General features: G+C 43.8%; 2 protein-coding genes across 4 annotated transcripts in view; both read right to left on the minus strand.

Moving 5' to 3' along the window:
- MRPS23 (mitochondrial ribosomal protein S23) overlaps window positions 1-7,172 on the minus strand; it is a 9,343-nt gene extending 2,171 nt beyond the window's left edge. The window contains exons 1-5 of the mRNA XM_007426829.4: window positions 7,015-7,172; window positions 6,193-6,369; window positions 1,946-2,023; window positions 1,744-1,864; window positions 1-126 (exon numbers count right to left, since the gene is read on the minus strand). The exon at window positions 1-126 is cut by the window's left edge and continues 2,171 nt beyond it. Coding sequence (XP_007426891.1) covers window positions 1-126; window positions 1,744-1,864; window positions 1,946-2,023; window positions 6,193-6,369; window positions 7,015-7,058 — 546 coding nt within the window. The 5' untranslated portion in view covers window positions 7,059-7,172. The remainder of the gene's footprint in view (window positions 127-1,743; window positions 1,865-1,945; window positions 2,024-6,192; window positions 6,370-7,014) is intronic.
- A 12,236-nt stretch (window positions 7,173-19,408) lies between these two features.
- CUEDC1 (CUE domain containing 1) lies at window positions 19,409-105,044 on the minus strand. Of its 3 annotated transcripts, none has more exons than XR_015798169.1 (12): window positions 104,770-105,044; window positions 60,490-60,578; window positions 57,342-57,493; window positions 53,634-54,275; window positions 46,849-46,976; window positions 42,790-42,916; window positions 41,003-41,186; window positions 33,036-33,119; window positions 26,205-26,294; window positions 24,665-24,758; window positions 21,182-23,960; window positions 19,409-20,259 (listed from the first exon to the last, which is right to left on the minus strand). XR_015798169.1 is itself a non-coding variant. In XM_088152326.1 (12 exons), exons 3-11 carry the CDS (start codon window positions 53,922-53,924, stop codon window positions 21,183-21,185), a joined length of 1,122 nt encoding a protein of 373 aa, XP_088008452.1. In that variant the 5' UTR covers window positions 53,925-54,275; window positions 57,342-57,493; window positions 104,770-105,042; the 3' UTR covers window positions 19,409-20,259; window position 21,182. The 3 variants fall into 3 exon arrangements, 1 of the variants encoding a protein (XP_088008452.1); XM_088152326.1 differs by lacking the exon at window positions 60,490-60,578 and having other exon boundaries at window positions 21,182-21,247; window positions 23,902-23,960; window positions 104,770-105,042; XR_015798168.1 differs by lacking the exon at window positions 60,490-60,578.
- Window positions 105,045-111,031: the final 5,987 nt, after the last annotated feature.

Raw genomic sequence — 111,031 nt, forward strand, 5'->3', positions numbered from 1 at the left:
GGACCCTTCCTTTGGCTTTTCGCTGGGTTCCGTCTTTGGCTCCGGTTCTTCCGTGCAGTCCTCTTCTTCCTGCAATATGCAGTGAAGCTCTAATACAGGTGGGGCTGATGGAGGCATCTGAGCTACCTATTCAATAAAAAGAGAGGAACAGCACAGTGTGCAACAATTAAACCAGAAACTAAATCTTTCAGGCCAAAGTAACACAGCTCTAAGCTCCTGATCCGGTTGCTGTAACCCTGGGGGTCAAGCCAGCCAATTGTCAGCCTCTCCTCTATGCCACACAGGGAGTCAAATTAGAAGCAAAGTGAATAAAATGTCAATGTCAAAGATAGCAATGGCACGGTTGGTGTTTTTGGAGAAAACAGCAGGTGTGCAGATCATAATTTGGTTGGCAGACAAAAGCACAACTCTGCCCATACAAGCAGTTATAAGATAGATGGATTTAACAAATTCGGACCGGGAGTCCTGATCCAGATTGCTCCCAAGAAAGACTGAGTTGGGCAGAGCTGTTCACACAAGGTCAACTTACTCCAGCTGGCTCTTGCATCTGCAGGTCAACAAAGATCAACATTAGAGCCTCAGTTCTTCCTCCTTCTGAAAACCAACCTTGTAATCTTACAATGCTCTGGAACTGGACTTATTTGTGGTACATGCATATGTAGAGATTCACTGGAGGAATTTCTGTTTGTTAAAGAAAACTGTAGATAGTCAGCTGTTGGTTTAATACAGTGTTTCTCAACCTTGACAACTTTAAGATGTGTGGACTTCAATTCCCAGAATTCCCCAGCCAGCCTTGGCAGCTGGGGAATTCTGGGAGTTGAAGTCCACACATCTTAAAGCTGCCAAGATTGAGAAACACTGGTCTCATACCTTTTGGGGACGGAGCTGTTTTGGGAAGAGGGGAGTATTTGAGTCACAGGAACAAATGAAGACTCTCTGACTGACAAACAATTGGAAATAGCATAGCAGCTTTTCCCAGAACCTGCTACACCTAGACTTGAATGGAAAGATATGGTTGGGAGAGGCAAATGCCATACAAAAAGGTTGCACCAGCAATTCAAGATTAGAGACAAGGCACCAACTGCCACTTTTATGGAAAGGTGGGCTAAAAATGAACAAACGTTAAAATTTGCATACTATGCCCTCAAAATAATAAACTCGGCATATAGCTCCTATAACAAGCATGCCAATTCTGTGTACTTGTTAATGGAGGGCATAATACACTGAATAACTTAATGTACTGTTACCCTACTTAATTCATCCCTCACCCAATGTTCTCTATCATACCTAGTTATGGGATCCAGGACATTCTCAAAAATGAAGGCAATGCTAGAGACTAGGGCTTTGCTCTGCAGCATGACAGTATCCCCCCCCCTTTTTTTTAATTCAAGGATTTGCTTCTTCTGGAAGATAATTAATCCGGACCTGTCTCTTATCCAATAATGCTTTTGGTATTAGCCCTTATACAGATTAATGAGGCTGGGCTGAAAATACCACCTTATGTTATGAATCAATTTAGACAGACACTAGGCCTTCTCTGCCAAATCTCCAAAATTTAACTCTTTGTATTCCTTCCAGAAAACTTCCATTTTCAAGTTAAAACATTTCTACTCGGCTCCTGTTTACAGTATCTGTGGTTTAATTACTGTACCGCATTTATTTATGACAGCTGCACAATGTACGTTCCAACAGGATACTGAAAAATGGCACTTGCTTCTGGATGTAACTCTTCGTAATGCTTACTTTTTTGCCCTTTCTTGATAAGACAAGGCCTTCTGCCAAAAGTGCTTTCCCTGTTTCTGCAAATAGTAGGTCTTCGTCCATTTCTCCCTGCTTCTTCAGTTCATTGTATTTTTCAACAAACCTGGAATTCAAGAGGGAAGATACTAATTTCCAGTCCATGAACTTGGAAGAAAAGTCCTTAGGGGAAAGTTTATTCACTTACCTTTGGCAGAGAGACGTATAATTTGATCTTGCTAGTTCAAATATACCTGAACCAGTTCCATAAGTTTCATAAAATTTCCTAATGAATTAGATAAGAAGTTGCAGTTTAGGACTTATCTCCGTGTAGACAAAGAACATTGTTAATGTATTATTTATTTTGTATGTAGATTTATATGGCACCCATCTCAAATACGTGACTCTGGGTGGCTAATACATACTTCTTAGTTCTAATGGTGTTTTATTTCCTCTCCCGCCTTGAGATAGGAACAAGCTTCTCGCAGACTGTATTATTCACTTGAAGTCTTAACCTAGATCAGGGTTGGTGAAACTATTCTTTTTCCTGCAGGCGATAGGGCAGGGATGTCATCTTATTATCCAAGGGAGCAAGGGATTTTCAGCATTTTTCTTCTTTTAAAGAGGTTGTTTTAAAGATGCCCGTCAAAGGTTTAATGCATTTACTTTATTTGATTTTTTTACCCTCAGAAATTCTTGGGAAACGTCATTCGCCACTGTCATTTAGTAACTTGCTGCTTCAGTGTAGCAGGAAAATCTTGGGAAACTTCAGAAGTTGCAAAAGCAAGGAGGGTTCATAGTCCCTCTCTGCTATTAGATGTATAACATCACTAGGGGAATTAGATTTCTTACAGCTTAAAAACAATGCATGTGTTGTTGCCTATCGCATTCTCCAAGCCATCTTAGCAACAAAAGACAAAGTTTGTATGCAAGAGGTTCCAGGATAAAATCCCCACCACTTCATCCCCCCCTGCAAGGGGGAGAGAAAGAGCAATGCCTTAGGTCTGAAGAGCTAATGTTGTTTACAACCTGCTTATCCTGCCTTGTATCTAACAGCCCAGGGGACTGGAAGAGGAATAAAAAGACTGTCTAAAACAATGTTTCTCAACCTTAACAACTTTAAGATGTGTGGACTTCAACTCTCAGAATCCCCCAGCCAGTATGCTGGCTGGGGAATTTGGGGAATTGAAGTCCATGTATCTTAAAGTTGCTAAGGCTGAGAAATACTGGTCTAAAAACTATACTCATAACACCTATGAAACAGATGGAATTGAGAACTAATGACTGTCCAGCTTCCTCAGTAAGCTTCCAAGTCCAAAGCTGGATGTGAAACTAAATCTCCATCATTGTCATTCAAAATTCTAACCACTACATAACTGCTAACAGAAATAAATTACAAGATGCAGGATGAGTGAACCAGGAGCATGACTCTGTAGAGAGCTACAAGTGCTACAAGACCCAGTTTGGTTAGTAGTGAAAGTGCTGGTCTAGAAACCAGCAGACTGTAAGTTCTAGGCCTCCCTTAGACATGTAAGCCAACTGGGTTACTCTGGGCCAGTCCCTCTCTCTCAGCCCAACCCATCTCACGAGGTTACTGTTGTTGGGGGGAAAATAGGAGACAGGAATATTAGGTATCTTCGCCACCTTGAGTTGACCAAAATATATTTTTAAAAGATGGGATAAAAATCTAATAATAAAAAAAATGAGCACATTATTTTTTTTTTCAGTTGGCTAGTGCTGTGTGACGCAGATGTAGATAAAATAGGCAAACATGCATATAAATCTGTACTTGCATGTTTTGGGAGATCTTTTAAAGGAAAAAGTATCAGTACCTCTTCCAAGCAACAAGAATGGAGCTTTAAAGTAAAACTGTCCCTCATTTTTTTAACAGCTCCTGCATAGAAGATTAGCTATAGGGTAGACCAATTTTATGTCCTGAGCTACCATGGTTAGCTTAATAAGATCCAATTGTCTAGATTCAGGGGCTTCTGTCTAGGATAACTAGTGTCGCACAGTGGTTAAAGTATTGGAGCAAGACTGGGGAGACCCAGGTACAAGCCAACCTCAGCCATGGAAGCTTACAGGTTGACTTCAGGCCATTCTCAACTCCCAGGATTTCTGTGGTAGGGAAAAATGGGAGAAGAGAGTACAATGTACAGGGCCTTGAGCTCCTAGAGGAAAGATGATATATAAATCCAACAGATAAATCAATAATAAACCATGGTTTACAAGCCACAGAATACTGACCCCAAACCAAATTGTTGGCCTAGCTTTAAGTTAGTAACTTGAATTTACGATAAATAAAAAGACAAACTTTACTCCACAACAAAGAAAAAGCATACACATATATTCCATGAAGCTAGCTGCCTACAATAATACCAACTATGTTTCTACAGCTGTAGCACAGCTCCACTGATGTAGCAGATCATCTGATTATCCTAGAGTGTGCACTCCTAAGAATCTTTTTGGAATTGAGCAGCACATAAATCACAGCCATTTTTAAAATTAAATAAATAAAACATAGATTGAGGGAGAAATAAGGCTCCTTATACGTGACTTTCCAGCTGCTCCATCTCTAGCACCCATCACATTATGGTTTAGTAGACATGAAGACACTGGGATTAGGTCTGTCTGCACAGGGGGTGAAGTGTCAGAAAAGTCGAAATGGCAGCCACAACTGTGCAACTGAAGCCTTTCCTCTTCAATCACATGGCTGCAGTTGCCATCTTGCCTTATTTATTTTAATTTTTAAAAAACTGAATAGCTAAAGCTCTCTGGGCAGTTTATAATAAAACATACATGAAAAGGAGGTATTTATACACACACACAAATCTGAGTTAAAACGTATACAATAAAACAAGGACTTCACTTTTGTGCAGTCTGATTCTACCATGCCTTACATAAGAACATAAGCAGCACCCTGCTGGATCAGACCCCTCGGCCATCTAGGCCAGCAATCTGTTCTCACAGTGGGAGCCCACAAGTAGATAGCAACAGCCTATGACCTCTGGCCATGAAGGATGGCACTAGCATGCACACACACATGCATTCTCAAAATTTACATGCCGCCTATTTCTCTGATTCTTTGACTACGTAGAAGCCACTGAAACTCGTAGACATCACATTTTGTGGGAGAGGATTCTATAAGTTGCGTAAAGAAGTAAACCATAGACACAGATGGTGGTAGTATTGTCTCTTGGGCTTCAGAACATTTGCAATTAGGCCTCTTGTCTGCAAGGCCCCACTGACATACTGAACATAAGCCGCGCCCTGCTGGATCAGATCGCTGGTCCATCTCATCTAGCAGTCTGTCCTCACAGCGGCCAAACAACCGCACCAAGAAGTCCACTAATCTCCCAGCAGACACCCTTCAACAGCAGTCCCACGGCCATTGAGACTAAGAGCTATTGATCCTCATGACTTCCATGAACTGAAGCCAGCCTTTATTTCATTCTAGTGACACAAGTGCCATTGGCTAAGGAGTGTTGGTTGGCGGGGCTCAGAAGTATTTTTTCTACCATGGCACTGCCCTTTGGAACAACATTCTCTCTGAAATTAGTTTAGCCCCGTCCCTCCTGGCCTTTCGTAAGGCCCTGAACACTCAGTTTGGCACCTAAGCCTGGGCCCCGGAGTGCACAATAGAGCCCATCTCTTGGCTTTGTTGATAGCCATTTTATGATGCTCAGCTACTATGTGTTTTTATTTTTATATTACGTACTATTTTATCTACGGAGTTCTTGGTAGTCTCTGAGCTTGGTTGTTTGCTTGCAGACATTTCATGATGATGATGTTGCTGCTGCTGCTGGCATTGATGATGTTACCTAGTTGGGTCATGAAACGTCTGCAAGCAAACAACCACACTCAGAGACCACCAAGAACTCCACAGTTCAACCCTGAGCTACAGCTACTCTATTTTATCTATTTTATTGTAAGCTGCCTAGAGTCACATATGTGAGAGGTGCAGCTATATAAATGGAATCAATAATACAGGTAGCCTTCACTTACTGACTGCAGTAGGGACCAGCAACTCCATCACTAAGCAACGCGGTCATAAAGTGAAATGTCACATGACTGTGCCTGACTTACAACAGCAGTTCTGGCTGCAGTCGTTAGCAAATCACCCACGGACCGCAATTTGTGACTTCCTGCTGGCTTCCCCATTGACTTTGCTTGTTGGAAGCTGTCTGTGAAGTTTGCAAATCACGTGACTGTGGGACACTGCAACCACCATAAATGGACGCCAGTTGCCAAGCACCCAAATTGTGATCACATGACCACAGGAACGCTGCAACAGCCGCAACTTCGAGGACCAGTCGTAAATCTCCTTTTTCAGCACCATTCGTAACTTTTGATGGTTGCTGAACAAGCAATCAGTAAGTGAGGACTACCTGTAAATAAATGGGAGGGGAGGGGAGGGGAGGGGAAAAAAGAGGGAGAAGATGGGGAGACTCTTACGCTCTGATCTGATCCTCTGGGTACAGTATGGGGGGCACTGTATCTTTCACCTTGCCCAGCAGGGGACGAGGATTGCGATAAACGGGCTCCCGCAAGGGAGGGAAAGCCGCATAAACATCATACCAGATGGGTTTCTGGGCTTCACTCATCGCCCCAGAGCGCAGCAAGTTCTGTGTCCTGTGAGGAATGAGTAGGAAGCCGATATGCATGGGGAGGAAAAGAAAAAAAAACTTTATTACTGTCATATTAATCAGATTAACAAAATTATTATGTGTTTATTTTATTAAATTTATTATGGGTGCCCAGTCTCTTCTGCAGTGGGCAGCCATAATAAAATTAATAAAATAAAATAAATGAATAAAGGGGGATCGATATTAATATTAATCAAATTAACAAAATTAATAATTTTATGTATTTAATTAATTTTTTTTAAGGCCGCCCACTCCAGAAGTAACTGGCCAGCCTTTGCTAACCCAGTACGGTTCAGCCCTTGGCACTTCCCCTCGGGAAGGAACCTCGTGAAGTAGACTGCCTCTGAACATGGAGGTTCGACCACCTCTGGATTGCAAACATCCGCGCCCCCCCTTCAAGAGAAGCGCAACTCTTCGCTGCCTTCCAGGGATCCCCGGAGCTTTTGCCGCCCAAACATCATATTTTTGCAGGAGCCTATTTATCGCAATTTTTCCAGCTTTTTTTTCCAACTGCCCCAAAGCAGCCACGCTTTTATTTCCCCGCTTTCGTGCTCCCCAGCATAAACTTTACGACTGCTCCTCTTCACAAGCCTCGACCCAAAATGCAGGAGGGGGAAATCCAAAGACCCACCGGGTAAAAATTGATCCCAGCTTCTCCAACCTGCTCTGCGCCATTGCGCTCTAAACTAGGCCTAAACTAGGCCTCTCTTGGCAACTCAAGGCGGCCCTTAGCAACCTCGGGGTACGGAAACGGAAGCCATGAGATCTCGCGAGTCTCGAACCGCCGGGGGCCGCGTGTAGTGGCAAGCCGAAACGGGAGAAATATGGATTAAAAGGACAGGCGTAAGCAATCGATGAAGGATCGCTGCTGGAGTCCGGATAGCGTTGGATATAATTGCGAAATAATAAAAAATGAAAAATCATTTAGATTCTCTTGTGAGCTCTGCCCGGAATTGATTTGTGATGCAAGGCCTTACTTGTGGAATATAGGACTAAAAATACACATTCCTATCAATTATTATTTAGATTAGAGCACCAGGAGCTGCATTCATGCAATTTGCAAAGCCAAAACGTGGTTTGCTTGCTTGTAGCTGAATGTGCTGTGTGCATTTTCAGAATTAAATAGTAAGAGACTCTTTGGGTAAGCCTGGAACCCTAACATTAAGCTCACTTTTCCACTAAGGCAGCGTTTCTCAACGGCGGTGATTGTGTGGACTTCAACTCCCAGAATTCCCCAGCCAGCAAGGGAAACACTGCCCTAAGGCATGGCGGCACTAACACGTGGCTGGTTTAACTATTGTTTATGGAATAAATCATGGTTGGGTTCATATTTCACATCTTTCTGACCATCATGTGGCTTGTTTGATTTGGGTTTGGTGTGGATGCAGTCACTTTGATTTATAAACCATGATTTATGGCTTAGTGTTACAAAACATATTAGTTAAATTTATATCTCATTGTTTGGGAACTACTCATAGCATTTCCTCCTATTTTATTTATTATTGTTGTTGTTATTATATTTTTCCCCACTTTAAAAATATATATGTAACTGAAAGTGGCGAACATACCTAATAACCCTGCCTCCTATTTTCTGCACAACAGCCGTGCAAGGTGGGTTGGGCTGAGAGAGGGTGACTGGCCCAAAGTCACCCATCTGGCTTTCATGCCTAAGGGAGGCCTAGAACTGAGTCTCTTGGTTTCTAGACCAGCACCTTCGTCACTACACGAAACCGGCTCTCTTAACCACTGCACCTTAATGGTTCATCCAAGGTCATCTCTACATTCCTTTACAGAAATGGATAGTCATCTGTTGCTGAGGGGGTAGTGAATCCTGCACTGTGCAGGGGAGTGGACTTGATGACCTCCGAGGTCCCTCCCAACTCTACGATTCTCTGATATATTGGCCTAAACTGCACATGATGGTTTACTGAATTGACTCAGTTCACATATGGATAAAAATACTCTTCAGGTGAGCCCAGCTCCTGCTGATTACATGGATGCATCCCTACATTTTTTTTAAGAAGATACAAAAGTGGTTGGCCATTATTTTTTCCCAGGATGGTTTTTGTTCTCCCCTACCACGAGCCTGGGATTGTTGGCTTGTACTGCCTAGCTGACCTTGGTTGGTCTCACCAAAGCAAGCAGGATCAGATCTAGTTGGTACTTGGATGAAGAGAAACCACTAGGAAATTCTAGGGCTGCAGACAAGATAAAGAAGGTGAAAAAGATCTGAGAAAAAAAGCAAAACACTTCTGTATGGTTATGGTATGGTATCTGTATGGTTATGGTATGGGCATGCCCCCTCTGAAGCATCTTTTCAACTTTGGATCCAAAAGGCTGAACATCCTTTTGTAGTGCATTGTATAAATTTAGCCACTGCTATAGACTGCCTCTGAAGTTGTAGATGGTCTCCAAGGCATTAACCATTAAAGAGGTTTTAAATATTTGACAGAGTGCCTCTCCTACCGGGTGCACCAGGGCAGGATCACGGTTAGGATGTTGGGTTTGGAGCAGGAAGCCTTTCCAGTTTGCATTCTTTGTTTCCTTTTGTTTTTGATTAATGTTGATCGAAGATCTTTTTTACAGAGTGAAAACAATGCAAATGTAAAGGAAAAAAAGTAAAGCGATAAGTGAATAAGAAAAGACAGAAAAAGAAAAAGTAAAGAAAAAAGAGTTATAAAGAAGCAGCTTCTGATCTTCTTTACAGCAGTTATAAATGCATTTATATTTTATCCTCTAAAGCAGGGTTCCTCAACCTTGGCCACTTGAAGATGTGTGGACTTCAACTCCCAGAATTCTGGGAGTTGGTCCACACATCTTCAAGTGGCCAAGGTTGAGGAACCCTGCTCTAAAGTTATATGGCCAGTTTGCATTCTTCATTTCCAACATCCCATATTGTTGGATAGACAGCAGTAAATCACTGCTTTCCACATCCATGTTTAAGGGTTACAATTTCAAATCCTACTAATGTTCCCTCCCCACCAATTCCGTGAGTATGGAAACCAAAACAACCACAGCGATGTGGAGGTTTAGAGACCTAATAATAAAAGCCCGATGGATTGTGGGCACATCAGAAATGGTTTGGAACTGAGATCATAACTGAAATCAGATGGTGGTTCAAGAGTTGGACTAGGAATAGGGAGACCCAGATTCTGCCCCGCAGCCATGGAAGGTCCCTGGGGGGCTTTGCCCAGTTGCTCCCACTCAACCCAACCCACCTTGAAAGGCTATTGTAGGGGAAAATAACATAAATTTTAAAAAATATATTAGGTATGTTCGCCACCTTGAGTTATATATATATTTTTTAAAAGTGGGATAAAAATATAACAACAAGAACTCAGTCTTGGGAGAAGTGGAAAAAGTGAGAAAGAAACTCCACACTGTCTTGATTCTGTTTGGTATAAGATGGGACAGAAGATCTGAGAAGATCTGAGGTCCCTTAACAGTCCACCTGCTCCTTCATCAAGGTTATGTCTACATTCTTTTACAACAGGACTCCTCAACCTCAGCAACTTTAAGATGGGTGGACTTCAACTCCCAGAATTCTGGCTGGGGAATGCTGGCTGGGGAATTCTGGGACTTGAAGTTGAAGTTGAAGAAAGTTGAAGTCCATCTTAAAGTTGCTGAGGTTGAGGAACCCTGCTTTACAACATCTATCACTTGCTTGTAAACAGCACCAGGAGAAGGTGCCATTGCCTTCAAATCCTACCTGTGGACTTCTCAGAGCCACATGAGGGACCATGTGTGAACAGAGTGATGCTCTGGTGGGGCATCTCTTCCATATTCTCAGAGCACTGCACAGAGGTGGTCTTGACTTAATTCCCACTTACGGTGACCCTATTTTCTTGGGAAAAAAAAAAATGACCAACCTGAAAAAGGGGCAAATCTGAAAGAGGTGTATAAGGATAAAAGAATGTCATAGTTTATGTTTATAACCTTGCTTTACAAAGGAAAATTCAAGAGCAACACCAAGAAAAACTCTACAAAAACGCATATTCTAATATGAATGTCTAAAATGAAACAATGTATGTAAATTTATTTTTAAAAAGACAGTTCAATGTCCATATTTTTCACATGAATGAGAAAGACTATGCTTTAAGGGGTACCATTTGTATGGTAAAAGTTAAATGACCGAAATAAAGAACAAAAGTGAGTTTTTGAAAAATAAATAAAGCTAAAGGACAGCTTTCTGAAATAAAGGTCTGTCCTTTATAATAAAGAATGTATGGCCGCTGTATTCATCCTGCAAGGATGAGGTCATGGATAGCTTGTTGATGTTGCTGAACTACAACTCCCAGCATGCTTTGATTTTAGCCCTGATTGCAGAGGCTGATGGGAGTTGTAGTCCAACAAGTTCCCCTTCCTTGCACATTGCAACTCCCAAAGCACCCAAGTGGGAAGAGAGATACCAGCGATCCTTTCTCTTAGGAAAAGAAAACAGGTGGAAGGAAACGCAATGCACATATTGCAAGTGGAAGTCCTTAAACTCTACCATATGGTTTCCAGCACTTCCAAATTCTTCTCCCAGCCTGTTTTCCCTGATGTCAACACCTGTGCACGTGATACTCCTTCCATGCTACTCTCTGCAGCAATTATCAGATAACAGAAGAGATTGTTATGGGTGTCAAGGAAGAAGTTATCCTTTTTTCCCCCTCTGCTCTGTGTTTAGCATCTCACTAAAGACATGTTCAGCAAGTTACTGAACCAGTGTTTCTCAACCTTGACCACTTGAAGATAGGTGGACCAACTATGGCTGGCTGGGGAATTCTGGGAATTGAAGTCCACCTATCTTCAAGTGGCCAAGGTTGAGAAATACTGTACTGAACTGTACCTTGCTATCTTTTGAGAGATCCTTACTATCAGATGCACCTCACCTGGCAGAAGGAAGATGGAAGGGGGCAGTTTCACAGTTAGAAGGCTGGCAGGGAAGAACAATGGAGGCTCCATTGGATGGTGGTGGCAAAGGGAGGTTTTCAGAGCATTTAATTTACTTTGGGTTGTGTCTGTCTGGGTGTCTGGGTAGGTCTGCTATTCTCACTGCTAGGATAACCTGCATGGTCATTACTCACTCGTTTGTGCTGGATTGATTGTAGGCCATCAAGTCGTTTTTGACTGCTAGCAATCACATAGATAGATTTTCTCCATGACAATCTGGCCCTAACCTGGTCCTTCAGGTCTTCCAATGGTGCCCCATCACTGCTGTAACTGAGTCCCTCCACCTGGCTGCTGGTCATCCTCTTCTTCTCTTTCCTTCCACCTTTCCCAGCATTAGAGCCTTCTCCAGAGAGCTGGGTCTTCACACTGATTTATTGAGTGATTATATGCCATCAAGTCAGTGTTGATTCTTAACAACTACACAGATAGATTTTCTCCAGGAGGATCTGTCCCCATCCACCTTGCTGCTGGTTGTCCTCTTCTTCTCTTTCCTTCCACCTTCCCCAGCATTAGAGCCTTCTCCAGAGAGCTTGGTCTTCACATCATGTATCCAAAGTAGGATCATTTGAGTCTGGTCCTTTGTGCCTCAAGCGAGACCCTTGTGCTTACCTTGTCTTATAAACCTTAGTAAGTTAGATGCCATCAAATCAGATTCAGCTGGACAAATGCTCACTGTCTCAACCTGTCTTTAGTTGTAACTTTCAGGTCTTCCAAGGGCATTGCAGGAATCTCCATCCACTTTATCTGTGAACTTCCACTTCAGTTTCCCTCCATCTTGCCAGGCAGAATAATTGTTTCTAGACCATTATTCACAAACGTCCCATGCCCAACCTATGTGAGTTTCTGCTTGCCAATCATAGGATCAAGGGAATAGCCAGCCTTTATTTAGCCCAGAACCGATCAATAAATCTTCCTGCAGTCCACAGTTCTCTTAGTAACTATCTCCAGATCTATCCTCTGAAGATCTCAACATCTTCCTTGTCTCATTTTCTCAATATCTAGCTTTCATACCCAAACATTACACTGGAAAAAAACATTGTTTTACCAATTCTGTTCCTTGTTGCCACTGAAATGTCTTCATCCTTCATGGTTCTGTTTAAATTTATCACTGGGAAGCCATGCCTACTGCTGCCCCCAATGATGTAATGCGGTGTTTTTTAACCTTGGCAACTTTAAGATGTGTGGGCCAACTCCCATGCTGCCTGGAGAATTCTGGGAATTGAAGTCCACACATCTTCAAGTTGCCAAGGTTGAAAAACACTGATGTAATGGAACCTTGACAGCACTCACCTCGTTCACAGGCTTGAGGAATCTCAGGCGCTCTCTGAAGAAAATAGGCAGAGAATGTATTCTCAAAATGGCATATTTTCAGTTGATTGGTGTTATTGTACATTGCCAGAGCTGGCTGGATTAGTGGCTGCCTGGGTTAAATGTTCTGGGCACAACCCACCCTCTGCTGGTAATTCCAGTGGCCGTGGAATATTTCCTAGGAACATTTTTGTGAACTTCCCAGACACATCAGTTGACCATCATGTTTGGAAATGGAATTCTGGATTAGATTGTCCTTTCTTCTGATTCAGCGGGACTCTTCCTTTGGGTATTTAACCCATTTTTGCGGATCAGAACAAAAATCTCTCTTCTGGTTATCAGATCTATTCCAATAGGTTGCCTAGAGATGGAAGAGGAGCTGGTTCACCCATCATATGAAGCTATGGTTTGTTTAACCCTGGTACTGAATAAACTACAACTGACTAGGTTCATTCAGTGACATTTAACTGTAGGAAAAAGACAACTGAATATTACTGAATTGTTTCAGCTGAGAGATCAGCTACTTCAGGTCTCCGGACTGGAAACCGTTTTATTAGCTTTCCTGGATGGTTTTATCCCAATTGATCCTGGCAAGAAGATCATTAATGGTCAGTGTCTGACCATGATTTTTTCCTCCTCCTCCTCCACCAGCCCTTTTTCCTCATGTGTGGTCTCTTTTCAGTCATAATCCTGAATGCAGGGACTATGAGATAATGAATGCTTCGAAGCGCTTCTTCTCAGATTTCTCCCCACCTGGGCTGAGTCACCATTTATGAAACGAGCAAGAGTTGCCTTTGGTCTCTGGACTGTTTATGTCTAACCTGTCTTCCATCCCTTCCCCAACTTTTACACAATCTCTCACTGGTACCCTACCCTAGGAGAGGAGGGGGACACGGGGTGCCAGCAGGATAATCCTGCTGTTGATTGTAGGTGTGCATATAGATGCTGTGAGGTGTTTTTTGTTCTTCCCAAATATGCCACCAGATGGCAGCTGGCATAACACATTTTCCTACAGTCTTTGTCCATTCCCCGCCCAGGGGAATCTCTGTTAATGTGCAGCACCAAGGTTACTGCATCAAACAAACACCTTTGCCATACTTTCAGAAGGGACTTTGGGAAGAGCCATCCCGAGAAGGTTGGGTTGAGTTTCCTGTGGTTTGAATGAGAGATGGGCCAGATGAAAGCTGTCCTTCTAAACCTAAAGCAGCCATGGACAGTGGCATGTCCTGGGTGTTTAATTTTCCAGCTTGCAGTCCTACAAACATTTGTACCCGCTTTGTGAAAGGATCTGAAAGCAGCAGCCACGCTCTTTACAGCACGTGTCTCGCAGCAAATGGGTGACCCAGACCTGGCTCTGCTGCGCTGTCTTCCCATTCCTTTCTGAGCCACATTCAAAGTGCTTGTTTGAACACAGAAATCACAACATGGTTTAGGCACTGCCAAACTAAAGGAAGGATTTATTTTCGGCAGAACTTTTTATAGGTGCTATCCAGAGAAGTGTGGGTGTGTGCCTTCGAGTCAGTCTTGACTTCTGGTAACTGCCTGAACTAGTCCTTGTAGTTTCCTTGGCAAGATTTTTGGAAGTGGTTGGCCCTTGCCTTCTTCCCAGGGCTGAGGGAGAATGACTGGCCCAGGGTCACCCAACTGCTTTGGACTAAGGCAGGACTGGAACTCAGTCTCCTGGTTTCTAGCCTGGGGCCTTAACCACTACACCAAATTGCCTCTCCATCCAGAGAGGAGGCCAGATTAAAGGGCCTTCTTGGTGGTGATACCCATTCTGTGGTCCTCTTTCCCCACTAAAGTACAATCTTCACCTTCTTTGCTTTCAGAAGAAACTTTAAACCCCTGCTCAATTAATTAGTCTTCCGTTCTTAAAGGACACTTTATCTTCCAATCAGGTTGTATATGCTTTTATTGTGATATGTCACTTGTTTTTATTGTTTTAAATTGACGTCTGTAGTGCTTGAATAGGTGTGGTGCGCTGCCACAGGCTGTGGGTGCAAATTTGGTAATAAATACAAGTAGTCCTTGCTTAACGACCACTCGTTCAGCAACCATTCAAACTTGCAACAGTGCTGAATGAGTGGTACTTACAACTGGACTTTTAAGTTCTGGTTGTCACAGCATCCCTGCAGTCATGTGATGGTGATCTGGGCATTCAGTGCCCGGCTCATGATTATGATGTCACAGCATCCCATGGTCACATGGTTGCCATTTGCAACCTTCATGGCCAGCTTCTGACAAGCAAAGTCAATGGGGAAGCCGGCAGGAAGTCGCAAATGGTGACCACATGATGTCCTCGCTTAATGATGGCGTGGGATTCGCTTAACAACGGCAACGGAAGTGCCATCACTAAGTGGCGCAGTCATATGACATCGTGCTTTATGACCGCATTGCTTAGCGACAGAAATTCCAGTCCCATTTGCTGTCGTTAACTGAGGATTACCTGTAAACATAAACCCAACAGAGCCCAACCTGTTTAGTGAAAGGGATAAGGCCCCATTAAACACAAAGAAACTTCCTTAGGATAAACACTTAGGATAAACACCAAAAGCAGCATAGTAGCTGGGGGGGTGGGGACAGAAAGCAGTATATTTATCAAGCTAATAATATCCTTATTAAGCTAAATAGTGTGCTTTTGAGTTTCCTTCATCAGCTAAAATGGAGTTAGGAAGGAATCTACTCTACGGCTGATTCCTAAGCCATAATATTTCTTATTTGATTTTGGTGTAACATGTTGTGCAAACCCAGCCAAACCTGATTTATTAAAAGAAAATAACAATTGAGCAAACTATAGCATTGCATGATGTGTGAATCAGGTCATTCTGTGAAGCATCGATAAATTAATAGGAAGTAGGTTAAATTAAATAGATCACAGAAGATAATGAAATCTGCCATTCTCTTTGATCAGCCTTCCCCAAATTGGGGTTGCCCCAAAATATGCTGGGCCTATAACCCTCATATTTCCCATCAGGCCCCTCCACTGGCTGGGAATGTTGGGAATTGTAGTGTGTGAACAAGTGAAGGAATTGGGAAAGGCTGCTGATCCAGCCTGTTAGTTTTAAGGGACCAGGATTCCAATTGCTACCTACAAAATATTTTTCTTTAATGTGTGCTTAATTTATAAGGTCTGTCCATCCTAAATTCAGCAAGTCTCACTAAGCCTTTTTCTTGTAAATCTACCTTTGACCCATAAGCTTTATTGGCATTCAATTCGCTGGCCACAAACCACAGCAGAGGCTCGCAAAGCGGAAAGATTAAGAGAGTACAACATGAGTTTATTATACGAATTAATATTAAACATCTTTTAAGAAAAATTATGTATGGAAATAAATTCTAAAAGACCAACATTCACAAACATCACAAACATCTCGTGTTTTTTTTGTTGGGTCGTCTCCTTTTTTGAAGAGAAAGCAATACAAACATTACTGTCATGGATTGTACATTGTTCGATTGAGGGGGAGAAAATCTAAGCTTTTTGGAGCTGATCTTTGTAGCCCTGAAAACACATTTACATCAGTCCAGAAAAAAAAAGGGGGCATGTGAGAAATTGAGCAAGAAGCATTCACCATCTTAACAAAGTTATTCCATGGACATCATTAATGGTAATTTCCAAAGGCTCAAGCCAAACTGATCTTTTCCAGACCATTTTCAAAAATGATCAGGAACTTCTGTCCTGACACTTACAGAGAAGAACAGGGAGACTGTAATCCTTTTTCACACAAGGTGTCCAAAGACTTTGTCTTTATGGAGCACGACCGCAGTGCAAGCAGCTATTGTGAGGCTTAAAAGAACATCCACGGTGCTAACGGGGGAAGGTGGGCACAGCAAAACAGATGGGTTCATTTTGGGGAAACTGGAGCGAGAAACAGCGGCTCGCTTCAGTTGCAGAAGCTCCGTGGAATGCTTGCACAAGAGAATCCAGTTCTGACTGTTTGGTTTTTCCCAAGCATTCAGAAAAAGCCCGAGTCACCATAAAGGTGGAAAACTAACCAGTTTCTTCAGCTAGGAACCAATGGAGGGGAATGTAGGGAGGTTATGTGAACACAAGGGCGTTCAGGTTTTATGGCTGTTTTCCTTCCCAGCTCTGGCCTTACAACTAGGAGATGCTCACTCTGAGGGCAAAGACAGGTTACTGAGCCCTATCCTAAGAACCAGGGTGGGCAGCTTTTATTGATCATCAACGCCCTGCCTGCCCCGAAGAAAGTGTTGTGCTTAGCTGGCTTTCCCTGTTCAGGATTTTTTTGCAAGCAACGTGGCTTTCTCCAACCTTCATAACAACCTGGAAGCCAGGATGGGACCACGGAGTGAAAGACTCCCTTTTTGTCCAAGTGCACTGACGTTTTTTAATTTTTAAAAATTTCCTGGCCTGGAAAACATGAAGAGGTTCATTCAGGATTTCCCAACACCCGTCTGGCTTAAGCCCCAGAGGACTCTCCAAGCCTTTTAGAGCAACAGGGCTATCTAGGCTTGGTCTAATTTTTTATAAGCCTCATTGAAAAAACAAGCACAATCCCCAAACACAGGACTTGCGATTCAAGCGCGTTGTCCGATTCACTCCCAAAACGTGAGACAAGGATTGGCTTCCAATAAACCCCGGCAGGTACAGATCGCAAAGTTAAATCCTGCATCTATAAAACTCCAGTGAAGCTTACAGAAAGCCATCCGAAGAGACCGAGACATTTGCCGGCTCATTTCCTTGTATCTTGTTCTCCCCAAATGAAAAACAATCACAAAAAGCTAGATAGAATTTTACAATTCTCTTGCTGGGCATTATGATTTAGGCAAGTAACACAGAAGGGTGTACAGGTAACTCTCGGTATGCTCAGGAGCCCTGTGCTACAGGTCCAGCTACAGCAGAGGCCCCAACTGTACATGAAGGTGACTTACCCGTATATCTAAAATGCCAGGGAACCTGGGCAGGCGAATTCTGGAACCTATCTGCATTTGCACACCATCTTTCTTTTTATGACAGCAGGATTCCCCCTCGTTATTGGATTGTACTTAAGAAGCAGATGGATACGCCAGAGGACTGAACATATATATATCTAACGCCTTCGCTTATCCCCAAACCTCTGCATTAGACATGATCGAAACCGACTTACATCTGGAAACAGACAGCTTTGCTCCTGTCGCCTGGCATCAGTGAGGGTCTAAACAGCAAAGCAGCTTGGAATCCCCCCCAAAGGATTACCAGTTCTGTCCTAAAATATGCCAGGGGCATTATTCACCCATCAGGTGCTTTGGTTAGTTCGGGCTTGATAGGTTGCATGAACCCAACCACTTTCTTTTATACATCATGATTTATAGTTTATTCAGTACAGCAGGGTTAGGCAAACTATAGCTTAGTGTAGTGTTTCTCAACCTCAGGAACTTTAAGATGGGTGGACTTCAACTCCCAGAATTCCCCAGCCTGCAAGGTTGGCTGGGGAATTCTGGGAGTTGAAGTCCACCCATCTTAAAGTTCCTGAGGTTGAGAAACACTGGCTTAGCATAATGCATGAGCCCAGTCATTGGTGACTGTTCTCAAGGCTTCAAACAGAGGTCCTACCATTAGCATAACTCCAACTTTCATCCTGCAATCCAGTAAGAAGCTGGCTACATTTAACTGGGCGATGTGCCTCCATGTGCTTATATCTACGTCGTTATAAAAAGTCTAGAGAGCAGCTGTCGCTTAAAAAAAGGAAAAGGATTCCCTGACCTCAAAGACACAGGGGGGGCCCTTTATCAAAATTTGTCCATTTTCTAGCCCCTTAGAAGGGATGAAACGCACTATTTAAACCCATTTACTTCCAGCCTCCGCAGGGTTGGCGTGTGGAAGGTCGACACGGGCACGACAGCAGAGGGAGTATCGTGATGTAAGCTCCGCCTTTTCTGACTTGGTGATGTCGATGCAAGACAAAGGGGCGGGGCTCACACTGCAGAACTCTGCCCACCATCTTGCCAACATTGACTTCCCTTCCCTGGCGGATGCCACTAGAACAGGTCACGTCCTTTAGTTTGTCTGAAAACAGTGGCAGTTCCATGCCAAACCAGGTTCAACCCCTTTCTTCGGTAGGAGACCCATGCAAAGGATCTTGCTGCGTTCAGTTTTGTTATACCCAGCCAAGCATTTGGGGCATCCGGGGGTCAAAAAGGTCAAGATGGCAGCCACAACCACCCAGTAGAAGCCCTGCCCCTTGTTTTCATGCACAATTTACATTAAAAAAAAGGAGCGGGCTTCAGTCACCCTCTTGACTTCTTGACTCTCCTGTGAGCCATGCTTGAAACTCGAGCACAATGTGGGTGGTTCAATTGTGTATAGTACAGGTAGTCCTCGTTTAGCAACTGCCCCATTTAGCGACTGTTCACAGTTACAATGGTGATGAAAAGTAATTTTGTGACTAATCCTCACATTTATGACCTTCGCAGGTCTGCAAAGCAAAGGAAAACAGAAGTCAGATCATAAGCACAGTCGGGGTTTCACTTAGCCACCGCTTTGCTTAATGACCAAATTGCCAGTCCCAATTGTGGTTGCTAAATGAGGACTGCCTGCATGTCCTTCCTTCTCTAGCCCCAAATTTCCAAAACATCTCAGCAAGGGTGGGACAAGGCTAAGGGCATATGACTTGAAAACTATAGGAGACATCAAGTTCACAGAAACGGAAAGAGGACAATATATAGTAATGCAAGCTTTCACACCATTCTTATTTTTCGATCTGGTTTTGTTTTCCAGCAATACAAGGAACACAAAGTTAGAAGAGGGGCTACACAGAACCAGGGAGGGAGGGAGGGAGGGAGGGAGGGAATTCAAGTTGAGCTGAGAGTTGTTTAAAAACTGCCTTAAAACAGAATCAACGAGAGCGGGAGTATCCTCAGAGGGGTCAAAAATGTCAAGATGACATCCACAACCATGAGATCACAACCCCACTTTTTTTACATGTAACGAAGTTGGAGCTTTGATCTCATGTTTGTGGGTGCCACCTTGACTTTTTTGACCCCCCTCTCCCACAGACACCCCTGATTAAGGGGAAAATCCATCAGGAACTGCTTCTGATTGTGGAAGGGATCTGCAGGAACATGTTTTCATAGAGAGAAATTTATATTATTCTGACTATCACCCAAATAGCATGATTCAGGTTTCTTTTCTATTAGCAGCAATAATTATATAATTATAATAAAAATCATCCTCCACAATACAGCAAAATGTTGAGGGCCATCCTCTACCTGGATGAAGGACGCAAGTATCCATTCATTCAAAAGTCACGGTTCAAAAACGCCACCCAGAAACCACTTTGGAACAATTGTGTTGCTTTTCATTCATGTATCTGAACTGCATTTTATAAGAAATCATCATTATCCAACTTCAAAGTTTGGTGTAGAAAAGATTAGGCCAGTTGTCAGTTTTCTCTCTCCCCACCCCCTTTGGCTGGGGGGTGGGACTGGATTCCTTAGAGTGGAAAAAGGATGGGTGAGAAAGACCCAAATTCTAAATCGCCAGGTAAAAAAATCACAACGTGCCTTCATGTTCCACTGCAGTTGTACTTGGAGAAGCCTCAGACCATTCCAGGGTCACCAGCATAAATTCCTTTTTAACCATCTCGCTGTCTCGTCTTATTTGGCTTTTTTCCCTCCCTAATTGCCAATTCTGGATCTAGAAAGGAAAAAGAGAGAAATATGGGAATCCTAACAAAAGCAGAGCTTGATGGCTTTATAATAGGATGTTCAGACATTTAGAGCTGGTCCTTCTTAGCTGAGCAAACTCAGGGAGGCAGCGAAGGACAGGAAGGCCTGGCGTGATATGGTTCATGGGGTCACGAAGAGTCAGACATGACTTAACAACTGAACAACAACTTCTTAGCTTTGAGCAAAGAGGAACTGAAGGAAGGTAAAGTCTCCTTCAAGCACCTCCAAGCTGTTTTCTTGGCAATAGTACAAAATGGGCTGACATTGATTTCTTCTTAAGGGTTTTTTCCCCCTTAACTTTCATTCTTGGATTTCCTTGTGGTCTCCCATCCAAGAATTAGCCAGCTCCCACTCTGCTTATCTTTTGAAGATCAGTCCAGGTCAGGTAGCTGCTGTCACCTAGTTGGAAACTGAGCAAAGGTGCGTTTGAAAAGCTCTTTGGGGCAGAGTTAGGGGTTCTGCTCCCCCTTGTTGTCATCATCTCTGCTTTTTGCTCTTGTGTCTTCCAACACGGGCATAGCAACAGAAAAAAAACAAGCAGCACGATTCCACGCATCTTTGCAGCGGGCAGCAACATGGACTGAGTCCAGATGGCCAGTGTAACATCAGAAAAACAGGAGGCCAATTCAGGAAGAGAGGTTACTTAAGAGCATCGTTTCCAAGGCCTTCTCCACTCCCACTAACTACCTAGCACTGCTCAAGGGAAAGCCCCACCTATTTCTGTTTATTATACCTGTTCTGTTTTAATATGAGAATGTGTTATTAAACAAGGACCTCTTTGAATGAGTTAATTGGCTGTTCAGTCTCTGTAAACAACAATAACCTGGAATATTCCTGCTCAGAGTACCTGGCAAATGAGCTGATAATTGCTGGAGCAAAAATTAGCATACCTTATTGTACTTCTTTTGATGATTCTTCTGCCACAGGTAGCTTTCTTCTTATTTGGCAGTCCTCATCTGAAACACAGAGGCAGGAGAAGGCTGAAGCCTGCAGATCTGCCATGGCCCGACTCAGCAACTGCGCTAGAGTTAGTGTCAACTCAGAGGCAGGAGAAGGCAGGGCGAGAGCCATGCTGTTCTTGTGGCCAGCTATCCAGATGATGTCTAGCAAGTTGCTAAGCCACACCAGATGCCACATCAAGGTTTCTGATCCTCCTCCAATAAAAGCATTAGCTCTCACACTGTCACTACCAATGCCCTTGATTAGAGTTGGCAGCCTTACAAGTTCCACTGCTCTTCCCATCACATCATCTCTGAGGTGTCCATTTCTACAATACAAGTTCCTCAGGGCAGGAACCTGTACTTTGTAGGGCCACAGTTGATGGATGATATAATTTCAGGGTCCCAAAACTCAGGGTGCATTAGGGAGATGGGCCAGTTGTACCTCCTAGCGTGCCAACTGTTTAATCTTAAAAGATCTTGGGTGCTCAGATCACCTTCTCCATACTTCAGGCCTTAGGCTTCATGGTTGCTCTGATAAAAGGACGGTTCCCATCTTCTCAAGACACTCATGTTCTCCTGTTTGTGAATATCTGGCTTCCACATTTCTCTTCTGGCAAGAGCATTTGGGGACTGAGGTAAGAGTGGATGGATAGAGGTACCTAGATATGTGGTGAGCTCTAGGTTCTGATGATGTATGGTGTTATGGTTTTATGATTACAGTAGTCCACCCATGTTTAATTAAAGCTCTAGCTGGTCCAAAATGCAGCTGTTTGAGGTGTGATGGGAGTTCCAAAATTCTTCCATATAATGCCCCTATTATATGGAGAACGCGCTGGTTCCTGGTTGGCTGCCAGGGGCAACTCAAGATGCTGGTTGTCACCTTTAAAGCCTTGTATGGTTCACAGTCTGGATGGGATCGTCTACTCTTTGTGGATTCTGCTCGTCAGTAAGATCAAGCGGGGTTGGCTCACTCCAGATCCCTTTGCTTAGGGATAGTCCCCTACAGGGCCCAAAGTCGAGACATCATTGTTGCAGCCCCATGTCTTTGGAAGGGCTTCCTGCCCAAGATCAGGCTAGCTCCACCCTATATTTTAGGAGAAACCTTAAAACTTGGCTTTTTAAGAAAGGAAGAGGAGATCTAGGATAAGTTAGAACCCCACCCTGATCTGTGGCTGGATGTTTTGTTCCCAGTGGCCTTGGTTTCTCTTAGTAACTTCTGTTATTACTATTTTATACTGTAATTCATTATTTTATTAAACCATTTTTATATTTTTACTCTTTTATGGTTAGAAAGGAATGTACACTACTCAGAGTTGCCTGCTGGATCAAAGTGGCAGAGAAGCCCCAGTGAGTTATATAAATCACTGCTGAGAGAAGGATAGCCTTAGAAATCATTTAAATAAATAAACCAAGTAAGTAAATGTTATTTATTAGATATTATGATTTCTTTGATTAGAGTTTATATTGCTGCCGTGAGCTACTTAGAGTCTTGAGGACATAAATGGTTTCTGTCATTTTGCTATCTTTTATTCCCTTTTTTTCTTCCTTATTATATTTTTAAAAATGTTTTTACTTGTGAGCCACTCAGAATCATTGGGAATCAACTGGCATACACATTTCATGCTAGCTAGGGAATTCTGGGAGTTGAAGTCCACGCATCTTAAAGCTGCCAAGATTGAGAAACACTGTTCTAGAAAGCCAGGAGAGTAAGCATTCCCCTTTACTCAGGGGCCAAGTTCTTCCAGAAGAGGGGAGTCTCTGCAGAGTGCGCCATATCTGGACTCCCCAGTCACAGCTGAGTTACTTAGCCTATCTCACAAATCAGAAGGGTCCATTCTAAGATGGCACAAGCCACCAATGGTTTTTGTAAGAAGGTTTTCCTATTAGTAATAGAAATGTCTCTGTATTTTTTTTTTTTTTAACATGCTGCATGAGAATCAGGCGTATATTTACAACGGAGCAAGATGACATTATAGGAGGAGAGACACATCAGTATCATGGCTCAGGAGAAGTCTGGTCAGACCTTTTCCAATTAACAAATTTTATTAAAAGGCAGAAGCTTTCAGAAGGCAGAGGGAAAAAGGAGGGGAAGACAGAAGACAGGATGGTTATGCAGATACAGGTTATATGTAAGACAGACCTGTGGACCAAGAAAAGGAAATTAACTACAGGTAATCCTTGCTTAGCAACCACAATAGGGACTGGAACATTCATTGTTAAGCAGGGTGGTTCAGCAAGGTATCATGTGACCACACCCAATTTTACGACTTTTTTGCAGCGGTTGTTAAGCGAATCACCGCAGTTGTTACATGAATCATCCGGTTCCCCATTGATTTTGTTCACCAGAAGCTAACTAGGAAGGTCACAAGTGATGATCACATGACCCCGGAATGCTGCAACTGTCATAAGTGCGAGCTGGTTGCCAAGTGCCTGGATTGCAATCACATGCCTGCTTGGGCACTGCAACAATCGTAAGTGTGAGGACCGGTTGTAAGTAATTTTTTCAGTGCCATCATAACTTCAGACATTTGCTGAACGAATGGTTGTTAAGCAAGGACTACCTGTACACAGTGGACAAAAGTTTGTAGCCTAAGAGACAATCTTGTGAGCTGGCAGAGTTGCCATGATGGGTGGTAAAGGCCAATATTTGGAAGAGGCCCTGATCTTACCACATGAATGTCCTTCAACGTCATCAAGAAGGTTAGCTGTTGAGGCTGCAGTCCCCATCCTGGATGTGGAGTTAAGGAGGAACAAAAACCATAATCCAAACCAGGTCTTACCTCAGTGGTTTCAGTGGACATTGCTAAGCCTCAGAACACGGGAAACCCAATCAAGGGTTTTTTGAAGCCCTAAAGCAGTTTTCCTCAATCCAAAGTGCTTGACATACATCAGATGACAACCTTAAAACTCCCAACCAATGGCAGCAGGGCTGCTTGGAAGCAGTCCTAGTTTGGAAAAAGATCATCTGAGCCTGTCCTGGGTTTGAGACTGGCCTCAACACCTCTTCTTGGAGTTCTGCGGTCAAGGAGCATCAGATTGGTAGGCAAGAAAGAGAGGTCCTACTTTTATCCCTGGTCCCACTTGGAGCAGGAGAGCCAAGAAGGAACTTTGCAAATCAGCCAAACTGCTGAATGTCACCAAAACACAGTAGCTAGCTGGCTGGTTGGAGAAAGGCAAGGAGTCCTGAGTTCAAGCTCCTGTTCATAATTTGTGGACTTCATTTCCCAGAATTCTCAGCAATGGCCATGATGACAAGGGAATACTTGGGCAAGCCCACACTAGAATGAACCTCTCCTTACACTTGGATTATGGGAACCAGCAGTGCCCGGAGCAATGTTCTCATTCATGAAAAGAGAACTGCAGGGGTGACCCTCAAGATCACCAGGTTGGGAGATCAACAGAAGGTCATTTCATACAACTAGGAAAGGATACACTTGATGCTTCAAAAGCTGTTTTCTTTTTGACTTCCTCATTTTGGTCTTTTCTGAGAAAGCTCTGGCAAGTTCAAACAACTTCTTGCGTGTAGCTAAAAAGAAAAATGGGGACAAGTTTATGGAAAAAGAAAGAAGTATCTCCAAGTATTCTTATACTCAAGTTTGGCCTTCATGTTGCCAAATCGAGATGCTTAAAGACTAGAAACTTGATTAAGACAAAAGCTACACCTCCTTCAACATCCTGAATTTTGCAGCTGCAATACATTTATTCCTAATTGCAGAAAAAATAGGGGAAAATCTTTGAAAAAGGCAGAGATCCCCCAACCCAGAGAGCCAAGTTATCTGCCTGACTTCAGTCCTTCCAATGCATCCTTCTGCAGATTAAATGACGAGATTGTGTCCTCTTTGCCAAAAGGAGAAGGGAATGGCAGTTAAATCTTACTCTAAAACTTACTTGGGGTAAGGGTGAGGCAGCAGCACTCGAGTGTGTCAAAATCGGGAAGGCAGCAGATGTAGTGCAAACCCTGACCCTTTTAAATGGGTGCGTGACATTCCATCTGCCCTCTTCCCAGTTTTGACACACGTGCACGCAAACCCACCCATGGATGCCCTGAACCGATGGTAACAGGCTATCTGGGGAATGCAAGGAAGATTGTTGTATCTTCTAATGTCTTATTGCTGCTCCCTGCTTTGGAGCATCTGATGTCTGAGAGAAGCTGCATCGCTCTGCCTATCCAAACGGCAAGGATCCATTCATTGCACTGGATTCTTAAAGGCACGCAGCAATGTGAGGTACTACAGCTGTAATGGCACCTGCACTCCAGCCTTCCCCAACTCCAGATATGGTGTACAGCTAGTCCTCGCTTACTGACGGCCTCATTTACCGACCATCTGAAGTTACGATGGTGTAAAAAAAATAGCTCTGCAACCAGTCGTCCCATTTAAGACTGTCACAGCGTCCCGTGGTCACGGGATCACCATTCACATGCTTCACAACTGCCTTGTGACAAGCAGAGTTAATGCAGAAGATGGAAGTAAAATCGTAAGTCGCAGTCACATGATGTTTCGCTTAACACGGAGTTGCCAGTCCCAACTGTGGTCACTAAGCGAGGACTACCTGTAGTGTTTTGTACAGTGAGAGAAAGTGACTGGCCTAAAGTTTTCCAGGGAACTTCCATGGCTGAGGGAGGATGTGAACATGGGTCTCCCCACTACTGGTCCAACATTTTCCCCACCACACCATAACCTCTTGGGCTGAGAGAAACAGCTGGCCCTAAGCCCCCCAGGGAACTTCCATAGCTTGTGGGGGGAGCAGGGGAGAAGCTAATGTTTGCCTTGCTCTGAGTTCAACACCTTCACCACCGTGCCACCCTGGCTGTTCCACACTGTCGGGACTTCCTTTCTTCAAAATTCCAGCTGGCTTGATGCCAGGTTGGGGGTGCAGGGAGGCTGGTATCCAATCCCACAGAGCGACAATGGCAGGAAATATGCATCACAGCCTTGGGTTCAACTCAGCAATATGTCATAATATAACTCACATTTCCCCATGTGTTTTAACTTGTCCCTGAATAAGGCATCTTCGGAAATAGCCCCGCTGGGCACACCGGTTAAGGAGCGAGTGACCTCATCTGCAAGACAAAGCACATTTAGGATCGACAGGAAGCAGCAGAAGCCGAGAGAAGATTTTGAGCAATCTTTCCAATCCACTGGACAGCTTGGATTTCAAGTCCCATCCTTCCCAACCTTTGGCCATTCTGGCTGGGAATTAAGGGAACTGACATCCAGAGGGCACCAGATTAATTTCAGATGATGAAGAAAGTAACAAGCGCTCCACCACAGCTACTAGTGTGCTGTGGAAGTGGTACAGTGTGTGAATGTGCAAGTGTATGTGTGAGACAAATCTCAATGGTAGATCACTTGTTTGGCATCAGAAAGACTTGAGATATCATGCATCTTGAGCTCCTGAGGAAAAGCCTGGGTGATTTATTTTATTTTTGTTTATTTTATTTTTTTGACAACCACGGTTAATTAGCATCCACAGTAAGGGAGCTGAGCATCCTTCCTCCAACTGCACATTATCTAGATGTGTGGGTCTCAGCTCCCAGAATTCTCACACTAGCTGAGGAATGCTGGGAACTGAAGTCCTCGCATTTGGAGAGCATCCAAGTTGGAGAAGGCTGGAGCAGATGAATTCAGTGTGTAACTCTCTGGCTGCTGGATTTACATAATACGTTGAAACCAAAATGCCGATGACCATAACAGGACTGCCATGTTCACACAACATGCTATGCCTCTCCCGATCATACTATTGCCCATACTCAAAATCTGAAATAGGGACGTGAGTATTTCACCTAGCATAAATTGTGTCTACTCAGAAGTGAGCAGAAAAGCTGCTCTTCCACATCTCTGTGAGGTGCAGATTCCTGGAGTTTTAAAGATTTTTTAAAAATGCAGATTAAGAGTTTTTAAGATTTTAGCTTCTTACAGCAAGCATGCAAATAACACAGCAGCGGTCTGACCATCTCTCTCCCCTTTTCTCTTCCTGCCAATATAAAATACAGGAATATTCAAACCTTCTATAGCAGGGTTCCTCAACCGTGGCGACTTGAAGATGTGTGGACTTCAACTCCCAGAATTCCCCAGCCAGCTGGGGAATTCTGGGAGTTGAAGTCCACACATCTTCAAGTCGCCACGGTTGAGGAACCCTGTTCTATAGGGCATAGTTTCTCAACCTCAGCAACTTTAAGATGTGGGGACTTCAACTCCCAGAATTCCCCAGGCAGCAGCAGTTTGCTTGTTAGTAGGTGAATGTGCTGTGTGCATTTTCAGAAGTAAATAGTAAGAGACTCTGGATAAGCATGGAATGCTAACACTAGGCTCACTTTTCCCCTAAGGCTGTATTTCTCGTGGTGATTTTAAGATGTGTGGACTTCAAGGGGAATTCTGGGAGTTCATGGGTAGCCACTGGATACATCTACAGCTGGGATTTTCTTCTTCTTTTATGCATATATTTTTATTAAAGATTTTTTTTCCATAGGTTACAGTTGGAATTTTTTTTGAGAGAATGAGAAGCACCAGGCAAGTGTTTTAAATAAATGTTCCAGCTTCAACTTTTCATACAGCTGACAAGCCTCCGACTTGAACTTCCTTAAAATGTGCCACAAGGAATGCAATTTTCGAGAAGGCCTAATCTGCTTGAATACAGCAACTGAATGGGGAAATAAAAATATTGATACGTTTCCCAGAGTGCATTACAGTAATTCATCAACTTAGAAAGATACTCAACGCTGTGAAAAATATTGCTTGAGAGAACCTTCAATAATTCATCAGGTTTTGAAATGTTCACAACACTCAACAATTATTATGAATCACATGGAAGGTATTGTTGAAGAAAGAGGATTAAGTTTTTTTTTCTCCTTACATATTGCTATTGTGCTTATTTGTATCCAGGCTGTTAAACTTCCTTATCTTGAGCAATTAATTATTCATTTTCTTGTAATATCTCTTTGGTCTTGGCTATGGGGAGAGATTACAAATTGCATTTTCTTATGCAGCTTCGGTGGTCTCCTCCCATCTTTTTTTTCCTGCCCTCGCTTTCTTCTTCCTCCCTTGCTTTTCCTTTTTTCTCTCTCTAAATCTTCTTCTATTAAAAATTCATACATTTGGATAGGTCAATTAGCAGAACTGCCTTTTATTTCCCTTCTCCTATAATGTTAAAAGTAACAATAAGGTTTAACGACATGTGATCAGGATTTTTGGATTTTATGGTTAAAGTACTACTGTATTTTTTTTAATCCTTCCTGCTTTAACTTTTTCTTGTGAAATGGTCTGGATATGGCTTATACGTCCCCTTTCTGCTTTAATATTAATCATATCTAGCAGCAAGTCTCCTTTGTAACAGGGTTCAAGCCTTCAGCTGACCATGGAAAAAGATGGGAATTGAAAATGGACTTCTTTCAGAGACTCATTCTTTCCCTACAAACAACTTTTCAGAAAGTTTTTTGGGGGGAAGGCTTAAGGCTTAACTAAGTAGGAATTGTAGATGTGCAAAAGGTGTTGCACATTTTATTATAGATTTTCTAAGGTATTGTTGAAGAAATATCAGAGGAAGAAGGTTGCTTTCGAATAAAGTCCAACCCCAGATTCTCTAGAACAACTAATAATTATTTTCAGTATTTGGATCCTGCTCTGAATTAGACTGAATAAAGTCCTGCATCACTCTTTGGATTGGAACACTTCACCACTTGGGACTGATCTTCACATCCAGGTTGCCAGAACACAAGCACAGGTTGTTGATGATTTCTCAAGGGTAGGAACACACATCATTCTTTAATTCCACCCATCTTTGCATACTGCACATCAAAAGTAGCGTGTTTCCATTTGTAATGGTAGATCCTGTTACAGCAACCTTACGATAAAGATAACGTTAGTACTCATGGTCGGTGCTTCTCGTCTGGAGTACCTCAAAGGGCTGACATCAATCTTCCAAGTCTCAAAGAACCTCTCCCCTCCCTTCCGAGATGCTTCTCCACCAACACCCCTCCTTCAGACTCAGATTTCATTTATCAGACCATTGTCTAGGCTGTGGCTTTTCCTCCTGTCTCCCAAGGTCATTCCTGGTTTGAATGATGCACTTCATGGCAAGCAAACATCTATGCTACAGTTGGCTACCATGCTGTGACCAAGATGCTTCCTTCCTTCCAATCGCTGGTGGTGTCCTTCAGAGCCCTTTTGTCCTGGGATGTGGGGTTGCCTGCCCCCTTTTGAATAGACTTGACCAGTCCAGTTTGTCTGTCTCACAGTGGACCAATAAAAAGTTGGATTGTTTTTTTCAATAAGTTCAACAACACAATGGTGAAAAGCTGGGTTTTCTTCTTCTTTTTTTACAAGTTCATTGATGGAACTATGAAATGATGGAGCTTTCTGTTTTTCTTTTACCAGGTAAAATTGTCAAGAGTTTTACCTGTTACTCCTTCTAGCCCAAATGACAGGAAGATTTTTTGAACTGGTCCACCAAGGATGCTCCAAATGGGGTCAAGTACAAAGGGGAATCCAACAGGAGGTCTATCAATGGAAACCACATGTCCTCAAAGAGAAAGGAAGGCATTTGGTGCTTATTTTCCCAGATCAGCTGGGAGGAATGAAAAAGGAATCCACCAGTCAGAATCATGGTAAATGCAGTCCAGAGAGAATACCCCTGGGGGCCAAAGCAGAGGAAGGGGCTGAAATCCAGAAAGGAATTTCTTAAGCTGGTTTCATTTCCAGCTGATTAAAGCCCTGGAGTCAAGCAGCTTACGCCCATAGTATAGAAAAGCCCTGTGATTTGTAATACCTTGCAAGATTTCATATACGATTTTAATTTACTGGATATTTGGTATTTTAGTAATCCCTTCTGACATGACTATATTTTCCTTTCTTCTGCACACAGCAATTGCTTTTGGTTAGGTAATTTCCTAATATTTCATTCTGATACTTGAAGTCAAAACAAATACGATGTAGAACGTACTGCAGTTTCAGATCATGGTCCTATGAAATACTGTTCCGTTTGAAAAAAATGTCAAATATGTTTTGAAGGGCTCTTTGAATAAACCTTTGCTGAAAGAAAGATTTTATTAAGCAGATGGAACAGGAAATGGCAGAGGTTTGTTGTATTAACAGGGACTTGGTTAAGTTGCTGCCTTGTTACAAGAACTACCAAAGTGTTTATCTTGAACTTGACTTATGACAAGCACTTTTTATGAGAGGAAGTGACAATTGGCCATAGATAATTTTGTAGAGATAAATGCTAAGAAATTATTACTCCTTTATGCAAGTTATTCATTACCTGACCAACACAGATGTTTGTTCCCTGCTAAATAGGAATTTTTTACAAGCTTTCTGCTCCAAAACAGAATTTTTAGTACCTTGCACCATGATATTGGGAAAAGAGAGAGAAATCTAGTATGATATTGATCTTCAAACTCAAGCCAGTTGAGCAGTGTAATATCATACCATTTATTGAGTGACAAATGGGAGTGTATACGTGGATCCCAGGTTCTCTCCTTGGGGTTCTAGAAAGGCCTGAAAATGTGGTTCTGATCTTAGACCTAGGGTTAATGTGCTTGTGGGTCTCTTCTTGTGGCTTTTTGCTATTGATATAGTGGTTGTAGTCCATGCTGTCTGTGTTGTTTTATGTTTTTAATTGTTTTAAATTGTTTTCAGGGATTTGGTAAGCCATCCAGAGTTTGCTGGAGTGGATGGCCATAATAAATTTAAATAAATAATTGAATATAATGTTATAATATAATTTCCAATCTGTATGTAAAGCATAGAGTATATGAAATTCGAAGCTTCCACCCCACCCCAATGCCATTAAGATTTATGAGAATACATTCAAAAGGTTCTAAAATCAAATTAAAAGAGAAAGAGAAAGAAAGAATCCTTGGCATATTTACTTACACATAAATTTAATTAATCAATTTAATTTCTTAGATTTGCTATGGCCACCTGCTCCAGAAGACTAAATCTAACCAAGGAGAGGGTACAGCACTGTTTTAGGGGTTAAGAAAGTCAGATCAATCCAAATTGGATAACTTTAGGGAAACCCCACATAAATTAAAATCTGCCTTAATGACTTCCAAGAAACCATATCAAAAGCTTTTTCACCGTCCAAAGAAATTATAGCTGCTGGATGTTATCTGTATTGAGTTAATAATTTCATTGTATCCAAAACTTGATTCAGGGCCTGTATAAACCCAGCCTGGGTGAATATTAATTAGAAGAATAAACTACTCTCCAGGCCAAAATAATTTAAGATTTTATGCTGACGTTTATTCTAGCTTCAGTCTGGAATAAGGAACTTCAGAATTCAGCTCCTCTTTGGGCTCAGTTTGCAAGTTATGATTGGACTCACTGAAATTCTGGCAATTATTAGTTGTGCAAGGATGGATTTCAGTACCTGCATCAAACACTGCAACAGACATATGGAAAACATTGGCTTATAAATATAATTTTGACCATTTACTTATCAGAAGCTTACACTGCGGGACAACATAGTGTAAATGGCACAAGTATCTCTGGTTTTCAGTAAACTGGGCCTCTCAAAATATTATTACTTTGGATCAACTCAATTCTGAGAAAGCAGACTTTTAAAAAAACGAGTTTATGTTACAGAATTTCTTGGCAGTTTACTCAACATTATGACTCAATACTGGAAGGAGAAATCTATATCTGATTTACAGCAATGGATGACTGATATGCACATTTGTCAGTATTTGAACTTGTTTATTTACAACTAGCAATATTATATATAATAGAAAATTATAACCTCCATGACATTTCTGAATCCCTTGTTTGTTCATTGAATTTTACTTTTTATTTTCCCTTGTCTTCTTTCTATGTTTGTTTATATATTCTCTTTAATGTTCAGTAAAAATGCCCCAAAAATGAACTAGAGGTTTTATTTTCAGGCAAGGAAAAAGACTTTGGTGCAATATGGTCGAATTGGAGTTGTTCTGTTTAGAACAGGGTTTTTCAAATGTGGCAACTTTAAGATATGGGGACTTCAACTCCCAGAATTCTGGGTGGCGAGGGAATTCTGGGAGTTGAAGTCCACCCATCTTAAAGTTGCCAAGTTTGAAAGGAACAACTTTCCAGGCCCTTTTTTCCCCTCCTTACTTTTAATTGTTTTGGTTATGATCATAATTGATTATTAGTAATTCTGAGGTTAGATTATCTTTTTAATAGCTGCATCATATCTACTTCTTTTTATTAGTTTAATAGGATTTTTAAAGTTTTATTTTTTTCACGGATTTGTTATTTTGCTGCTAACCTATTTTTTAAAGTGAATTTAGATATAATTGATTTGAGTGGCTTACAGAAAAGACCACCATTAAATGCAGGGCCAAACCAGACTTAATGCTGTAAGCATTTTTACATCTAACATGAGTTCTGTGAAATAGAAATGGATCCTTCTGGGCTTTCCAGCAGTGGAAAAGGATAGTTCAAACCTCTGTCAGCAGCATCCATGTGGAGGGGAAGGGGGTATCAAAATCAGCAAGATGGCAGACAGAGTATTGCAATGCAAGCCCCGCCCATTTTGAACATGCCCTGATGTCACAGGGGCGTTCCAAACAAGGAGCCCGCAAAGCGATGCTTCAACCACCATCCTGCTGATTTTGACCCACTACTGCCTTCTGCAAGGAGGAAAAAAGTCTTCTATTTGCACTGCAGGGGAACCGTCCATGAATGTACAGTTCAGGCAAGTGGTCACAAAGCTAAAACTCTGTCTTGGGTGGCAACCTGATACACAAAGCAATTTAGCACAATCTCTAGCCACAAAACTAATAGTAGCCTTGGCAACAGAGATGCATTCAACCTAACACACTTACCTGATAATACTGAGGACAACGTGGGATCTGAACTGAGGGCAGTGCTGTTCATTCTGGATTTCTTTGATTCGTACTTTAATCGATCTAGATGACAGCACAGAAAAACAAATCTTTTAAAGGAAATTGATGAGCCAACCTTCTACATAAACTCCAAGGACACCGTGCAGTTAACAGTAAAGCAATGGGATCAAGAATTTAACTATAACATGATAGAAGAACACAGGAACTGCAATATCCATAAAACCCATAAAACCCCATGGGATATCCTTGGGAACTTGCCAGCCTGCCATGACGCCCTGGCACCTTTGCCAGGGTCACGACAAACAGCACAACAGTCAGCCACCTTCCCAGTGCCTACAACCTGTAGTGTTGTAGGCACCAAATAAACAAATGCCTTTCTTAAATATATTTGTAAAAAAAGAGAATTAAGCATGATCCCAGATCTCATGGGAGCTCACAGGTAGTCATTTTTAAGTACTCTTAAAATATCTTTTAAATTTTGTGGGTCCCTGAGTGCCAACACTGTAATGTTACAGGTTGTACAATGCTCACAGCAGAGCCATCATAATGCTATGATGTAGCAGTTGCAAACTTGGGAACTTGCTTTACTTTTTAAGATGACAACAAAAAAGGGGAGCTGAATACGCAGGTCCTGACCATCTCCAGGGACGTCACACTATGCCCCTGATGCTGAAAAACTATTTTTTTTAAAAAAGTGCAGAACTTCCCTTTCCTTCAAATGAAAAAGAAACATTATTGCCTCTGGCTTCGATAAATAGCTAAACCTGGTGAAAAGCCATCTCTGACTTGTGAAACATTCAAATTGTTCCGGTTCACACAATTTGCTAGACTCTTATTAGCATCACATAAGATGCTTGCATCCTTATAAATAAAACAGATGTTGGCTTAATGTGAATATCTGGGTTCATATAACAGGCTAAGATGGGATTTCCCAAACTTTATAGAGTGGGTCAAAAAAGTCAAAATGGCACATCCTGTGAGATTTGCCCCGTTCGACAGAGAAACTCTCGTGACACGTGTGGTTCACAAAGAAGGTTTACTCATGCGTAACGTAGTAGTCACAAGCAAAGCCAGGACTGGCTTGGTACAATTGCATCACTTGTTATATTCCCCCCTTCCCGCGCTTTTTCCCGCCTCGTGATCGCGTTGCGGCTGTGGGCAATTAGGCCCCCCAATGTCCCCCCTGATCGTTCATGATGGCAGGGTCGGTCAGAGTCCATTGTCCTTGATTGCCAGTCCCCCTCCGGCTGGGTTGGCCCCTCCCTGCTACGTGCAGACCCGCGGGTTCTGTGCTGCGTTGCGATCTTGTTTCGCTGCCCTGCGGCCCCGTTCCTTGCTTGCTCGCGCCGTTATCAGTTCGTAATTAAAAGCTTCCGCTGCGGTTTTCCTGTTTAGCTGGCCGCAGGTGGCTCGTTAATTAGCGGCGCTTTCGGTTCCTCTTTTCCCCGCTAGCTACCGCCGGTGGATTCCGCGTGGTCTGGTTGCGAGCTTCCCTGCAGCCCCGTGCTTCCCTGAAACCTCGTGCTGACCGAACCTGACATGCCGCCCCCCTGACGACAACTCCCCCCCTCGGTCCTATTTCGGCTTCCCGGGGTATTTACTGTAAAAGTCCCGCACTAGGTCCGGCGCCCTTATGTGGGCTTTACTCACCCATTCGCTGTGGGACTTGGGGAAATGTTTCCATTGCACTAGGAGCTGGGTCTGCCCCTTGTGCCTCCGGGCGTCCAGTATCCGGTTGATTTCGAAATGCTGCTAACCCCCGACCATGATGGGTGGTGGTACTCCCTCCGCCTTGTGCCAGGCGTTCCCCGGCTGGTGCAACTTTAGCAGGCTGCAATGGAACACCGGGTGGATCTTCCCGAGGCTTTTCGGGAGCGTCAGCCTGACGGTCACCGGATTGATGATCTCCGAAATGGGGAACGGCCCCACAAACCTCGGGCTGAGTTTTTCGATGCCTGGTGCGTCTTTAGGTTTTTGGTTGACAGATACACCTGGTCCCCCACTTTCCACTTTTCCTCGGGGAGCCTCTTGCGGTCCGCGTGCTTCTTGTAGTCGGCTTTGGCTCTTTGCAATGCCGCGTGCGCCGCTCGCCGGGTCTCGTCGATTTGGGCGAACCAGGCGTCCAGGGAGTTGATCTGGGATTCCGGCTGAGGCAGCTCCGGCATGGGGACGAATTCTCTCCCGGTGGCTACTTTGAACGGAGAGAACCCGGTGCTCTTGTGGACGGCGTTGTTGTATGCCACCTCCGCGAATGGTAGTAGCTCCGCCCAATCGTCCTGTTGGTGCCCCACGTAGCAGCGCAGGTACTGTTCGAGCCCCCGTTCAGGCGTTCCGTGGCTCCGTCCGTCTGCGGGTGCGCCGCGGAGGATAGGGCTTGTTTCGTCCCCACCCGCTTCAGGAACTCCCGCCAGAACCGCGCGATGAAGTTGCCGCCCCGATCGCTGACGATACGTCGAGGTGCGCCGTGGAGTCGGTAGACATGTTGCACGAACAGTTTCGCCAGCCCCTCGGCCGTGGGGACTCGCCGGCACGCTACAAAGTGCGCTTGTTTGGAGAATAAGTCCGTGACCACCCAAATGGCGGTCTTCCCCTTACTCTCCGGGAGCTCCACTATGAAGTCCATGGCGACCTCTTGCCAAGGGCCGTCGGGTTCCGCTACCGGCTGGAGTAGGCCTCTAGGTTTGCCTTTGGCTCCTTTCGCCGTTGCGCACACCGGGCAACCCCCTGAGTACGCCTCCACGTCCTTCCGGAGCGTGGGCCACCAAAACTGCCGCCGGATTAAGTGGAGTGTCTTTACGAAGCCGTAATGCCCCGCGCTCCGGCTGTCGTGGGCTCTCTCCATGACCTCCCGTCGGCAACCCTCGGGCACGTACAGCTTTCCTTCGTGCCACCACAACCCCTCTTGGCCGGTTAGCGCCTCTCGGTTCTGCTTGAGCCAACCGTCCCGCTCCGCTGCCTCCGCGAACCCTTGCCTTACTTCAGACGCCGCGTCCCGTCGCTCCCCCTTGGTCTGGCTTCGGGTCACCGCCTTTGCAGCCAGCCTGCTGGCGGGGATGACGGAGTCCACGATCTCCTCCCGTAGGCTGGCGTGTTGGGGCATGCGAGACAGTCCATCCGCTAAGAAGTTGCGCTTCCCGGGGATGTGTTTCAGTGTGAACCTGAACCTCCCGAAGTATTGGGACCACCGTGCCTGTTTGGGGGATAGCTTACGCGGGGTCTTCAGGGCCTCGAGGTTCTTATGGTCCGTCCACACCTCGAACGGTTCAGTTGCCCCCTCCAGTAGATGCCTCCACGTGGCCAGCGCCCACTTGACCGCGTACGCCTCTTTCTCCCACACCATCCACCTCCTCTCCGTCTCGGTGAATTTGCGGGAGGCGTAGGCGCACGGGTGGATGGCCCCCTCCGGGCTGGGTTGGAGCAGGACTGCTCCCGTTGCCACGTCTGATGCATCCACTTGGATTATAAACCGCCGGTCTGGGTCGGGATGGCGCAGGATCGGCTCCGCGGTGAACCGCTGTTTTAGTTCCTCAAACGCCCCCTGGCATTCTGCAGTCCACGCGAGTGCCATGCTGGGCTTGGGGGTTTCCCAGTGCCCTTGGTTTTTAGCAGGTCGGTTAGGGGAAGGGCGATTTGGGCGAAGTTCGGGATGAACTGACGATAGAAGTTCGCAAACCCTAGGAAGCTTTGGAGTTGCCTCCGGGTTCGCGGCGCTTCCCAGCCCAGGACATCCCTTACTTTCGCCGGGTCCATCTCAATTCCCCGGCTGGATATTCGGTAGCCGAGGTAGTCTAGTTGCTCTCGATGGAACTCGCATTTTGAGAGCTTTGCGTACAGCTGTGCCTTCAGCAGTCTCTGGAGCACCGTGCGCACCAGGCTCACGTGCTCCGCCAGGGTCTCGGTGTAGATGAGGATGTCGTCCAGGTAGACCAGGACGCCCCGGTAGAGTAGGTCGTGCAGCACCTCATTAATTAGCTGCATAAATACCCCCGGGGCCCCTTTTAATCCGAACGGCATCACGGAAAACTGGTAGCTTCCGAGCGGGGTGTTGAACGCCGTCTTCCACTCATCTTTTGCGCGGATCCTAACTCTGAAGTAGGCTTCGCGCAAGTCCAGTTTTGTGAACACCCTCCCCTTCGACAGATGCGACATCAAGTCCTTCATCAGGGGAGGGGGTATTTGTACTCCGTGCTGATTGCGTTCAGCCCCCGGTAGTCTACGCACATACGGAGCGAGCCGTCCTTCTTCTCCCGGAATAACACCGGGGCCGCTAATGGTGACTTCGCGGGTTGGATGAATCCCCGTGCTAGGTTCTTGTCTATGAACTCGCGCAGGGCTCCCATCTCCCTCCTCGACAGGGAGTACATTTTTGGCTTAGGCAGGGTCGCTCCTGGCTCTAGCTCGATGGCGCAATCACTGGGCCGGTGTGGTGGGAGCTGGTCAGACTCCTTCTCCCCGAACGCTGCCGCCAGGTCTCGATACTGCCTCGGGATTCCGCCGCCCGTCGGGGGTTCCCCGGGTCCGGCCCCTCGCTTTGCGGTTGCCTCGCCAGTCGCCGCTGCCTCCCCTCGCCTCGGGATCGTGGCGGGTCTCCGGGGTCCCGGCGCTGCTGCTGCTGCTGCTGCTGTTGCTGTCGCCGCCCGGGTCTCGGGCCCCATCTGCTCTCGTCCCGTCTCCCGGTGTCCCGGACCCTCCGCTTGTCCGCCGGTGGTTGCGGCTGCCTCCGTCTCCGCGGCTCGGTCCCCTCTGCTCTCGCCCCTCGCCGGTCTGTCGACCCCGAACCGCACTGCCTCCGCCGTCCAGTCGACTCGTGGGTTCCGCCGCCGCAGCCACGCCAAGCCGAGTACCACCGCGTAGTCGGCCACCGGGACCACCACGAACCTCAGTTCTTCCCGGTGACTCCCGATCGTCATCTGGACCGGCTCGGTGTAATACTGAGCTGGTCCCCCCCCTGCCAGCGTGCCATCTAACTGGCTGAATGAAATGGGCTCCCGGAGGCGCCTCAGCTGTAGCCCGAGCCCCGAGACCACCGCTGGGTGCATCAAGCAGTGGGTGCAGCCCGAGTCCAGTAGCGCCCGTAGCTGCGCCTCCCCTCCGGATCTCACCCCCGGACGTGTATCCTCACCCGGAACGGTGGGCAGTCCTCGTCTCCTATTGGGTCCGCGCGCCTCGACTCCCCTGCTCGCACTGGGACGCCGTTCAGTGCGAGCGCGCCTCGTTTCCCGCCGGCTCCGAGTCCTCTCCGGAGGATGCTGTCTCTGGGGTCGACCACCCCCCGCGTCCTTTCTCGGTCACCGCCGCCACTGCCCCCTTCCGCGGTCGGTCACCGGTCCTTTTCCCGTTCGCACGCGGGGTTTTGACTTCGGGCCGTGGTGGGGCGCCTTCCCGCTCCGTCGGGCACTGCGCCGCTCGGTGGCCTCTGCCTCCGCATCGGAAACACAGATTCGGGGCTCTGGTCGCCTCTCGCCTCCCGGTGGACTGCCGTCGACCGCTCCGTCTCTCCTCGGGGGTCCTCTCCCTCGGCCGGTCCCTCGTCTGGTCCCGTCGTCTTGTGCTCTGTTGGATCTGCCGCCACGCCGATTCCGCCGTTCCGGCCAGCCAGATCCAATCCTTCACTGTGGCCGGGTCGTCCCGCCCCAGTGCCCGTTCCAGGATCTCTGGGTTGAGTCCCCTCTTAAAATACTTCACCTTCAGGGACTCCGGCCAGTCCGCGAGCTTCTCGGCCAACCTCCGGAACTCCAGGGCATATTCCGATACCGATTTGCCCCGCTGCCTGAATTGTAGGATGTCGTCCTCCGCCCGCTTGGCGCTCAATGTGTCCTCGAATCTGTCCCGGAGCGCCTGCATGAAGTCCGGGAAACTCCGTAGTTCCGCCGCGTTGGCATCGTACAGCCCGATCACCCAGCTGGCGGCTTGGCCATCTAGCAGCTCGGCCACGTAGGATACCCTGTCCTCGTCTCTAGCGAATAGGTGACCACCCCTCTGCATGAACCCCCTGACGTGCGTCAGAAAGTGCGGCAGCTGTTCGGGGTCCCCTGAGAACTTCCCAGTGATACCTCGAAGTCTCAGGGCGTCTGCCGCCCGTTGGTCCTCCGACCGGGGCGCCGTGGGTGGTGCCGGCGGGGGTGTCGGACCGCCCCCCTGTCGCTCGCCTCCTCGTTTACCGCCGGTGGCCCCACTCTCTGCAGTAGGGTCTGGAGCATCGCCTCCACGGCGTCTAGGCGTCGCTCGACTCTCTCCTCTAGTCGGGCGAATTTCTCGCTCCACTCTCGGTCCCGGAACCCCGAACCCCGGGTCATCGTAACGCCCGAATCGTCTGGTCCTTGATTCACGCCCATCGACCACCGCTCGGATGGAGTGCGCCCGGCCCTGGCCGCTGCCCCGTCGCTCCCGGGCGGCTCCGACCGCCCTTCCGCGAGCCTGGATCCCTCGCGCTCCAGCTGACCCACGGATTCCTCGTCGCTGGTCATGCCTGTATTGAGAAAGAAAACGCTCCTCGGTGGTACCGGGTAGCGCTGACGGTGAGTCCTGGCTTTATGTGAGATTTGCCCCGTTCGACAGAGAAACTCTCGTGACACGTGTGGTTCACAAAGAAGGTTTACTCATGCGTAACGTAGTAGTCACAAGCAAAGCCAGGACTGGCTTGGTACAATTGCATCACTTGTTATATTCCCCCTTCCCGCGCTTTTTCCCGCCTCGTGATCGCGTTGCGGCTGTGGGCAATTAGGCCCCCCAATGTCCCCCCTGATCGTTCATGATGGCAGGGTCGGTCAGAGTCCATTGTCCTTGATTGCCAGTCCCCCTCCGGCTGGGTTGGCCCCTCCCTGCTACGTGCAGACCCGCGGGTTCTGTGCTGCGTTGCGATCTTGTTTCGCTGCCCTGCGGCCCCGTTCCTTGCTTGCTCGCGCCGTTATCAGTTCGTAATTAAAAGCTTCCGCTGCGGTTTTCCTGTTTAGCTGGCCGCAGGTGGCTCGTTAATTAGCGGCGCTTTCGGTTCCTCTTTTCCCCGCTAGCTACCGCCGGTGGATTCCGCGTGGTCTGGTTGCGAGCTTCCCTGCAGCCCCGTGCTTCCCTGAAACCTCGTGCTGACCGAACCTGACACATCCAACCACCTCTTTTTTATGTGAGTCATGCATGGATGACCCATGTAAAAAATAGGTGGGGCACCATTCATCAAGTCATGATCGCTACCTTTGTATTTTTGAGATACGTGCACCCCTTTCCATGGATGCCCTGGGGCTGGGGCCCACTTTTCTTTCTCAGTACCATTTTTTGCATCCTATGTTTCTGTTACTTTATACTCAAAATGGTGGACAGCCTTTGGAGCATTTGATGTATTGGTTCTCTGTTGCACTCCTTGTTCTTATATACCCCCACAGTTTGGGACCAGCAGGGAGCCCCAGAAATTGAACTTAGAAATAATAGATTAATGCTTAAAGTAATTTATTTAAGGGTTAGATCAGTGCTTCTCAAACTTGGCAACTTTAAGATGTGTGGACTTCAACTCCCAGAGTTGCTGGCTGGGGAATTCTGGGAATTGAAGTCCACACATCTTAAAGTTGCCAAGTTTGAGAAACATTGGGTTAGGTTGTCTGATTGCCTGTACTCTGATCAGGGGCTTCAGAGGAAACCTCTCCAACTTGGCAAAATCATGGCTGTCATTCTCTGGTTGGAGAGGAAAGAGTGATTTTTTTGTCTATTTTCTAAGGATCAAGCTATTTTTTTCCCCTTAACAAGAACAAGTACTGGACATCAAGCTACACTCCAGAAATGTTGTGCTAAGACACCAGTAAGGTGATTCAACAAAATATCCCACCCATTTTAAATCAGTCTAGTGTGTTGGGTTGACCTGGGCATTGTGACAATGACCTTTCCAAGCAGAAGACTATTCTCTACAAACCAGGAACAAGCAGAAAAGAGCTACCAAGGGTTCTTGAATGGCCCATTACCTCTTTCAAGGGCCAGGAGGAAATCTCGGTTCCTCTGCAGCTCCTTCATGAACTCTTCGTTCTGGAGGAACAGGGCGATCCGCTCATCTTCCAAATACTGCTTCCATTTCTTCTCCTGATCCAATGAGCTCTGGGCCCTCTGGTTTCCAGGACTCTGTGTGGTTTGATGACAGCTTTGGGTACTCTAAAAAGAGGTTTTAAAAAACCACATCTAATTTCTAGGTACAACAGAAGCTGCTTCATATGTTAACCATAGCAAAACCAGATTCACACAGAGCCCTAGACCTCGGTGAATGCAGCAATACAATCACAGATTTGCAAACATAAGATTCAAAGGCAATTGTTTTAAAAGGGTACAGGTAGTCCTTGACTTACGACCACAATTGGGACCAGAACTTCCATCACTAACTGATGTGGTCGTTAAGTGAGTCACACCTGATTTTATTACCTTTTTTGCCATGGTCGTTAAGCGAATATGGCTTTCCCCATTGACTTTGCTGTTCAGAAGCCCCTTGGGAAGGTCACAAATGGTGATCACATGACCCTGGGATGCTGCAACCATCATAAATCCATGCCAGTTGCCAAGCACCTGAATTTTGATCACGTGACTGCGGGGACGCTGTGATGGTCATAAGTGTGAGGACTGGTCGTAAATAACTTTTTTCAGAGCCATCGTAACTTCAAACAGTCATTAAACAAATGGTCATAAGTTGAGGACTACCTGTACTTTCAAAAATATTATACCTAAAATAAAGAAAAAAGACATGGAGAAAGCTGCTTCTTTTGTGACTGAAACCTCTCCCACCCCAAGCTTTAGGGCTGCACTGGATGCTTCAGTCTGTGTATGGACCAAGCTGGATGTGTGATGCAAACTTAGCTAGGGAAGGTTGGTTCTCCATCGCATGCTAAAAAAAAAAAAAAAGCAGAGGGAGGGTGCAATTTGGAAAGGGAGAAGCAGTGAGCAAAGAGGGGACATTTAATCTTCCCCTGTTACTTCCCATCATGTCCCTTTCTGAGGGATCCTCTTGCATTTAGAGAAATTAGCTCCCCACTTTGCCTTCCTCTTCCAAATCATACGCTCAGGTTTTTCCTCTTTAGAAATCTGTGGACAGACGACAGCCAGGGCCCTCACCTAGACGTCTAATAACGGCAGCAGCACAGCCACCACAACAAATGGAAGGTGACTAGGACAGCAGAGTGTCCTGAAGAAAGCATGTAAAGGCATCCTTGAATTGAGCTGCTGGTGATTATACACGTAGGGAGTAAGGAAGGTGACGCGGATGGGGATATGCAGGTGCTGTTACCTAGGCACAAGGGGCTGAAGCATTTTTTAAGTCCAGAACATCCGGATAGCAGACGCTTCTCTAATTCACTGAGCTGTAAGAAGGAGGAGGAGGTCCAGCACACCCAGCCTTGCAAGATTCTGTGACTATAGCCCATCTCAAGTTTTAGCCTTCCTGTTGAGTTGATTTCATGGTCAGGTTTATCTAGTGGGGCTGACAATATGAGCATATCCATGTAGTTTTCTTGGCAACAAGACAAAGTGGTTTGCCATTGTCTTTTTAAGGATGCTTTCCCCCCCAGTCTGGCCTGGAGCCCTGGAGATGACTTTATGGTCCTCCATCCAAGTCCTAACCAGGCCCAATGCATCTGTGCTGAAGAAAGTATGAGAATATCAAATCCTCTCGTGACACTACATATCAGTGATCACACCAAATGGATGTCACAGCCCACTCCCCCGGAGCAATGTGTTCCCACTCTAAATACAAAACGTCTCTATTTCCCACCTGTACCGTATCCATTTGCTGCGGTAAGATGCGGAGGAAGTCATCCGGAAGATTCCCTAATAATGGCGGGTTCCAGTCCCTGTATCGCCTTTGTGCTTGTGAACCACTGGAATTCTGGATATCCGTCCTGCTCGGTCCAGAAAAAAAGCAAATTACAATATTTTCAACTCCACTTTTCTTAAAAGACTGGCTCTTTTCTAAACACCTGTTCATTAAAGGACAATCACCAGCGTTCACAACACAATGCAATAACATCATAATCATATTTTCCATTAAAAAAAAAAAGGTTCTAGTCCTTAAGCTTAGATAATAAACATGACAAATGTTCTTAATTAAAAAGCAATAAAAATTAATAAAAAAAATAAACTCGATAGATGTTATTGCAACTTCAGGCTGGGAGTAAAGATGTAGAGTTAAACAAGAGTCTCATTGCTCTGAGACTTTTTTTCACTGCTCAATTCGCCCCTTCCCATAAAGAGCAGAAAACCCTCTAAAAAAGCAAAAATGTGGAATGGAATGAACCTGCATACAAACTGCAGAATCCAGTTTATGAGATGCATATAAATTGGGAGTCCCCTGCTGCAGAGATTTGAATGTCTCCCCTCACACTGATTCCTCAGAGGAAATCCGCATTCAGGAGAAGAACTGCAAAAAGCCATGGAGGGAGGAGAAGGGGAGGAGGCTAGGAACACCCACCAAGGGAAATCCTGCTAGGATTTCAGCAGACGGGGAAAAAGCTGTCCAGAGTTCTTTAACTGCCATGCACACAGGAGAGCTCTTGTGGAAGAAGGCACAGAGCCAAAGGAGCAGAGGAATACAGGAAGTCCTCATTTAACGACCACAATTGGGACCAGCAACTCAGTTGTTAAGTGAAGCAGTTGCTGAGTGAAACTGTGACTGTGCTTATGATTTTCCTACAGCTTTCTTTGGCTTTACAGACCTGTGAAGGTCATAAATGCGTGGACTGGGCGCAAAATTACTTTTTCATCACTGTCATAACTGCAAAGAGTCACTAAACGAGGCAGCTGCTAAACGAGGACTGCCTGTAGAGGAAGAAGCAGCTTTTCAAGCAACAGAGTACTCCAGACCTGAGCTTATTGCTGCAAATGCACTTGGTGCCTCAAAGCTGGAATTCGCCATCTTAGTGCCTTCAATGGAGCGTAAAAAGCTGAGCAAGATGCTGGCCCACTCAGAGAAGAAAACAAGTGGGGGAAAAAACAGGATGTGGAATAAATGGAGAGCCAGGGTGGTGTAGTGGCAAAGATCACAAGCAAGGAGCAGGGAGAAACACAAAGGGGAAAATATAGAAAAGAGATTTTTAAAGATAAATGATTAGATATCTATAACTGTGAGAGTCGGAAACCGGTTTTCTTTTTCTCTTTCTCCTTTTTTTTTCTTTCTCTCCTTCTCTTTCTTTCTCTCCTTTTTCTTTTTCTTTTTAGTATATTATAAATAGTAATGTAATTGGAATTGCAATAATTGTAATTGTATTAATTCGTGTTTCTTATTTGGTGTATATGTATATAATAAAATTCATAATAATAAAAAAAAAGGAGCAGGGAGAAACAGGATTTAACCCCCTCCGCCACAGAAGCTTATGCGGTAACTTTGGACCAGCTCCTTTCTCTCAGCCCAACCTACCTGACAGGGTTGTTGCTTGGGGTAAAAATAGGAGAGCGTGTATGTATAGCAAGGGAAGCGCTTAAAATGCAAATATTCTGCTCAACCCAGTGAAGTAGTTCCCCTCTCAAAAGTTTCCTTTCCTGTTTTCTTTATATTTTTCCTTTTTCATTATTTTTTCATGAAATATTACCATTGATAACAAGGGAAAAAAGGATATTATAAAGGGAAGGAAAACATCCAAAAATCTGTATGTGTGTGTGCGTGGGTGCGTACATCACTTGGAAGTATCAATGCACAAATATAATGCCATCTTAAGGAAATGTGGACTGTTCATTAAGTCTCATGGCTTCTAAATTCCCAGGATTGGGGCCACGAAGGACAGCCACTTCAACGCATCCATCTGCAGGGATCCAAGGTGTGGGGTGCACCTCTGCTTCCTTGGAGTTTGTCCTCAACTGGAGCTGTTGGGGGCTTACAAAAACCCCTTGAGTTCCAGGTAAGAACATTGAGTCCTCATTTGCTCCCCCAGGAAATGTGTTATTGCACACTTCCCTTCACAGCATGTTTGTGTGTGCATGGCTACAAAGAGAGAATAAGGAACCATCACATCTGGGGTGGGGGGTGTCAAAATCTGCAAGATGACAGGCACCAAGTTGCAATCCAAATCCTGCCCTTTTGTATGTATATAAAAAATGAGGTAGCGATGGAGAGGATTATCAGTGACCGTCCATTTCAACCAAAAGAGAGCCGGTTTGGCCTAGGGGTGAAGCCCCCAGGCCAGAAAGCAGGAGACGGTGAGTTCTAGTCCTGCCTCAGGCATGAGAGCCGGCTGGGTGACTTTGGGCCAGTCCCTCTCTCTCAGCCCAACCCACCTCGCAGGGTTGTTGTTGTGGGGAAAATAGGAGGAGTATTAGGTATGTTCACCACCTTGAGTTATTTATAAAAATAATAAAGGTGGGATTAATTTTTTTTTTTAAAAAGACACAGGACAACTGCACAGCAAGGCCACATGGGGAAGCAGCCTTGCTTTTTGGTTTCCTTTTTATTTTACAATCTGCCCCTTCCACTATTTATTGCCCCAACCAAAGGGGGGCTGCGGAAAAGAGTCAGAATAGCAGGGAGGGCCGCACAACACACACAATGAAGGGGTGGGGCTCTGATGGTGCTGTCACATCCACTATCTTGCAGATGCGGACACCCAGCCAGTCATGAATGCCCCTGACCCCAGTACAGGTAGTCCTCATTTAGCGACCACAATTGGGACTGGCAACTTGGTCATTAAGCGAAGCGGTCGCTAAGTGACACCGCAACTATGCTTACGATCTTACTTCAAGTTCCCTTTGCCTTACAGACCTGCGAATATGAGGATTGGTCGTAAAGTTACTTTTTCATCACCGTCGTAACTGCAAACAGTTGTTCAACAAGGCAGTCGCTAGGTGAGGATTACCTGTATAACATTTTTCTCCTCTTTGGAAAAGAAGTGGGAACAAGCAGGGGATTGGGAGCAGGGTAAATAGGAGGAACTGATCTGCACAAATGTCATTCCTATCAGATGCTTAAAAAAAATAACCAAGGTCACAGGAAACTACTTCAAAGCATATTATGGGATGTCAGATGCGGGGTCAATATCAGAAGGAACATCTTAACAGTAAGAGCAATTTGATAGTGGAATCAATTACCTAGGGCAATCCTTTCCCAAACTTGGCAACTTCCAGGTGTGTAGATTTCAACTCCCAAAATTCTCATTAATGGCCATGTTGGCTGTGGAATTCTGGGATTTGAAGTCCACCCACACCTACAAACTGCCAAGGTTGCGAAGCACTGATCTAGGGCAAGCAAGACTATCTCTGGTCTACCAGATGGAACTCCCAGCTTTCCTCTGCTTTGTCCATGCTGGCTGGAGCTGTCGTTCATCATCATCTGGAGAGCCACAGATGACCACGCCCTTGATTCAGGCCGTTGTGGCTCTCCCTCACTAGAGTCCTATCCACAGAGGCTGGGGAAACATCTGCTGGCAGTGTCGCAGCGCTGGATTTCTTATCCTGAGGTGAGGTTGGACTAGCTCAGTGATGGCGAACCTATGACACGCCACGACGTTTTGGGTGACACGCCAGCATTCACCAACACCCGACAACAACTATTCTCCCTGTCTGAGTTACCAAAGAAACTGAGTTTGTTTTACTCATATTTCATTTTTGTAATTATTTGACGTTTCTTTATATGATATATAGCACAACACATGATTGGACTGCATTTTTTTTAAATAAGTGAATATGTAAAGAATTGTTTCTCTTTTGCTGGGGGGGGGGGAACACACCAGCAGAGTCAAGTTAGGCATTTTCCAAATTTTTGACACACTGAGCCCAAAGCGTTCACCATCACTGGACTAGCTGGACATTTCCAGCTCTATGATTCTGGATCTTAATGTCTACATACCGGGGTGGTGGTACGGGAGGAGTCTGCAAGTACTTTCGGTCATAGACATGCATATCATAGGAAGGAGGAGAGTAAACTGGTGGGGGCTCCTCATCTGAACTGTCAGGTTCCAGCGTCCGTTCCAGAATCTAAACCAAATGAGAAAAAGGTACATGTTCATTTGAGTCCCTTTGCTCGTTATGGATAATGATCACCTTCCCACACTGACTGAGCAATCTGGCTCTTAGAAGGAAGACATGGAGCCTGTGATTCTAGATGATGAGTTGCGTGCAAAGGCAAAAGGGACTCAGGGAAACACAAGCGGAGGGGAAGTGGGTCAAGGGAAAAGACGCAGAGGGGAAACGGAGGGTCTAAGGAAATGAAACCTCAGTTCAAAGAGTCAGAAGATCAAGAACAGAAGATTAAAGAGGGAAATGAGAAAAGCAGCTGGACCAAGAACAGGGAACAGTTACGTATCACTTTCCAGTGTTCCCGCAAGGGCTGAGTTGCCACTCCAAAGTGATTTTGCAGATTTCAGGCTGCATGATGCGATGGAAACATTTGAACCCAGTTCCTTAATGGCTTCAGTGAACTACGAACAGACTATCTCCCACGGCCGGCACCATCCAAATGCATCTGAAGAATGGAGGTAAACCAGCCAGCCAGCACCGAGAGAACAAATCCAGCCTGCCTGGACAGCACAGTTAAATGGTCCTAGGACTTCCAGTCACCTCACACACGTGGAAGCGATTTCATTGCACCCAGCTGCTAAAGTACCTGCACTGGTCATGGGTGCCTGTAGGAGTGGAGAATCAGGGCACATGGGTAGAAAAGGTATTTTCCAAAACATTCCCATTACCCTTTTCCCGTCAAACAGACCTCCTCTCGTGCCTAGTTTCTGGGTACAGTTTCCATCCCCTCTTTTTGCAGAACGTGCCGTGACATCATTATCTCCAAATGGTTGGGAGGTCTGCTGGGGACAGTCAGTTAGCATAGAGGGAGAAGGATATGGGAGACACAGAAGAGAACTGTCAGCTCTGAGAAAGGTTTAGACGTTCCAGCATGACTGGGATTTTGGAAAACAGAAAGTAGATACGTGAACTCTGGAATGATGGCCATCGTAATCCAACATATCTGGACAGCAAAGGCTGAGAGAGCGTAGGTCCTCCTTCTAAAACTAGCAAGCCTGTGCAATAAGGGTGTGCAGTTCTTCCAGGTTGTGGAAGAATAAGTTATGATTTATGGTTTTGATGATTAGACAAAATTATAGAAAGAAGGGAGACATGTTGTAACTTTAGAGAGAGAAGTAGATTTATAATTGTACATATAACTGCTGTAAAGAAGATTGGAAGCCAGTTCTTGACTTTTATGAGATGTGCTGGGGGCCACATTCCGAAACAAGCTCGCATGAAAATTAAACTGGATATGATGTTTTTGACATTTCAGTGCAATACACACTGAATATTGTTAACATGCTGATTCTCCAGTCAGACATGAAACCCTTGTTCTCCTTCTGTCCTATTAAAAAAACGGTTTGTTAATTTTTCCTGCAAAGGGTTTCTGCAAAGGGACTTACTCCGTGCAATGCGAGGTCTGCACAGATTACAGTAGCACTAAACTGAAGACAACCTGTATCCTGGTCTGGCAGATACCTAAACCTCCTTCTTCTGTCTGCTTCTACAGCACTGAGAATACCAACATTACTAATCCCTAATGGGCCCCATTATGCCTGACAAGGGGAGCCAGGTTCACCTTCGGGGGTCACCAAGTACACAGGCCTGCAAGAACTGTCAGCCGAGGACAACGTTTTGTCCTTAAGCTACCCCAGGAGCCATACTAAGGAATGCTGGGATCCAGCCTGTTTTGGCAGGCAGGACATCTGCCATCATCTTGCCGGGAGATTTTCACACCCGTGAATAGTTGACAGTGTGCTGCACAACCCCAAACTTGCTTGCAGCTGTCTCTTTTCCTAAGCACCAAGCACAGCCTGTTTTAGTCAAGAACTGCTTTCCCATTAGGGCCGTGTTTCTCAACCTCAGCAACGTTTAAGATGTGTGGACTTCAATTCCCAGAATTCCCCAGCCAGCCATGCCTGTCTGTCCTGCATAGTTTTAAAAACCAGAGTAAAAATGAGTACAAACTAAAATAGAGTAAGAAGGAAAGAAGAAGAAGAAGGAAGAAATAAAAAAGAAAGCTAACGTGCAAAAAGAAAAAAAAAAGGGGAAAAAGGTAGAAGAAAACAGAAAAAGAAGAAAAGATGTAAAGAACTGGCTTCCAATCGTCTTTACAGCAGTTATATGTACAATTATAAATCTACTTCTCTCTCTAAAGTTACAACATCTCTCCCTTCTTTCTATAATTTTGTCTAATCATCAAAACCATAAATCATAACTTATTTTTTTTCTGTTTTCCACAAAAAGTCCATAAAGGGCTTCCACTCAGCAATAAACATAGATATTATCTTTTCTCTAATCAAAGAAGTCATCATCTTCGCCAACCATTCCCCCATTGTGGGTTGTGCCGAATCTTTCCATCTTTGTGGGCACAATAATCTTGCTGCAGTTATCATATACAAAAACAAAGTTCTATGACTTCTTTCCAACATCAGTCCCAAAAGAAAGACCTCTGGTCTCAACTGTATATTAATCTTTAACATCCTCTGAATCAGTGTGTGTATTTGAATCCAAAATTTTCTAGCTTTTTTACATGTCCACCAAGCATGATAAAATGTCCCTTCTTGTTGTTCACATTTCCAACATAAATTTGAAATGCCTTTATACATTCTAGACAATTTCTCTGGTGACATATACCAATGGTACATCATTTTGTAAAAATTCTCTTTAAGATAGTATAAATTTCAATCCTTTCAACCACATATTTTCCCATTGTTCCATCTGTATATTATAACCAATGTTTTTAGCCCACTTTATCATACATTCTTTCACTTGTTCTTCTTCTGTCTCATATTTCAATAAAAGTTGATACATTTTAGCAATTACACGTTCACCCTTTGTACATACACAGTCCTTGCTTAATTACCACAATTGGGACCAGAATTTAGGTCGCTAAGTGGTGCAGTTATTAAGTGAATCATCACGTGACCAGACCCAATTTTATGACCTTTTTTGTGGTGGTCATTAAGCCAATCACTGCAGTTGTTATGTGAATCACGTGGTCATTAAGCGAATCGTGTGGTTCCCCATTGATTTTGCTTGCCAGAAACCGGCTAGGAAGGTCAAATAGTGATCATGTGACCCCGGGATGCTGCAACCACCCAGATTGTGATCACGTGACCACAGGGTCACTGTGATGGTCATAACCCAGGGTACCAGTCATAAGTCACGTTTTTAGTTCCATCGTAACTTCGAATGGTCATTAAGCGAACGTTGTTAAGCGACACCTATCTGTAATTCCATTTCAAACTCAGTCTTACAATGTTCAAAACCATAAACTCTTTTGTCTACTTTAAATTTTGCTAACACCTGTAAATAAGAAAACCACTGGCAACTATTCCCCCCTGCCATAGTTCTTCTCTTGATTTTATTTTGTATTCTCCTTGACAAAATTGTAGTATCTCACAATAAGTTAGCCATTTGTATTTCCTATTATTTCTCGTCTATAAAATGCTTCTTGTGCTCAGAGCCACAAAGAGAAATACAGTGGTACCTCTACTTACGAACGCCCCTACTTACAAATTTTTCGAGATACGATCAGCTCCGGCCCCAAAAATTTACCTCTACTTACGAACTCGCCTCGACTTATGAAACGGATCCACGGCCATTTTCTGCCCATTCCACGTGGTCCGCGGCCATTTTCCGCCCGTGCCACGTGGTCCGCGGCCATTTTCCCACCCGTGCCACATGGTCCACGGCCATTTTCCGCCTGTGCCACGTGGTCCACGGCCGTTTTCCTGCCCTGCCGTGTGGTCCACGGCCATTTTCCACCCATGCCACGTGGTCCGCGGCCATTTTTCGCCCATGCCACATGGTCCGTGGCCATTTCCCCCGTTCCACGTGGTCCGCGGCCATTTTCCCGCCCATTCCACGTGGTCCGTGGCCATTTCCCACCCATTCCACGTGGTCCGCGGCCATTTTTCCTCCCATTCCACGTGGTCCACGGCCATTTTTCTGCCCTGCCACGTGGTCAGCGGCCGTTTTTCCGCCCGTGACGCGTGGTCCGCGGATGCCGGAACGGATTAACGGTAATTACATTGAACCTTATGGGAAAATTTACTTTGACTTGCGACCAACTCGACTTGCGATCAGAGTCACGGAACGGATTAAGTTCGTAAGTAGAGGTACCACTGTACTTATCTTCTCTGGAAATTTCTTTACTTCTTCTTCTTTTGTGTCTAACACATCCAAAATAGCTTGTGTTTTCTCTTGCCTCTTCTTTTTGAGTTCACTACTATGTTGTATGAAATAACGTCTGATAAAAGCTTTACTTGTGTCCCAAATCATTCTTAAATCATTATCTTTGCTTAAATTATTTTCAAAAATTATTTTAATTTCTTTTTACAATCCTCCACTATTCTTTCTGCAAAACATTTCATTTAATCTCCATCTAAAAAAGATGGATTTCCTTTTATGAACCAAACTCACAGGATTATGATCCAAAAAAGTCTTTGATAATATCTCAACTTTAGAAACCTTAGTAGCCAAATTCTTCGAAATCCATATTATATCTATTCTTGAAAAGGATCTATGTGTTTCAGAAAAGTAGGTGTACTCTCTTGAATTGCCATTTTTCTATCTCCATCTGTCCACAAGCCCTAAATTGTCCATCAAAACAAATAAAACTTTTGGTAATTTGCCTTGACTGATTCTAATATTTTTCTCAGAAGTTCTATCCAGTTGTGGGGAGATCACTCCATTCCAATCCCTCATCAAACACCAATTTTCGTAAGAAAAATCTATTAGTCTCTCTATAAGTCCTTTATAGAACAGTACATTATCCTCATTTGGGGCATAAATTCCCAATATCAGGGTCTTAGTTCCATGCAAATTAACTTCCATCCCAACACATTTACCATGGTGATCAGTCAATACAAGTACTAGTTTTGGATGGGGATTTATATACAAAACAACTCCATTTCTCTTTTTAGTTCCTGCTGAAATAAATTCTTCACCCAAATTTTTATAAATCAAATATTTTATATCCTTTTTTCTAATACGTATCTTTTTAGGCAAATTATATCTTGTTTTAATTTTTTCTAATCATGATTTATTTTCTCTTTTGAGGAGCATTTGCTCCATTTATAATCCACATGAAGCATTTGTAATCCATAATCAAGCCAAAAATTTAGCAGAGTTGATACCTGTAGCACCTAGTTCAGTATCATCCCTTTCCATTTTCTGTTGGACCTGCTGAAGTTTTTGTGTAGTTTCATCTGACACCTCCATTTGAAACTCCTTCAATTCCCTGAAGTAAATTCCTCTCTCTGTAGGTTGCTCTAGGGATCCTCTCCTCCCCTCTGCTATTTTTGCCACTTTTCTGGTGATTGCCTTTGTAATATTGTAATCCAAAAAGGAAATGTCTCAATTGCAAGGGAAAGAGTAAAAGGCAAGCTTTCTCTCTCTTTTTTTTCCTATTTTGTCTTCCTGTACCCTTAATACTTTCATCTCAAATGGCACTCCATAGTTACAGTCAGCATCACATACCTTTATCTCATATTACCTTTATCTTTTGTTTCATAAAATCCACCAATTGTCTACACTCTTTAATAGTTAAAAAAAAAAACATTCCCACGAAGGTCCAGTTAGTTTGTCTATTTTAATCCCAATTTATTCAAAAACACTTTCACCCAAAAATAATCTTTAAAAAATTGTCCCCTTTATCCATTTTAAACTTCCTTACATCCACTCCTCTTAAGCTTTTTGCCAAAAGTTTTTAAATCTTTAAATCCCATTTTTTTTTCTTTTTTAGTCCAGAAAGAATGTTGACTCACCAAGTGGAATTCTCTTATCCTGCCACTCAGAAAATCTCTCTTTAGCTGTAAATTAATTACATCTAAAAGTGTTTAAGAAATGAGCCTTGTGCGAACCTTGTGTCCGTATAGGCTGCAACACGGCTGTGAGCTTGGTTGAAATCCCTCGACTCCCAGCTGCTCAACTCACGAACTGACCGCAAAAACCTCAGTTCTGCAGTCTACTCATGAGGAGGAGCTGTCCAGAGTGCAAGTGGGCAATCTCACAATCTCTCCTTTATCCGGAAAGACAGCGCTGGCCAGAATTTACTGTCTGGCCGCCAATCTCCACCAATGTCTCCACTCCTTCAGGAGCCACAGATCTCACCCGGAAGCCCAGCTGGTTGACTGTACTGACTTTATTGATTTATATAGCTGCCCATCTTGCAATTGTGACTCTGGGCAGTAACCATAAGAATTAAATCAACAGAGAACAAAAATTATAAATAATAATACTAGACAATAATAACCTAATAATAGCATAATTTCACTGAAGGACAATTAATCACTTCCTCACTTTTGGACAACCTCACACATAGTATAAAGGTGGGATCCATCATAATAAAAGGGAGATTAGGGGACATTCTTTGGGTTTGGGTTGTAAAATGGCTTTGGGGAGAGAGTTAGGGATTGTCCTGACCATCATTTTAATTTCCCACCATACTTTGGAGCAGTGCTATCTTGGGCATCCCAGATAGTTAAAATGGAAGCTGCTTGGGTCTGGTTGGAGAAGCACCACCAAATGGGCAAATATAATTACAATAAAAGAAAATCTCGCAAAAAATCTTTCCTCACACTTGCAGCCAAACTTGCAACTACCCCAAAACATGGGAAGATTTACCTCTGGAGGAATACTGTCGTCCGAATCCGAACTCTCGTCACACTCACTGCAGTCCAAATTCATCTGTAACAGTTGATCGATGGTGGCATCTACTGCACCATTGTTGGCCCTCAACACACATTCAATGATGTCATAATCCATGTTGGGGAACATGGTCTTAAAATCCTCCATTGCCTGGTTAAACTCCAGCCTCCGTACTTGCCTTGCGGGGCGGCTATTGTTAAGTTCCTGAGCGGAAGAGCTGTTCCTCGAGCCGCCATTGCTGCTGCTCCGTCGGAACAGACTTGTCATTTTTGATAACCGTTTTTGGAAAATGTTTAAACTTTTTCAAATCAGCTTTTGAGGTAGGAAAAGAAAGAACTAAGAGAAGAAATTTATAAATCCCAGGCCCAGGAGAAGAAGGGGTGAGGCACAATCTGCCTTCCAGTTTAGTTGTCAAGAAGAAGCTATGCAACTGTCTTTCAGCACCACTGGCTGATAATTCACCACAAAATGGAGGCACATTGGAGATGGCGAAGCAAGATGGAGTGGAGTAAACGTGAAGAGTTTCAGCCCTGGATCAATCCGTGACAGGAGACAATTTTGGGAGAAGACTTCTTCAGAAATACATGAGCATCCAAAGCCCCAGATGCATTGTTTTTACTGAAAATAAACAAATGTTTTAAAAAAGGTATAAGCCATGTTATTGTATAGAAAGCTGATATTAATAGCTCTCTCACACTCTCCTGTACAAGGCTTTGTGTAGTTTTGCAGAACTTGAGGTGAGTTTGCAGAAGAAATTCCTGAAATTTCTTTCAATTCTGCTATTTCAAAATATACAACGAGGCAGATTTTTGAAAATAAAAGATACAGACGTCATTATTCAGAAGCAAGAATTCTCGGGGATAGGAAATCTTTCTTCTATCTAAGGACAGATGGTTTAAGAAGATTTCAGTTCTGGATGGTTATTTAAAGATACTTTTCTCTATCTCTTAGACCACCATCAGCCAAGAAGTGGATTCTTTCTCCTGGCTGAATTAAAGTCTTAGTCACAAGTGCCTAAGCTGTAAACAGAAAACTCTAATGGCATAAAATTTGCTGTCCTCACTGGCAGTCTCTATTCTGCCATAGGCACAGTGCTGAGAAACAGTGTTGTCCTTACAGTGTGCAGGGATTGGTGGATTCACCCTACTTTGTTTCCTTCCCACTCAACACATACCATCAGCTGGATGGATGAAAAACACTCAGCAATTATTCTCCTTAATATAGGATGGGACTGTGTTTAGAGGAGGAGGAGAATTTTGACAGATAGCTAAACATGCAAGTTCAGCCTCTTATCAAAACTTGCTTTGGTCTGATGCAAGTATTTTGTTCCAGTGCATTTAAAGCCAGCCTGATTATTAGCTAGTAGTCATGCTTTGCACAACTCTGGAATACTGCTAGTCCAATGCTATTCTGGAATTATGCTAAGCCCATGTCCAAAAGAACACACCTCTGCAAAACACTTGTAGCAAAGCAGAATCACTGCACTCCTTTTAGTCATGGTTTAGCAGTGCTCCAGAAGAGCAGTAAACCTGTGTTCAGAAAGATCCAGTGATGAACCAACTCGTATGGAGACAGCTGCACCATGAAGCAGCAGCGAGAGAATTAAGTTGCTCTCTTACTTGCTCCACTGTGTAATATGCACACACAACCATTGCCACCACTTGTCAGCTGCAGCTCAGGATGATCCAAATTTCAGAGGCCAATCTGGAAAAAGTCTGTTTTGAAAGAACCAGATACTCCTACAGCCCAGAGCAGAAGGAAATCAATGCCCAGGGGATGGAAGAGATGTGTCATGTCCACACCAGTCTAAAGCAGCCAAGAGATGTTGGATTGACCCCACTTCCCTATGAATCACTTGACTAAGACACTGATCAGTGAAGTGCATTAGATGTACCCATGGCAAAACTACCATAGCTGGTTGCCTGCCTAAATGGGAGAAGTCTACTTTAATACTAGAACAGCTAAAGACAACTTTAAGCTGTCTCAGGCTTGATAGAAAACACGCTGAAAGAACTTACCAAAACATCTGGAGAGGATCCAGACAATTGTTTTATTGAATATAGTTAGTCGCTGGACTCCAAGCCTTGGGGGCAAACGAATCTGGATGTCTGAACCCAGCCTATGTTTATTTCTAGTGTCTATCATACAAGAAAAGTTGTGTGCTTTTGTGTGTATGTGTGTGTGTGTGTTTTGGGGACCCCTGGAACTAATGGCACTTACAGGCATTCCATAGCCAACCCTTGGCTTACATGGTGCCCCATACAAAATGAAAGAGAAGGAATCTCTGCTCATAGTCAAAACAAAACCAGTATTATTGCTTTCTGCAATGTGATAATTGAATTTGAATAAAGTATCAAAAACATGATATGAAAATAATAATTTTATCAAAAGCCACTGGAGAAAATGGGATAATTTCACTGATTGCAAAAAGATTTCTTCACTCAATCTGCCATTATTACTTTTTTCAGTAACCTTAACTAGTTCCTATATTTTCTGTATATCGTTCCCATCGGTAGATAAAGGTTGTACTGCATCATTCCAATACAGAACTAACAGCCCCATTTCATTGACAGTCTCAGTGTGTTTCTATGTCATGTCCCAAACACTCCTGAACAATTTGTCAAGAGATGAAACACACAGCCTAGTGGACTGGAATCAAAAAACCCCTAAACTTCAGACATGTCAAACACTCACAGCTCACAGTTCTTTAAATACCTCAAATCCATAAGAGGAAACAAAGTGAGCCAGAACTATAAGGCCAGTGTTATCTTTTAAAACAGCTAGCACACCTTCCAAACAAAACAGAGAGAAGGGAGGAAGGGAATAAATTTATTTCTTATCTTGAATCTACTGATGGATGCAATTACGCTGAGTGCAAATGCATAGCCTGTCTCATTGTTCAATTTCCATCAAGCGGGAGATTTCAAAACTCAAAAGAGATAACAGAAGTTATATTTTACAAAACGCAAAGGTGAAATAACAGGTAAACAGGTTTAACACCATTAGGAAAGCAATGAGTACTGAAATGTATCCCAGCGTTAACAATTCCCTTATCATATGAATGTCTTATGCACTAAAATTCTGTTCTCGTGCTAACCGTTCGTGTTCGTAGCCTAACTGCAGCCCTTGACTACTTAGAATCATTCTTAAGAATTTTATGGAGTAAATGAGCTCGAATAAATAGCACCTATGGTATGGCAACATCACTTGAAGAATATTGCTGTTTTGGTTTTCGTATCTGTCTGTTTTAGTACCTGGTTTGTTCAGAGTATTCTGTCTCCATGATACTGTCATTAGACATACTCCCCACTGCTAAGGCCCTTGCCGATTTAGTTGAAAAAGATACTAACTTCAAATTAAAAGTAATAATTATTAATTAGGCCTAACCATCCCTAAAAATAATTGAAATAAAAGAAGTGCTCTAATATACTTTATTGTATTGGCTTATGCATTCTTTCTTTCTTTCTTTTTAAATCTATTTTGCATTTCTCCATTGACAAATGACTGGGGGAGCCCAATCTTCTCCATGTTGGAGATACTGAAGAGGACCAACTTGGTGTGGGGGAAGCAGAGATTCCTGTGACCACCGACCTCTCCCTCCGTACCCACTCCTTAAGACAACTGCTGTCTTGGTCTAACAGATGAACCTTGGAATTTTAGGAAGTAAGGTTTGAAAATTCATACCTTCAGAAGTACTATTTTGAACACGGAAAAGAGTCATGGGCCACATCACCATCTCATTTCTCCAATAATCCTGAACAAACTGCTTCTGGTCGAGGCAGAGAGAGATTCTGTCATTGTATGTCCACAAGGATGGAGAACGATGGCATAGCAACCTGCAGAAAAACACATGTATTAATGCTGTCATTTCAGATGTTATTGAATGTGATTTATGGATCCGGGCAAAGTCCAAAGTCGAAAAACAAAATTTTCAGCAAAAATTCACAGCTCAGTTGCTATTTTAAATTTGTGTGTGACAAATGATGACAGAGACCAGGGCAATGAAATGAAACCTTTACATGAAGCATTGCAAAAGAGCAGTTAGATTTTGGAGAACCTGAAAGTTCCCCCCTTTGTTATATCAAACTTATATCCTCAGACTCTCACTGGCTGTTTATTTGTTTGTTTGTAATCAATTTAGAGGCCACCCAACTCTTAATGACTGTGGATGGGTGGCAATTAAAAAAACACACACACAAGAGTTCATGAGCGGCCAGAAGAAAGAGAAGCAAACAAATAAACCAAAATGTCCAACATGGGCTTAACTATCACCTTGCCCCAAGGCCTAGCAGAACAGACAGGTATTTAATGTCCTCCAGAATGTCATCAGGGTGGGAGTCATCTGGATCTCAGGGAGATCCATGACAGAATAGGCCCATTTCCTGGGTCCCATTAGATGACACTGCTTAATCGATGGGACCTGAAGCATACCCACTCTGCAAATCTCACTGGATGGCCAGAAACAACCCCTTTGAGGCATGCATGTGACATTGCAAAGCATACAGAAAAAGGGGGGAGCTTGTATCATGACGTAACTTTCCTCATTCTGACCCCTCTTGCCCTTACATCGAAACTGCTGCATTCAGTCAATAGCCCTTAAGAGATCTGTCCCCCATCAATTTATTTAAGCTGGTCATGGAATGACCCATTTTTGAGATTTGCGTTTGAGGCACTGAACCATAAATGAGCTAAGCAACAGCCACAAAATTAGCACGCCATGCAAATGCCACCTCTAGATTTTTAATTGCTTTAGTCATATGAACATTGTCAGAAATTAGATTGTATAATGATCCTAATAACCAAGATGTTCCTAAGAGGGTCCTTTAAAGAAGATTCAAACCTGATCATGATGATGATAGAAGGAGAAGGAGGAGGAGGAGGAGGAGAAGGAGAAGGAGAAGGAGAAGGAGAAGGAGAAGGAGAAGGAGAAGGAGAAGGAGAAGGAGAAGGAGAAGGAGAAGGAGAAGGAGGCTGCCCGACACATAACAACTCTGGCCAATGTATAACAATTAAATGGCTACTAAAAAAATGTAAGAAAAAAAGCACAGATGTCCAGAAGAAGAAAAATCTTCAATTCTAAAAACAGTACAGCTCAATCCACCACTCAGTCTAACCAAGGCCTGGGGAAGAGCCTAGTTTTCAGAGCTCTTTTAAAAACAGTCAGGATGGAGCCACATAGATCTCATGATGAACGTTGTTCCAGAGGACTGGGCCAGGTAGTGAAGAACTGTTATACAATCAGTCTACCCAATCCCAACAAGGAGACATGGAGCTTTCTCTATCCGCTTAAATTCTGAGTCATCTTCCAAGGCAGCCTCATGTATTGATGCCATTTGAAGAGCAGGAAGCATCTGTGGCCAAGAGTTCTTTTGTAAAGGGACATCTAATGTACTAGTTGCACCCTTCCTGGATCAGGCAGCCCTCCAGACAGTCACTCATACCTTGTCACCTCATGGCTCAACTACTGCAATGTGTTCTACATGGGCTGCCTTTGAAGACCACTCAGGAGCATCAACTGGTCCACAGTGCAGCAGCACAGGCAGTGGTGGGCTTGCCTCGGTATGCCCATGTGACACTCCTGCTTTGCAAGCCCACTAGCTACCAGTTGGCTTCCAGGTGTAATACAAAGTGCTGGTCATTACCTATGAAGCTCTGTGTGGCATATGGCCTAGTTATCTGAGGGACCATGGCTTCTGTCAGCCAGTACTAGCCAACATAGCGGGCACGCACAAGGTCCTTTGGATTAAACAGTGTCATCTAGGAGGACCCAGGAAGCATGCCTCCTCTGCGCCCGCTCTTTGGAATGAGGTCCCCCTGAGGTCTCCCACCCTAATGATGTTTTTGAAAATCTAGCTATTCACCCAGGACTTGGGGTAGTTTGGATGGGACTCCCCTCTTTGTGATATTTTATATTTGCTTTGATGTTTGCATTGCCATTTTGTAGTTACTCTTGCACTTGTTCTGGTTAATTTTGGGGATTTTGTTGTTTTTAAGTTATTCTATTGTTGTGAGCCACCCAGAATTGGTTGGAGCCGGGCAGCATCCAAACTGAATAATTTTTTTTAAAAATGCCTTTATGTTTAGCCCGTCTTCCTGTCGAAAGATCTAGATCAGTGTTTTTCAAATTTGGCAACTTTAGGATGTGTGGACTTCAACTTCCAGAATTCCCCACCCAGAATTCCTTAGCCACCCAGAATTCTGGGAGTTAAAGTCCACACATCTTAAAGTTGCCAAGTTTGAAAAACACTGGTCTAGATCTTATCACTCCCACCATGCATACATTTCATCTGCACCTGGCAGAAGATGTTCCTAATGAAGTTATTTGTAACAGCTCTAACCGTTCCCCATATGCAATGGAAACTGAATCCAGTGCCAAAAAGTGTATGCGTGTCTGTATAGAAATCAGGCATAGGCCAGAAAAAAAAATTGAGATCTGTATCCTGCATAAAAAATGAGATATGATTGAGATACCTCTAACTTCAAGATCTTGTCTTTTTATGTTTAAGCAAGAAGGTGTGGCATTTTTGACTGAAAAATCTACATTCGCTGAGTTGCAGATTTGTAGATATCAGGCTGCAGGAAAGGAGACCCCTTGACTGTCACTCAGCCCTAACTACCTTACAGGTTGTTATCATGGAGGCATTTGGGGGAAGAAATATGTCTGCCACCTTGAGCTCACAAAGGAAAGCTGGATACGGTCAAATATGATTCTAATAATAAATGAAAGTAAATAAATACACTGGCACTCTTTGAGTTATTTTCTTCTCCAATAAAAAGCAAAATGTGCACAAGGGATTCAGCATCAACCTGGATCACCGTTTTAAAAGCTTACCATTATTCCATGCCACATTTTGGACTGGCTCACGCATTAGGCTTAACCCGGTCAACAGCTAACCATGTCAGATCTTCTTCCCAGTGAATCTGTAACACACAATCACTCTACGCTGGTCAACAGCCCACTCACTTTCTTCAGCCCTGCCTGGTGTCTCATGAGCCTTTATGCAGACAAATGCTAGCGAGGTTAGCACAGGAAAAAGAAGGATTTGGAAGATACGCATTCATCTCTACCAGTTCTTCGGAATAAGGGCCTTGCATGTTCAGCTGCTCTACAGTGTCATCTCTTTCTCTTGAAGGACTGAGTGAATGTGACTTAGATACCACTCCACAGCTGACTAGGTTTTGAGGTTTACACAACATGGCTGATCAGGGAAGGGTCATTTGTCTCACGATTGTCCCAGTAGAGTTTTGGATTCAAACTGACCTTCTCTTGTCCCAGTAATGACTAGGTTTGCTCGTTCACACAGCACGTTGGCTCCATCGTTGACCCTGGTTAAACATGAGGCATGCAATGTGTTGCATTTTTAAAAAAAGACCTCTGAAAGTTGGAAGTGCCAGCATAGTTTTTGCCTGGCAACCAAAAGACAAAGCAGATGAGCAGCAAGCCTTGTTTTGGAAGAAGGTCTTTAATGGGGTGCCATTACCGAAGAATCCTCTTCCCACTTGCCACCTGTCTTGTGAGTGGCTGCAGAGATGCCTCAACAAAGACTGTGACTATAGACTTCAACTCTCCATTCATAAATAAGGGAACATCACCCTCCCCCTGGGCTATTATATGAGTTAAACAGAGCTTTGTACTATGCATTATAAGTGACTCAGATGTTGCCAGAACTCAGGAATGCAAGGGAATCCAGCCATACGAAAAGAACAGTGAGTCTTCTTCTACAGAAATGCAACTCATCGCAAGGGCTGGCTGGAAACCCTTAACCACAGATCACCATTCTTTCCTTCCTTGCTCACAGGCTGCCTATGGAAAGTGTAAGCAAGGTTATGCAACCAATGAAAACAAAATGTCTTGACTCAATGCGGTTGACTTTTTGCATCCTCTAGCCTGGGAGAACTGAGCAACCAGATGGAACAACTAGTTGTGTTTGGAAAGGCATAAGAAGCTGACTTTAGCATGAAGCCTAGCAAGTTGGCAGCAGGAGTTCTACTAATAAATATCCAGGAACAATTCAAGAGGTCCATGATATCCCTTTCAGAGTAGATTGGAAAGCATAGTTAAGAGCCCGAAGTCTCACCGTGACTACTGTGTTGGAAGACTGGCTTAAATCTTGATCTTCTCAATCTTAGTTTAACACCTTAAGCCAATGGCAATAGCTTAAAACAGACAGATCCTGGTAAGTAAGGATTTTTAAGCATGGTTTGTTGAACAAAATATGTCATAGTGAGCTGGTTTGCACATAGCACTATGCTGTAGTGAGTAGGTTCACCTATGATGCTAAAAGCAAACAAATCATTGTGGCTTGTGATGTGCAATCCAGGCCATACTTTGCCTTGACATGTGGGAGATTCCTGTCTTTGCCATTAAAACAAAGATCTGGCTTACTTTAGGATGATTCTCCCTCTGAGGAACAAATGTTTATTCGGTTTATGATTCTCCATTTTGGATTTCGCTTCAGGGAAGAGTCCAAGAAAATTGAACATTCCCACATAAATCTTTAGAGCTTTGTTGTTGCAAACTGGGAAATGTGCCAAGAAGGTTTCGGAATAGCCTCATTAGCTGGGAAGTAAGGGGATGTTAATCTAATGGCAGATTGCATTCAATTAAGGGAACATCTCCAAGGTGCTAAGGAGCAGGTTATTATACACTCACCAATTCTCCTTTTTTGCATCAGAGTGTTCATTTGCACAAAAGCTTTGCTTTGCTTTATTGTTCACCATTCAATGTGTATTTAGCATGCCTCTGTGGATAGGAAGTTATTGTATCTATTTCTTAAAACATCCTTGCCTCTCTTCTACAATTTAGTACAGGAGGAAGACAGTCACAGGCAGAGAGAAATCCAACTTGATCCTAAGGATCAGTAAAAGGAAGTACTTTGTTACACAATCCAAAGATAAACTATGGAGCATTACAGCACCAAAGTGGTTTAAGAGCCACCGGTTTACATCATTTTACAAATACATGGAAGAGTGAGTGATCAGTGGTTGCTAGCTAGAATGGCTGTATGCTATCTCCAGAATCAAAGGACCCAACTCCTGAGGAGCCACAGAGGAAAAGAGATTGCATTCGCATGCTCAGTTTATGAACTTCCAAGACATATCTGGTTGGCTTGTGTGACACAGAAGGCTGGAATAAACAGGTCTGTGACCTGATCAGCAGGATTTTCCTTGTTTTATTAACAGACTGTAGGATACAAAATCAGATCATTTGTCCACTGACCCTTGGATTGTCTCCTGCAATTATACCAGCTCTTAGACCAAGAAATGGGCTCTCTCTCTCTTGCCCCTTCAACTGCACTGCAAAATTTGAGGTTGGAAATACATGAACTCTGCAATATCAGCCTGGAGTAACAGAAACACTAAATCGTAGCAGAATATTCAAATGCTATGATGTGTCCATATCAACCAAGATTAGCCATGCTTTTCTCTGGGACACTCACCTAGCAGACATCAAAACCAGACCTGAAGAATCTGGAGGTTGAGTCACAGCAACTGGACTTTTTTTCTTTCGGTTTGATATGTTTCGCTGCTTCTCCAAGCAGCTTCTTCAGTCTAGAAAGTTGGTTAGGGGGGACCCCATAAATGTCTTCCAGGGTGGCTGTGTTTCTCACGAACACAATGGGCTCGTTGAAGGGACAATAGGAGATGTGTTTAGTAGAGTCTTTGGGATGTGGATGTCTTGCTCCTAATCCCTCACTCATCCCCAAGTGTGTGTTAAGTGCTGCCTCCCTGGTGAGGGATTAGGAGCAAGACATCCATATCCCAAAGACTCTACTATCACATCTCCTAACCCTAACCCTAACCAACTTTCTAGACTGAAGAAGCTGCTTGGACAACTATCAAACCAAAAGAAAAGAAGTCCAGTTGCCATGACTCAACCACTGGATAATTCCACCTAGGTGACTGAGAATCTTCATCAACAGACTTGAAGAAGCAGAACAGAAAAAAATCAAGACATTTGAACTTCTCTTTTTTTGAGAAGACTCTTGAGGATACGATGAATAACCTGGAAAACTAACAAGTGGGTCACAGAACCAATTCAGCCAGAGTTCTCAGTCAAAGCATTAATGACCAGGCTTCAACTATCATATTTTGGACACTTCATGCAGAGACTCAGCTTCTTTGAGAAGTCCATAATGCTTGGAAAAGTTGAAGGAGAAAGAGGAAAAGGATGGCCAGTGGCAAGGCAGATTTGACAGCAATGAATGCACCACTGAGAGATCGAAGGGCAAGTCAAACACAGATCATTCTAAAGAAAATTTATCTACTGTAAGTGGCTATTAAGAGTTGACATCAACTTGATGGCACTATATCCATCAATCAAGCCTAAGAAATTCTTCAAGAAGAACAACAGTCATGACCTATATGTGTGAAGGGGCCTAACGGTTGTCCATCACTATTTTAGATATAGATCTCTTCTTCAGTTCTGCTCCCCAAAGTTCTTTACATGGAATCCCTCCAGGAACTGAAGCTATGTCATGCCACCAAGTTGCAATCTGTAGCAGCAGTGCCAGGCCCCATGCAATTTAGACTACACACTCTTCTTATTCCCTGTGCTGTTTGGAGGAAGAATGCAGCCCTCCAATACTTCTGGGAAGCTCAAAACATGGCAGCTTCTCTTTGCTGAGCCTCTGGAATTCAGATGGACACACTCTCAGAACACGGAACGCAATTAGAAAGCAGCTACGCGTGTAATACAGCTAGCAACTCTCATCAAGATAAGGAATTGTTCTCCTTCTTGCTCCAAAATATAACAATCTGGGGGAGAGCTAAACATTATTTACAACAAGGCAATCTGCAAAGTCCTGCTGAAAATTGCTGGGTATTTGTGGTTTCTTCTAACTTATTTCAGCTCCTGTTGCCCCACTCTCACAATGCCCGCCTAATCCATACACAGAAGCCCCCCCAATCGCCCATGCCTGTTGTCAGCTCCCCCTCCAAGAATCAAAGCCATATTGTCCTCTTCCTGCATTTGTCCATGAACACCTCTTTCCAAGTTCTTCAACACATGTTTCTCCTACGCACCCAGCCATGGGAAACTGTTCATTCACAGCTTTTGGCACTCAGACAAGTTTTACCCATAAAAGCTCCTACATGCCTCATTCAAAGCTTTTTCATTTGCTTCAAGCCTTGCACAGTTGGAAATTCTCAGTCATTTTCCACAAGAGACCACAAACGCACTCGTGATTCCAACTTGGAAGCTGGTAGGGTGCTTGTCTCAGGACAACTGAATGGACCAGCCGGGGGGGGACAAAGGAAGTCTCTTTTCACATGCTGAATGGAGTGAAACCTGCCAAAATCTTCTGTCTGTTTTCTGACCCAAGAGGCACAGACTGGTTGCAACTAGAAATGCTAGTTGGCCATCAAGACTAGCTAAAATGTAGACTTTTCATTATAAGTCTTCATGTCAGCCTTTCTCAAACTGCTCTGCAAATGTGCTGGAACTACAACATCCAGAATTCCAACTGCTGTTGGTGGTGGTGTTTTTTTTAACCTTTATGAAGGTCTATACCCTAAGGCCATCAGAGGCCATCTCGCCATATGTGTATAAGGGAGAAATGAGAAAGCAGAAAGCCCATTCAAATGGAACTAAGTCTCATTTGGCCCCTCCTCTCCAAAAATTGCCTACCTCTATGGCTGTTCTATCTAAACCAGTGTTTCTCAACTTTGGCCACTTTAAGATGTACGGACTTCAACTCCCAGAGTTGAGAAACACTGCTCTAACCCAAACATGATGACATGAACAGGGAGCATCTTTCCAAATTACAGATCTGAGTCTTTTCCAGCCCTGCCTGGAGATGCTAAGTGCTGAACATGCAACCTTTGGCATGGAAATAGGAGGCTCTACCACTGAACAGTGACCTTCCTGGGCTGAGGCTTGGGGTCAGAAGCTTGGTTCAGCTCTTCAACTTCTAGTTTTGCTATTTTATTCTTCTCCAGTGAAGTTGCTAAGGGTGAGAAACACTGCTCCAGAGAGTTAAGGTGGAGTCAGTTTGAACATCTTTTTAACGTTTGGTTTCCTGGACTTAAAACATGTTTTTGTAACTGCCGCTGCATAATTTCTCCAAGGTCATCTCTGTGACTCTTCACCATTTTAAGGAGGGGGAAATGGGAACGCCTCCCCTCTTAGAGGGCCTTCATTCCTCCTGCTGACTTGAAAAGGCCTCCCAAATGCATTGACATCAGGAATTTGGGGACTTTCTTATACAGCTTTGGGAGAACTTTATTGAAAAAAAATTAAGGCCAGTTGGCCATCAAATTTCAGCAACTCGTTCTCAGGATGAAGGGGGACTGCAAAAGCAGGGTGGGGACCACATGTGCTCTGCAGGCCAATGGCTATAGGGTGGGTAGTGACAATATAGAATCAACAACAATGTGCTTTTCAAATTTCACCATAGAAATGTATGATGAGTCATATGATCAACAGACTCCAGAGATCATAGATTTGAAGGGGCTGGATTGAAGCCGATTGCTGGAATCAGGAAATAAATTTTTAAAAAAACATAAATCTAGGCTGTTGAGTCTGTCAACGGACAAGGGAAGGAAAGGAACAGACAATTTACAAGGTCACAATACATGAAGTTTGAATGACTACTCTTGTGAACACAGTCCAAAAAAAAAAAAATCCCCTCCAAGACTCTCAAAAAGCCAGACAAGATTTAAGGTTATGCCTGCTAGAGGGAGGATATGAGGACAAAAAGGAGGACATGTTGTCCTTTTGCTGGACGTCTGGTAACCTACCTTAAGATCTCCCTTTGAGGTGCAACAACCCATGTTTGGATTCTTCATTGCCAAGTAGCTAGAAACTGGTTTCATGGTTTCAATGAAAGCTAAGATCCTTGGTCAAATGACAAGCCTGGCAACAGCTGGAAACACAGTTGCTTTCAAGCTGGGTAGGAAGGCGGATCAATGGGCTGAAAGAGTACGGACTCCTTGCACCCAGCCTCTGGGGTCTGTACAGGCATGTTCATGTAGTTGGCAGCAAAACAAAAGCAATCTATCATTGGCTTCTTCAGAGATGTTTGACTTCCCATCAAACCTATCCCTCCGGGATTTCCTATCCAAGTACTATTGTGGTTTTGGGTTTTTTTAATCCATCTCTATGCTTAAGTGCCTACAGATCAACTGTGACAAAAAGCTATGCACACAGTGAATAAATAAATGTCATGTTTGCAGGGAGTTGTCCTTTAAAAGGTAGAACACCTTCAAGTTGAGCTTGACTCATAGCAACAGCTGTCTTGGCAGCATTAAGAAAACACTTTGTCCTTGTGCTCTTTTGGGATTTGATTTTTCAACTATCCAAACTAGTCAACAGCTCTGTAAATCCCATGCAGTCAAGCACTAACCACCCAACCCTACTTAACTGCCAAGATCAGCTAAGTATGCATGATAAACAGTTCTCTAATGTGTCAGCAAGTGTTTCCTCTCTCCCACTTCAACAAGCCTATACTGGCTCCCAGACACCTTTAACTCCCTGTTTGTGCAGCAGAGTTGCGCAATGTTCTTGAGTTGAGGTGTATAAATTCTTGGCAGCTGATCATCCTCCGTGGGAGTCCCAAGCATTTAAGATCAAGTTGGCTTAAGCTGTGATCACGTGTCTTTAGTTTTAGGGGATTGCTCTGAAAATTTCCCTTACCACAGGGGAGCAAAACTTTACATCATAGGTGTAAGAGACACCACAAAATAAATTTCTGGAGTTTATGATGCCAAAGATTTGAACAAGAGTGCTTTTTAGATAATGTTGATATTTGAACTGCTCATCAATATCTTGGAAAGGCTTTTATTGACTCAAAGGGAGGCACTATTCATTACAACCTAAGAATTGTACTTGCAACAACAACAAAAAATATGCCAGCAAGGAATTTCTTGTCATCTAGAACCACAAGACCAGTGTTTCTCAACCTTAGCAACTTTAAGATGAGTGGACTTCAACTCCCAGAATTTTGGGAGTTGAACTCCACTCATCTTAAAGTTGCTAAGGTTGAGAAACACTGCACTAGACTGATTTGAAATATACTGCTACTTTACAGTTACAGGTTGGTCTCGATTAGTGCAGTCAATGAATCCCATGAAATGGTTGCATTATTCAAATTCACACTATTTGAGATGATATTTCTATGGAAAATAGGGGAATTGGTTCCAGCTTGACAGAAATAGGCAACTAAAATTTTTAAACATAAATTTTCATCTGTTTATTAATGAAATAATGTATAACAGTAACAGAGGATAAACCCATATCCAGAACAGACCTGCCGTCTCCTGTATTCTGCCACAGTTCTTCAAAATGAGCCTCTACGTTTTTGAGCTTTCCTCGAACGGAATCTTCTTTTTCTCCATTCTGCACAGGCGACAATTAGCGTCTAAAATACCAAACGGCAACTGCACATTGACTAGCCTCCACTGTGTGCGCGAACTGAATTCTGGCTCGCAGGAAATGCAACTTGGTGTCAATTTGTAAATTGCACTAGATCGAATATCACACTATTCAAATTTGCACAAATCGTGACCTACCTGTACCTCCAAAAATATGGAAGGTGTGTCCACAATTCAGCTAGGGTGTTACAAAATGGCAGTTCTAAGGTTTCTGGGTGCTGATTTGGAGTCTCCCTGCCACTTGCATGCCACTGAAGACCACGGGGTTCAGAGGAACCCCACCAGAGGTCTTCTGAACTTTGGAGCTGGTTCATGTCCTACCCCACTTCTTGCATGCTCCGAATCCCCTTTCCCCCAAAGCAATAGCAAGGACAGCTATCCTGTTTGCAACATTCCTGGCTTGAACCTAGTGATGCCCAATAGTGCTAAAGTTAGGCAATCTTTAAAAAAAATAAACAAAAACCAAAATGAAGTTCTCTTATGTACGTCCTTTAAATATTCTTTACTTTCTTTACTGCAGCAGATCAGAACAGAAAAGAAAAAGAGACAGGACCTCTCTTTCAAGTGCCTCTATATTCATTCCGAGTTGAAGGCAGATACCAAGGGCTGAGGACAACAATTTTGCGGTACCAGCTTAAGATTAATTCCTTTAAAATACAAAATAAACACACCAATGGGAAACAATTCAAAATAGGAAGAAAATGTAAAAATGATGGCTTCAATCCAAAAAGTAAGTGTATGGGTCACTCCTTTGTAGTACAGAGTTAGTCTTGAGAAATAAACTAACCAAAATATGTAGGAGAATAAATGTGGATACCTACTACAACAACTTGAATATATATATATATATATATATATATATATATATATATATAATGCTTTTACAGCTGTTTAGGTCCCCCTCTTTTGTCCTCCTCACAACAACCCTGTGAGGCACATTAGGACGAAAAAAGAGCTGTCAAACAACCAAGCTTTGGGGTGAATACTACTATTGTATTGAAATATATATATATATATATATATATATATATATATATATATATATATATGGTAGTGGACACTACTATAACTGCATTTGTACAACACCCTTCATTACTGTAAAACATTCTGGGGACTTGTGCAATAGATTGGACCTTAACAGAGGGCTGTTATCACACCACTTAGTAAGCTACCCCCCCCCATTCTTAATCCAAATAAAAACTAACCAAGATAATCATGTGTGTGAATGCACCTCCCACATCCTTCTGTGACCTAGTTAAATATGTTGCATAAATGCAGCCGCTGTGCATATCAATCAGATACCAATTAAGTTGGTAGCAGACGGAACATCTTTTACCCTCATTTTCTGTTTCTAAAAGTTGCTTTCATTAACTGAGGTTTAACCTTTTCCCCCTGTACATAAGGAACAGGATTGGATTGTCTGAAATAGGTTTTCCTAATCCAGCAATGCAACACCTATTATCCACAGCCAGCATGCCGGTAACTGCAACGTTGTAATCTAGCCTATTTTGAGCACACAGATTGGGCAAAAGTGGGAATGGCGGATTTTTTTTATGTCTTATGTTCCCTTCCAGAAAAAATACAGAATCTAAAGTATAAGGGTATTCAAATATATCTATATCTACATCTACCTCCACATCTCTCCCTAGGTGATCCCCAATGTAACATGAAGAATACATTAACTGGGTTTTTCGCATAATTTTCACAAGTCATTTTGTATGATTTTGGTATGATGAGTTTGGAAGAATCCAATCTTCCAGGGAGAAACTGGGACAGGAGGAAGGGGAAAAACGGTTAGTTTAATGGTTCCTCCAATTTTTTTTAGGTCCACTTTGAAACACGTTTATCGGTCAATGGCAGAAGAGAAGGGAGTTTGAAGGAGGAGGGGGTGGGACTGCTGGCTTTTAATTCTTTGGATAAAAATCAGGCCACTGAGGCAATCCGCAGTCCTACATTAAACCGCGGAGATTAAGCTACCTAGGGAAAATAAAAATAACATTATAAGATGCAATCAGAAGGAAACCAAATGCTTATTCTTTCTGTTTCAGACAAACTCACGCTGCTTTGCAACAGGAACTGGTCCTCCAAGACTGCAAATAGAATAAAGCGGGCGAGAAATACAGAATGGGTGGGTGAATTGCTGGAGGGAGGCAGAGAAAGCTAGGGTGCTTTCTTGAAAAGGGAGAGAGAGGGGCAGGATCAAGGAACAGACAGATTCCAAGCTTGACAACGAAAAGGAAGGATTAACTGCACCCGGGCGATCGAGATGGATTTGTGGCTTTACACAGTGCTGTACAGAAACATTCTCTGCATTTTTTTCTCCTCGGCTGTTCTCATTCAACTAAAGGCAAGAGGCGTTTGCTTTTGACACCGCTTTCAAAGAAGAGAATTCCTTATTTAAGGATGAGGGTGGCCAAGGCTTGCAGCTGAACACCCTGCCTTCATGATGAATCATTCTACCTGCAGCCCTCCTGATTTCCCATGCTACCATTAAATCACAAAGGGACCTTCAGATGGCTGGAGCTGGCAAGACTAGAAGCAAAATGCTTGAAGCAAGGCAAGGCGGTTATCAAAATGCTGACTCAGCAAGGAATTCCTTCCAGGGAGCCGTGGCAGACTGGAAAATCATGGGCAGCCAGAGTAGCGTGTAACAGAAAGGCAAAGCAACACCACCAGATAAAGTCTGCCTAGAGTTGAGATGAACTCCTTGGAACTGTAAGATCTGCCAGTGTAACTTTCCTGGCCAGTAATTGGCCATTGCCTTTTCAAGAATGGGTTTTCCACTTTCTCATCTAATCTATAACCCTAGCATTTCCTAGTGGTCTCCCACCCAAGTATTAACCAGGTCTAACCTTTCTGAGATCAGTCATGATTGGCTGAGAATAAGAGGAGGGGAGGGGGGGAAGCAGAAGAACAAAGGGAAAAACGTCCTGAAAAATGGCAGGGTAGATTTCAGCTAGTGCTCCATCCAGCTGGCCCCAAATGACGTTGGCAGCCGATCCAAAGCACCAACAGAGAAGAAGGAAGGATCTGTTGCTCCAGTGCCATACTGGGTTTGCAGAACATAATGGTTCAGGGAAGAGGGGACCAGTATCTCTGCTCTAAAGTGTAGCAAGGACCTAAATTTACATCCCTAATCAGCAGTTTTGGGTAGGGGGGGCCATGAGGCTCAGCAGCCCCACAAAGGACCCATTCCCATAAAATCCCAGTGGAATCCTGTTCAAAGAATTTCGTGCAGAGATCTTGGAAAGCCTCTGCCAAGGAGAACCAATCATGGCCAGCCTTGGTATGTAACAGCTAGTCTTCAGTCTTCTGGCCTATGCTGGCAGGATCAAGAAAAAAAAAATCCAGGATCAGGACCATGGAGATGGAGCAGGGCTGATTTCTAGGACCTGGAGTCACTGGGGTTCAGCCAGGGGTGGTGGAGAGTTGGAGCAAGGCTGAGAAAAATTGCAACAGCGATGGTTCAGACCCTGAGCGAGCCTGGGCTTGAAGTACTGTGTGTAACATTGGGTACTATTACATATCCTGAGATTCAGATCCTTTTATTGGCCAGAGTAAACTGGCATTAATCCTGGGGGATGGCCTGGAAGGAAACTTAATTGTTCATCTCTTATTTCACCTTCAGCACTGATTGAGTCTGACTGTCTTATCAGTCCAGCAATGGAAGGCCAAGGGGCACCATTGTTGAGCTGGGCTTAGGGCATCAGTTGGCTTTAACCCAGCCCTGGGAACATATTCCTCTACCTGGATATGGTCTAGCATGGCCCAGAATCTCAGTTCAAGATCCAGGGATCGGGAAGGACTAGCCCTAATTTAACAGCAGTCAAGCAGCTGAGGTGCAAAGATGCAAGCTACCTAACAGTTATCTACCTGATCATCCGACATTGGAGACAAAGCATATAAAACAGCACAGGTGGCATGTCCTGCTGTTGGTTTCTCCCACAGGTACCTGCTTAGTCTGTAGGAGCTCTTCTAACATTCCCAGGAAATAGAAAGCTACGCATACAGTAAAAATACATCATCCTATACAATAGGGATAAATTAGGATCCAAGCCCTAAATCTACCTGTAATAGCTGTTGATGATTATGATGACGATACGCCATCAAGATGGGTTGACTCTTAGCAACCACACTGATATATTTTCTCCAGGATGAATAATAGCAGTTAATGCATGATAATAAAATGATTATGACAGTAAAGGTTAATTAATCAAACAAGCAAACAAATAACACTCAGCAGTTGAACTAAACTGAAAGACTACTCTTTGGGGCAGACTAGCCTTCTCCAGCCTGGTACCCACCCGAGTTTCTAGTCTTTGGCCAAGCTGGCTGGGAATGTGGAAGTCCAAAAATCTGGAGCATACTGAGAGACCCAATGCCAACTAGAGAGACAAGGAATACCAATTAGTGTAATTACCCCATAGTTATCTCTATGGATAGAATATAGAGTAACAGTGTTTGTATTTAGTCAGCATTTTAGACTACACATATAACAAGGTAGACTTTAATGGAAGCAGGAATCTTTACACAGCTTGTACAGAAGTGCTTAGAAATGCATGATAACCATGTGTCAGTTCAACTTTTGCTGATTTTATTATGTTTTAGAGCTATACAGCCATTTCTCCCCAGCTTATCATAAAGAAAGTGGGAAAGTGGGGAGGGAACACAGCCTAAAATCGAAACTAAAGGCTCGTGTTGCTTTGCTTCTTGAATCAAAAGAGGAAAAAAAGCAGCATTTAATGCACTGAGCCTTAGATCAACATCCCCCAAATGCAGAAAAGCTTGATACAGAGAAAGATATGGTTATGGGGATAACTGAGTTATCTGAACAATGAACAACTGGCATGAAATGAATTGCACCTCACAAGGACTGGTAAAATGTATTCGGCAAAATACAGCAATTGGAAAGGTCTTATCCTGAATCAGATGGGGGTGGGAGATGAAAACACTCAAGTCAGGGTCTTTGTTAAAAACCTGTGCACAGTGGAAAGACGTTGGAGCCTTGCTGGTATGGGATTTATTAAACCACTCAATGAAAATCAGAAAGAACTTTGACTCGGAAAATTCATGGCCTTCATTGTCTATTCAGTAATGCTCAGAGCCTGGAAAATAAACAAAAGGAACTTGAATTCTGAGTACAGAAAGGAAACCAACGTTTAAAAGGTAGAACAGAAACCCAATGGAGTGATTTCCATAAGTGGAATATTGCAGCTGAAGAATACCCTGCTCAGAAGAAACAGAAGCAATAAAAAATTAAGAGTTACACTGAATGTTAAAAGTGTCTCCTCTTGCTCAGAAATCCAAACAAATGAACTTGATCATACGGAACAGCATCTCTGGGATAAAAGAAATGGGTAAACAAATGAAGGTAATAATACTGTGGTTGATGTCCACACATCTTAAAATGGCCAAGTTTGAAAAAACACTGATTTAATGAGTTTAAATCAGTGTTTTTTCAAACTTGGGCAACTTTAAGAGGTGCGGACTTCAACTCCCAGAATTTCCCAGCCAGCATGAAATTCTGAGAGTTGAAGTCCACACATCTAAAAGTTGCCCAGTTTGAAAAACACTTGTCTAAATTAATAATTACCTATTTATTTTTAATGAGCTTAACTCTCCTTGGCAGAGGCATCTGCAGGATCCAATGCTTTTTTCAAAATAAATTAAAGAATGAATAAAAAAATGAATAAGATACATGTATAAAAGAGGCAAAACGTGGGGTACAACAGTGTGACATTCATTTCATCATCTGCCTCTTCCAACTGACACCTCTACTCCAGGGTAAGATACTGACGGAAACTGGTGATGGTCTAGTCAAACCTTTATGCATTATCTTTGAGAAATCTTGGAGAAAAGGGGAAGTGCCAGATGACTAGAGAAGGATAAATATTGTCTTTATCTTCAAAAAATGAGGAAGGAAGATCCAGGGAATCGTAGACCAGTCAATCTGTCTGTCATGAATAGCTGGGAAAATCCTAGAAATAAGTCTGCAAGCACTTTGAAAACAATGTGATAATTATCAGAACCCAACATGGATTTATTAAGAAAATGTCTTGTCAGACTAATTGTCTCTCTCGCTCTCTCTTGTTTAGATTGGGTAACTCCCTTAGTAGATTGCAGGAATGCTCCAAACATAATATATTGTTGTTTCAGCAAAGTACTTAACAAAATGCCCTCTGATATTCTGATTAGCAGCCTAGTTAAGAGTAGGATTCATGGCATGACAACTGATCCACAGATGACTCACACATTATACCCAAAGGAAGTCTTTCAGCAGTTTGTTATTAAACTGGAATAGTGATGTGACCAGTGGAAAGCCACAAACTTGCATGTTGACCCCTTTCTTCTTCAACATTTAAGGATAAGCAGGTAGAAGGAGTTCCTTCCGATTCTGTCTCCTTCCGACAGAAGATGCAAAACTAGAAATAATGGCTGATTTATTTATTTATTTATATCATTTATTTATTTATTTATTTATTTATTTATTTATTTATTTATATGAAATAATTTCTCCTCAGAAAAAGAGAAAAAACAGAATGATCTTGATAGATTAGGGAAATGGGCTGAAAATAACAGAATGAAATTTAATGGAGACCTGTACAAAGGGGGAAAAAAGTGGGTATAGGATGGGGAATATCTGGCCTGGTAATAATGTTTAGGAAATAAATCTTGCTTTTTTCTCAATGTTTGGGGTATTCTTCAGCTACTTGCCTCGCTTGTTGAAATATTTCAGTGCAATGATGGTCAGAACTGAAGCATATGTCTCTGGTTCCTACAACACAGCTTTGAAGATGCCACCTCTGTTTGTACTGGCCTCTAAAAATGTCTGGAATGTGTGAGTGCGTCTATGTGTGTTTTCCTTTCCTTTTCTGTGACTAATGAGCTGCCGTTCCACATTGGAATGTAAGTCTTTCTCGCAGTTCTAAATTAAGCCTATATTAATGAGGAAATGGAGGTATTACACCTCATTGAAAAGTTCCATATCTTGCAGATAATAAGTTGCAAGAGAAAGCAATTTTGAACTTGGTAGGATGACATTCTTGAAATAGCCAAGATAATGCAAACTTGAAATAAGAGTTCTAGAAAGGCAGCCTGGCAAAAATGAGAAGGTGATCGTGGATATTTTATGTATTTCAAGGCTGCACCATGTAGGTTCTATTTCAGTTGGATGGAAAATGTAATTGGGGAAGACTTTTTAAAATAAAACAATTATTTAAAAGCAACACGCCACAAAAATGAAGAGAGAAGGGATGATCTAGCTAATACAAATGCTCCCCAAATGTGTATTTTTGCACTTTTTTAAAAAGCAGGGAATTCTGGGAGGTTGGGGAAAAAAAACTCCTTAGCCGTAACCGGACTGAACAAAATTCTTGCATCTTTAATTGACTGCTACTATCCTGAAAGTAGAATCACACTGGAGGGAAAACCTCTCCTGTAGGTACTTACCAACATCACAAACATGGATTACCTAAAAGCTAAAAAAAAAGGCTTCTCCTCATCTTTCAAAGTTATACCTTGATGTGTGTTTATTTGTTTAACATGATTTGAATTCATCCAGAATGGTTCTCAGTGCAATACACCATAATAAAATGTTATCTGTAGACAGATAATATAAAACCTTAGCAGGATAGAATGATCAGAGCAAATTAATGTTTATGTCCAATTAATCTAAGGAACCTCAAGTGTATGAGAATACTGGTGTAGAGAGCCACAAGCATTAACTTCTGATTAGGCCACCAAAAACATGTCCTCATCACTCCAAATGAGAGAAGTAGTTTATCACATTAATAATTAGCCTTTTGTCCAGCATGGAAGTGGTTTGTGGTGGGGGGGGGTTTGGGGGGGAGAGACCTAACTTACTTTATCCACACAACCACCCTGCAAGGTAGTGACAAGCTTGAGGTCGCTTGTAACCACTATGGCTTCACTTCCTGACCTCACCACTACCTGGAGGCCTAACAGAACCACTTCCACTATCCTGAAATCTTCCCCTATTAAGTCTGGAATGTGAGGTTTTTGCAGAGAGATGATACCTGTGATCAGTGTGGAAAGAGTTTTCAGTCTGAAAACCCAGCTGTTGTTTTTATCAAGCAACCTAAGCACTTCTTCCACTTTCTGGCTGTATCCCCACATTTTTGTTATTTTTAGGAACTTGCTGGCTTAATATCATACAGTGGCTGAGGGACGATGCATCTGCTTGTTTGCAACAAGGCTCAGATTTAGTATCTGGCATTTCCAGATGGGACTCTGGAATTCATGCCAGAAATCCTGGGGAATCTTCACCTGTCACTAAGCAACATGGTACCCCAGAAACAATTCCTCTAGTATACCTCTCTTGGCGCAGGAGCAGAGCAGAGCAGAGGGAAGGAAGGAAGGAAGGAAGGAAGGAAGGAAGGAAGGAAGGAAGGAAGGAAGGAAGGAAGGAAGGAAGGAAGGAAGGAAGGAAGGAAGGAAGGAAGGAAGGAAGGAAGGAGACAGAGAGGGGAAGAAGGAAGGAAGGAAGGAAGGAAGGAAGGAAGGAAGGAAGGAAGGAAGGAAGGAAGGAAGGAAGGAAGGAAGGAGACAGAGAGGGGAAGAAGGAAGGAAGGAAGGAAGGAAGGAAGGAAGGAAGGAAGGAAGGAAGGAAGGAAGGAAGGAAGGAAGGAAGGAAGGAGACCAAGAGGAGAGGAGAAGGAAGGATCAGCCTGCCCTTGTTTGCAAGAATGCCTTCACAGTTTTGCAAAGGAGGTCTCCTGAAAGCCCAGATCACCTTCTATAAATGAGCAGTGTTGTGACTGTCTGCATCCACATGGCAGCCTACCAGCCAGCCACCTACCAACATCACCTCAAAACTCCAAATACCTCACCCTGCCAAGAAACTTGCCTTCCTACAATGGAGAGAATACCAAGCTAGATGAATCAACAATCTACAGGAGCTTCCTACGGAGAATGCCGTGGGCAAAACACCCCAGATTCCTCAGTTATCACCAAACGGAGATAAGAGAAACATGTCCATGAACTTTTGTAGCTACTTGTGAAGCCCCACACAGCTGGGCAAGACCTAGAACTAGACAGACTGCAGTCAAGTGTCTTTAATGCCAGTTGTGGGGTATATGTAGAGTTTTGGAAACGGCAAGAGGAATTTCCCACCCTCCTTTATAGTGATTTCATCATGGCAGAGACTCTGGATGCTTTGAAATGCTTCTACCCAGCTTTCTCTCCACCTGGGCTGAGTGGCCACCACCTATCCCATTACCCAAACATAACTCAGTCTTCTCAACATGGCCTGGCAAATATGTTTACAGCTTTCCCCGCTGTCATGGTCAGATCACGTCCTGGTGACCCTGAGTTTCTCCTATGCCACCCCGCTCCGCAGGGAGGCAGGACCCATGCAATTGGTCTGCCCCCGGCGCCTGATGGACCCGTTAGTGTCTGTGGCTGTGGGTTAATGGCTCCTCTGTATCCGGGACTTTGTCATCTTTGGTGCTCGATGGGGTGGCACTACCCCAGACAGACCCAGTGCGTAATCTGGGGGTCCTTCTAGACTCACGGCTCCTGGTTGAAGAGCAGGTGGCAGCCGTGGCTGGGAGGGCCTTTGCACAGCTTCGGGTTGTGCATCAGTTATGCCCTTTCCTGGATCGGGATGCCTTTCGAACAGTCACTCACACCCTTGTTATCTCCCAGATAGACTACTGCAATGCGCTCTACGTGGGGCTACCCTTGAAGACTATCCGGAAGCTACAGCTGGTCCAGAATGCGGCTGCGCGGGCTATTTTTGGAGCCCCAAGAAGGGCCCATGTAACACCGTTGCTCCGCAAGCTGCATTGGGTACCACTTTGCTTCCGGGTCCAATTCAAGGTGTTGGTTATCACCTTTAAAGCCCTACATGGCATGGGGCCAGGTTACCTAAGGGACCGCCTCTCCCCTATGCCTTCAACCCGTCCCACCCGATCACACAGAGAGGGCATGCTTCGGACCCCCTCAGTGAAAGAACTTCGACTGGTGGGGTCCAGAAGGCGGGCCTCCTCTGCAGTGGCCCCCGCCCTTTGGAACATCCTGCCCCCGGAGGTGCGATTGGCCCCCTCACTCCTGGCCTTCCGAAGGGCCTTGAAGACCTGGTTCTGCCACTTGGCCTGGGGTGGGGAGGGAATACCTCAAGCAGGGAGATGGCTAGCCCCATAGTGGCCGGCTGTCCCCGGCCCGATTTTCCATCTTCTTGGATCTTCCCTTTTTAGTATTGTTTTAAATTTTGGATGTTTTATGTGTTTTAGATATATTTATAGTTTTAATGTTTTTTGTAAGTTGCCCAGAGTCCCCTATTGTGGGGGAGATGGGCGGGGGAGAAATCCAATAAAATGATGATGATGATGATGATGATGATGATGATGATGATGATGATGTTGGAAGGTGATTCCTATCAGGGCTGTGCTGGCTGGGAATGAGAGGACTTGTAGTGGCAAATCTGGACACCCCGGTCTAGATAATATACCAGACTAAATGCTTGGCTTAATCGGGAGTAACTCTGCTTCCTACATTCCAGAAATCGGTATCGCTGATGCTCTGCTCCGTGCATGCATGCATTTCTGGGAGTAAGGAAACGCAAATCCCGCCAGCGGATCAGAGACTCAGCCCCACTACACAAACAGGACCTTTGTAGCTCCAGTCTCACCATCTTTCCCATCTAAGGCCTCCTCCAGAAGGCCTTGCAGGGATTGAGGGGGGGGAGAGGGGGGCGTTGCAGAAAGGGAAGAGAAATAATCTTGGCTGCAAGCAAAGCAAAAGCAGGCTGTGTTTCTATGGCAACCAAATGCAGTGCGGTTTCAAAGTGGGCAAGGGGGGAAGGAGGGCCTGGCACTGTAAATTATTTAAGCAGGACAGGCCTCTGTCCATTAAAGTTGGAGAGGAAGATTTAAAGCTAATCATTATGCGGGGAGAGCCGCCACTTAATTCATTCGGGCCGCTGCCCAGCGAAAAACAAACAAGGAAAATGGCGTGGCTTCGCTCTTTCGTGCGCCTGCTTAACAAGCTGCTTAAGTCATTCCAGGATGCAGAAAGCTGGTTATGAAACTTTTTTCCCTTGTGCGATTAGCCAATCTTGCAGAGTGGAAAAATATCTGGGAAGTACCTCTTCCGTCCCGTTGCCCAGAAAGCTGCACGCGGGTGTGTCTATGAAGTCAGGAGCGGAGCTGGACTCGAAGGACGCTCCACCTTTTTAACAACAGATTCAAGGCCCGGTGTTGTTTTTTAGGGCAAGCATCTGTTGTATCTGGGCCACGTGCAGCGATCCTTGCTAACTCTTGTTTGGGCACCTTTTAGCCAAGACATCATAAGCACAATGGTCAGCTTTCCCCAAAGCATATTCTCATTATTTTACGCAAGCCCAGTTTCTCTAGGCACTCTCTTGCAAGCCAGCATATGGTGGTTTGCATCTCACCATCGAGGTCAGTGTTTCTCCACCTTGGCAACTTTAAGGCATGTGGACTTCAAGTCCCAGAATTCCCTACCCAGCTGGTTGGGGAATTCTGGGTGTCGAAGTCCACACATCTTAAAGTTGCCAAGGTGGAGAAACCCTGGCCTGTGCTGATGACTCTCTAGTAATCTCTACTCTAGATGATAGGCAATCAATAGCCCTGCAACAAGGGTGAAGAAATTAAGAATTTGGGCTTCCGTGCTATTTGCATCTCAAAGAATGAATTTTTACTTTTTATTATTATTATTATTATTACTATTTATTAAATTTATATGCCACCCAACTCCCAGCAACTCCCAGTGACTCTCTAGAGCAGTATTTCTCAATCTTGGCAGCTTGAAGATGTGTGGACTTTAAATCCCAGAATTCCCCAGCCAGCCTGCTGGCTGGGGAATTCTGGGAGTTGAAGTCCACACATCTTAAAGTTGCCAAAGTTGAAAAACACTGATCTAGGTGAATCACACTCAGCATATTAGAAAGGCAGTGAATTGTATGGTGTTACAAGGAAAGATTATTTACTGAAGGAAGCAAAAGGGGCTGTGCACAAGAGCACACTTCTGCCCACAATTTTATGTCTGGAGTACCATGACTATATTTTCTTGAAAAAAATAAAGGATAAACCAGAAAAGGGGGCAAATCAGAAAGAGGTTCATAAGGATTTTTTTTAAAAAAATTAGTGGGTTATGTTTATAACTTTCTTTCACAAAGGAAAATTCAAGAGCAAAACCAAGAAAATAATTAAATAAATCTAGAGGGCAGCTTTCTGAAATAAAGGACTGCCCTTTATAATAAAGGACATATGGTCATTGTAGTCTGGAGAGACATACAAGGAAGCCGAATGGGGTGGTCGCGTGGTATTTATTAAACGTATTTCTAGGCTGCCACAATCAAAATGATTCTCAGCAGCTTACACAGGAAAAAAAAAACAATATAAAACACAGTCAATACAATAATTAAAAAAGGACAGTACAATAATAGAAATAAAAGATGGCGACATCAAGTGAAATCAGGAGCAAGCTCTGCAAAACAATTCAATCTTCATACAAGTTCCGTTTATCAGTTGATGATCCAGCAATATAACAGTGTATTAAGTAGTTGACATGAAATTAGCCTTTGGGCAGATAGATTAATATCTAGTTTTTAAAGACAGACATTGGGATTTAGGCTAGGGCTGAATTAAAAACTCTAACCTCAGACATAGGAGAGCAAGTCGTGGTTACAGGGCAAAATGAAAAAGAACTGTAGTTATAGTTACCATCAAATGTCCTACTGGCATTTTTTTCCAGTTGCTCAATCAAATGTTGGCTCATATTAAGCCAAAATTGATGGATGTGCATCTCCACAAATCCTGCTAGAGGAAGGGAGATCTGTTTTGGATTGAAAAAGATTTCCATTCCTTTAATATTAGCAACCTGAAAACAGCCATATAAAGATGAAGTCCCCTTTCAGAAAGTCCAGAGCCTAAAATTATCTAACTGCACTGCTGGATGTGGAATTAATGATCCATCTATTTGCACATAAACAGAAATGGCCCTGTGAAGCACGACCCTTAATGGAAAGCAATATTTTTAAATTAAATACAGTACATCGATTTATCTTCTGCAGAGGCATCCAAAATACAAGGTCCTTATAACAGTGAAAATCCATCTTTGGGTAGAACGGAACTCACTCAGAGAGAAGATGATGATGAAAGGAGGAGATTAAAAAAAATAAGAATGTTCTATTTTTCCTTTTTCAGCATCTCTGGTTCACAGAAGGCAGAGTTTCCTTGGAAAAACCAACCAGCAAGATTAAGCCGGTTTTAGAGATGGGTCCCATGTTCTAATCAGCTGCAAATCTCTATCTTCCTCTCACCCGTTAATCTGCCCTAATCCAAACTGAGTACAGAGTTCAATTTTTAAAAAAGCTGCAGCAGCAACAGCAAACCCCCATTTCTCAGCTTATTGTAATCTGACAGCCTTTTTTTTTTAGATTTTTTAAATCCCACCTTTATTTTTTTTATATAAATAACTCCCGGGGGTAGTGTCAAAAACGTCAAGATGGCAGCGCCACTGTGGCTTTAAAAGGGTGAGGTTTTGGGTCGCACATTTGCAGCCTTGTCTTTTGTTAGGAAATTATATATAATTTCCTAACAAAAGTCTAACCCCTTCTCCTTCCCCATTTTTATCCCCCCACCCCTCAAATCCACAATCCAATCCACAGGTGGGAAAAATAGCAGGCAGGGGAATCCACAGGAAGGTGAGAGGTAAAAAAATTCAGGACATGGCTGCAAATGTGTGACCCAAAGCCTCCCCCTTTTAAAGCCACAGTGGCGGCTGCCATCTTGACTTTTTTGACACCACCCCCAGGAGATAGCCCTGTGCAGCTGAGGCATAGGAAAATTCCCTGAAAGTCAGGAGTGACCTTCAGTAATAGAAGCTGCCTTTCTCCAGCCTTACTTTTCTAACTATTTTCCCTGCTGGTTTCTTCAACAACAGAACTTGCTTGGCCAGGCAGACCCTTCCTATTTTTCTTTCCTTGCTCCACTTCATCAAATGTTTGATGCCAGTTTGGCCTAGCGAGGAAGGCCCCAGGCTAGAAAGCAGGAGATGGTGAGTTGTAGTCCTGCCTCAGGCATGAAAGCCAGCTGGGTGACTTTGGACCAGTCCCTCTCTCTCAACCCAACCCACCTCACAAGGTTGTTGTGGTGGGGAAAATAGGAGAAAGGAGTACTAAATTTGTTTGCCACCTTGAATTATTTATAAAAAAAAAAGGTATGATAAAAAAATCTTTTAAAAAATATTCTAGGAATGATGCTGGCTGGGTGCCCAGCAACAATCACCCAAAGGGAGGGGAAGAGCTGAGACAGTCCATGGGCTACAAACAGCAGGGAGAATAACATTTAAAGAAAAAGGGAAACCCTAGTCACAAGGAAGATTAAAAAATCCCCTTCCCATTTCTCCCTCTCTCTCTTTCATCCCCAATTGCAAAACTTCCTGGCAAGATTTCTGACTCAGCATTCATAATCCTAAATTTTTTCCTTGCTGCTAAAGGTTTTCCAAGCTGGAAAATGCCAGGAAAACCCCAAACCAAACCAGAAACAAACAGCCACATGGGATGCATTCGTTATAATCAGTAATTAACTCAGCAGAAGGGAACAGTTCCTCCTCCTTCAATCTCTGCCCTTCCAAAGCCTCCTCCAACTCTCCATTAAGACTAATGAGATTTTACACATAAAGCAGCAGTGCTGTTGGTCTGGAAATTCAGCTTCCCTTTCCACAATGAAAAACACTGGTAGCAATTACAAGGAAACCATCTCTCTGTGGTTTCTTTGTAATTGCTACCAGTGTTTTTCATTGTGGAAAGGGAAGCTGAATTTCCAAACCAATAGCATTGCTGCTTTATGTGCTAATATTATATTATATTATATTTTAATATAATATATATTAATATAATATAATATATATAAGTTTAAATGTGGTAAAGAAGAAATTGCTTCTGAAAGGTATTATGAAGACATTCCTAACAGCACACAAACATTTCCTCAGGAACTACTGAGCTTCACGGTTTAGTGATCATGGTCTAGACAGCAGATATCCTGACATCAGCTGGCATCTTCAGAAGCAAGGTAACCCACCACACAGACCACAGACAACTGAGCAGGAACTGCCTGAACACCTGTCTTTATAGCCAGGTGACCTGACTTCTGATAAGAGACCAATCAAGAACCAACACCACCAAAATGACCAATCAGGATCAGGCACAAAGACCCAATCAGGGAACAGCCCTCACCAACCTGGACCAATCAGAAGTCAGCTCAGTTAAAGACCAATCAGAAGTCAGATCACCTGGCTATAAAAACAGGGGCCTGGACATCCCTATTCAGTTGCTTGTGGGCTGTGTAGTAGGTCATCTTGTCTCTGAAAATGGCAGCCACAGTTGCTGGCAAAACATCAGGATTCTGCTCTCTAGATTATGGTTACTAAACTCTGAAGCTTAATGCTGCCCAACAGATACCAGCTGTGAAGGCCTACATCGGTATATAGTTCCTAAGGAACTCTACATGGCCACAATTCTGCACTTCTGAGGTTTTCCAAACACCGAGTAGGCTATCTTGACATAACAAGCAGAATCAGATCCAAGAAAAAACTAGCAAATGCATTCTTGCAACTTGCTGAGCTTAGACACATTTAATCTTGAAGAGGTTGCTTTGTGGCTTATTGGGGTGTGCAAACCCAGCCTATTTGATTAGTTTGTGGCTCAATCTCTTATGCAATCCTTCAAGTGAGTTAATCTGGTAGCCAGGTGAAGCATTTTGTGGGAATGCCACCAGTGTACCCCCACATCAGCCATAATATTTGATACATACTCTTCTTTTTCTCTGCTTTTTTTGTACAGTCCAAGAAGTGGCAACTCTTCAAAGCAGAACCACTGTGTAATTGTACACGATGGGCAAGGCACTAAATAAAACTAAAAATGGCGAAATTCCCACAAGATTTTTACAACTTCACACCCCTTTCCCCCACTCAGTTTGTGAGGGAAGGCCAAATCCTATGTATGTTCTCTGGAACGTTTGCCTGATTTCACCATTCTGACTTGAGATTCTATGAGATCTCATGCAGGAACAATGAAATCTCAGCATGATTTAGCTATCTCTAAAGATTTAGAGAGGTTTTTATTTTGTTTTTAAACTACTTTAATTTGGGGGTTCTGTGGAGGGGTAGAGAGAGCAGTTTGGTGTAGTGATGAAGGCACCTGGCTAGAAACCAGGAGATGGTGAGTTTAAGTCCTGCCTTAGGCACAGAGCCGGCTGGGTGCCCTTGGGCCAGCCATTTTCTCTCAGCCCTGGGGAGCAGGCAAGGGCAAAACACTTCCAAAATCTTGCCAAGGAAACTGCAGGGACTTGTCCAGGCAGTTGTCGGGGGTCAACAATGACTCGAAGGCTATATAGATACATATATAGAGAGAGGGAGAGGGGTAGTCCTTGATTTATGATGGCAGTTAGGACCAGAATTTCCATTGCTCAGTGATGCATTCGTAAAGCGCGACCACATCGCTTAGCAATGGCCGTCCCTGCAGTCCCAGTTGCCGTCGTTAACCAAATCCCATGGTCATTAGACGAGGCAACTTCCTGCTGGCTTCCCACAACCAAAGTCAGTGGGAAAGCTGGCAGGAAGTTGCAAGTGCCAGGCCGGCAGGCAGGCAGGTAAGTAGCTGTTGCTAGGTGGGGGAGGGAGCAGGGAAGGCGTGGGTCAGGGAGGGCGCATGAGGGTATGAGGGGCACGGTGGGTGCACAAGTGGCTGGTGCGAGTGCAGAGGGGCTGAGGTAGAGTGTGTGGGTGGGGGAAACTTACCCCAGCAACTTAATGGCCTTCCCTGCCGGCTTCCCCATTGACTTTCTGGGGAAGCCGGCAGGAAAGGTCACAAATGGCGATCATGTGATCACGGGGCGCTGCAATTGGTCATAAGTGTGAACTGGTTACCAAGCACCCAGATTGTGATCACATGACCGTGGGGGTGCTATGATAGCTGGAACTCCAAGGACCAGTCGTAACCACCATTCATTCAGCGCCATTGTAACTTCAGTCGCTGAATGAATGGTTGTAGGTTGAGGACTACCTGTACGTATATGTGGAGGGGTGTGGCTGGTTACCTCATTTAGAAGATGGTGGCTCTATGAGATCTTCTTTCCCCAGTGAGTTTCAAATACACAGGTTTAACATTGTACTTTTCAGGAAGCCATCATCAATATTAAGGCTCCTGTGTTTAGGGGTCTCCCTCCAAACCTGGGGTTGCATAGCCCCCTGCCTCCCCCCCAGTTCCTTAAACCAACCCAGCTTTGGAAACCCTTGTAATTGGCCTGGTGAGACGTCATCTCTAAAATATATACCAAATAACAAACTGGCTGCCATACTTTTCATTAGCTGATTTGGGAGGGGGAATACTTTTCAAGGGCAGCCCATGTAGAGCTTAATGAAGCTGATATAAAGGGAAATTAAAACATGTTAGTCATGGGGTTGTATCAGCCTTCCTTCTCTTTTATTGCTGAAACACAGCTCCCATCATTATAAGCAAGAGTAGAACACAACAGCCACTTCTCCAAATTACAATGTAGTAAAAATAAAAGCCGATACGGCAGGTAAGACAGAGAACGGGATAAAAATGAATCAATGGCGTGAAACAAATGCCTGACAATGAAAAATGTTGCCATAGGACAAAACACGATAAAAAAATGTGCAATTCCCATTCCTGCCCCATATGCCTTCATTGCTTGTTAGTGGCTGAGTATATTTCAGCAAAACCAAACCAACCAGCTAACAGTTTAGCATATTATGAGAATCCAGCTATTATTGTTCAAAAATCCTAATTCATGTATTAATACAGTATGTGAACCCAGATATTTATGGCTTATTCACTTAAGCAAACCATATCTTAATGCAAAATGAATGGCATTTTTATCTTACTCCATACAAGCCCAGGCCTTATCACAATACATCCTCAACATTAAAAGATTTAGTCATGCATTCAATTTTCCTACCATTATTCTTCCCTGTTCTCTCTACTGATCTTTATACTTAAACTGGAGATTAAATTCCCTTTATTGAAATTTAGACTGGAGCAGGATCCTCCCTCTCTGATTTGCAGTAAAGTACAAAACAGGGAGCTCGCTTAAAGTGAATCAGATGATATTTTCCTCTATTTGCTTACTCTTACCACAGGAACTTAGATGGAGAGAACTATTTCATCTGTCAGCTGCAAAATGATCCTTTTAAATAGCACTGCTGGGAAATGAACTGAGATCTTTTGTAAGCTTAAGCTGCAGAGTCTACCTTTTCAAGGACAAACGAAAAAGCACAGCAGAAGTTGCACCTACAAAGCTTAAGTAAGCACACAAAGGACAAAATGACTCAGAAGGAAGAGCCAGCTCAGAAGGTGGACCAGGACTAGTCTCCTAGAGCAGTGTTTCTCAGTCTTGAGAACTTTAAGATGTGTGGGCTTCAACTCCCAGAATTCCCTAGCCAGTCCACACATCTTAAAGTTGCCAAGGTAGGCAACGCTGCCCTAGAATCAGTTGAAGGAATGGTTGGGTAAGCTGGTATGGCAGCCTAGAAGGGACCTTCAAGCTCCACCTGATTTTCCTGCAGCTGGAACTGCACTGGTGGAATAAGAGGGAAAGCAATAGTTGGATTGAGCATGAGGGGCCTACTTCAGGGCAACATTCATTTAGAACAGCATGTTTAGTCCATCTGGCATTAATAAGGTTTCCCATAAAAGGAACAGGCAAATAATAATTACTGCTAGGTTTGGGCAGACTGTATCATTCTGGAATGTTTGGAATATTCCATTCCTCCTCTGATCTGGTTATTTCAACTGGAATGACATATCCATGTCATGCTTCTGGTTCAAGGATTCACTCCCAGAAACCTACAGGGTCACCACCCCTGGAACAGCCAGGCTGCCAAGGTCCAAAGGAGGAATGGACATTTTTGCACATTCCTGATCATTATGTCTTGATATGGTGGGACAGTTCAATAGCTTTAATGACCCCAACGACAAGCCAAAATTTGGGTTTGAGACTTCATATCTTAATCTGATGTATAATACTGATTTAATGCATTATTTACTAGCTATAATTTTTGTAATGATTTCAACTGTGTTAATCGAGCTCTTTTTTTAGCTTAAAATTCAACTGGGACACGTGGATTTTTATTAGAAAATGGATATGAAATATCTTACAATACTATAAGCTTTTAAAGATGTATCAGAATGTTTGTTTTATGATATTTCAGATATGTTGCTTATCTGCCCATATTTTTCTACCTGTACCCAATTTTCTTATCAGCGCCATGTATTTCTAACACTCTTTCAAAATATGTAACAATAAAAATGGCAAAAGTAAGAAAAAGAAATGCTACTGGTGGGAATGGGAGCTCTTATACATCCTTGCAGATCAGATTAAAAGAGGAGAAATTAAGGATAATCCACAGTGGGGTGGGACCAGGTAGGATCCTGCAGCCTTAAGAGATTGAACCCATCTAGGAGAAGGGGTTCCAAAGTCAAAGCCAGAAGACAACAGAATTCACATTTGCACTGTTGCTAAGGAAATTGTACAGACATGGCTGAAAGATTTAGAAATCTTTGGGTGCCATGATGGGACTCCAACATGAGAAGATGTTCCTCTTGATACTACGGAAGATCTTTCATGAGTAGATCTGGAGGTAGCCAGGGCAAAGCCAGAAGAAAGTCTGGTCACTGATGGTGCTGGTATTGAAAGAGGAGAAAGTGTGAGCCAAGGAGAACTTAAAATCATCAAAGCAAAAATTAAGCCCGTTAAATGAGATGTTTTAGGAATATGAGATTTTTTAAGTGGATTGGAATGGGCCACTAAATCAGAGGGTTACTGATCTACTTATTCAGGGCATGAGATCATATGAAGGAGTGGAATCACAATGATGCTCAAAGTGACCACGACTACAGGCAATTCTGCAATGTAAGCTTGCTTGGCTCCCAGCTGATTCTTAAGCCAACATCAGAAAATCCAGTCTGGATTGTAGAGAGTACACAATAGGGCTGGGCTGGTAATCAGTCTGGACAATGGCCACTGCAAGACCTGACTGGTCATGCTTCCCATCCATGCAGAAAAGGCAAGCGTCTACCAGTTCCTGCCTCCTTCCTTTTAGGTCTCCTGTGCCTTACGCTTCCCAGATTTTTGCACACATGGATGCCTTCATCCTCCCCCCCACAATTATCTCCTTTGACATTTATGCAGGCCTTTCCCTCCCCCCTCCTTTGAGCTAATGCTACAATAATCAAAGCAATAAGGAACAGGTTGTTCTTTCACCCTTAAGTAGGTTGCTCTGTACATCCATGGAAACTTTCTAGTAAGGAAGAACTGATCATTCAGCTTCACAGAGACAAAGTAGCAGTGTTCCTCCAATGCCACTTAAAGCCGTTTAAAAAAATAAAGGGAAGGGAAGCTTTGGAGTGCTGTGGGAAAGCAAGGGGAGCAGGCTTCACCCAGCTGGGCAGAAACCACAATGGGAGAGGTAAGGGTTGATGGGAGTGTGAGCTTCTAAGGGTTGAGGATGGCTCATTGGCTTTCATCTCAAATTATCCTACTTTGGACACATGATGTGAAGACCTAGCTCTTTGGAGAAGGCTCTAGTGCTGGGAAAGGTGGAAGGGAGGAGGAGGAGGAGCAGCAACAGCAAGGTGGATGGACTCAGTTACAGTGGCGATGAGTGCACCATTGGAAGACCTGAAACACCCGGTTAGGAACAGATCATCATGGAGACAATCTATCTGTGTGGTTGCAAAGAGTCAACAACTACTTGATGGCACATAGTCAATCAATTCATAGTTGGTACCAGTTATCAGTTATTTTGTTTGGGGAATTTTTGTTCATCCGGTCATTGAATGTCACCCAAAACTGCATTGCTCGAGGTGGGCAGCCATTTAAATGCAATAAATAAATAATAAAGCAAGAGACAGGATAGGTTTTAGGAAGATCATTCTTCAATCATTACCAACCCTGCTTCAAGCAACATGTTTGCAGACTCTACACATGATCTCCACCCGATACACAATACTGGAATCAAGCTAATCCCTTAAGAGGAAACTGAAGATGGAGCAGTACAATCCAGTCAGCTGGAAATGTCTAGGTGCAAACAGTGAAACAGACCATGAATTATTGGGGTCAGGTATATAATTTTATTGAAAAAGCTATTCAGATGCTGGGGTGTATCTATTCCTACAAAGATCAGAATTGTGCAGATGATAGGTTTCCCTGTGATACTCTATGGAAGGATTTGAAGAGGCAGGATGGAAAGAGTATGGACACTTTTGAACCTTGGTGTTGGAGAAGATGCCTGAGAATACCACAGACAGCCAAGAAAACAAGTAAATGGATCATCAAGCAAATCAGTCCAGAGTTTTCAGTCAAGACACAAATGACCAGGTTCAGATTACCATATTTTAGACCAGGGTTCCTCAACCTTGGCCACTTTAAGACGGGTGGACTTCAACTCCCAGAATTCCCCCCAGCCTTGATAAGAGACACCATGAAAAGCAAAGCAGAAAAAAAGATCTGAAAATTTCAAAGGAGAAAAGTTCCAAGATGCTGTCAGAACAAGCTATTATGCTGATCAGGGAAAGACAGAAGATGAAAGACAGAATTCTCTAGCCAGCATGCTTTAAGATGTAGACTTCAACTCCCAGAAATCCCCAGCCAGCATCTTAAAGCATCCTGGCTGGAGAATTCTGGGAGCTGAAGTCCATACCTCTTAAAGCATGCTGGCTGGGGAGTTCTAGGAGTTGTAGTCCATACATCTTAAAGTTGCTGAGGCTGAAAAACAGTGCCTTGGCGACAAGAAAGATGTTTGGTGACTGAAAGCAGACTTTCAACACCAATTGAGAAAGGACAAAGAGATATCAATCAAGAATGACACCAAATAAAATAAAATTACAAACAAAGGCACCTGAGAAATGCTTTCAAGAATACCAGAGAAATGACAGGAAAAAAAAACACAACAAAAGTAGTATGCACGATCCTGGATGAGATCTAATAGAGCCAAAGGGATGAGAAGGTTAAAGGAGGATGGAAAAGCTATACTGCAATCCTTTACAAATGAGGTTGAATAATGGCAGGGACATTTGCAGAAACAGAATATATTCAGGAACTGACTCCATTACAAAGTGAGGGATGAGAGGCAATAAACCAGCTGCCAAACAGAAAAGCACGAGGTGAAATACCCATTGAGCTGTTTAAAGCTGCAGCAGAAGAGGCAATTTACATGCTGACAGTTCTGTGGCCATGTTGAGATGCCTCCTGGCACTCACAAGATGAACAGCTGCTGTCCAAACAAGGAATAGTCATCCTTTTGTCTCAAGCAGGATCCTCCTCAGGAGAGATGCTTGCTTTAGCACATAACCAAAGCGGAGATCCCTCTTCTTCTCCAGGTAGAAAAGTTTTTTCCCCCCTTTTGGAAAGAGTAAGGAGTACGGTTCTCCTCCGCCTCTGATTGCAATTTGCAGGAAGAAGCATTTTCCAGGTAACCCACTGGCAGAGGAGGACCTTCTGTTTCAAGAGAAATCTCTTCCGGAATAACTGGGAAAAAATTAGCTAAGAACTGTACTAAGTTCCAATTCTTTTCTCAGTGTGTTTTAAGTCTAATTATTTGTCTCTGTTGGAGACTGTCTTTATACAAGCTCAATCCTTGGGTGTCTTATGCAACTGGTGCATCTGTACTAAAAAGGAACAAATTAGCATCATCTTGGGTTCTGTGCAGAGCCTTATATTTTCCTATATATTTTTTCTACTGGAAGTGCTTCTAAAACACTGCCTGGAAAACAGTACTAGCGTTTTATCTCCTCTATGACTATTTTTGTGTGATAATATGTAAAGTAAAAAAGGAAATTTTACATGCTCTTTTCCTTTTTTTTTAAATAGAGCTTGATTCTATTCATTTTCTGTGATATTGGTCTACCCCCCCCAAAAAAAAAGGATGACAGGAAGGAGGGGCACATTCCATAATGCAATGTTTCTCAACCTAGGGAACTTTAAGATGTGTGGACCTCAACTCCCAGAATTCCCCAGCCAGCCATGGGAGTTGAGGTCCACACATCTTAAAGTTCCCAAGGTTGAGAAACACTGCCATAATGCTACAGGTACAAGAGGAGGTGCTACATTATTTATTTCCTTATCATTTATTTCTTCTCCTTGTAAGTAAGATACAGAGGAGAACCAGTCTGGTGTAGTGGTAAAGGCACCAAGCTAGAAACCAGGAGACTGTCAGTTCTAGTCCCGTCTTAGGCATGGAGCCAGCTGGGTGACCTTGGACCAGTCCCTCTCTCTCAGCCCCAGGAAAGAGGCCAGGGCAAAACACTTCTGAAATCTTGCCAAGAAAACTGCAGAGACTGGTCCAGACAGTTGCCAGGAGTCAACCCAACTCAAAGGCACACACACAAGATACACAGGCTATGGGAGACACCAGGTGGAGGCAATCCTCTTAGAAGATAGGTGGTGGCAGCAAGAACTACCAAGCTAGGAAGCAGAGATAGGATGTAGAGACCCAAAGGAATTCTGGGAGAGGAGACTTGAGACTTCCAACCTTTCACTCTACTAGCACAACCATGTTGCTATACAGTTGTCAACCATTATGGAACAACGCAGTCCTAACTAGACTGAAAAATGTTGGTGTACAAGCACCAGTTTGATGTAATGATGAAGGTCCTGGACCAGGAACAGAGAGTGTCTGTTCTATCCTTGCCTTAGGGATGAAAGCCAGCTGGGTGACTTTGGGCCAGTTCCTCTTTCTCAGCCCATCCCACAGAGATGTTATTGTGGGAAAAAAGGAGGCAGGAGTATTATGTACCCTGCCTTGAGTTGTACAAAATAAAGACAGGATATCGATTCAATCATTCATAAAATATTTGGAAATAGAGATGGAAGAAGACATACAAATTCCTGAATCATTACACTAGTCCCTCCCACAAGGTAAATTTTGCTCAAGATCTTGCACAGATAAATAGAGACCTTGATGAAAAGAGAAGCGTCAAAGATAAATATTGTGGATATTCTTTATTGCAGTCATTGACCAGAAGTGTCAAATGAACAGGCAAGCTTCAGGAAGGGCAGAAGGAAACAGACAAGATCCGAGAAGGAACATGAAGAAGAATGGAGAAAGCAACAGAATTTAAGAGAGTTTTACTTTTGCTTTAGAAGAGCTCAAAAAAAAAAAAAGGCAAAACTGGAAAGTGAAAGATTGGGGTTAATATTAAATATTAAACAGAGGTAATGTCAGCCAGCATCTTTTGTGGATTCACGGTTGATAGCAAAGAAGTGGATGTGGTAGACAATGTTATTTCCCTGGGCTCCAAAGTATATAAAGAGGGAGGGCATACTGGAGAAGTAGTATTTATTTATTTATATTACATTTAGAAATTTAAATTGTCCAATAATTGAAACTCTCTGGGTGTTTTTCAATAAAACTCAATAAGAAACAATTTGAATAAAAATATATACAATCAAATAAAATACAAAATAGAAACACCGTACAGATTAGGCAGCAGCAAGGGGGCTGTTCAAAATCTAAAACTGATTTAATTGAAATACAATTAAAATAGACATAAAAACCGATTAAAACACCTTGGAAAATTGAAAGATCTTCATCTGGCATCGAAAAGAAGCTAACATGGATGCCAGTCAAGCCTCTTAGGGGAGGGTATTCCAAAGATGAAGAAATATAAAGATTAATCCTTTGTAAAAGTAGAGAAAAGATGAATCCTTGTAGGGAATGACAAACTTAGGCAAGATCATGAAGGATAAGGATCTTTCTAGGATTGCAAAGCCCAGAATATAGGTAGTGCCCCCAAGTTAAGAATGCCCAGGAACGAAGTCTATTGTAGCAAAATATGACTTAAATACACAATGATTTGAGTTAAATACACAATTGTTTGAGTTCGTCACACAATACTACTTATACAGTATCATACAATAATATTGTTCTGGCTTACATACAAATTTGACTTAAGGACAGACCTTGGGAACGGAACTCATTCTGAAACTGGGGGACTCCCTGTAGTCAAAGCAGGATTTTGTTCAGTGGTGATGGGGGGACAAAGACTAGAGGCTAGAGTGGCCCACAAAATGGGGCTATTCCAGCAGTGCGATCTCTGCGCCAACTAGAAAACATAGCAAAATCAAACAGGAGCTGTCAGCTACTGTCAGCCCTTTCAGGTAGACTAGACTAGGAAACCAGAGTTATGAATGCTAATACCACTTTTATGATAAAGTAACAGAATTTTGCAAGTCTGAATGGGCTTCCCCCCTCCCTCCCTCCCTCCATCTTCATGAGAACTAGGGAGGGTCATGTCTGAGACCCTTTCTCAAACTAAATTTCTGCCCTGGACTCAATTTTTTTTTAATCTGACCATTGGCTGTGGCTCTTCCTCCTGCTCCTCAAGGTTATTCCTACTTCCCATTACAGCTACCACGTTGGCTGACCTACAGGCAGGATGGCTGTCCACCATTTAACTGGGAGGCTGACCTACATGAATGGTGGATTGAATTTTGGACAGATTGACTCTGGAATGTAGCCAAACACAATATGTCTGACATATGTAGGTACTATACCTCTTAGTAGAGACTATGATCCATGGAGTCTACTCCATGGGTTTGGCAAAATAAGAGCTAGATGCAGAACTATGAGTAATAAGTAGTGGTGCAGCTGAAGCCTCCAAACAACAGAAGTCCTGCTTTTCCAACCAAGAAAACCAGCAGCTGCTAGGAAACTACTGTGATGGTGCTGAATTCCACCAGATGCCTTGTCCAACAGTTAAGAAAAAAGGGTTCAGCCAGATGAAATATTCTGCTCCATCAAGATTCTACTTTAAAACAAAGCCTCCTCCAAAGTGTGCTTGAATTCATGGATCCATCCATGTCAACACTATAATTTTGGGATCATAAAACTGTAGAGCTGGAAGAGACCACAAGGATCATCTAATCCAATGTTTCTCAAGCTCAGCAACTTTAAGATGTGTGGACTTCAAATCCCAGAATCCCCCAGCCAGCATCCTCTCTGACATGCAGGAAAACCAATTACAGGTCCAGGGTCTTCTTAAAAACCTCCAGAAATGAAGAATGAGGGAGGTCAACTTCCCAGTCTCATCTACTGCTCTGGGATTTCCTGGATCTCCCATCCAAGTACTAATCAAGCCTGATCTTGCTTAGCTTTTTAATCAACATTTCTTTTGATATTACATTGATTTCTTGTCTTGCCTCCAATAAAGTATGCCTGGTTCTCTAAAAACCTACTCCAACACTCAGATTCAGAGGATAGAGAATCTGATACCTCCTGATGTTTGGACTGTAAAATCAAGAGTGTCTTACTATTGGCTATAATGGTTATTGCCAAAGACCTAAAATCCAAAATAACTGGAATGTTCCAGGTTACCTAGTTATTGGTCTGTGCCAGGATTTCTCAACCCTGGCAACTTTAAGATGTGTGGACTTCGACTCCCAGAATTCCCCAGCCAGCATGCTAGTTGGGGAATTCTGGGAGTTGAAGTCTACACATCTTAAAGTTGCCAAGGTTGAGAAACCCTGGTCTGTGCTGACAACTCTCTAGTAATCTCTACTCTCCAAGGTTTTGGGCAGGGATCTACCCCAGCTGCACCGAGAAAAACTGGAATTGAAACATAGACTGTCTTTAAGCTAAAGAGGGACATACCTCAGCTGACTTATCTTCTCGTTTCCTCTCTTTTCTGGTTAACACTATGGATCTATTCACACAACATGCTTAACCAGGTCAGCTAAAGAATTAATAGTTTCACAATGTACCTTTTAACTCTGGTTAGGGCTAGGCTTGTTTTTTCATAGCTTTGCATGATGGAGCTATTTTTGGGTTACTACCCTTGATGAAACCCAGAAAATTGGTTAAATCAGAAACTAGCTCCAGATCAGGGCAGTATTTTGTCCTAATGTAATTTAATATAAGTTGTTGTTGCTGTTGATATTATTATTGTCAGGAATGATCTAGAAAGAACCAGGTAAACGGAAATACTGTATGTTGTATGTGTTTTCTACATGGAAAAAGAAACCAGTAAAAAGAAAGGAGAAACTTCTTAATATTGAAGCAAGGCCGAAGCAAGAAATAATGGGTTCAAAACACAACGCCAAGCAACAACAGCAGGGAGTTCTGAGAAGATCCTTCAGCAACAAGTATTTACTCTGAAATTGTCTTGGCTAATAAAGTGCAAAATTGATTGTAATTTCTACCATTCATTTTGGGGAGAACCTGGCCTGAGATTTATACCACCCAATCACTGTTTATATAAAAACATACTTTCCCAGGGCTTACAGGATAAAAATCCCACCCCTGTTCTTTGTCTTTAATGCTAGGTTTTGTAGATCTTTGGCAGAATAATTCCATTCACGAAGCTGAACGACTCCATAAATGTGATCGAAGGGGCCATCCACGTTACTCTGGTCATTTCAGGGGTCTTCTGTGGAAACATGCACATAGGCACCACTGTACCGAATAGCCATTCCTTCAAAAGGGAGGTGGCCGGCTGCTGCATGCCACGCGCTCACAGAAAACGTGGAGCGGAGAAAAAGTGGACAGGTTCAACGCTACCTACAATGGAGACATGGTTGGTGAAGATGATGGAGTTTGCAAAGATGGCTAAATTAACTTCCTTGGTCAGAGAAAAGACAATATCTGTATTTATGGTGGACTGGAAACCTCTTAGAGACTTTTTGCATGAAACAGGAAAAAAAATGCATTTATGACTTGTGGTTTTGATGATTAGAAAAAAACGGATAACACAGAAAAGTGAGGTTTTTTTGTAATCGTAGAGTAACGGTAATCATATTTATATTTGCTGCAAAGAAAATTGGAAGCTTCTTTCTATAACTCTTTTATTCTTTTTCACTGCACCTTTTTTTCATTTTCCTTTTCTCCTTCTTTCTTTGGTCTATTTTGTATTAGTTTGTGTTCGTTTTTACGTTCTTTTAAAAACTTTTAATAAAATTTATTTAAAAAAAAAAAAGTGGAGCGGAGAGCAGAGCCAGGGCTGTATCTGTCAGCCTTGTGAGGTAGGCCAGACAAGAAGCACACCCAGAAGCACTAGCTTTACAGTAAAGGTTACATTAACAGAATCTTGAAGGTCTGAAAGTACATCTCTCCCCTCTTTGCCTTGACAGTCAAAGAAGACGTTTGCCATACCCGCATTCCTTCTGTGGGCTGAGATCTCTCTTAGCTGACCGTTGTCTAGTCTGAGGCTCTTCCTTCTGTCTCCCAAGGTCATTCCCACTTACCATTACAATATCTGCTTCTTCTCTCAGGTCTACCAGATCACTTTCTTCTTTCTCTTCTTTTACTTTTACAATTCCTTTTCAATGTATTCATGCTCATTTGTTTTATTTAGATTTCTACCTTTTGTTTCATCTGAATTGTATTCACACGTTTTGGGCTTTTTAGTTTCATTTGTCATTTTAAGAAAATTGGTAACATTTTTTTTTTTTTAAAAGTCTGCCAGATCTGGACTGCAAACACCTGGATGGCCCCAGATGGCAGCAAAGTTAGTTTTCTGCATCTCTTTGCTGCCATCTAGGGGTCACTCATATTTTTACTAGCCCTACTGTCTGCCATATCTTCAACCAAAGCCCTGTACTGATGTTGGCTGATGTAATGGGAAGTAAGAATAACCTTGAGGAACAGAAGGAAGAGTCAGGCAATGGTCAGATAAATGAAATCTGAGTCTGGAGCAGAAATGTAATGTGAGAAAGCGTCAAGCCCATTTTTATAAACCAGCAAGATACAATGGTACCTCGGGTCACGAACGCTTCTGTTCACGACCAATTTGGGTCACGAACAGCACTGTTTGCAAAATTTTGCTTCCGTCCGCGAACTCCGCATCGGGTGATGAACAGGATCCGCTGCCATTTTCCCTGCTGTGACACGTGGTCGTGGCTTCCTGTAGGGAGGGGGACTCTCCCTCTAAGCAATAACCGCCTCCCCACCCGCCTTCCTGTCCTCCACGCCAGAAGTCGCCTCGAGCAAGGTTAGCGTTCTCTCTCTTCATACTGCACTGTACTGTATTTTGTTTCATATTTTTATGGTTTTTTAAAAAAAATACATATGGTTCAGAACGGATTAACCGTAATTACATTGAACCTTATGGGAAAATTTGATTCGGGACACGACCAAAATCGGTTGGCGACCAAATTTGGAGGGGTCAGAACGGATTAACCATATTTACATTGAACCTTATGGGAAAATTTGATTCGGGTCGTGACCAATTCGGGTCGCGACCAGAGTCGCGGAACAAATTAAGTTCGTGACCCGAGGTACCACTGTACTTACATTATATGACTGTCTCCAAATTCCAAAGGGCATTAACTCTAGCACGTTGCAATGCTCTTCCTACAGCAGTTTTGGACGGCCGATACAAAAAAGTTCCATATGAGCTGAGACTGTGCCCCTGTGGACAAGGGGCTATTGAAATTACAGCTCATGTCCTGCTATTCTGTACCTTCTGTAAGGATTCACGGACCCATTTTATAACTCCCTATTGGATAAAATGCCTGGGAAATTCTGGTCTTTTTTATGAACAGTTGTTGCTATCTGATCGGTATGATTGTTTCTTTGAACGTAGCTAAATTTTGTTATACTGTCTGTAAAATTAGGCAGACTTTGATTGCCCACTGATGATCCCACCATTAATATTATCATGTTTTGTTTTATTTCATTTTAATGCATCTTTATTTGTATTTGTACAAATTTGTATTTTATTTGTAATTCTGGTCTGTGACCATAATAAAAGATTGATTGATTGATTGATTGATTTGAGAAAGCGTCTAACCTCACAAGCTTGTTGAGAAAATCGTGCACCAGAAGAACTAGGAACACCATCCTGAGCTACTTCAGGGAAGTATAAATCCTCAGAGCAGATGGCAGCCCCTCGCCAAAACGAGCTGATGTGAAAAAAAGCTAAACAAGGTTGGACCAGGTTTATTCTTTAGAAAGGAGACCACCAGGAAATCCTAGAGCAATGGGGAGACCAAGACACTCCAGAAGACACTGGCACACCACTTCTGCACTGTTGCCAAGAAAGCAACATGAGCAGGTTCATAGTCACCAGGCGTTGAACTCAGCTCAAGGGAGACTTTACTTTTACTATTAAAATAAATGTTGCCTTTCTCTTAACGTTAGATGTCACCGTGTAACAACTGTGTAATATATTATTATGTGGCAATTACAGTAATTATCCAACCTGTTGATGACTTTCTTTTCCTGTAAGCGTTCCAAAAGGAACCCTAGCCCACTATTTGACACGCCAACCCTGTTGCCAATAGCAGGAGTTGGTTACACAGACTCACTCCTTCGAGACTGGAACATATCACCTGGTTCGCCCATTTTGGACAGGCTGCATGTTTGCTGGGCAGGGGCCAAAAAACCCGAGAACTTGTAAACACAGTCAAAGTATACAGTTCTCTTGGCCAGCAGTCAATAATCTCGACTTATTAATAGCTTCACCAAAGCTTATGCAGTTCTTACGTCTGGGGGTGGGTACGGTTTAAACTTCCCTCAGATAGATCTGATGGCTCCTCAGATTATGTTCTCAGGTTGGTGGGATGACAGAAGCTTATTCTGCCAGTTTTCCCACACCCCAAACAGAGGGATGAGGAGTACAACTCTACAACTGGGTTCAACCAGCACGGTGAACCAGATAAGATGAAGATATTTACAAAATGTGCTAAGCTTGGTTGGGGTTCACCTTGGTTAGAGTTAGCCAGGGGCAGCTCAAGGGGAGGTCAAAAAGGTCAGGATGGTGGCCACAACCTTGCAATGCACCAGAAGGCTTGGATTGCATGGTTGCTAATGCCCTCTTAGCTTTTTGACTCTCTCCCATGGATGTCGCTAGGGTTAGACTTGGTTTGGGTTAACTTTGGCTAGCTTTTTTTGTGGCCTGGCCTGTTGCACAAAAATAGCCACTATGCATGGGAGGCAGTGGAAGTTCCCGCGCCAACTCAAAAAATGGCTTACCTCAGGTTAAGTGTGTTATTACGCAAATACAGCCCCAAAGAACTTTTCGCAGCTTCGTTCTTTCAAAGAAACCCTAACCCTAAGCACATCAGACAAACACATGAGTGGGTAGAAGTGGGGTATGCAATTAATGGAGGAGGAGAAAGAGGGGGATCAGATAACTGGTTTTATGCCATCCTAGCATATGCTTCCCCAACCTGGTGCCCCCAAGTATTTTAGGACTGTAACTCTTTAGAATTCGTAGCTAGATGGGTTACCAGCATGTTCACCTGAAAGGCAACTTTACCCTCAAAAGTCCATATTAAAATTTGGGAACTCAAACTAGGGCCCCCACTGTATCTTTCTACTTTCTCCCCACCCAGCAGACCCCCCGATTCTCAGAGCCACTGAAGCACAGGGAGGTTGCAAACTGCTTGTACACATTCTCCATTTCAAATCTCTTAAAAAAGAATAACTAGAAGACAGCGTAAGAAGCACCTGTCTTCATCACACGATCGAATGCACCAACCGGGTCCAACTGGATGATCTTCAACTGACGCGGACATGAAGATCACCCAGTTGGACCCGGCTGCTGCGTTCGATCACGTGAAACGGCGTTCGTTGATCCGAAAAGCGGACCCTGCATCTCCAGGAAGACACTAGGAAGAAGAAATCACAACACTATGTATTGCGGGTCATATGTACCCTTGCACTTAGTGGTTTACTCTCAGGAAAGACTACAGGATTACAACTACAGTTTCAGAGCATCCAAAATATACAGAAGAGGTTAGCTCGTTGTCTGGATCCCCAATTTTCAAGAGTTGCACAAATTTAAAATGTAAACCCGCTCTAATCCTTTGAAAAGCCCATGGTTTAGGAAGGTTAGACCTAGCTGTTCAGCTCCTGCAAAGCTTATTTTGCATCTCCTAAAAGCCAATGATGTTGTTCAGTTGCACAACCATTTTAATGGAGATATACTTCGTGCCTCTTGAGTTGAAACAGGTTGGAAAGAAAATGATCTACCGGCTGCGTAAGATGAAAAAGCAGCAGATAGGTAAAACTTCCCCATACCCAAACATACCCAAGTTGATCTGCCCGTCAAAATACGGCTTTGGTGTTTAACTCACCTCTGATTCCCTCATTTCTGTCTGAGCATCTTCATAAGAAAACTTCTCGGTGCCTGTTTGCACCACTTGACCCAATGACCCCAGCACAATAACCTGGGGCCAGACCCCTGAACAGCTGCTGGGGTTTATCCTGGAAAAGCCCCCCTTTTTTTATTTTGAACACTTTAGGGAAAACATCCACAGAGGCCTGATTGGTGTTAGTCTCCTCCAGCTCTTGGGGGTTAATACTTCACCTCTCCCTGTGCACCAGTGAGGAGAAGAAATAAAAAATGGGAAACAGAAACAGAATGACTCGAGAATATTTTTGAGCTGTTCACAAAGGAAGCCTTTCTTTCAGATTCAGATGACATGGTGAGCTATGATTATGGGCTAAAGCAGTGTTTCTCAAACTTGGCAACTTTAAGATGTGTGGACTTCAACTCTCCATGGCTGGCTGGGAAATTCTGGGAGTTGAAGTCCACACATCTTAAAGTTGCCAAGTTTGAGAAACACTGAGCTAAAACCTCGGCCCCCAGCAGGAAACCTACTGTATCCTAACCTGGAAATGGCTGGGGATAAAGACAGCCGGATGATAGAGAGATGAATTTTAACAAAGCAAAATACATTGCATAGTTTTAGAAAGCAGACATCTGTAATCTGCAATTCATCCTGACGCAGCAGGAAACCAGGCTATGTCCGAGAGGGAAGTTCATACCTGGTTTTCACACTCGGTCTGTGTGTTCCCTCCAGACACTGGCATTTCTGGGCCAGACGCTTCACAGTTACAAATCAGTCCTGTGCACGTTGACTCAAAGGCAAATCTGCAAGAATTTATGGGGTTGCAATTCCACAGAATGTGCACGGAATTGCAGCTTGGAATTCATAAATCAGTTACCATTATCAGCTAGTTTACCAGGACTGCAAAAAGCCTAAATCCCATTATTTACCAAAATAATGAGTGCACCTGTTTCATTATTGTCCTGCAATAGTTATTTGGAGACCTTTCTAAATTGCAACATATTCTCTTAAACATGCAGAATTTTGGCAATTTAATTTAGCACTTCAATAAAAACTTAATCCAAGAATAAAACATTAAAGCTTGATGAGATTCTCCTCCTTCTCATATTAATTATGTATAAAAGTTGCTTCCTGCTTTCTATCATTAAACATGACTCAAAGCGTACACAGCAAGTACAATAAAAACAGCAGCTATAAAAAGGATAGAAAAATAGCTGACATCAAAGGTAAGGTATATTATAGGGTATATATTATTATTTAAAGAACTAGTTTACTTTTTTCATTATCAACTAAAGTGATGCCAAGTTAATTCATAGATTAAACATACTATTAGGGTGTCACCTTCAGTAATTAATGTTTTATTTAATTAATTGAAGTGGGGCATCCTCCAGGGGTCAAAAAAATCAAGATGGTGTCTGACCACACCACTGAAGCCCTCTTTTTTTTACACACTTTGCATGTGTAAACCCCTGAATTAAATTCATATTTCTCATCGAATTCATTTTTCCTGAGATAATATCTTTATTCCAACTTACACTGCAATTTCTGAAGGTGCACTGAGAATCTGTTGATCTGTAATAATGACATTGTCTCTGCTAAACTGTTATAAGGAAGAGGAAAACACATTGAATGTGCTGGAATATGTGGTTTTGTGTGTGTGTGTTATATCACATGATTTGCTTCTTTTATAAGTTTCACCAACACAAGCAGAAGGACTAGTCTGCGAAAAGGATGGGCAAGGTAAATAATTAACTAATTACTCAGGATACTTATCTGTGATTACATTAACCATGGTTTAGTTTATTAGCCTAGTTTTCACTTTGCCTTTGCTTGGATCTCCTCCAAAAGTTGGTTGCCCACTCGGTGGCTGTGCAAAAAGGTTTGGGGAACTCGTGTGGTCTTTGATACAAGTCTCTGACTGTCACCCATGGCAAGGATCTTTCAGATCCTGAAACCAAGCAAGCTTATTTTCATGCCTGAGTCTCTCCCGTTTCAACTCAAATGTTCCTACCAGGGTTGACTGCAGGGTATGGCCAAAAAGGTCAAGAGGACAGTTCTGGCAGTGTGATTGAAGCTCGGCTCATTTTTAGGGGTGTCATGATGCACAGAACAGGTAGAACCTCGATCACATCACCACAGCTGCCATTTTGACTTTTTTGGCCATACCCTGCCAACACTCCAATTCCTGCAAGCATGTCACTGATAGCAATATAACCAAAATCAAATCATGGCCCAAAGGTTTCTCAGCAAACTCCTAGTCATCTAACCGAACCAACCAACGACCAATGAAAGAAAAAGGAGGTTATTTTCAGAAACAGGATGTCAGATTACTCCCTGGAAAGATTAGCCACGGGTGCCATTTTTCCAAACAATGGACAACTAAGTGAACTCCAACTGCGATGCAATATTCTGGTTGAAGGAAAGGTTTTTGAGCGGTAAAAAATACACTTTCAAATATATCAGTACAGCTCCAAAACACGTTCGTCCCAACAGCACTACTACATCCAAAAACACCTCTGGATTCTAAATGGCTCCCATGCAGCAAGATTTCAATTGGAGGACTGATCCCTTCATTTAATAGTGGGGATCTGATGAAATTTTAGGGAGGGGCCAATTCTACTCTTTTTTAGGGATCTACTGACTTCAGCCCTTTTGATTGAGCTAAAGTGGACAAGAGTTCAGATGGTGCATTTCCAAAATGAAACCAGACACTAACTTAGATCTGTGTGTGTTCCATTTGATTATTCTTTAGAATCCAACCGTTCCAGATCACAATGGCAACCTTAGACAAAATCCTGAAAGAGAAGGACATCTGAATGACAACCAAGATCAGAACAGTGAAGCAATGGTCTTTCCAGTGAGAGCTGGAAATGGAGAAAGAGGGAGATAAAGTGAGTTATGGGTACCATGAACTGCAAGCAGCTTTCTAGATAAGTTCTGGACCAAATAAAGGCTGATGACTCCCCTCGAGGCAATGATCAGCAAGTAAAAGCTCACATATTTTGTGCTACAAGTAGATTCTGAACTAGACAAAGCAGCCAAGCTTGGCAATGTGGAAGGACGTAGAAGGGAAGACAAACAGATCCAGTAGGCTGATGGGATTGAGAAGATCTCTGGAATGTCCTGAAAGAGCTGCTTAATATTTGTCCTGGGTAGAGATCCAGATTTGAAGGAGAAAAGTTGATCTGGAGCATGTATGGACGTGCCTATCATACCTGTTGGGATCTCACACCTGTTGGTCCCTCCTTAACCCAAACATAGGTTTTCCGGCAGGAGCCCACCAACAGATGCAGCTTCTTTGAAGAGTAGCTGACAGGTGTAACATGGACACCCACACGCATCGCATCACCTTTCCTTCTTCAAATCTGGATCTCAGCACAGCCCTACAAAAGGTTGCATTGATTTAATCGGACACGACCAGGGACAGATCAAGTCGCCAAGAAACAAAATCCAGCTTGAAAGCACCTAATTTACAAATCTGAGATCTCAACCCCGCTAGCCTTCCAGAAAGCCTCAAAGAGTTGGGTTTTTCTTCAGGCACTGGGGCCGGGCTGTTAGCAGAGCCCGACAGGTATGGCTTGATTGGATTCTGGTTTTGAGAGCCCTCAGCTTTGTTGTAATGTTGTTTTATTATTTCTGGTTTTTAGGTTTTGTACTGTGAGCAGTCCCGAGATTGGGATGGCCAGCTCTTTAAATTCTATAAAGAAATAAGCAAAGAAACGTTGCCACCTGATTAATTGGCTGGCTCGTGTTCACTGCCTTCAGTTGAGTCTTCAGCGATATGGGAAGAATCTTACAGGCCTACTTCGCAGGGGTGTTGTAAGGATTATGTAAAACTCGGGTGTTGGGAAAGGGGATTACGCGCGACGGAGGGCGAGAACCGAGGGCAGAAAAGGATTTAGTCGCTGCAGGACTTCTCCCGCGTCCCCCTGAAGTAACCTCTCCGCTGCCAACGGCGCCTTCCTACCCAGGGGCGGAATCGGAGCAGCCGCACGCGAACCCAGCGTGAAACCAGCCCGTCTCTCGGCTCCCCGCTCCGAGCCTGCACCCACCCCTTCCGCCCACTCGCTCGGCCACGCCACGCCACGCCACGCCGCGCCGCGCCTGCCGGCCTCGCTTGCTCCGCGGCTCCGAGCACAGCCCCGGCGCGCCAGGTGCGCTTGCCCACCGCCGGCCTTGCCCTTCAGGTTAGCGCAGGAGCGAGCCCGGCGCCTGCCCGCAGACGCCGCTCCTCGCGCTCCCGAGGTCCGGGCGGCCCAAGCCCCCGCAGACGCCGCCGCCCACCCTCCCGGGAGCGGGGAGGCCAGCGGGGGCTCCGGCCGAGGGCCCGCCGCGCCCGGGAGGGAAGGGCTGGCCCCGAAAGGCCGCTCCAGAGGCGCGCGGGGCGCAGCGGGCGAAAGTGGGGCGGGCGCGCCGCGATCGGCGGCGACGCTGCTCCGGCACGCTCGGAGCGCACAAAGGGAAGCGGCGGGGCGTTATGCCAGCGCCGCTCCGCTCTCCGCAGCTGGATCCCGGGGAGACGAGCGCCGGCGGGGCCCGCTCGGCCAGGCGGAAGAGGCAAGCGGCGGGGATGGGAGGGACGCGCCGGGGGTGCCCAGCTCCCGCGGCCGCGCTGGAGCAGCCCTCCGCCCCCGGCCCGCCAAAGAGCCACCTACGTTAGTTTCCTCAAGTTGGCCCCCTCCTCCTCCTCCTCCTCCGTCCGAAACGCTTTCTGCGGCTGCCGGCGGCGATCCGGTCCTCGAGGACGGGACGGAGGCGGCGGGGGCTGCGCGCTCGGATCGGAGCCCCGTTGCCACCGCACCGGAGCGGAACGTAAGGCCGGGCAGGCTGGGTCTCCCCTCGCCTTTCCCCTCCCTTCTTTTCTCCCAGCCTAGCGGCCGCTGGCTTGAAATGCAGCTAAAACACACCCCACCCCGTGGGAAGGCTGCCTGGCCGCCAGTGACACGGATTGAGGAGGAAGGGAAGGCGGGTGGGAAGCTGCGGAGGCTACGGGCAGGGAAGGGGCGTGTGGGGCTGGCGGAGAGGGCACAGCTCTCGGGCTGGGCTCGGTCGGCTCAGCCGCAATGGGTTGGAAGTGCCATCGAGGTCATCTAGTCCCACCTCTTTCCCCAGGCAGGACCCACTGCTGCAGTGTTTCTCAACCTTGGTCACTTTCAGAGGTGTGGACTTCAACTCCCAGAATTCCCCAGCCAGCCTTGCTGGCTGGGGAATTCAGGGAGTTGAAGTCCACACCTCTGAAAGTGGCCAAGGTTGAGAAACACTGCCCTAGAGGGATCGCTGACAGATGACGATCCAGCTTCTGCCTGAAGACCTCTAACATCCTGGGTCAGGCGACAGACAATCTGAAGGCCAAATCCGAAACTCCATCTTCCGGATTGGTGAAGGTTCTGGGAAGAGCTGCCTTTATTCAAAAAGATGATTTGGCCCACTGAGGTGCTGATGTTTCCTCCGGAGCGCAAAGTGGGACATCGCTCCATTTAACCTCAGATTTCTTTCAGGTAAATTGGGCTGAGTGACTGGGTTGCCCTAAACCACCCACGAACCCACCCACCCCCCTTTTAAAAACTTTTCAAGGTTTTTCTTTTCTGTTTTCGTTTTGCAGGGATGAGCAGGAACAGAGGTCCCTTTTTAGATGTGTGAAATCTTTTGGAGACACGGCCCATGTCATTGTGCTGCTGTTCCCTTCCCCCACGCCCCAAAATGGGCTGGGAATCACTGCCGTGCATTTATTATTTCTTACTTTAATGTCTAAGCTGTGATTTTGGGCAGCTGATGGAGGGCTAAGGCATATAATAGAAAAATCAAATGCCACCATAATAAAAGCAGCTGCACTGGGGCAAGACAACCTGTAAAATGGAGATTGAATGAGTCCTTGCATCGTCCTGGCCCAAAGCCTGTAGGAAGAGCCAGATCCTAACCCTAACCCTATCCTAAATATAAACAGGGTGGGGTCATATGTATCAACGTGGGGGGGGATGCTGTTCACAGGTCAGACACTGCAACAGCTAAGGCACGCCTTCTGGATCCCATGAGATGACATTGCTTTATTGTTGGGGCCACAAGGACACCAACTTTAGGAGCAGGTGCACTACCACCTTCAAGGCAGGAGACATCACATGCTCCCTCCCTTACCACTTCCTGAATCCAACCACCCAACCCCACCTGGCCCCTCAAAGTGGCCAGGAGCAGTATGGATCTAGCCCGCGGGTGGTAGGTCTCATACTATCAAAGACTCACCACTTCCTTGGGTCCCACAAACTCAGCAGAATCCCAGGTTGAAATGCAAAAGATCACCTCACTTGGCTCTGCCCAACTAGAATCTAAATCACAGCAGACATGAGCAATGATCTGCAAGAAACCCACAGGCTTGTCCAGTTGGCCTGCAGGCATCTTGTCCCTTAACAATGTTAGCCTTCCATTTCTGTAGCATAATCATGAAGACAGAACAAGTCTTGCATGTCTGTTCTGAAACAAATCCTAGGTAGGTCAGAAAACCTTGAGTGCCTGGCCACAAGTGTCCCTAGTATTACCATCAGTATTACCATCTATATCAGTGTTTCTCAACCTTGGCAGCTTGAAGATGTGTGGACTTCAACTCCCAGCATAGCTGGCTGGGGAATTCTGGGAGTTGAAGTCCACACATCTTCAAGCTGCCAAGGTTGAGAAACACTGATCTATATCCATCCTTTCTGTCCTCAAAGCAGCTTACAGCAATTAAAAATACAAATGGAAGAACAGTACAATTAAAGTGAGGAGCAACCTTAACATTGATACAACTCAACTCAAAAATCAATTCAGCTAACAAAAGGGGTGAAAGAGATGGGGTTATGCCATTTTCTGACAAACTGGGGAGAAAGGGTCATATCTCTTTTAGGGAAGGTTTTCTATTGCCTGGAAACCGTACAAATGAAGGCTTGCTTTCATATGTAGATAGGAGAAGTTGGGGTAATGCAATCATCAAAAAGGCCTCACTGATCTGTGTAACTTGCTGTTTTTTTAGCAGGAAGAGGTGGTTTCACAGATAGGTAATACTGAACTTGCATACCAAGCCATAAATGGGATTAGAAGAAAAAAAAAGTTAAAATACTTTGGACATTCTTCATTGTTGAACTTGGAAAAATCTTAAGAGTTCCTAGATTTTTTAGAAAAGCAAATTTCTGTTCATTGATACTTTTGTTACATGGAAGATCACACACTTTGGGGAATGTGCATGTTTGCAGCCAAAGGATCCACGTCCCACTTTTTTTCTAATGGATGAGTCAGTATAACCTCACTGCTACTGAGGAATTGGTGGGTGGATTCCTTGGGTGATTCAGATAGCAATTCCCAAAGTTCAAAAGAGACCCAAGTTCCTTACCACACAACAGCTTGTATAAAATACCAAGCCATGATTGCTTGAAACGTTTACTAATTAACTAGCTGAATTTATACAACACGTCAACCTATAATAGGTTGTGTAAACACACACAACCACGTCCTACGAGCATTAAACAGTGGCTCAGGGCAAGAATGTTTTTATCACGTGCTTCATTAATGGCACTTATCTCTGTGTTCATACACTGACCTCAAATCAGCCAACTCATTGTAGCATAGCATAGCATTTTATTTGATTTTTATTTATGGCCTTATAGGCCAAGACCAAACCAGTAGGGTACCTTTCTGTGTGAACTCAGCTAGCGAGGTTAATGCATGCTTTGTTGTGTTGCAAGAACCCAGGAAATTGGGTTGAATAAACCCATGATTTTGTTCAGAGGCATCTGCAGGGGGGTTAAAAAGAATCAGCATGATTGCACCATTTGCTGCAAAACACCCTCTGGAATGTAAGGCAATCAGTAGGATATAAATATATCATTAGCTTGCACCAAAGATCCATTTATCCCAATACTCTTACACATATAGTAAGACTGCAGAAAAAAGATTAAATTCGTTTTGTACCTTGAAGACGTACTGATGATAATTCTCTCAATGGGATGGCACACTCTTGGCAAGCAGAAAGTTCTGGGTTCTAATCCTGAAGTTAGGGCCTGGCTCTCCAGGACTGGCCTGTTCATCTGTATCAAGCAGATTCACTACACCTCAGACCTGCCATTTGGTTCCTCAAGATCATCATGACAGACAGGCAGATTCCCACTCTGGAGCCCCTGCACCATCTTTAGCATAAGAGGGAAAGCAATGCCCATGGAGATCTGCTCTTTTCAATGACTTACCTTCACAGTTTGAGCCATTTTGAAGACAAAAATATTTAGTTCCTTCTAGTTTCTTAACACACGTGCCACATAAAGTCTGTTGGATGTCCAGAGCAGATGCTTGACTTGTTTACTCCCAGGTATAACTGGAAGCCATATAACTAACTTGCTTAACCAGGGCAGTGGATGCATTCGCAGAACCTCTAAACTTGACTGGTGTCAACCCAGTCAATGAGGAAGGGGATTGCTTAGCTTATTGTACAAGCCATTTGTAGGTGTGAACCCAAAAAGTGGGTTAATTCAATAACTAGGGTTCTAACTCTGGACAGTTCAATCTGTAAATAAAGCCAGGGTAGGGGTATCCCACTTCCCGCAATCTAACGCTGTACAGATTTGTTGGAGACTATTGTTCCTATCATGCTTAATCTGATCATGCTGGCTGGTCAGCAATGGGAATTGTAGTCCAACATATTTGGAGTGTACTATTCAAGGATGACTGATACACACTCCAGGTAGCAATTTGTTCTGTGCAGTAGCAGTTAAAAAGCCCAATCTTCCAGGAGTTTCTTACACAAGGGCCTAGAATTTACACAGGGAAGAGTCTTATTTACCTATAGGACTTGCAGTGAAGCTGTGATGTGAAGCATTCCCATTCACAATGTGCATCAGCCATGCCATCTTACAGAATAGCACATCCCTTTTCATCCATTACATGGATGAAAATCCATGTCATCCAGTGAGCATGTAGTTCTCATTGATCAGTTTTGGGAAGTTTACTGTTACCTTTGCCTAATGAAATAGTGAACAATGAAGTCATGAGGGGAATTACATTTATTGCTTCCCAGTTGCAATCCTGAAAAATTCACAGACAGCTATAATAAAAGCTTCAATAGGAATGGATATGCCACGGACACTCAAATGAGAATTGGGTAACCTTCTAGGGGTAAAACCCCAACAGTTGGAGAAAGCACCAAAGAAAAATCTTCATCTGGCAAACACTGAAATCTCTAATTCAGTATTTCCCAACCTCAACAACTTTAAGATGTGTGGACTTTTGTTGTTTGTCCATTGTCGATGAAGACCTCAGAACTATTAGTCACGTTAAAACTAAGTGTGGTGTGTCCAAAGGTGACTGGTCGGGCCAATTCAGGCATGGAATGTTCTGGCAGATGTTGGGCAAACGTGTAGACACTGCAGTTGTTGCACTGATGGCTCTAGATTTGCACAGCTCACACTTTTGTTTCCGCAGTGTGCCTTACTTCATAAGCTTGACAGCCCTTTTGTGGATAAGGCCACAACAGGTAGAGCACTTTTGTGCCGTTTCCCAGGTGGTCGTGTCTATGTCAAGTGACTTCAGGGAGGCCTTTAACGTATCTCTGAAACATTTCTTCTGCCCTCCATGCAAGTGTTTTTCAGCAGAGTTCCCCAAAAAGGAACTGCTGGGGTCTGTGCTTATCCGGTATATGGATGACATGACCTGCCCACTGGGTCTGTGGTCTAATTAGCAGTGTGTGGATTGATATTAAACTTGCTCTACAGAGAACTTGAGTTTCTGGTACTTTACCTAGCCATCTGATGCCTAATATTCTGCAAAGACAAGTCATGTGGAAATGGTTAAGCTGTCTTGCATGCCTTCGATACACAGTCCACGTTTCACAGGCATACAGAAGGATAGGGTGTACCACGGTACAATTTTGTTGCTGCACTAATTCCTCGATGTTCTCACAAAGTGGAGTGCAGTCTACCAAAAGCAGAACTTGCCTTTGCATTCTGTATCAATAATCACTACTCAGGAAAGGGTGCTGCCAAGGTAATTGAACTGGTCCACTACCTGTAGTTTCTGCCTTTTGACTTGTGATTTTGGGTCCTGTGTACGATGCTTGAGGAAGAGGCTGGTGCATAACCTCAGTCTTTTGAATGTTGATGGTGAATCCAAAGTTGTCACGAGCTGTAGAGAATTTGTCCATACTGATTTGCATCTCTGGCTGAGCCAGCATTCAGGGCAGAGTCACTGGCAAAGAAGTCGTCTCTCAGAACGGTTTCCTTCACTTTGGTAATAGCTTGAAATCTCCTCAGGTTGAAGAGCTTCCCATCCACTCTGTACTTGAGGCTGATTCCAGCATCACTGCCCTGAAAGGCATCGTTCACCATGGCATTAAGCATCATGTTGAACAGTGTGGTGCAAGCACACAGCACTGTTTAACACCATTGGTGACTGGGAATGCCTTAGAGGATTCTCCGCCATCCAGCACTCTGGCCATCATGGAACTGGCATACCATCTGAATGAATTTGGCAGGGCAGCTGAACTTTAAGAAGTGTGGACTACAACTCCCAGAATTCCCTAGCCAGCATGAGGTTGAGAAACTCTGCCCTAATTAATGGGAGAATGGGTATGCATGGCAGGCAATCAAAAGAAAAGCCCCTCTCAAGTAAGAAAGTATTGCTCAGATAATCTTTTGAGGGAATATAAGGCTCCCTGGATAATCTGTTTCTTCAGCACCAGCAAGCAGAGGTTTGCTCTGTTAACTGTGGACAGAAAGACCAAGTATTAACTATTACAACTTCAGAGATTAAAATTTAAGGATTAAAAAAAAAAAAAACTAGAACCCTGTTATTCTGAGGTTTTGAACCAAAATAGTGGTTATTTCTCAACAGTAGGATGACTCTTTACTGACAAATGCCACTGTGATACTTCCTTCAGTTTTTAAGGACCACTCATACAAATTATTT

This window comes from Python bivittatus, unplaced genomic scaffold, assembly GCF_059951505.1.
Source record: "Python bivittatus isolate LINGU-HERP-01145 unplaced genomic scaffold, Pbiv_v1 ctg000690_np1212, whole genome shotgun sequence".
NCBI lineage: Eukaryota > Metazoa > Chordata > Lepidosauria > Squamata > Pythonidae > Python > Python bivittatus.

What these genes read in the sequence shown, in the direction of transcription:
- CUEDC1 (XM_088152326.1), bottom strand. Translation starts at nt 53,924, where the DNA reads ATGACAAGTCTGTTCCGACGGAGCAGCAGCAATGGCGGCTCGAGGAAC. An exon ending in CCTCCTGGCCCTTGAAAGAG is followed by an intron (nt 33,120 to 41,002) that starts GTAATGGGCCAT and finishes GCTGTCATCTAG; the next exon opens with ATCGATTAAAGTACGAATCA. An exon ending in CGTTGAAGGACATTCATGTG is followed by an intron (nt 21,248 to 23,901) that starts GTAAGATCAGGG and finishes TCTGTGTTTCAG; the next exon opens with ATGAGGACTGCCAAATAAGA.